This window comes from Leopardus geoffroyi, chromosome C2, assembly GCF_018350155.1.
Source record: "Leopardus geoffroyi isolate Oge1 chromosome C2, O.geoffroyi_Oge1_pat1.0, whole genome shotgun sequence".
Lineage (NCBI taxonomy): Eukaryota > Metazoa > Chordata > Mammalia > Carnivora > Felidae > Leopardus > Leopardus geoffroyi.
In genome coordinates, this window is record NC_059333.1 from 60273409 (window position 1) to 60390175 (window position 116767).

General features: G+C 37.5%; 2 protein-coding genes, 2 long non-coding RNA genes and 1 other non-coding gene across 8 annotated transcripts; 1 reads left to right on the forward strand and 4 right to left on the reverse strand.

The window, feature by feature from the left end:
* Positions 1-2147: 2147 nt before the first annotated feature.
* Positions 2148-29675, reverse strand: NAA50 (N-alpha-acetyltransferase 50, NatE catalytic subunit). Of its 2 annotated transcripts, none has more exons than XM_045502090.1 (5): positions 29326-29675; positions 7110-7243; positions 6566-6685; positions 6075-6141; positions 2148-5107 (listed from the first exon to the last, which is right to left on the reverse strand). In XM_045502090.1, the coding sequence occupies exons 1-5, from the start codon at positions 29331-29333 to the stop codon at positions 4930-4932; spliced, it is 507 nt and encodes a 168-aa protein (XP_045358046.1). In that variant the 5' UTR covers positions 29334-29675; the 3' UTR covers positions 2148-4929. The 2 variants fall into 2 exon arrangements, with proteins under 2 accessions (XP_045358046.1, XP_045358045.1); XM_045502089.1 differs by having other exon boundaries at positions 7110-7246; positions 29326-29606.
* Positions 13962-14064, reverse strand: LOC123576272. The gene has a single exon (XR_006701284.1). It is a non-coding gene; the product is annotated as a U6 spliceosomal RNA (small nuclear RNA).
* Positions 29676-29727: 52 nt separating the features above from the next.
* Positions 29728-93912, forward strand: ATP6V1A (ATPase H+ transporting V1 subunit A). Of its 3 annotated transcripts, XM_045502087.1 has the most exons (17): positions 30062-30479; positions 47749-47800; positions 48738-48833; positions 59093-59187; positions 62619-62747; positions 66282-66496; positions 66778-66915; positions 69334-69485; positions 73422-73584; positions 74119-74227; positions 80064-80186; positions 80545-80659; positions 81216-81279; positions 83104-83307; positions 87998-88092; positions 89931-90102; positions 93484-93912. In XM_045502087.1, the coding sequence occupies exons 4-17, from the start codon at positions 59103-59105 to the stop codon at positions 93574-93576; spliced, it is 1857 nt and encodes a 618-aa protein (XP_045358043.1). In that variant the 5' UTR covers positions 30062-30479; positions 47749-47800; positions 48738-48833; positions 59093-59102; the 3' UTR covers positions 93577-93912. The 3 variants fall into 3 exon arrangements, with proteins under 3 accessions (XP_045358042.1, XP_045358043.1, XP_045358044.1); XM_045502088.1 differs by lacking the exon at positions 48738-48833; XM_045502086.1 differs by lacking the exons at positions 47749-47800; positions 48738-48833 and having other exon boundaries at positions 29728-30479.
* On the reverse strand, positions 55067-73525 carry LOC123610894. Its single transcript, XR_006718332.1, has 2 exons — positions 73363-73525; positions 55067-55159 (listed from the first exon to the last, which is right to left on the reverse strand). It is a non-coding gene; the product is annotated as an uncharacterized LOC123610894 (long non-coding RNA).
* A 3170-nt stretch (positions 93913-97082) lies between the features above and the next one.
* LOC123610893 lies at positions 97083-108771 on the reverse strand. The gene is made up of 2 exons (XR_006718331.1): positions 108684-108771; positions 97083-97222 (listed from the first exon to the last, which is right to left on the reverse strand). It is a non-coding gene; the product is annotated as an uncharacterized LOC123610893 (long non-coding RNA).
* Between the last annotated feature and the right edge of the window lie 7996 nt (positions 108772-116767).

Here is a 116767-nt window from a genome sequence, read left to right on the forward strand (position 1 = left end):
AGGGTGCTATAATAAAGCCCTCACCCTACCAGATTTTGTTATATATAATAATTTCAAGTTGTGTATTCAAATTTCACTTAAGTATATGGTACCTAAGAGTTTTAGCATACTTCAGGAGACTGCTAGTGACAAACAGCATTTGAATGATTGCTCAAATCTTTATAGAAAACTTTGTGGTAAATTAGTTTCAGTAAATCAAGAATATCAAAGTTCATAAACTGCAAAGTATTTCCTCCTGTTAGGGTAGCTTCCCAAATGGTGGATTTAAGCTTTCATCAGAAATTAATAGAAAACAGGCCATTAATTCTTCAATTTAAATTCTATGCTGGGGGCACCAGGCTGGCTCAGTAGAGCATGCAACTCTTGAACTCTGGGTTCTAAGTTTGAGCCCCATGTTGGGTCTAGAGATTACTTTCTTTCTTTTTTTAGAGATTACTTTTTTTTTTTTTAAAGGTAATTTCTATGCTGTTTAAGTAGCGACTGCTTCATAATAACTTTATGCTCCCAACCATTCCTGGAGTAGACTTTGATTCTAGATAAACGATTTCTACCTAAGGAATCCAGTGTTTTGGAGAATTGGAAAGGTTGAGAATTTCTCCCCAATAACAGATTATTTTCTGGCTTCACATTCCCCAATGTTCTATCAAGATAACTACATCAACATTTAAAACTCTGACTCAAGGCCTTTTTTCCCCCATATGGCTGTTACTTGGTTGTATCATAAACTGGGACTTAATTCCTACAGTATAGCCTTATAAGGGAAATCCAATTCAGAACCATCTGCCATGATTTATTCCCTGAAAATTCTTGTAGGCTCACCACTCCTTATCACTGCTGCACCCAACTTCTAGGAATGTTCAAATCACCCAGCTAGAAAAGCACACCCTAGGAAGATTACTATACACCCTGCCCCCCTACCCCAGCCCCTGCCAAATTCAACCATTAACAGAACTTTTAGGCCCACTTGCTATTTTATTTTACACTCTGAATGGTAAATTACAGTACATTCTAACCCCTATTTAGGAAACTAAACCCTTCGGAGAGTAAGCAGCTTTCCAACTACCTTGCCTTGGTTGTCAACAAAGCCCAACATTTTCTCCAAGCATAATGTGGTTGGAGGTCCACAGTGATCCCCACCTCCTGCTAATTATATCCTTGTGTATTCCCCTCCCATACTGTAGCAGGATGGTACAATGGTTGGTCTGTGTGACCAACAGAATGTGGCAGAAGTAAATGGTATGTTGCTTCTGAAGACAGGTCATACAAGAGTATGGTGTCTACTTACTTTCTTGAATCATTTGCTCTAGAGGAAGGCAGGCACCACTTGTCACCCAGGCAGTCTTATGGAGACACCCATACAGTGAAAAACTGAGTCCCTTCAGTGACTCAGTGGAGCGAGTCATCTTAGAGGCTGCTTCTCCAGCCTTAGTCAAGCCTTCAATGATGCGACCCTGGCCGAGTTTCACTGCAACCTGATGATACCGCAAGCCAGAACCACCCAGCTGGGATGCTCTTGGATTACTGACTTAGAAAACTGTGGGTGACTATACACATTAGTGATTAGGCTGCTAAATTTTGGGATGATGGGCTACACAACGATAACTGTGACATATGGGGCAAAGATCACCCCTGTTCCCTGAATAAGCAAAATTCTAATTACAACTTCTAAGACAATGAATATAGTTAAACGACAACATTTTAAATTTGTTTTTGGTATTCAGAAAAAAATTTAAGTAATTCCCAAAACTCAATGACTAAACTCCTTCATAACAAAAAAAATTTTAAATATACATTACCCGTAGTCAATGCACACTACTGATTAGACCATAGCTTAAAAGTGTCAGTTGTTTTCAACAACTACATTTAAAACTTCACAACTTAAGTAAGACCTCTCCTTGGATCTTACTTTTTCTCTCGAGACGGAACTGCAGAAAGTCAGCAGTATTTCTAGCAAGTTCCAAAAGGTCTGAATTAGGAGGCCTTGATTGCCCTTGGCCTATTTTAATGTTTTAAGTTAGATCTTAAAGATATGTGAAAGTAAATAAAAGAGTATGGCCAAAAGTAAACAATGACTAGTAAAACTGCTGATCTCAGTATTCAACACAGTACAGGGTTTTCTTTGACATTTATCAGACATCACAGATTACTACCAGAACATCACATAAGTTTATTTCAGATGTAACAGCAATGTTAAAATCAACAAGTTTAATTTTTAACTGCACCAAGTAAACTTAGCCATTTAAGTATTTTTAAAGTTATTCCCTCCAAAAAACTGAGGGAGCTTTTCTTTTCCACCCACAAACCAGTTTCCCAATAGTTCTATTTTTGGAGGACTTTCAATTGATGAATAAATTGCTTTGGGGATATTTTAGAACTTCTTTCCCCAAATTAAAACTAATCTGGACAAATTATATATTGCATAGATTTCTCTGCAGATTCTTTTCTTTAGAACCCAAATCCAATAACAAAACAGGATAATTTTTACCTATTTGCCCCACAGTAAAAACTATCTGTCCAAAAAAATATGGATATATTCTCTGATCTTCCAGTTAATAGGATTGTTTTACCTCAACAATTTTTACGTTCCAAAATAACCAACTCAACATGGGACGTTGAGTCTTTACCGACTCACAGGCATATGAACTAGTGCCCAGCTCCTACGGCTTCTACATCCTCCTCTTCCTTAAATGGATGGAATTACTTAATACAAGTTTGATGTAGGACAATTAACCCTTTTCAAACATTTACAATTCAAAGTCATTATCTAGTGTGGAAAAAGAAAGTATAATGATAAGAAGCCTACGTACTCAATTCAAAATGTAATTTTTTTTTCCCTCCTTAAATAACATGTACTTAATTGTCATGAGGCAGCTATTCAGTTTTCAACAACCACATTTAGGGATACATTCATTGGACTGATTAGATAGTCCAGGTGAAATGGTTATAGAAATAGAGGCAGTGTCATCTCAGAAAACTCATTTATATATCAAAATCTATTTTGATATCTGGAAGTTTACAAAAAGGCTGAATTCTTCAAACTAAGTATGCCTTCTGTAACTCAAGCACTCTTCTGTTGGCAAGAGCAAGCTGAAGCTTATCCATGAAGGTAAAGGTGCTTAATGCTCTTTTTTTCTAAACTTGTATTTGGACTGCTTAAGAAATTGATACCCAAGAAACCAGCATGGTCTTTCTACATTTTTACTATCTTAAGATTAGAATCTTATAAACTCATTCAGCTATCTTCCTTTTCTATATTACTCTTGGCACTCAATTAAGACCATTGAAGTCTACTATACTTTGTACTTTCACATTCTCAAATAAGAACTTAAGATTACAAACTGTGCATAAACACTGTGTAAAATAATTTTGTCATTTAATATATTTGGAGAGATGAGACTTATATTATCAGAATTTACATGAGGATAAATATTACGAATCAAACTTTCTTTTAAAGACAAATGACAAGAAAATTCAAGCCCTGTGCATTGTTTTAAAGTCTAATGAGAACATTTCATGGGCCACCAGTATTGGCAATCTAGAGAATTTTAAATATTGGATATGGGACAATGGAGGAAAACATGAAAACTTCAGATGTCTCCTATCTTACAAAAATTATCAACCCATCCAAGCCACTCCCTATGTGCCAGAAAATGATCTGGCATAAACCAGTCACGTCAGCAGAGGAGGTCACAGTGAAATCTGTGTTATTAACACTTCTAAACTTCTACTTTTCCAAGAATAGAAGCAATTTATTTAACAATTCCCCCTCCCCCAAATCCTTAAACTCATTATCATAGGCACAGAAAATAAGCAAATCTGGGATGTTCTCCAACAGATAAGCAATAGCACAGCTATGTTATTCTCAAAAATACTGTCTAGATACTCTCTCCTATATAATCAAATGCTCAGTGGCCATACTTTTAAGTCCGCATTAGCTGACATTAAATGCATTTATCGTGCCACAAATCCATCTAAGCTTCCTTTTAGGTGTTTTTTAATATGTCCAAGAGACGATACCTGCTTCAGATTTATTTAGGGGTATTGACCTATAAGGACATCAACTCCCATTTTTAAGGTTAGACTAACTATTGTAGGTGTACTGAAGAAAAAGGACAGGAAAAAAAAGTAAATCACAACAAACCTCTTTAGGTCAGTTAAAGGCCATATCTCTAGCTGGGATATTAAAAAAAATTAATCTCACCAGCCCACACTCTAAAAGTTAATGCCACTAATAACAATCAACAGCAGGAAAAATAAACCTGCCAACAACCAGCCCACTCATGTAACTCAAATACGGAGACCAAAGTAAAACACTACCTACCCAAACTGTCCCACCCACCCTCAGCAAGGAAGAAAGAAATAACTGCTTAAAAAACAAAATAAGCTTAGTATTTCTTACAAGGATAACAATGGTCCAACTCCTGAGGTAACACTCAGAAGGACAAAAGGTGGAGTGAAGGCAATGTCTAGGGATTAGCATCCCAGTCTTGAAAACCCAAAGTACCACAAACACACTAAACTTGTCTTTGAATTAGAGAACAAGATATTGCTGCTGTTTCTTTTTGTCTTTTGATATATACAACATTTCGTAGGCTCTGCCCTTCAATGTGAAAGCAGGACATAAAAAAAAATTGACACTGACACCCAAATTTTTGGGACCATATATATCTTAACTATGAAACCAAACAGATCTATACCTCCTCCTTCCTACAATCAAACCACCTCACAAAAATAAGAAAACTAAAACAATCCAAACATGATTAATTTTGAAAGTCCTTGGAAGTATTAAACCTTTTAGAGGAAAGAAAAAGAAAGGAGGACAAACAAGAACAAGGTAGGAGAGGGAAAAGAAAGATGGGGTAAAAAAATCAATGGGCCTCTCTTTTATTTGGCGACAAGCAAGTGCAAGAAAGTTCATTTCTAATTTGTTCAGTTGTCTGTCTTTTGCACATCTGCATTCTGGCCAGAAGGGACTTTGAGGTTTTTCTGCAGCACATGAGCATCTGCGGGCTCTATCCTCTTATAGTAGTTCTTCTTTGTCTCAATAATCTCAAAGCCAAACTTCCTGTAGAAGTCAATTGCAGATTCATTGCTGATCTGGACATGCCTAAGATATAAGAGGGTATCAGAAGAAAAAAAAAAAAAAAATTAAGAATTCATCAGCTTTTGCGTATTCTGCAAATAGCTTCATATTGGTTGGAGCTGGAATACTGCAGACATTTGTTAGACTCTCTTCACAATTACTAGTTATCAACAAAGACTGAGTATTCATTTCAGAAAAACTTGGATGACAAATTTACACCTTTAACCTGTTACATCTTCAAGACAGCTGGCTGAATTTAGGAGACTCAGAAATAGAGTTTACTCTTACAATCGAGAAAGGGTAAAGTATCCTAGCTAGCATAACGTTTTTCATTGCAAGGAGAGAAAGGATTCCTGGAATTATAAATGGGTAAATACCCACAGGGATGATCCAATGACCATATTAACACATGCAGAAAAAACATGACAGAAAAATGATATATTGTCTCAAATGCCTAAATATAGCCTCTAATAAAAAAAAAATGCTATATTTTAAAAATAAATTTGTGCTTTGTCAATTACTCCTCAAAACAGCATGACATAATTTAATCTCTCCCAGTGCCAAAGTTAAAATGAGAATAATCTTAACATTGGTATTATCAGATAAATACTCTTTGATTTTGATTATTAAACTCTACTACTAATAAGCATGTCACTGAGAACCTTAAACAAAACCCAGAAAGCAAACAGATGGCACAAGAATAGTATTAATGATACTAATTCTTCAGTTCTGAAGACTTTAGTTTTAATCTTGGTTTCATCCCTGTGACTTCAGAAGCTCCCACCCCAACACAATAAAGCAAAATGAGAAAGTTTTATCTCAGGTTCCTGATCTATTATTGAAACAAAACAAAAACTTCATAACCACTACTTCCATGCTTTTTCCAAAAGGCAATGAAATAAGGAACCAGATTTTAAAGTTTCCAGTAAAGATTTCTATTGCCAATATATTAAATTCTTTACATAAGAACATTAAATATCATTTAACTTACAGATAGATGTTGTCAAAAGTGCCATCTTTTTCACAGATGTTTAAGACATGATTTAACATTTTCGTTCCTATTAACAAGACAAACAAGTAATCTTAGAAAAATAATGTTTATATTACACATCTAAATGCCATCTTAATGTTTATTGAATCCTAAAAGAATTTGAGGTAAACACTAGACCACCTGATTTTTGAAAAATTTGTTCTCTCCCTACTATCTACATATGTTAAAAACTGCTAGTAGAAAAGCAACCTTTACATACAAGTCCTTCCAGAGAAAAGGAAAACAGAAAAAGCAAAAGGGACATTGATGACAAATCTATATAGGGCTTCCAGGTGAATTAGGTTAATAAATAAAGTTATTTTCCACCTTATATAATTCAGTAACTCTTTCCCAATACTCTCAAAAGAAATGGTTTCACTCATTGGGTCAGAAACAGTAATGATGTATTTATGCTTCTTTACACACACACACACAAAAACAAATAATTTTACCTATTCCTAGCCTTCGGTATGGTGCCAGACATCCTAGTGTCATGATGTAAAGTCTCTTCTGATTCTGTGAATGATCCACCCTACAGCACACTGCACCTACTGCAATATCATTGAAATATGCTGCCATGGAAAATATAAAAATATTAAGTTCAAAAGACAGAATAACACATTTTATTGAATCTTCCTCCCCTTCTGTAAGGGCTAAATTACTGCTATCATAGCATTAAATTTTATCAACTACTCTGAATAGCAAAAGCCTCAAAAATTTTCTACATCTTTTTACGGATTTAAGCATCTAGAGTAGACATATATGTGAAACATACAGGCACATACTAAGTAAGAGAGAAGGTATTTAGCATTTTCTTTTAAAATTCAAATATTTTGTCTTGATTTCTCTGAGATCCTTCTCAAAACCTGGATCACCCCCATTTCCTCACTTGTAAAATAAAGAGATTAAATTAGTTAACTCTGCTCAAATATTAAAAACTAAGGGTCAAGAACACCAACAAAACAAATGAAGTGAGAAAAGAAAAAACTATTATACCAAGTTTTGCTAGCTCGCCAACCTCCAGCACATCCTTGTAGAACTTGTCATTGTAGCTGACTGGAAAGATGACCTGGTTTAATCTCTTCAACTGTTTGATATTGTGTGGTGTCACATCTCCCAGCTCGATCCGGCTACTGGAACAAACCAAAATGTACTCAATAAAATATAATTAGCTTCATTTGTTAAGATAAACATACTAGTACCAAGTCTTTTTTACATAATTGATAAATCCAACCTTTCATACTGACTTTATATTCCTACAAAGATTACCATTTATAAGACTCTGCCAGCCATTCTATGCAGATTCAATTTGTAGCATTCATATGATTATATATTTAGAGACAAATATGATAAACAATAATTACTCAGAAGGCCAGACTAAAAATCTACACAAATGCCAAAATCTTCCTTGTAGTTTACAGTTTTTAGACAACTATTACTGATCCAAAGGACTGATGATACCAAATATTGACAAGAGGGTAGCAAATGGGATTCTTATAGTCTGCTGGTGAAAATGTAAATAGATACAGTATCTCTGGAACACAATCTAGTACTATGTATCAAAAACCTGAAAGGTACATCTTCTTTGTCCAAGTCTATTCTAGAAATTTATTCTGAAAAATAATCCAAATGGACAAAAATTATATACATTGAACTAGGAACCACTACATCAGTTACATGGGGTGGTATTCAAAATCCAGATTCCTAGACCTCACACCCCACAGATTCAGAGGTAGAATCTATGGCAGTGGAACAAAGGAATGGAGGGGGGGGAACTATTTGAAAACTACTTATCAAGAATGCAACGGAAGCATTTCTGAAAAACCATGATGTAATCAAAACAACTGGTTCTGTGGGAAAAGGAATTAAATCTAAAATGATTCAGGCTCATAGTAAAAAAGTTGTTTTGCCTATAATTCTATCAACAAAAGGATTTTTTTAATAGCTCAAGTCCATTTCTCCACCATAAGCTAAAGGTTGATCAAATGTGACAAGACAAACCTGAACAGCATCTACGCATATATTTCTTCCTATTACCACTAGCAGTGTCATTAGTGGAGTTGCTTACATGCATTATTGGCCTTCTTAAAAACCACAACAGTAGATGATAAAATCCTTTAAAGAAAAGAAGATCAAACTGAAATAAAAATGAGTTGAAAAATAAAACAATCTGATGTCAACCAAGCACCTAGATAATGTGGGTCCTACGCACTGGGTGCTAATTCCAGATCACAATGGCATTAGTCAATAGCAGGGAAGTACAGACAATACACCCTAATTGATCATTTGCATCATATGTACATAGGTTTTGAAAACTTTTGGGAGAAATGACTAAATGAGAATGTTAATCTTCACACTTCTAAAATGGCTAAAACAAAACAAAAAAAAACAACAAAAAAAAACAACTAAGTGGCCTCAGCAGGGAACTGATTAAATAAAGCATGCATGATATGTTTATCTTATTACCACAAAAACATTGATATACTATTTGGCGGGGGGGGGGGGGGGGGGGGGGGGGGGGGAGGGGAGGGAGGGGCACAATCTAAATATATATAACATACAATAAAATAGCTTTTGTTAATATACAGAAAAAGCTTTAAAGCATATACAAAAAATGTGTAGTCAGAATTGTGAGAGGCGCCTGGGTGGCTCACTGGGTAGAGCATTCAACTCTTGATCTTGGGGTTGTAAGTTCAAGACCCATGTTGGGTATAAAGATTATACTGAAACATACAGTCTTTAAAAAAAATTTTTTTTAATTGTGTATAATTTAAAAAACACTATTCTCTGAAATGTTACAATTCAGATTATCAGAAAGTATGAATAAATTATAGTTCTTAATAACACAAAAACTTTATTACAGACCATTATGCTTATTTGGAACTTTAGCCTTCCTGCCTCAATTATTTCATTTTTATTAATTACTGTGCAACCACTCTTGCATATCTTGATATTTTCTTAAGATCTGAGCACACAGTTTCTTAGTGGCCACACAAATTATTAAGAGGCCAACACCACAGTAAAAAATAGAGATTTCTCTGGGGCGCCTGGGTGGCGCAGTCGGTTAAGCGTCCGACTTCAGCCAGGTCACGATCTCGCGGTCCGTGAGTTTGAGCCCCGCATCAGGCTCTGGGCTGATGGCTCAGAGCCTGGAGCCTGTTTCCGATTCTGTGTCTCCCTCTCTCTCTGCCCCTCCCCTGTTCATGCTCTGTCTCTCTCTGTCCCAAAAATAAATAAACGTTGAAAAAAAAAAATTAAAAAAAAAAAAAGAGATTTCTGTTACACTCTTTTCCAATTTTAGACATATAATTAAATATGGGTAAATGGCCTAAGTATTTTACAACTAAAATGACTTCCCTCTGTGAGATTCAGGTGTTCTTTAACTAGGTTTTATCTCCCTAAGAACAACTCCCCTCTTCATAAAAGCACACCCTGGCTTTGTCTTCCTTAAGGCTGAAGGAAATAACATTTCACCCTAAATCCTCTTCTAATTAAAACCTACTTAGGCTCACTTACCACCATCTACCACTCAGGTTTTTTACTGGTAGATAGTGTTATGCTGTAAAGTACAGAACATTAAAATACAGGGATCACATCTTACCTACACTATTCTTTTTTTTTAGAAAAAGGATTCCTCCCATAATTAATACAACTATCACTTTTTTTTTTTTTTTTTTTTTTTTTTTTGGTAAGAACATTTAAGTTCTACTCTCTTAGCAAGTTTCAATTATACCCACAGTGGTATCAGCTATAGTCACCCTGTTATACATTAGATCCTCAGACTTTATTCACCTTATAGCTGAAAGTCTATACCTTTCTACCAACCTCTTCCTATTCCCCCCACCCTGGCAACCCCTTATCTACTTTGTTTCTATGAGTTTGATTTTTTTGTTGTTAGATTTCACATGTAAGCAATACCATTGTCTGGCTGGCTTATTTCACTTAGCAGAATGCTACTCTTTCACTGAGTATAACACCCCAAATTGAGTATCGCAATCAAAGAGTCAGTCTCCGTATTTTATCCATTGCAATCAAAGAGTCAGTCTCCATATTTTAAAACAATCACTGAAAAACTACATTATGAAGTCTAATAGTAAACAATAAAGAAAAACGTAACCTAGGAAGCCAACCTCCTAAATTATAGTGAAAGAACACATGTTTTTCAAAGTTTAAGAATGATTTCTAGGTGGGGCGCCTGGCTGGCTCAGTTGGAAGAGTATGCAACTCTTGATCTTGGAGTTGTGAATTTGAGCCCCACATTGTGTGCAGAGATTAAAATAAATAAATACATATACGCATATAATAAACACTTAAAAGAAAAAAAAAGAATGATTTCTAGGTAATCACCACACTTCAAGCATCTTTATAATTTTTAAAATAACAACCAGGTATTTCTTGACTTCATACAAAAGGAAAAGGTGGTTATGGTACAATGTGCTAGAATTAAACCAAATAAAAGTTAACTACTAAAAAAGTTTCCAGCAGAGTAGGCAGAAAAAGCTTAAATACAGAACACTGTATTAAATCATTAGGGAACACCAGCTTAATCTTTCCCTGTCTAATCAAGTAAATAAATAAATAGCATGTCTTGATTAAAAAAAAAAAAATGTCCATCACCATAGAAATTACTCAGGAAGTGAAAATCCTGTAAGACTACTAGAAATAAGTTTGATGTATATAGTCTCCCTATATTTTTCTCTGTGTGTGTGTGTGTGTGTGTGTGTGTGTACGTACACACTTCAAAACAGAATTGGTATACTATGAATATCGTCTGGTGGCTGTTTAAGCATCTATTAAATATAACTTTGTCAGCAAAATTCACCTTCAAATACAGTTTAACTTTCATGAACATGATATGTCTGATTGAAATGTAGTATTTCTGTAATCTTGACCACTCAGCTCTGAATTATTTTAAGATGTGGATATTCTAAATATATCAAGAGTAATAGCAATTTATAATTTAGCAAAGAACGTGTATCAAAAGCATAGAGTGCTATGCAGAAATGTTAAGAAAATGAGAACATGACTGCACACAATAAGATTTAGAAGTGAAAAGAACTTCTAAAGTAAGTCAAAAGGAATTCCAAAGTCTCTATTAGAAAATTAAACAGAGGGGTGCCTGGGTGGCTCAGTCGGTTGGGCGGCCGACTTCGGCTCAGGTCATGATCTTGCAGTCTGTGAGTTCGAGCCCCGCGTCGGGCTCTGTGCTGACAGCTCAGCGCCTGGAGCCTGTTTCAGATTCTGTGTCTCCCTCTCTCTGACCCACCCCCGTTCATGCTCTCTCACTGTCTCAAAAATAAATAAACGTTAAAAAAAAAAAAAAAGAAAATTAAACAGAGGTTTCATGAATTCTGTGAATTTGAAATTTTCTAAAGTTTTTTTTTTTTTTTTTTTAACGTTTATTTTATTTTTGAGACAGAGAGAGACAGAGCATGAACGGGGGAGGGTCAGAGAGAGGGAGACACAGAATCTGAAACAGGCTCCAGGCTCTGAGCTGTCAGCACAGAGCCCGACGCGGGGCTCGAACTCACAGACTGCAAGATCATGACCTGAGCCGAAGTCGGCCGCCCAACCGACTGAGCCACCCAGGCGCCCCGAAATTTTCTAAAGTTTTAATGAACATAATAGTTGCCTATTCAAAGCATAACCCGGGTCTATTTCAATAAATATTTGAACACCTATGTGCTAAAACCTGGAGTGCAAAGGAGTTTATACCTAGTAGGAAATACAGGTATATGTATATATTGATCACACATATATTAACACACATTACATATATACATACGTTACACATATATACATAATTATGTGTATATATGAAACACAATATCTTAGTAATAGCACTTGCACACAGTACAAAAGTAATACTAGAATAAAAATGATCCTGGAAACAGATGTGAAGGGTGACTTAAGAGTTTGTTCTGTAGGAGGGTAAGAAATGAATTCTAAGGAGAGCACAGAACATGAACAAAATAGCAACGATGTATTCTCCAAACTACAGGCAGTCTGATTTGGTAAAACAAAGCTTACTGTTGTGTACTCTGTGACAGTCTTCCTCACCAATGCATTGCCTGCAGAGGTGGCAGCCATCTCCTACTTGGCATCATGGCCACCCGTAGACCTCTGGTGAAGCCCAAGACGCTTAAAAAGTGGACCAAGGGGCGCCTGGGTGGCGCAGTCGGTTAAGCGTCCGACTTCAGCCAGGTCACGATCTCGCGGTCCGGGAGTTCGAGCCCCGTGTCGGGCTCTGGGCTGATGGCTCGGAGCCTGGAGCCTGTTTCCGATTCTGTGTCTCCCTCTCTCTCTGCCCCTCCCCCGTTCATGCTCTGTCTCTCTCTGTCCCAAAAATAAATAAACGTTGAAAAAAAAATTAAAAAAAAAAAAAAAAAAAAAAAAGTGGACCAAGAAGTTCATCCAGCACCAGTCAGCTGATGTGTCAAAATTAAGCGCAACTGGCAGAAACTCAGAAGCACTGACAATAGGGTGCAAGGGCCAGATGCTGCTGCCCAACGCTGCTTATGGGAGCAAGAAGAAAACAGAGCACATGCTGCCTAGTAGCTTCTGGAAGCTCCTAGGTCACAATGTCAAGGAGCTTGAAGGGCAACAAATCTTGTTGATGGGCAACAAATCTTAATTGTGCAGAGACTGCTTACGATGTCTCCCCCAAGAGCCACAAAGCCATTGGGGAAAGAGTAGCCAGCTGGCCATCAAAGCCACCAATCCCAAAGCCAAGCTGTGCAGCAACCAAAAATGAATAGATAGCTTATGTGCATGTCGCATTTGTGTTAATAAAACCATAAAATTACAAAAAAAAACGGGGGGGGGGGGGGGCGCCTGGGTGGATCAGTCAGTTAAGTCTGACTTTTGATTTCAGCTCAGGTTATGATCTCCAGGTTTGTGAGACTGAGCCCTGTGCCAGGCTCTGCCCTGATAGCATGGAGCCTGCTTGGGATTCCCTCTCCCTCTCTCTCTGCCCCTCTTACACTCACGCTCGCTCTCTCTCAAAATAAATAAATAAAGTGAAAAAAAAAAAAAACGTGTGCTTTGTGTAAATGTGGAAGCTGGGATTGGAGAGGAAGGAGAATCAATTTTATGAGGAGCTTGCACATCAAGATGGTACTTGCCGGTCTTCTCTATCTACACTTATTCTCTAGGTTGACAGTATCATAATCTTATGGCTTTAATGCTGCCATCTTCCAAATCTCTCTCTGGTTTAAAGGTCACTCCTGAACTCCAAAGCATCTGTAGTAGACACCTCAAATTAAACCTATCCAAAACAAGATCTCTGATCTTCCTAAAATCTGTGTCACCTGCAGCTTTCTATGTCGATAGCCTCTTTATCCTTAGCTGCAGGTTACTACTCTCTTACCTCCTTTAAATCTTTATTTAAATGATACCCCCAAGAAAGCTTATTCTGACAAACCTGTTTTTATTTCTTTATATTCCTGATAGGCTTTCTTATCAATCAGGATTATGTTTAGCCTTGAACAAAATTTCAAAGTGTTCCTTCTTACTCTTCAGTTCTGTCAATGTTTGCTTCATGTATTTTCAAGTTATATTACTAAGGGCATAAATTTGGGACTGTTATGAGTTGATGAACTGCTGTAATATTCCCTGTCTTAAAGTCTACCCTGTTCATCAATACAGACATACTGCTTTCTTCTAATCAATGCTGCATCATGTATCTTTACCATCTTTTACTCTCAACCTCTCTTTATCCTTATACTTAGTTTCTTTTGTGAACAGCATATACTATAGAGTTTCATTCCTCTAATTTGACAACTGGAGTATATTTTTTTACATAATTCTTCAAATATTATGCAATGTACATGTATTACTTTTACTTATTAAAATAGCATGAAAGAAAAAAGGGAAAATGTCATCACATTGAGTCATGCTAATCCTCACTGTATCGTTCCAATTTTAGTATATGTGCTGCCGAAGCAAGCACTTGACAACTGAAGTATTTGGTCTGTCAAGACTTAATATAATTACTGATGTAATCTATTCCAATCCACCAGCTTGCAAATTTTCTGTATGTAACAACTCTTAGTTGTTCTTTATTTTTCAAGCCTTTTGGGAGGGATCAACTTTCATTCTCAGCTTTTAAAAAGTATTATGGGCCCCTGGGTGGCTCAGTCAGTTAAGTATCTGTCTGACTCTTGATTTTGGTTCAGGTCATGACCTTTTGTCAGATGAGCCATGTGTTGGGCTCGGTGCACAGCCTGTTTGGGATTCTCTTTCCCTCTCTCTGCTTAACCACGCCCCCCCCCCCCAAATAAACTTAATAACATGTCTTAAAGTTTACATAAAATTAAATCCGCTTTTTTCCTGTATAGTTCTACTTTTTACAACATGTATAACGATAGTTTTCAAGATATAGATACATCACCCCCAAAATCTCTCGACCCTCTGTAGTTCAATTTTACCACCAGTCCTAGGCAACCATTAATGTTTTCTGTTCCCCATATCTTTGCCTTTTCAAGAATGTCACTTAAATGGAATTACATAATACATAGCCATTTGCTTGATTTCATTCATTCAACATAATGCTTTTGACATTTACCACACCGTTTTAGCAACAGTTCATTCCTTGTTATTGCTAAATAATATTCCACAGTATGGATATACTATGGTTTATCCTTGTGTTGAAAGGCATTTAGGTTTAGAGTTATTGGTGATTATGAATAAAGTTGTTATACACATTTCTCTATGGTTCTTGTGTGAACATAAATTTTTAATTGCTTCTGAATAAATACCAAAGAGAGGTAACACTGGATTATAAATGTATCAGAGTCCCAGTTTTTCTGCATCTAGAATTTGGCACTGTCAACCTTTAAAAATTTACACTACTCTAATGGGTATGTAGTGACATTTCATTGTGGTTTTAATTTGCATGTCTCTAAGTAACAAATGATGTAGAGCATTATTTCATGTGTTTCTTTGCCATTGGCAGAACTTCTTCGGTAAAGGAGCTGTTCAAATCTTTTGCCCATTAAAAAAAAGATTTCAAGTGTATTATGGACACATGTCCTTTGTAAGCTAGTATACTGCAAATAATCTGAAGCCCCTTCCTACCTTTTACATCTTACTTTTTTTAATGTTTTATTTATTTTTGAGAGAGAGACAGAGTTCAAGTGGGGGATGGGCAGAGAGAGAGGGAGACACAGAATCTGAAGCAGGCTCCAGGCTTCATGCTGTCAGCACAGAGCACAATGCAGGGATCAAACTCACGAACCGCAAGATCACGACCCAGGCCCAAGTTGGACACTAATTAACTGACTGAGCCACCCAGGCGCCCCTATTTTTCTCTTAAATAGCCTTGAGGTATAATTTATAAACCATAAAATTCATGGGTTTTTTTTCCCCCCTTAAAGCTTACTGAGAGAGACAGAGAGAGAGAGAGAGAGAGAGAGAGAGCGAGCAAGCATGGTGAATCAGGGGAGGGGCAGAGAGAGAGAGGGAGAGAGAGAGAATCTCAAGCAGGTGCCATGCTGTCAGTGTGGAGCCCAGCGCAGGGTTCAAACTCACAAACCCTGAGATCATGACCTGAGCCAAAACCAAGAGTTAGATATTTAACCAACTGAGCCACCCAGGCACCCCTGAAATCCGTATTTTAAGCGCACAACTCAATGATTTTTAGACTATTTACAGACATGTGCAACCATAACCTCAATTCAGCTTTAGAACATTCACATCACACCCCCCAAATCCCTTGTGCAAATCTGAAGCAAATGTCCTTTCCTACCCAAAGTCAGTCACTAAATCTACTTTCTTTCTATAGATTTGTTTTTCCTGGACATTTCATATAAATGGAATCATACAATAAACATGATCTTTTGCACTGCACTTCTTTCATGTAGTGTGTTTCTGAGGTTCATCCATGATGTAATGTGTCAGCAGTTGAACAATATTCCATTGTATGAATATACCACATTTTGCTTATGCATTCACCACTTGATGGCCATTTTAATAATATTTACTTCATGGGCCATTATAAATTACACTGTTATGAAAACTGCATACAAGTCTGTGTGTGGACATAAATTTACTTTCTCTCTGGAGATACCTAGAAATGAGATTGCTGGGTTGTATGGCAAATATGCTTAACTTTTTAAAGAAACCGCCTTTGGTAGGTAGAATAACAACCTCCAAAGTATGTCCATGTTCCAATCCTAGCAATCTTGACTATGTTATTTTACATGGAAAACGCACTTTGCAGATGTGACTAATACCTTGAGATGGGAAGATTAACCAGGACTCCCTGGGTGGGCCCAAAATGTAATCACAGAGGTCCTTAAAAGTATAAGACAACAGAAGCAAAAGCAAGAGATTTCAAGATGCTACACTGCTGGCTTTGAAGATGAAGGGCCACAAAACAAGGAATGCAGGTGGCCTACAGAAGCTGAAAAGGCAAGAAAATGGATTCTCCTCCAGAACTTCTGTAAGAAACACAATGTTGTATTAATTTCCTAAAGCCGCCTTGACAAATTACCACTCGATAGCTTAAAACAGAAATTTATTCTATGGAAGTTACAGAATCTGGAAATCCAAAATCAGGCCAGTAGGGCCATGCTCTCTGGATTTGGACTGGATAGAATTCCTTGCCTCTGCCAGCTCCTGGTGGCCTCAGATGTTTCCTGGCTTGTGGCAGTAACAACTAATGCGTTTCTCCATCTTCACATGGTGCTCTGTGCGTGTGTGCCCCACCTCCTCTTCCTTTAAGGACAATGGCCACCAGATTTAGGGCCTACCCTAATCAAGTATGACCATCTTAATTACATCTGCAAAAACCCTATTTCTAAATAAGGTCATGTGCCAAGGTTTCAAGTAAACATGAATGGGGGCACGCGTACTATTTAAAATCACCATTCATACTAATACCCTGACTTTAGCTCAGTAAAACCCATTTCAGACTTTTCACCTCAAGAACAAGGTAACAGACTTGTGGGGTTTTTTTTAATTTTTTAATTTTTATTTTTCAGACAGAGAGAAAGTAGGAGAGGGGCAGACAGAGAGAGGGAGACACAGAATCTGAAGCAGGCTCCAGGCTCTGAGCTGCCAGCACAGAGCCTGACACGGGCCTCGAACTCACAAGCCATGAAATCATGACCTAAGCTAAAGTCGGATGCTCAACCGACTGAGTCACCCAGGCGCTCCCAGATTTGCGTTTTTAAGCCAATAAGTTTGTAGTAATTTGTTATGGTAGTAATGGAAAACACTGCTAAACTGTTATCTGAAGTGGCTGCACCATTTGCATTCCTACCAATAACAGTTTCTCCACATCCTCACCAACACTTTTTATTGTCTCTTTACAGCCATTTTACTAGTGTGAAGTGATAATCTCATTGGATTTGCATTTCTCTAATGACTACTACTGTAGAACATCCTTTTTTATGGTTATTAGCCATTTGTACATCTTCTTTGGTGAAATATCTATTTAAGTATTTTGTCCCCGGTCTAGGCCTGAGAATAAACCTACAATTTTAACATTAATTAATAAAAGAATTCCCATTTTTATACTGGATTACTTATTGAGTTGTAAGAGTTCTTTATATCATATATATATATATATTTATTTATATTTATATTTATATATTTTGGGGACAAGCCCTTTATCAGATACATAATTTGCAACTATTTTTGCCCAACTTTTGGCTTGCCTTTTCATTCTAACAGTGTACCATACTAGTGTAAACTGTTACTTATAGGGGGAACTGGAAATTCTCAGTATCATCTTCATAAATGTAAAGCTAAAAACTATTCTAAAGTAACTTTGTTTTTTAAAAAAGAAGAAGGAACTGTCAGATTAAGAGATGATAAAGGGATGCCTGGGTGGCTCAATCAGTTAAGCATCTGACTTTGGCTCAGGTCATGATCTTGTGGTCCTTGAATTCCAGCCCTCCATCAAGCTCTGTGCTGACAGCTCAGAGCCTGGAGTCTGCTTTGGATTCTTTGTTGCCGTGTCTCTCTGTACCTCCCCCACTCACATTCTGTCTCTCTCTCTCTCTCTCTCAAAAATAAACACTAAAAATTAAAAAAAAAAAAAAAAAGATTATGAGATATTTCAGCCAATGAAAACGTGTGGACCTTTTTGGATTTTGATTTGAAAAAGACATTTACAAGACAAATGAGAAAAAGCAAATACAGATTGGGTGTCAGATCTTAAGATGCTATTAGATGTAACAGTATTAGAATTACTTTTTCTAAAAAGTCCTTCCATGATAAAGATTCATACAGTAGTATTTACAGATAGAATGGGATAGTATGTCAAGAATTTCCTTTGAAGTACTCCAACGAAAAAGGGAAACTACTAATAAAAGATGAAAGAACATGAGAATTAATATTATTTATTGGAATTGAATGCATTGAGGGCTCAATGCACTATTTACTTTTGAAGATGTTTGAAAATTTCCGTAACAAAAAATAAAACAAACATATGTTACTTATTATATAAGGAACTACAAGCTGTAATATTTTGCATTTATGTTGTTTTGTAGCCAACTCTGTCCAAGAAAGAACAAACGCTAATTTTGATACTAAAACTCATAGCAGAAAGCATCTGATGCTTTATTCTCTACTACTTGAAAAACAGTAAAAGGCAAGAATTTCAAACCTTTAACAACCACAACCCCTCAACTGCCAGCTGTACCAAGCCTCCAGTTTGCAGAAAAGCTGAATGAGAGCTGGATGAAAATGAGCCTTCCATTCTGATATAGGCTTCCTCTTATAAATTCATAAGTCTCAGGATAGTCTGTTATACAGTCTTTACTTTTGGTGTAAATGGCCTACATGTTCTGACATTTTTTTCCCCATTAAAACTACTATCAAACATTGTTTTGGTAAGATCTATCATTTGAAAAATTATTTACAAAATGTAGTTAAAAATTTTTTTTTAATATTTATTTGGGGGGGGTGGAGGGGCAGAGAGAGGGAGACACAAAATCTGAAGCAGGCTCCAGGCTCCATCTGAGCAGCACAGAGTACAATGCGGGGCTCTAACTCATGAACCATGAGATCATGACCTGAGCCGAAGTCCAGCGCTTAACCAACTGAGCTACCCAGGCGCCCCTATATAACGTAGTTTAAATGCTACCTAATGTGATTAGAAGCAATGTTGATATTAGGTAGATAAAAACAGATACTAGAGGGAATGCATCCAGAGTTTTTCCATTAATTTAACTCATAAGGAAAAATCCCCTTTTGTAACACATCACTTTGAGAGTTATTTCCTGGAATAAAAATACTGCATAATATACATCCTCTGATTATGTGAACATATCACATTACCAAGAATATCATAGTGAGGGGCACCTAGGTGACTCACTCGGTTAAGCGTCTGCCTCTCAATTTTGGCTCAGGCCATGATCTCATGGTTCATGAGACAGAGCCCTGTATGGGCTCTGCACTAACAGCAAGGAACCTGCTTCGGATTCTCTCTCTCCCTCTCTCTACACCTCTCCTGCTCATGCACACTTTCTCTCCCTTCCTCAAAAAAAGTATAATAGTGAATTAGAACATTTAAAACCACAACTACTAAAAAAAAATACTTGAACTTTAGGGGTAAACGAACAGGAGCCCATGAAGAAGTCTGAGAAACAATTTTCAAGAGAGGAGGGATAAGGTCTGGAGAAGTAGTGTCACAAAAGCCAAGAACGGATTCCAAACCTGGCTATACACCAGAATCACCTTGCCAGTTAAAAACTCAGATTTCCACATCCCACCGTGGAATCTTTAATGATTAAAGCTTCTTATATCAACCACACAAATTTAATACCCACCTAAGTTAATAAACTTCCCACTGCACTGCATATGTGTAAATTTCCATATCCAAATATTCCAGTGAGGGAAAAAGAGGCTAACGATGGTCACAGAGAAGTGGATTTCACATAAAATATGGAATCATTTTCCTTATGTACGTTTAACAGTGTATTACACTATAGCTAGTATTGAGAGCTAGTCTCAAATTCAAATCAGCCTGACTCTTGAAAAATGGTTTTTAATCACTACACTGTTTACTTACTTTGGGTAAGATTTCAATGTAATTTAACACAAACTATCTTAATTTATCAGTTTAGGACCTCTATTCGGTAGATAAGCCTCAAATTCCTGGACTAAAAGTCAAATCTGCTACATCTAGTAGACTCAACAGTTTGTTTTTAAAGTTGGTTGCTAATATTTAAATCAGAAGCTTTTACATAAAGCCTACATTTCTGGCCTTTTTTTTTTTTTTTTTTACTCATTTACCTTATCTGCCTGTTCCTGGGTTCCTGTTGGCACTAGTTTACAACCCTAACTGTAAAAAACTGAATATAGTAGTAATTAAACAAACTGAATTATTCTTTTGGCTCAAGTAAATTCATGTGACACGTTATTTTTTTGTTTTTCAAATCCATAACAAACCCCAATGTTTCTTCATACCAAAGATTTTAGAATAAGATCTAAAAGGGGGAGGAGGATGGTGAATGATATAGCAAAAGTGCCCTTGTATATCAAGCCCTTAGATTTGGAACACAGCTACTGGCCTCCTACTTTATACAGCTTGTTAGTTATTTGTATCAGCACCAGAAGATGAATCTGTTACTCTGTCAAATCTCATACCATCTTTGCACTTAAAATATGGTAGCAGAAAACTTTTTTTTTTCATTTATTTTGAGAGAGAGAGAGAGAGAGTGCACACACACAAGCAGGAGAGTCAGAGAGAGGGAGATAGTGAATCCGAAGCAGGCTCTGCACTGTCAGTGTAGAGCCTGATATGAGGCTTGAACTCACGAACCAGGAGATCATGACCTGAATGGAAATTCAAATGCTTAACTAGGTGCCCCTGTGGTAGCAGCAAAACTTTACCTGTGGCTTAAAACAAACACTGTGTCACAATGAGATAATGCATATTAAGTATTTGGCACAGCAACATCAGATAATAAGCACTCAAATGTTTTTAAGCTATTAAAAGTAATGTCAATTATGCCCATAATTATAAAAACAAAATTTAGTGGCAATATTCTGAAGGGCCACAAGATGGAGATATGACTACACAAAAGTAGGCCTTTCTCTATAAAGTCTGACTTTTTAAGTTACATTGAAGAGAAAATGAAGAACTGTATAAAGCTTAAAGCCTAACCATTTATATTTTAAATGAGTACTGAGTACACCTCAGCACAAAATTTTAACTGCTTGGTCATTTCTTGTGCAGAGTGTTTGATCTGGAAGGGAACTTGGAAGCCACTGGGTCCATTCCCCTTCATTTCACAGATGATGGGACTGAAGCCCAGAGACAGATGTACCTGTAAATTATACAGCCAATTATCAACAAAGCCAGAACCAGGCCTATGTCTACACATTACCATTATAGTGCAAGATCAGCCACCCATGACTCCCCTCAAAGGAGTCCTTTCTACTCCTCAAGGTTGAGAGAAATACCAAACCTGAAACACTTATCTAAGGTATACTAATGATAAAAGGGATTTGCATAAAATTTGGGCTTAGAGTTGGTAATTGCCTTAGCTAGCATTAATCTGGTTCTACACTCAAATAAATTACATAAAAGATAAATTCCTTTAACTTACAAGTCCACTGAGCATTTATCAAAGCACGGCTTAAATACTAATTGTTCAAGAAGTCTTAACCTGTCATCCCGCTGAGATTTCCACCTCATCTATATTATACTGTTTGTACCCTTCCTAGGCACAGTAACTCTGTACCATTCTAAGCATTTATTTTTATACCTTACCTCTTCTACTGAACTATAGGACTTAGGGTAGGACCTCAAATATTTCAAGGAATTGATGAATTACTCCCAGTAAGTCCAAGAATCTCTAGGCCTTTAATTTAACTGATGGGCTTTCTCTCACCTAGATTTTAGAGCAGTTTCTCAATCTTAGTACTACTGATATTCTCTCTGGGCTGAATAATTCTTGGTTGTGAGGGGCTCTGTGGTAGAGCACTGTACAATATTCAGCATCATCTCTAGCCTCTACCCACTAACCTTTCCACCCCATTATGACAACCCCAAATGTCTCCAGACATTACCAGATACGCAGGGGGGAAGGTGTGACCCTCCTTGAGACTTACTATTCTAGAGGTTTTACAAATATCAAAAAAGTGGTGGTGAGTGGATTAGCTCTGCAAGCTGTATGAGTGCAAGAATCAAGTGTGCAAAAATCTCAGCAATTATTTGCTGGGATACTAGAAGTGTTAAACACACATCAGATATAACCTACTTAAATAACCTGAAAATGAAATAACTGAAATGAAATAACTTAAATAACCTGAAAATAACCAAATTATCCTTTGAAAAAATGTTCTGTGATCATCCATCCATACATTCAATTAAGAGAACTCCTTCCCAGCTATGGCTTTTCCCTTACTACCTCCTAAATGTTTTTACTTCCAAATCTCTGAATCCAAACACATATTCCCAACTGCTTACTAGTTATCTCTACAGGAATCTCAAACTCAACACATTGAAAACTGAACTCATCATCCTCTATAGGAAATTGGAACACGTATCTCTATTCTCTATTTTAGGAATAGTCCCATCACCCATCCAATATAAAAAACTTAGTTTTAGATGTACTCTTACATCCCATTTTAATCCCTGTTAATTCTGCTCCCCAAATATCTTCATAACCTATTTTTACCTATATCCCTTCTCTAAGCAGTATGCTTCAGAGCATCATTTCAACACAAATTCTAATGGCTTAATTAAGGGAAATAAGACTAGAACGGAGACAAAGCCATCACAACACACTCAGAATAATCTTTTGAAAATACAAATATGATCACTTTATTTCTAATGCTTAAGATCTTTTAAGAGCTGCATATAATCTGCCAAATGAAATTCAAATAGCACTGCAAATAAAGCCCTCATCACCTACGTATGGCCACTGGCCTCACCCTCCCTCTCTCCCACCAAGTTTTTGGCCATATAAAGCTACTCAAAAATTCCAGAACTCACTGAGCGAGCTTCCTTGCCTTCTTGATTCACCTCTGTAATGGTTTTTTCATTAGTAAACTAAAGATACTATACCTATAAATATATTAGTAGACTATGGGTGCTATCTTAGAGCTATCGTGGCATTGAGAATCTATGGTCTGGTATTAGGTAACTATTAAAAAAAAAAAAAGTAAAAGTGCCATGAGGGGGAGGGATGGGAGAGCAGGTCTCAAAAGGCAGACACAAGAGCAAAATGAAGAAAGCGACTTAAAAGAGAACAGTTCAAATATGCCCCATGATTCCAAACTTTTGTTTCTTGGTATCACAGAAAAGTTACAGCTGATAAGAAACCAGGGATGGCAAACGAGTGACACACATGCCATAGCAGTCATGGTAGATATTAATAGTCAATGATATCACTTTTTTTTGGCAATCTGAAAATTCATCAAAGCCATCAGCAGATTAAATACTGATAAAATATTATCAACAGACTAGAAAGGGCACATGAATTTCAACCTTTAGTTGTTCCTGTTCAGGTTTAAGCTGTTCTCTTTAAAGACAAAGAAACCAACTCCCAGAGGTAAAAAAAACCTACCAGAGACCCTACTGCTAACTATCGTTAATGGCACACTGAACTATAAAACGTGGTTGCTTTTAGTTCAATGTTTTTTGCATTAAAAGTAAGTCTCCTTTATGAAAATAAATTATGCTATGAATAACAATCTATACAGATGGGGGGGGGGAATCCAAGTATATATTTAAATATATTTTAGTTTTCTGAAAAGAGAAATAAATGTTTAAAATGCTGCTAAGTACAATTCTCTTTGCTTACACTAGTTTAGCAAGCTCTGTAAAAAATTTCTTCTCATGTTCTAGGTCCTAAACTGGCATCACTCTGACAATATTCACTAATTTGAATGTCTCAACCCCATTTTCTAAATACTATATTTGACTGTTTTGTAATTTGAAGTCAAAACACAATCAATATCCAAATTGATAAGCTATACAAGTAACAGATAAGCCGCAAAGATATACAAATGGCCAGTAAAAGTGGGAAATGTCCAACCTAAGTAATCAAATTAACAGTAACAAAAAAGGTGGGGAGAGAAATACCATTTATCATCTAATCAGCAAAGCAAAATTAAGAGTTAAGACTATTATGTGAATATGTCCCCAAATCCAACCTGTAAAGAAATTATTTCTATCGTTTTACAAACGCTCAATGTATGCTACTCATCCCAGAAGAAGGTAATTTATACCACTGATGGATGAAACATCTTCCTCCATTTCCTTATTTTCTGCAAGTGCCCCTCCCCTTCCCCATTAGCCCTTGGAGAAGAAAAAGGCACTCACACACCATTGGCAGTATGAACTGCCACTATCTTTCTAGAGGTCAATTGGCAACAAATATCAGAGATTTTAAAATGCCAGCACCTTCTGATCCAAAAAATTCACTTCTAGGGAATTATCCAAAAGAAATAAGAATGTGTATCAAGTAGTTTTATACACAAGCATTTACTCCCATATTATCGAGGACTGAGAAAAGCCTCTGGACTTCAAAAACAAGGGTCTTCTACTAACAGCTTCAGCCATGATAGAGGCAGAATTACAGATCACCCTAGCTCAGGAAAGGCAAATGCATACTTCCAATTTATCCCTTCTCCATCCATAGCAGACAAAGTAAGTGGATTACAATATTTTAATCTAAAACCAAGAGTGACCTCAGAATCCTTCATCAGAGGCATAACCAGTCATACACTATCTGTTGGCCCACAAACTGCACATTTACTATTTAGAAACTCCATCTGAAAATTGTATCCTAAGGAAAAAGATCATGTTTTACACAATTTTTATTTTCAGAGTCTAGTCCAGCACTGTCCAAAATAAATACAATTAGAGTCACAGATGTAATTTAAAAATTTCTAGTACCTACATTAACAAGGCAAAAAGAACAGATGAAATCAATTCAACGTGTAATCAAAATAGAAATTATTAATTTCCCTTTTTTAAAAAATCTTTTTTTATACCAAGTCTTTTAAAAATCCAGTGTGGGGGCGCCTCGGTGGCGCAGTCGGTTGGGCGTCCGGCTTCAGCCAGGTCGCGATCTCGCGGTCCGTGAGTTCGAGCCCCGCGTCAGGCTCTGGGCTGATGGCTCAGAGCCTGGAGCCTGTTTCTGATTCTGTGTCTCCCTCTCTCTCTGCCCCTCCCCCGTTCATGCTCTGTCTCTCTCTGTCCCAAAAATGAATAAACGTTGAAAAAAAAATTAAAAAAAAAAAAAAAATCCAGTGTGTATTACACGGCACATCTCAATTCAGATGCTAATTTTCCTCTCAAATAATTTACATTTACATTTCACAAAATTTATAGTAGATTCACATATCCACATTGTTCCAAACATACCAAAAAATTGTCCAACAACACTGAGTATCAGTTTTTAAATTTAAAATTGTAATTAAAATTTAAAATTTAGTTTCTCAGTAACACACGCCACATATCAACTGCTCAACAGCCAAATGTAGCTAGTCACTACTGTATTAGACAGGACTAACATTTTCCCAATAAGTTAGGCAGTGAATGCATATAGAAACTGATGGAAGAGATCAGATCAAGAGAAAGCAGTGTTCATGATAGGACAATTACATAATTTTGTAGTTATTAAACTGTAATACACACAATTTTCATTTCTATGATGAAAAGGAAGTTTCTATCAGTTGCAACTGGTATTTAATGGTTTCTGTAAGCTGTGCTTAAAAAAAAAAAGTATTTAAATAAAGAATTGAGAAATTTTATCTTTTTAGATGGCACAAAGCTGGAAACCATAGCTAATACCTGGAAGAGAAAATCAGGAGTCAAAAGATTTCCACAGGCCAAAATGGAAAACGTAAGCAAAGTGAAAGTTAATACAGATGTTAGTTTGGTCCAGCAAAAGCACTATCTTTGAAAGATAATGCTTTATATGGATAACCTTTAAAAATCTTTTTCAACCCAGAAATTCTTAATTATTCTTCATGTGTTCAGAATTTTACCAACAACCGTCCATGATTTTGGGGGAAAAAATCACAACACTGATGTCAACACTGCATTAGTCACCAGTGCACACATCTTTATTGGTAACAGATCTACTTTCTAAATTATATAATGATGCTATTTACAAACAGATGCAAACATCTAATCTTATGACTTATGATGTAGTTGTACCTGGTCATTTACCTATTGAAAAAGAAATCTTATAGTTTATTTTCCCTTTATTTCTCCCTTATATTGGTTAGGTCATTTTATTGATTTTCTAAAACAAATCATGGTACAGGTAGGTTATATTTTATGTGAATTCATCTCAATACAGCAAGGAACATTACAAAATATTTTAAAATCCAGTATTTCCATCCACATCCCACAAAGTATTGGCTTCATAGAAGCTTGGAGTACAAACTGGAGGTTTACAAAGGTTCCTGAATTCTCCTTCAGACTCACTGCCTGTCCCCCAACAAAAACAGCAATACAACCTTAAAAAACCCGTTTTATTGAAGTACAGAATTTGTATGGTAAAGGGCACAAATCTTGTTCACAGTCCAATGATTTTTCAAATATACATATACATCCATGGAATCAATATCCAAAGTAAAGATAGAGAATATTTCTAGCACTTCAGAAAACTCCCTTGTGCTATCAAAGATAATCATTATTCTGAGTTCTTCAACATAGATTCCTTTGACTGCAGAATCTTTGATTTTAATATTTTAATTAGTAAACTACACTGTTCTGTATACTATACTTACATTATTGTCATCTACTTTCCCATCTTTGCATGTATTCACATCTTGTTAAAGACATTTTTATTAGAATTTATACCCCTTTGCTACAATTGAAAGGTAAATGAATTCAGTTTTACTTTCTATTATACTAATTATATTGCCATCTCTGTCATGGCTGTAACTTCTTGCTTAAATATCACCTTCCATAGAGAGGAATAATAGATAAAAAGGAAACAGTATCTTGTAATATACCTCAAATTTCTAGACCATGCAAATAAATGCATGCAATAATGAAAAACTGGAAATTTATCTACTTTCCTACGGAGGAAAGGCAAATGCATGCCAACACAATGGAATGTCTTCCTGCTACTACCAATAAAAACTAAGTAAAAATATGAAGAAAAATCAAATAGTAACTTTAAAAAGTTTGAAAATGATAGTGAATATAGGCAACAATATAAAACATTTAAATAGTAGATTGAGTTAGAATTAGAAGTTCTTCAAGAGTCAGGACTATAATGCTAACCACCTTGTGTATAATGATACAAGTCTTTGAACTCAAGGATCTTAGAATCTTTCAAATAATGCCTATTATCTTCATTTGTTCAGTGCCTTAAATCAAGACTTAGAAGTGAAAAACATTTTAAAGTCCCATCTTACCTGGGAGTTAGTTCATTTGGGAAGTTAAAGGGACTATTCACAGGAATAGTGAAATCATCTTAAAAATTTACCATTACGAGGAACGCAACTTTAAGCTCCCAATCTTAAGTGATAGGAACTAGACTTAAGGACTCTTCATCCTCTAAATTTGGCCAGTTACTCGTTTCTCGGGATTTGTTACCATCATGTTGTTACACATATAAAACACCATTTTAAATAAAGAGCTAATTGCCTCATGAGTGTATTAACTGAAGGAAGATTGTGAATAATATTGTTCGACCCCATTTCTATTGCCAAGTTAGGTATCAGAAAGAACATTACACCCTAGCAAGACAGAGTTAGACCAAGGATTTTGGCTCTAAACACCCAGAATAATTTCTTGGAGGCCTTCCTTTATAAATCCATGCAGAGTCTCAACCGTGAGAACTATTCAGCCTCATTTTTAGTACTCTTAACAGAACAAGAGAAGTATTGCTCGCTGATGAGAACACAAAAATGAGTAAGAAACAGCGTCCATACTAAAGGGAAAAAAAAGAAAAATCTCACTAAATTATATTGGATCATATATAAAATAGCCAAACTTCCTAGTTCATGATTCAAATACTACAAATACTTCCCATACCTCAATTAATATCCTGATTGGAACTCTTTAGAATTTGACGTGAAATAGTGCAGGTACTACAAAAATTTCATTATTCCTAAATTTTAGTGCAAACCATACAATTAAGCATTAGAATGGATTTCCAATATTTAAAGCAAATCAGAGCAGGGAATCATATTACAGACCTAAGGCCAAATCAAACTTTCTTGGACCTCTTCGACCCCACACACATATACATACCAAAATAATATTCAGAGCCTTGTTTTAGGCAGCATGAGATTATTTCGAAAGTTGACTTTTATTTCATACTCAAAAGGCTGAACAGTTTGGAAGCTCGAACATAGTTACAATTCTTTGACTAGCTACAATAGAAAAAATCTCAGAAAGCTTTTAAAACTGATAAAAGGAAGGCTTCAAAACGGCTTTGATTTAGGAAATATTCTCAAACACTGTTACGTAATTAATATTTTAACAGTATGTAATTTAATAGTAAGGTGACATCATCCAAATGGGAAGAGTTGAACCAATATAAACCCTAATTTGATCCAAGAGGAAAACTATGAAAGAGTATTAATTTTTCTAATCACCTGAAAAAAGCTTCTGAGGAGTAACCAAGAACCCCCTCACAGCACGGGGGCAATAGTAAACTACTGGAGCAATAGCTCCACCTACTGATCGGCAATACTTCCTTAAACATTTTGGCACCCCAACACTACAGAGCTCACGCTCTCTCCCCCTCCTCCACTCGCTCTGACCCAACCCAAATCCAGTTGAGTCACTAGCTCTTAATACTCATCCCATGCTCTTTATTCCAATTCCTTCTCCCTCCAGAAGGTTCTGTCCAGCTCTCAAGTGTAAATAAGACTGAAAGGTGTCAAAGACCGCAGTTGCTAGCGTTGAGCCTGGGTCTAAAGAGGACAACCAGATCACTCCACTTGGAGTGGCGGGCCGGGGGTGGCTCAGTCGTCCGCTCCCAGGTAGGAGGCCCAAGGAACCTCACAAGAGCTTTCCCCTGTTGCCCCCCTCGGCTGCTAGTCTCCGCTCAACCCACACTCGTCCTCCGGGCCGAAATCCTGCGTTCCCCGCGTTTTGCCCCTGCTGGCCCTTCAGCCCGCCAAGAGCCCGCGCCGAGCATCCGCCTCCTCCGTTGAGCAGAGAGAATCCTAGAAATCTCCCTCCGCCGGGTCTTCGCCCGGAGTCTCTCCCCTCCTTCGCAGCCCCTCTCCCCCCGCTGGCCGGGCCCTGCCCGGCTGCCCTTCTCACCCTTTCATCTTCCCCGCCTGCTGAGGCCGTTGTTACCGCGGATATCAACGCCGTTGTCGTCGCCGCCCTGAGCTCTCTGCGCCCTCAGTTCGGGCCACTCAACCCCCACAAGCCGGCCTCCCCACCTAGGGCAGGGAGCTGAGCGAATGACGGAGGCCGCGGGAGTCGAGCGCAGCCCTGCGTCTCCGAAGGGGGCGGGAGTGTCTCCCGCCGCCGCGCTGTGCCGCCGCTTCTCCACACGTGCACACCGGGCAATCGACTCCCGCCCGCGGCCGCCGCCAGCCAGACCCGCCGCCGCGCTGTGACCTTTCACCCCGCCCCCTCTGCGCGCCGGCGCGCCGGCCGCCTCGCGCGCAGCCGCACTGCTGTTCTCCGTGCACCCTTCCCCCTCTACTTCACGACCTCCATTTTCCTACTGGGCTGTGGCTTCTGGCGTCATCTTTCTCCTCCCATCCCTTACGACACTACTAGTGGGGCTTGCCCGGTAGGCCCTGGCGGTAAAATCCGGATTTTTCCACCCCTCCCTCTCTTCTCTCACTTTAACCAGATCTACCTTTCTCGACCCCGTTCTTCCAGTGGGTAGTCTCTAGAATGACCTTCAAACACTGTCTCCTAGTAAGATTTTATAAAGATTGTCCTTCTAAATGTAAAGAAATCTGGGGTAGACTCAAACTAATGAGATGTTTTTAAGACTAGCGTAATTAACAATCGGCCGGATAATTTGGCCTCCGTCCAGCACGATCCAAATTTTGAGGTCATGTGATCACCTGGGATTAAACCTGGGATTTCACCGGCCAGCCACTGTGGGACAACGCTATCGCTATTTCCGGTCCCTAGATGGTAGCATAAACGTCACTTCCTTAGCAATGCACTTTAACCTGTTTCACGCACGCCTGCCACATTACAGTTTACGACGTAGTCTTTGTGATTTTTTGTGTGTTTTTTCCTCTAATCGCAAGAACATTAATGTTCCAACCATCCGCAAAAATATAAGCCCCCAAAATGCATCACGCCCGCCTGGGACGGCGGGGCGGAGCTCGAGGTCACGTGACTGTCTAGGTCCGCCCCTCTCTGCAGCTGAAGATTTCCCCTCCCGCAGTGACAGAGCCTCTGCTCCGTGATCGGTACTGCTTCTGCACCTCGCGCCCGGGCAGGTGAGCGGCGACCGATAATCGGTGACTGGTGGGGATAGGACAAGGGGTGGGAAGAGGAAGAGAAGGGAAAGTGTGAACGGAGGCCTTAGTTGTCCGGGGCTTCCTCCGCGCTGTCATCCTGCACTGACTGGGAGCTCTTTTCTCCAGTTCTCCTGACCCTCGCTTCCCCTACTGTGGTCGCCCCCGCAACCTAGGAGTGAGATGTCCACCTTTCCTGGGGTTGGGGATGAGTGCGGCCATTATGGTTCCCTACTTGGGAGTCAGGGGCTTACTGTAGTGGTTTTGGTTCAGCCATTTCTCAGGGTCTGCAGTAGTCTTCAGGTCCTGTTTCCGAAAGCCCATTCTTTGGCAGAGGCCCTACTCTGTATCTTCAGCCGCTGGCTGGGGAGCCGGGGAGGTAGGAAAAACCCTGGAGGCAGAGGCGTATCCGATGAGACAGGCTTGGGAGAGAATGTCACTGATGTGGCCCTCACTGCGGAGTCACTGTAAAGCTTTCTTCCGAATGTGCTTTCTCAGTCATTCTGAGTTTTTTATCTGACATCCCTGCGAGAGGCGTTTTGTAGATGTTCACGTACTTTGGTTGGGCCTGGAAGGGCCTTTTACCTTTCTCTTCTCTGATGTTATGGTGCAGGAAGGGAGAAAACAGTTGAAAGAATAAAGATATACTACCTTCAAAACAGGAGGTGTTGGTAATGCGACAGTCTCAATTGAATGGCGAGGTGTTGAAAGATGATTGTGTTGCGGCTTCTTGCTCTACAGGAGACCCAGACTAGCGAATGGGAAAGTGACTAGGTTTCCCCGAACGGGAAGTAATTCTTAAGAAACTGATGGGTTGGAAATATAATTAAACCAAATGTATTTGACCTGAAACTTAAAGGTAGGGAGGTTAAGTCGAGATATTGTTTACTTCATATTTTCAACCTCTGACATTTTTTTTTTGCCATTTCTCCCTCAAATCCTACTTAATCACCACCCCCAATCAATTCCTTGACCAGTAGTAAATTTATATTAAGTAGCACTTGTATTCCTTCTTAGCTTTCCCTATTGTATAACTCCAAGGGACTTCTTCAGATTTTGATGAATAGTGTTTTGTGAAAATACAGAAACTATTTTGCTTAGGTTTTTGCCCAACCCAATGTAATCCCATTTCATATGTAATGTAGTAACCAGTGTTTTGACCCCAAACAGTGTGATTTAGGGAAGAGTGTTTTTCAGTTTGGGGTTAAACTCTTTTATTTACACCTCAAACTCAGGAAATCTTCTGGTTCTTTTAAATTGAAAGTCCTTACAAAAATGACAGATTTGGTTTTTAAAATTTAAATTACACTTTTTTAAAATCTGAAAAGTCATATTCTCTATTAAACCTTGTAATTTTCTAGTCAGTGTAATGGAAGAATCCATTAACAAGCTGAAAAGTGAGAAAGATGGAACCTGTTTTTGAGTAGTAGATGTGACTGGTTTTGGTTTTTTATATCATCCAAATTCTCTTCAATAAACTGATTTTGTTAAAGTAAACAAAAGGTTAAAAATTCTAGCATAATATTAATTTAACAAAATATTTTTATAGTAATTTCAAAATCGAAAAACTGATCTATGGATGCTTCTTGCTAGAAAACTTAACTTTAAAAATGTTTTTTGCTTTCCCTAAGTAATAAAGAAGACCACTATTCTGATTTACAGTTTCAGCATTTGGTGCTATTTTCCTAATCTATTGGTGTGTTTATGTAGCCATGCCTGCTACGAATATAAATATAGTTCCATCCATTAATTTGCTCCAGAGTGAAGTTCCCTGATCTCTAGAGGAGAGAAAAACATAAGCAGTGTTGCTTCATTGGCCAGGTGACATTCCACCAAATAGGACACATTTTTTTAAGAGCCCTAGAAGTCCAAACCAGTCCTGTCTGGGTGAGACCAAAGTAGGAAAGAGAAAACCAGCTAAAGAGCATTGAGTACTAGAGGAGAAAATGTCAATATGAAAGAGGTTGTGAATGAGTCTGCAATTTTACCGCACAATTTCCCCAATTTTAGGGAACTATGAAAGCAGTAGCTTAGACCACTAATGAAATTGGAAGCAGGAATTGGTGACTAAATTGCTCCTCAAGTTGAATGTGAAAAAGAGCTTTAACATTATGCATAATTCACACAGAAACAAACAAGTGATTTGAAGCTAGGAAGGCATTTCTGAAACTAGCTTTATCAGTTTATGAGTATTACGTGGAGAAACCTTAACATTCATTAGGGAATTGTGCTGTAGTCCAACAGTAAATGACCCACAAGAGCTTCTGTGTTAAGGTCCCTGACACTGCTTGTGTGCTTACTCTAAAGTCTTTCTTATATTTCACTGCCTTTATAGATTATCACCACCACCAAGAATGTGTTTTCTCCCCCTATTGGCAGAACTAGACATTTGGTCCTATAGACTATTACACAATATTTTCTATTCTGTTTTCACTTTTAGCACATTGTATTTAATTACTGTTGTCTGGGCTTTTCTTTAGTAAACCATAAAGCTCCTAAGAGTTCAAGGATAGTGTCTCTACAGTTGTGTCTTCAGAACCAGGATGCTGAAGTACCCGATGGGTCCTTAGTAAATTGTTTATTGAATGAGTGACAATTGAACGGGAAGATTAAACTTTTTAAACCTGTTGCAAATCATAGCTCTTTCTAAGGTTGTGCACTAGGTATTAGTTTTCAAATATAAATTGGTAATAATAACCATCTAAATCATGGTCAGAGGAATGGAGATAAACCAGATAGGTTTTATTAATGCACTGACCAACTTATTTTCACAGCATATGGTTACTAATAAGTATGGTTATCATCCAAGTATGAAAAGGAAGGGAAGAACAGTGAGTTGTACTTAAAAATATGGCTTTCTGTTAGGCTACAAGTGTTATAGCACTAGAGTTAAAATCAGAAGATCATCATTCAGCCCTACCACTTTAGTTACATGTTTTTTTTAAATAAAGTTGGGAGTAGGGGCTTAGAATTTGATACTTAGGAATTCTCCTCTCACAGGTATTGTGAGTTCAAGTGACATAAATCCTAGATAATCTATGTGAAAGTATTTTATTTTATTTTTTTTTTTCAACGTTTTATTTATTTTTGGGACAGAGAGAGAAACAGAGCATGAACGGGGGAGGGGCAGAGAGAGAGGGAGACACAGAATCGGAAACAGGCTCCAGGCTCCGAGCCATCAGCCCAGAGCCCGACGCGGGGCTCGAACTCACGGACCGCGAGATCGTGACCTGGCTGAAGTCGGACGCTCAACCGACTGCGCCACCCAGGCGCCCCTATGTGAAAGTATTTTAAAAACTAAGTGGTATTTAAATGTAAAGCAATATAATGTAGGCTTTATGAGAATAGGTTTCCCAATCATATAGACCTGGGTGCATGTTCTGACCCTACCACTACTTTAGGCTGTGTGACCTTGGACAATTTACTTAATTTAAGCTAAAGTGTTCTATAGATGTATATTCTTTTTAAGTTTATTTATTTACTCTGAGAGAGGGAGGTAGAGGGAGACAGAATCCCAAGCAAGCTCCACACTGCCAGCACAGAGCCCGATGAGGAGCTCGAACCCACAAACAGTGAGATCATGCTCTGAACTGAAATCAAGGGTTGGACGCTTAACCGACTGAGCCATCCAGGAACGCTTAAACTTAAATTTTCTTACATTTATCTCATAAGTGCCATTAAATTAGATCATGAATGCAGGAAGCCTAGTACATACTTTGTAAATTTTTGTTAACTCTACTCATGTCTGGCTTGGTTTTATATTTTGAATTTTTAAAGGAGACTTAAGACATCCTATAAATTCAGGAACAGGTTTGGGGGTGGAGAAACAAGTAGAATTTGAAATGATGCTATTACCAAAAAATAGAGGACCAAGAAAAATGTACTTACAGCAAACATTCTAAAACAGATTTATCAATAGAAGCTGAGAAATATCAACATAAGTCCCATTATTTTGGCAACTGCAGTGACTTAATATCTTTAGAGATTTTCCAAAGCTTATGTTTATTAATATTGGAATCAATTTAAGGAAGTAGTTCTTCTGTTTCTAAATTTTTAGTCCTACAGTGTGTTATAGAAATATGTCAAAATTGTATGGAGCTAATGGGGTGCCTGCATGGCTCAGTTGGTTGAGCGTCCGACTCGATTTCTGCTTAGGTCATGATCCTGGAGTTGTGGGATCCAACCCCTTATCGGGCTGTGCGCTGAGCATGGAGCCTGCTTAAGATTCCCTCTTTCTCTTCCTCTGCCTCCCTCCCCAGCTTGCATTCTTGCTCTCTCTCTCTTTCTCTCAAATTAAAAAAAAAAATTTTTTTGTACAGAGCTATAGAGCAGGGACTTTGAGATTATGTTTATGTTTAAAAATTTTGCCTTTTAGTTTACATGTTTTTATATCTTATTTTTATCCTCAGATGAAGTAGACAGGTATATAGAGAATATAATGGAGACATGAACTGAAGTAAAATATTCTCCCTTCTACATTGATGATTCACAAAGATTAGTGGCTTTGTATTGGAAAAAAATATCAGTAAATTAAATAATAATTGAAGTATAGTTATCATGAGTTTATGTTTCATCTTAATCCTGAAAAATTATTACTCATTTGTTCTAAGGAAAGATTTTATTAAGAGACTATTCAATTTTCTTTAATGTCAACTTCTGTATTTGGTGAAATAAGTTGTCAGTGTTTTCCATTTAATTTCTTTTTGTAGAAACTTTTAAAGTTTTACAGTTCTGTTTTTTCCTGTTGTGAAATGGAAGTGACTCTGGTTTGTATAAGTGTATTCTTTTATGTATGTAGTGCATACATATTATATATAGTGTAAATAAATACATATATATTTTTTGTGAGTTTGTATTTATAAAGGTAGCTGGAATGAATGTATATTTTCACAGTATAGATTCTTCTTTTTACTTGAAACTATCAAAGCCATTTTTAAAATTAACTACTGTGAGTGAAATTAATGATTAATTTATTTGAAACTCCTTTTTATATTTGTAGTTATCTGTAGTTAATAAGTTTCACAACCGTCATTAGACTATTTTTAAAAATTGGTATTCATAGGTATTTTCAGATTTAACCTGTGATTTTTGTTGTTGGTTTTTATTGGTATCAATATAACTAGCTTCTAACAGTAAAATTTTCAGTTTTGAATCTTAATGTTATCTATAAAAACTATTGTTCTTTTGGGGCATTTGGGTGGCTCACTTAAGTATCTTGGCTCCTGGTTTCGGCTCAGGTCATGATCTCACAGTTCGTGAGTTCAAGCCCCATGTCAGGCTCCATGCTGACAGTGCGGAACCTGCTTGGGATTCTCTGTCCCCCCCCCCCCCCCCCACCCCTCCTTCACTTGCACTGTCTCTCTCAAAATAAATAAATAAACAAATAAACTTAAAAAAGCTATTGTTCCGGTGATAAACCTTTTTAAAAATTGTACCTACAACATGTCATGTTTTCTTTCTTTTCTGAAAATTAAGTAAGCATATTTTATTGAAAATAAATGGTATGATGCAGAAGAGCTCCAGATATGTCTGAACACTGAAAAGCAACCAGACTTTATGTTTTGTTTTAGTTATTTCTTAGTTAAATTTTTTAAATAGGAGTGTTATTTTATTATTTTTTTATCTTTTTTATTTGAAAGAGAGAGCAGGGGGAGGGGAGAGAGTGAGAGAGAGAAAGAGAGAGAGAATCCCAAGCAGTCTCCACACTCAGCACAGAGCCTGTGTGGGGCTTGAGCACCCACAACCCTGGGATCATGACCTGAGCCAAAATCAAGAGTCAGGCACTCAACCTGACTAAGCCACCCAGGCACCCCAATGGAGTGTTTTTTTAAAGTAAAATAGAGGGGCGCCTGGGTGGCTTGGTCGGTTGAGCGTCCGACTTCGGCTCAGGTCATGATCTCACGGTCCGTGAGTTCGAGCCCTGCATCGGGCTCTGTGCTGACAGCTCAGAGCCTGGAGCCTGTTTCGGATTCTGTGTCTCCCTCTCTCTCTGCCCCTCCCCTGTTCATGCTCTGTTTCTGTCTCAAAAATAAATAAACGTTAAAAAAAAATTTTTTTTTAAGTAAAATAGAGAAGACTAATTGGAAAATATTCATAAAATTCAAGAAACAGCATGATTAAAAAAAGAACTATGTACTAGTAATTGTATATACCTATTGTTTTCGAAAAGTTGGAAGAAAATGCATCAAAATAAGTGATTATCTCTGGATTAGGAGATTAAAGAAAGATTTAGAATTTATTACTTTACCTTTTGTATACTTGAATTTCTGCAATGAATAGTTATTGCTTTGGGCACTAGCATTTCCTTTTTAATTTGATATAGAGAATTAAGACATTTAAATAATGATTTCTTCTTAATTCTCTGAATATCTTAAATGAAAATGTTTCAACTTATCCAGATAACTGAATAAGTTATTTAATTTTATGGGTCCAGACATATTTTTAGGCTTATATAAGCACAACAAAATTTTAAAAGCAGAAGTAAATCCTAGCATATAAAGCAATTTAATATCTGACAAAGTGATATTTCAACCCACTGGGAGAAAATGGTGCATATATAAGAAATATAACTGATATAACTTGTCTGTCTAGAAGAAAATAAAATTGAGCTGCTGCTTTGCAGCATACCCACACAAAACAATTTTGGAGGGATTAAAAGCTTAAGTGTAAACAATAAAATATTTAAAATATTAATCTATTGAATTTTCTTTATACATATAGTCTAGATGTGGTAGTTTTAAGTGGCGAAGATAAAGGACAAAAGGCGAATTGAAAAAAAAAATGTTTGAAATAACAAATACAGAGTGTAACAGATAAAGAGTTAACACTTATGAGACCTATTGCATGTTAAGTAAAAGTCCACACGATAGAAACATGGGTAAGCATATGACCAGAACTTCATAGAAGAGAAATCCAAACATTCAGCATACTTAAAAGAAAATGTATAACTTCACTAGTAATTGATATGCTAACAATGAAATATTATTTTATGACTAGCAAAAATTATGTGGTAAACCTACTGCTCGTAGGATTCTGCGGTAAAGGATTTTCTCATAAGATGCTAGTGGAGATGTGAATTGTTACAAGTTTTTTTAGTAAATAATTAGGGCAATATCTGTTAATATTGAAAATATATGTTCTTCCATTCAACATTCCCACTCCATGGAATCTTTTCCTTAGAAATAAAAACACCAGGTGTGCCTGGGTGGCTCAGTCGGTTGAGCATCCGACTTCAGCTGAGGTAATGATCTCATGGCTCATGGGTTCGAGCCCCCCGCGTCGGGCTCTGTGCTGACAGCTCAGAGCCTGGAGGCTACTTCAGATTCCGTGTCTCCCTCTCGCTACCCCTCACCCTGCTCACACTCTCTCTCTCTCTCTCTCAAAAATAAGTAAACATTAAAAAAAAACTAAAAAAAAAAACAAAAAACAAAAGAAAAACACCAGGGGTGCTTGGGTGGCTCACTTGGTTGAACATCCAACTTCAGCTCAGGTCATGATCTAATGGTTTATGAATTCGAGCCCCTCATCAGGCCCACTGCTGTCAGTGCAGAGTCCACTTCCAATCCTTGGTCCTCCCTCTCTCTCAAAAATAAAAAAAAGAATAAAAAGAAATACCAGTGACCAAGCATGCATTTAGGTGAGTGTTGATTGCAGCAATGTTTTGTAGTAGCAAAAGCCTGGGAACAAAGGGAATGCGTGTCAATAGGGTATTGTTGTATAAATCATGGCACAGGCATATCATGGAATATTTTTGCAGTTATTAAAAAATGGGAGTTAAATCTATACTGATGAGTTGAAAGGATCTCCATCATGTATCTTAAGTAACAAAGGCAAAGTTAGAGAAATGTATATAATGAGATCCCATTTTTATAGAACAGTTGAAAAACACTTTGAGTTTTGTATACGCTTGCACAGTTGTTAACATTGGAGGGAGGAAATAAGCAAAAGAAAAAAGAAGGAAAGAAAAAAGGGTATCCACGATAACATATGTATGTAAAACTACCTGTTTGTGTGTCTACAAGATGAATTGCAGGAACGGATAGTCACCAGAATGTTTAGCAGCCATCTCAGAGTGGTTGGATGGGCATTTCAGGTGATTTTTACTTTTTTCCTTACAGTTTCCTATATTATGTGTTTTTATTTTTACAACAAATATGTAGTGTTTGTTATTAGAAAAAAAACTATTAACGTTTTATTTTTTTAATGTTTTTATTTATTTTTGAGACAGAGACAGAGCAAAAGCTGGGGAGGAGCAGAGAGAGAGAGGGAGACACAGAATCTGAAGCAGGCTTAAGGCTCTGAGCTGTCAGCACCGAGCCCAATGTGGGGCTCAAACTCATGAACCACGAGATCACGACCTGAGCTGAAGTCGGACAGTTAACTTACTGAGCCACCCAGGCACCCCAAAACTATTAACATTTTAAAAAATAAAAGTTCTGATAGGTCAAAGAAGGAATCAATAAGGGGGAAATACCACTTGACCAGAAATGGCAAATGTCTGAAATATTTTTTGCCTTAATTAGTGTGATGTCTGAGATGGAAGTGTGTTATTTATCCTGATAACACCATAAATTCTCCTTAATTTTGTATATGTGATAACCATTGGGTATCCAGTAAGAAATTGTCATTAAAAATGTGTAGGAAAATCATAGGCATTAACAGATCGGGTTGCAAATAAACATTTTGTTTTAGTTAATAAAAACAAAACAAAACAAAACCCTAGGTACAAGAGTAATTCTCCTTAGGAAAGCTTCAAATAAGAATGTCTTTTTTCTTCTCTTTTTTTTTTTTAAAGTAAGCTTCACTGCCATTGTGGGGCTTGAACTCATGACCCTGAGATCAAGAGTCACATGCTCTACCCACTGAGCCAGCCAGGCGCCCCTCAAATAAGAATGTCTTTAAAGAGGCAAAATTAAAAGTATTTACAATTATTTATTACTTTATTTCAGTCCTTTTAAGAGGCTGAACTTAAATCATTCAGGCTGTGATAGAACATGGCAGCTGCTTTAGAGTTGGATTCCTTGCATGTATAAAGCATCTGTATTTGTTTCTTAGGTTGATACTTTTTGTTTTCCTCTTTTTGTTACCAATATTATTAACTTGATTGTATATATGTTCTTTATTGCAAACTGTACAAATTCTTTTTGAAAAGAATTGGGATATATGTAAATAAAAAGTAATTTTCAAGTAGTATTGAGAGGCAATATAGCAAGGAGGTTAAGGACCTAAGTACTGAAGACAGACTGGGTCACATCCTGGCTCTGCTGCTTCCAAACAGTGTGACTTTGGGGAAGTTACTTTTATCTTTCTGCATTTTTCTCAGCTTTAAAATAAAGATAATAAGAGTATTTACTTCATTAAGTGTTGTGAAGATCAAAGTAATATAAGAAAAGTGATTAGGCCTATTGGCACATAGTAAGATTTATATAAATATTTGTCGTTATTATTTAGTTACTGTACTCTTTGCTCAGTTAAGTATATACAGTGTAGTTTTATTACTTGGCTTAATTGTTTTAGCACTCACTGAATCATCCAACAATATTTTTAATCAAGTTGAATGGATAGAACACGTACAAATGAGTAAAAATTATGTATTTATATATATGTGTGTTTTCTTCTTTTCTCCTAGTCCTTATTCTTTTCTACATGTATTTGTTCACGAATACATATTATTCTGGACCTTACGTTTTTTACTTAACAGGGGTATCTTGGGGATCTTTCCACATTCATTCAGGTAAACCTGCGTCATTCTTTTAAATTGTACTAATGTGTCGTCATCATCATCTGTAACATTTATTGAGAGCTTATTACTGATCAAATATAACATTTGAGTTATATTACTTATTACTGATCAAATATAACATTTGAGTTATATTAATTCATAGAAACCTCACAACAACCTTATGTGATGGTTGTTACATTTCCCCCATTTAACAAATGAAGCAAATTAGGGATGGGGTAGTTAAATGCCCAACAGTGTCACACAGCTCGTAAGTAATAGGACTCAGGATTTTAACCCAGGGAGTCTCTTTCCAGAGATTCTATCTTGATACTACTGAGTATTATAGCCTCTTATCCTACCACAAGTTATGTAGTCTCTATTTTAGTGGACATTTCCAATCTTTTGTTGTAAGAAACAGTGCTATAATAAATATTTTGTTAATTGAATACTTTGTACACATAATTTCTAGAAATGGAAGAGCTGGGTCAAAGGATATGTACATTTCAAGTTTTGGTGTGTATGGCCAAATTACTCTCCAATTTAGCAATGCACAGAAGTTCACATTTGTCTTCGGTATTGTGCTGAAATCTGCCAAATCATTTAGCTTGAGTCTTTGGGAAGCTGAATAGCTAAAGGCCTTTACATTTAGCATCCCTGAATTATGAGTGATCTACCATCTTGTGATAGCATAGGTAACCTATCATGTGTAATCAATGTAACAATGTCAGTATGGGAACAAGGTATGACCTTTGGACTTCCTGTTACGTTCAAATAATGGTAAGTATTCTGGATATAAATTGAAATGCTGCTTATGTGATTTATACATTGAAATGCTATAAATTATAGTTTGAATGCATATCATTGAAAGAGCAAAATGCTGCAATCATCAATGTACATTATTAAAAGTAAAATGCTATGATTGTTAATAATTATGGAAGTGCTTTCAAATAGTTAAATAGGGAATCAGATTGCCAATTATTAAGACCATTGAGAGTGTGATAGTTAAATGTACAAATAATTATATATTTTCTTGTGAAAAATGGGTTTTCAGTAATCTGCAAGCCCTAGTCTTAGGTTTTGCAGAATTAGGCAGTGGGGGGCTTTAGTCAGCAGTTACATCATCCGCAGATTTTTTTAAAATTTTTTAATGTTTATTTATTTTAAAGCAAGAGAGACAGAGCATGAGTGGGGGAAAGGCAGAGAGAGAATCCAAAGCAGGCTCCAGCCTCTGAGCTGTCAGCACAGAGCCCAATGTGGGGCTCAAACCCATGAACGATGAGATCATGACCTGAGCCAAAGTTGGATGCTTAACCAACTGAGCCACCCAGGCACCCCCATGAATTGTTTTAAACACAATATACGTCTGCTCAATGTTCTGCATTTCATTTGTTTCAAAAAAGGGAAAAAATTATTATTAGTTGAAAAAGCAGGCTGACTGACTCAAATTCTTTAATGTGATCCAAAGACACTTAAAATTTTGAGAGAGAGAAAGAGAGAGAGAGAACATGTGAGTGAGTGGGGGAAGCGCAGAGAGAGGGAGAGACAGAATCCCAAGCAGGCTCCACACTGTCAGCAGAGCCCTACACAGAGCTCAAACCCACAAACTGTGAGAGCATGACCTGAGCTGAAATTGTGGGTTGGACACTTAACCAACTGAGACATCCAGGTGCCCCTTTAAGTATTTTTTTGAAGATTGTATTTTTTTTTAAGTAATTTCTACACCCAAGATGGGGCTCAAACTTAACAACCCCAAGATCAGAATCACATGTTCTACCAACTGAGCCAGCCAGTTGCCCCCATAAGCTTTCATTTCTTATGGGTAAATACCGAGTAGAATGACTGGACCATGTGTGTGCGTATGTTTAACTTTTTAAGAAACTGCCAAATTTTTTCCCAAAGTGGTTGTATCGTTTTACATTACAGCAGTATATGATAGTTCTAGTTCTGTGTCTTTACCAACATTTCCTATGGTAAGTCTTTTTAATTTCAGCCATTCTATTAAGTATAGAGTGCCATTTTGTTGTCGTTTTAATTTGTCTTTCTAATGATGTTAGGCGTCTTTCATGTAGTTATTTACCATCCATATTTTTTTTTGATGAAGTATATGTTCAAACCCTTTGCCCATCTTTTAATTGTGCTCTTTAAGTCCAGTTTTGGGGAGTTTTAAGATATATTCTAGATAGGTCCTTTATTACATTTATGCTTTGCAAATATTTTCGCGCAATATGGAACTTGGCTTTTTGTTCTAACAATGTTATGAAGAACAAAAAAGTTTTTAATGTCCATGAATTACAGTTTATCAATTTGTTCTCTAATGGATTGTGTTTTCAGTATTGTGTGTAATGAATCTACCTAGTCCAAGAACACAAAGCAACGTTTTACATTTAGGTCTACCATCTGTTTTTAGCTTATTTTTTTAATAAGGTACAAGGTATGGCTTGAAGTACATTTTTTTAATGTTTATTTTATTTTTGAGATAGTGAGTGTGGAGGGGCAGAAAGAGAAGGCAACAGAGAATCCCAAGCAGACCCCACAGTCAGCAAAGAGCCTGATGTGGGGCTCAAACCCACAAACAGTGAGATCATGACCTGAGCAGAAATCGAGTCAGACGCTTAACTGACTGGGCCACCCAGGTGTCCCTTGAGGTACCTGTTTTTTGCATTTGCATAGATACTTAATCTACTACCACTTATTAAAAAACTATACTTTCTCCACTGATTTGCCTTTGTATTTTTGTCAAAAGTCAGTTGTCCATTTACGTCTGTGTTATATAGCCTTTTTGAGCTGATAATTGTTTATAGAATTTTAATAATACCAGACAGAACAGTGGAGATTTTATCTGTTCTTTGTAGAATGATTTGGTGTTCTAGCATTCATAATATTAAGTAAAATAACTGCTAACAGTATAACATTTTTAACTTATAGCATAAGTTTTTATATTAGAAGGTCATTCTTTGATGATGATATCTTGTTTCAGCTTTGGCCTCAGCTAAATACTGTTTTTTTAGATCTTGGCCATTGGGCATTATGCCAGAATGTGTATTTAGTGCACTTCAAAGGAGTTATATCAGTTTTCACTCAGTGAATGAGCTTGCCTATTTCCCATACACCTTTTGCCAGTATTGTCACTGAGCAATGTTTAGTAATTACCTACTATGTGTCAGGATGCTTTACTTTGCAGTTAGGGGTACTCAACGAACAAAGCAGGTGTGGTCCCTGTTTCCCTGGTATTTACAGACTGGCAGTGGAGACAGATATTGAACAGCTCTGTTCACAGATTTTTAATTATACTGGTAGCAAGTATGACAAAGGAGCGATATTGAAGGCTGTGAGCACATACCAGGAAGTTAATTCCTTAGCAAACTATGCTTTTGAAAATCTCTATCTGTAATTAAATCCTTCTCTTCCCACAGACAATTTAGTTAAATAACTCTGGTTGTTATTAATCATGGAATACTAGGCAAGCCACTAGAAATGCAGATTTCTTACCCTCTGAATTGGAAATGTCTGTGAACTTTTGACTAAAGTCGTATCTTTAAATCCATGTTGAAAATGTTTTCCACCTATACTAGGCAGCATTCTTCTCCCTTCTGTGCACACTTTATCCTCTGGGCCATATTTTCATTATAGAGATTTTGTGAATTCCTGAGTTGAAGGTGAACCTGTTTATGGTGATGCTTTTTATAAACACCGGGTTAATGTGCCTTTGCACAGTTTGTGAACCTTCTATCCCTTCTATTCAAATCCATGAAATAAATGACAAGATGGATCCATCTGAATACATAAACATCATTTTATGACACAAATGTAATAGCATTTTCACTGCAACACTGTTGGTGCTGACTCTTGTATGTACATCGTTCTTAAATACATGTATTGTTTTTAGTTGGCCAGTTTGGCTGTTGGTGATATGTTTTCTTGGCAAGGCAATCCAGAAAATGTCTCATTAATTAACATTTAGAAGAGTGATATGGTAATTGTAGGCAGTTGTCAAGAGAATTTTCTAAGTATTTTGAGCAGTAGTTTTTTTTTTAAAGTGGTTGCAAACTTCCTAGGTTGACTACTTTTGAAGGGGACAATTCTCTTGCATGACTGCTGACATTTTTTTTTAATTGGTAAAGTCACTTCATCTGCAGTTTGTGTGAGACAACCTATCCAAAATGCTCAGAGACCATGAAGGTTAAGGATCCTCTTGGAAGAGAATTTGCTAAGGACAGTCCTTGATACTGTGAACTTGGACATGCAGACTATTTAACACAAGAAATTTAATTATTATGATTAAATACATTAGGGGTTGGGGGAAGACTGTAGGATTTCAGATAAACTAATGCTTCATTTTTGTTGTTAGATTTTAAAGATAGTTCCAGTTTTTCACTTTCGCAGCATTAAATACATATGGAAATAAATACTTATCCATGTATCAAATGTATTCCCAGAAGTTCAGTTTTTATTTTTATTATTTTTATTTTTTTTTTCAACGTTATTTATTTTTGGGACAGAGAGAGACAGAGCATGAACGGGGGAGGGGCAGAGAGAGAGGGAGACACAGAATCGGAAACAGGCTCCAGGCTCTGAGCCATCAGCCCAGAGCCCGACGCGGGGCTCGAACTCACGGACCGCGAGATCGTGACCTGGCCTAAGTCGGAGAAGTTCAGTTTTTAATCAAAGGGTTTGAACATTTTTAAGGACCTTGTTGCAGTTGCCAAATTGCTTCCCATATTTTTTAGAAAATAATGAACCCAAAGTGGCCTTTGTTTGATGGTTGTAGGTCATTCTTTTTTTTTCTTTTTTAATTTGAGAGAGAGAGAGAGAGAGCATGTGCATGGGGAAGGGGCAGAGACAGAGAGAGAGAGAAAGAATCCCAAGCAAGCTCCACACTCAGCATGGAGCCCGAGGCAGGGCTCAGTCCCACAACCCTGGGATCATGACCTGAGCCGAAATCAAGAGTCGAGTGTTCAACCAACTGAGCCGCCCAGGCACCCTGGTTATAGGTCATCCTTATGACCGTTAATCAATTCACCATCTCGTTCTTTATCTACCTTTTATTTATTCTTGGAGTGTAGCCCTGTAATAATTTGATATTTTGTTGCTTTAAATCTGCACTGATCTAAACTATTAGTAATAATTTTTAATTGTGCATGTATTGGGGCACCTGGGTGGCTCAGTCGGTTAAGCGTCCAACATTGGCTCAGGTCATGATCTTGCCCTGCGTCACGCTCTGTGTTGACAGCTCAGAGCCTAGAGCCTGCTTCAGATTCTGTCTCCCTCTCTCTCTCTGCCCTTCCCCTGCTCACACTCTCTCTCTCTCAAAATAAATAAACGATTAAAAAAATTTGTGCATAAATTGAGTCAACAAGACAGTATGAAAGTCTCTTGAAATATGTAGCAACTCAAAGGCTATCATTTTATCAGTTTAGAAATCTGTTTTTCTGTTTTTTAGTCTTTATTCTAGTGAGGGTTGGCAAATCTGACCTATCTAAATATTATTACACTGTATTTAGTTCTAATACCATATATGGTTGTTTCTAGGAAATACTTTCTCCCCCCCCCCCCCCGACATTTTAGCAACTGAAATTAATGTCTGTCCTGCAGTTTCTGCAGTGTAATAAAAGAGTATGTTACAATTGATGGTATCTTAGATGGAATACGGTAATACTTCTAGGTAGGAGTGTATGTGTGTGAGAATTGCTCTTAGGTGACATTACCATAAAGAGTATCTTTATGGACTTTTAGTTGGTTGCCTTACCTTGGCTTCCTCTAATCAATAACTTAAAATCAATAAAAGTGTACTAGCAAAGTGTAAAAAATAAAAATAGCAAAAAATGGGAAGCCATCTAGGTACCCAATAAGGAGAATTATTAGGTAAGCTATGGTATCCATTTAATAAAATATTATACAGTTTAAGATGATACTTGTGAATAACAGTATATGAAAATGTATTACAGTATTGATTACAATTTTTGTCAAAATTGTTTATGAGGAGATAAGTCAGTAATATTTAAGTGATGAGACTTTCCCTTGGATACTTTAAAAATTGCAAGCACACTGCTTTTGAAAATAAATTTTAAAGAAAAGTATAAGTATTAAAGGCTGTTTTTTCTTTACTGTTTATATCATTTGGCTCTCTTCTTGGCTGTTTACATCTTAGGTAAGTTAGGATATAAATTAAGGGACTTTCTTCTTGGACTCATTTCTTCTTAACCTAAAATTAAGAAAATGTTCTAAAAATTCACAAAAAGTCAAATGGGATGTTAATATTAGCCTCACTAGAGCTTTGTACCTCCAGTTTAAGAAATAAGAAAAATAAGATGGAATTTCTCACTCAGGTACTAGTTAGGTAGCTTCATTGTTCCAAATTTATGAGTCTATTAACCAGCAAGTTTCCACTACTATTCCCTGCTTTTAACAGTAGCAAAATTGAGTCTGTTTTTGTTAATATTCTTACTTGCTTCAAAGATGCTTATTTTCCTCTGAGATATGCCCATTTACTTTGCAGTTCATTAATATTTACTTTTTTTCCCTGCTGTTATAACCAGTTAGGTTTGTGTTATGAAGCTAGGTGTTAATAAAATACAGCATTATGCACTGTTCTTTAAAAATTAATTTTTTAGGAGATGGATATTTTAGGAGCAGTCAATTCTTGGTTGTTCTACTACTTACTCTTTAACTTTTGAATGATCTGTCATCTTTTTTTCATCTCTTTTCTTTTGCAAGAATATTAACCTTTGTAATTCTAACATAGACTCAGTTACTAATGGAAAATAGACACCCGTGGTTTTATTTTATTTATTTATTTTTTTTCAACGTTTATTTATTTTTGGGACAGAGAGAGACAGAGCATGAATGGGTGAGGGGCAGAGAGAGAGGGAGACACAGAATCAGAAACAGGCTCCAGGCTCTGAGCCATCAGCCCAGAGCCTGACGCGGGGCTCGAACTCACGGACCGCGAGATCGTGACCTGGCTGAAGTCGGACGCTTAACTGACTGCGCCACCCAGGTGCCCCGACACCCGTGGTTTTAAAAAGAGAGGTAATAGGGGTGCCTGGGCAGCTCAGTCGGTTGGGCATCTGGCTATTGATTTTTGCTCAGGTCATGATCTCATGGTTTGTGGGTTCAAGCCCCACATTGCGCTCTGCACTAACAGTGTGGAGGCTGCTTGGGATTCTCTCTCCCTCTCTCTCTGTCCCTCCCCTACTTGCATGCACTCTCTCTCAAAAATAAACATTTTAAAAAATAATAAAAAGAGAGGTAATGAAGATTAAAACTGTTGGTAATATAAGGTCTTTTGAATTATTTGTTATGAAATGCCTACTTGTTAAAATCGGACTAAATCTGTGCTTCACTGATTTATAGCACTGTTGTCTTCAGTGGGTTGTTTGAGTCTCAAAACCTATTTCCTAAGCAAACAATACCATCATCATAGGACTGTTGTTAAGTGTTAAATGAGATGTGCCCATTTTTTAACATAATGCCTGGAGTGTAATATGTGCTTAATGAATAGTAGTTGATATTATCTGTTTTTAATTTCAGACATTTTATCAAGTTACTGCTGTGCAAGGCACTTTGATGTTTGGAGGGAAGGGTAAGAAAATGATAAATATGCTCCTTGAAGGCAGGAATACTCAAATATGTTCATGTTATGGCTTATCATTTATCATAGGCTTCTAGCCTATAAATTCATACCATACAACTTATACAGTAAATACAGTATTTTGTGTTTTTAAAAAAAATTTTTAAGTTTATTTGGGAGAGAGAGAGTGCACATGCAGGCACGAATTAGGGTGGGGGGATGGGGTGCAGAGAGAGAGAGGGAGAAAGAGAATCCCAAGCAGGTTTCATGCTGTCAGTACAGAGCCCTATGCGTGACTCCATCTCACAAACTTGTGAGATCACGACCTGAGCCGAAATCAAGAGTTGGTGCTTAACTGATGAGCCACTCAGGCACCCCCAGTATTTTGGGGTTGTTTTGGCTAAAACTTTGAACTATCACACTCAATATAGTACAGTTTTACTTATTAAAAATTTGAAGTGAAAGGAATCTAATTGTTTATTTCTAGAAATCCTATAAAAATTGTTCATGGACAGGCCTGTGAACAAACCAAAAGCGTAGCTGATACAGTTTGAATTCTGTTTTCCACTGAAGTGTCTACCCTAGCTTTTATCTTTACTATTCCTTGTCAGGAATGCCTTTAGTTTGATAAATGGAGAGAGGCATGTGTGCATGTCCTCCAAAAGTTTCATTCCAATAGAAATAAATTTTTCCTGATTCCATTAGTCCAGTTTGCCACCAGTAATTTTTTTGTACTTCTCTATTCTTTGGTTCCCACTTTTGTCTGCACATTTCCTCATTGTCCACCTCAGTAATTTTTGTAAACTATGTGAGTAATGACCTTATGTTTGCCTTTATTCTTAACCCTTGGTCTATTCATTGTTCTTTTTTTAAATAGCAATACAAAATATGTGTAACACATGAAAATATTTATTCTTAAAACTCTTTCTTCTAATGTTGATTAATTTAGTAGACCAGTAAAAGCAACAAAGACCCAGATGCAAGGTGGCCTGTCTGCTTAGGTTGGCTCCCTACAAGGTCCCAAGTTTGCTCATGTCCCATGCAGGTGAGCACATCCCAAGCAAAAAATGTTTCTCATGACCTGTATCTTTTAAAGAGCAAAGAAATCATTTCCACAAGCTTTTCAACAGACTTGGCCTTACCTCTTATTAGAGAAAACATCATTACACACTCATTTCCAACCAGTCATTCGCAAAGGAACTGGAATTACTTTCATGGGCTTATCAAAATTTGAACCAATTTAGGGTTTTATTGGCAAGATACAAATGGAAATCTAGTTATGCATAGTCATCTGCTGCATAAGACTTTCTAATGGAGATGCTAGGTGGGTTGATTAAGTAGAATGAGTAGGAAAGCGTTTCACAAAATGATTTAACACTGTACTCTAGAAATATAAAGTAATGTTATTAGCTTATTACTATTATGCTATTGTTATGTTAATGTTATTAGCTTATTACTGTTACTTTGTTATGACTTATTCTGTAACTTTTTGACCAAGCATTAAGACTATCAACCTGATTTATTTTGCCTTTCTCTAAGAAGGTAAACTGTGTACAAAATTAAGTAGTATGTGTCTCAGGATTTTATATGTAAATAACATTGTCATGGAACCTTGGTATTTAGCCCTTACATAACACTTCATACTTGCCCCCACTAGCCCCCAGTATTTCTGGAATGATGAAATTACCAGGTATAGTGCTTCAATCAGTAGCAATTTAGAGAGAACTTTATAAAATGGAAGAAACAGAAGTGACCCTCTAGTGTTGTGATTTGCTACTGCAGTGTTCTGCAGTGTGGAGGAGAGACTGATGACTCATTAGATCAGATGGTTGCCTGTGCTAACTTTCTGGATTTTTCCCCTTCTATAGCAGGGTTTTGTTTTGTTTTTAATTTTTTACAAATATGGGTAGAAAACCCTACAATTTGTGACTATAGGAATCTTAGTTGTAAATTGCATTTACTTTTTATCCTTAAAGTAGGAATCGAGAAAGTAAAGACAAGGTTTTTTTTGTAATCGTTGAGTTGATTTCTCTGAATGCAACCATGTATACCACATTGTTTTAATAAAAGCAGTTGTTTTTAAGGTAGATATCATGCTTTTTTTTTTTTAATGTTTATTTTTGCGGGGGAGAGAGAGAGGACATGCTTCTACCAGCAAGGAAGGGGCAGAGAGAGGGAGACAGAAGAACTGAAGCAGGCTCTGTGCTGACAGCAGAGAGCCTGATGTGGGGGCCTGAACTCACAAATGGTGAGATCATGACCTGAGTTGAAGTCTGACGCATAACTGACTGAGCCACCCAGGTGCCCCTATGCTTTTATTTTTTAAATGATGGAAAGCAGCAAGAATAGCTGTATTTTGTAACAGGAAAGAGTTATTAAATAGCATATAAAACTTAATGTAGCATGAAATCATATCATGTTATTTTGGACATTATGGAGATTTGAGATAAGATTAACTTTCAGTGTAACGTAACTTGCGATGTAATTTGCTTACTTCAAGTTAAAATGGTGTCTTTTTAAAATGTTTATTTATTTTTGAGAGAGAAAGAGTGTAAGCGGGGAAGGGGCAGAGAGAGAGAGGAAGACACAGAATCTGAAACAGACTTCAGGCTCTGAGCTGTCAGCACAGAGTCTGACATGGGGCTTGAACTCACAAACCACGAGATCATGACCTGAGCCAAAGTCGGATGCTTAACCAACTGGGCCATCCAGGTGCCCCTAAAATGTTGTCTTAAACATCTTTAAAAGCCTATACTTTTTCACGTAGAGGCATAAGCATTAAATAATGAAACGGATTTTAATGTGGGGTATTTTTTTTAACTTATTTACTTAAATTCTTCAGATTCTATGTCTTCCTTTCTCTCTGCCCCTCCCCTACTTGCACTCTGTCTTTCTCTCTCAAAAAAAAAAAAAAAACAAAACCTTAAAAAAATTAACTTATTTACTTAAATTCAAGTTAGTTTTCATACCGTGTAGTATTGGTTTCAGGAGTAGAACCCAGTTATTCATCGGTTGCATATAACACCTAGTGTTCATTCCAACAAGTGCCCTCCTGAGTGTCCATCACCCATTTAACCCATCCCCTCACCCAACATTCCTCCAGCAGTCCTCAATCTTTTGTTCTCCGTATTTAACAGTCTTTTATGGTTTGCCTTCCTCTCTGATTTTATTTTATTTTCCCTTCCCTTCCCCTATGTTCATCTGTTGTGTTTCTTAAATTCCACATATGAATGAAATCGTATGATATTTGTCTTTCTCTGACTGTCTTATTTAGCTTAGTATAATACACTCTAGTTCCATCCACATTGTTACAAATGGCAAGATTTCATTCTTCTTGATCATAGTATTCTATTGTGTATGTATATATATATATGTGTGTGTGTATACGTGTATATATACATATATATATACATATATACATATACATGTACGCACATATATATATACACACACACACACACACACACACACACCACATCTTATTCATCCATTCATCAGTCGATGGCCATTTGGGCTCTTTCCATAATTTGGCTATTGTTGATAGTGCTGCTATAAACATTGGGATGAATGTGCTGCTTTGAATCAGCATTTTTGTATCCTTTGGATAAATACCTAGTAGTGCAATTGCTGGGTCGTAGGATAGTTCTGTTTTTAATTTTTTTCAGGAATCTCCGTACTCTTTTCCAGAGTGGCTGCACCAGTTTGCATTCCCACCAGCAGTGCAAAAGAGTTCCCCTTTCTCCATATCCTCACCAACATCTGTTGTTTCCTGAGTTACTGATTTTAGCCATTCTGACAATGGTGAGGTGGTATCTCACTGTGGTTTTGATTTGTATTTCCCTGATGATGAGTGATGTTGATCATCTTTTCATGTGTCTATTAGCTATCTGGATGTCTTTGGAAAAGTGTCTTTTCATGTCCTCTACCCATTTATTCACTGATTATTTGTTTTTTGGGTGTTGAGTTTGGTTAAGTTCTTTATAGATTTTGGATACTAACCCTTTATCTGATATATCATTTGCAAATATCTTTTCCCATTCCATCAGTTGCCTTTTAGTTTTATTGGTAGTTTCCTTTGCTGTGCAGAGCTTTTTATCTTGATGAGGTCCAAATAGTTCATTTTTGCTTTTATTTCCCTTGCCTCTGGAGACATGTCTAATAAGAAGCTGGCTGTGGCCAAGGTCAGAGAGATTGCAGCCTGTTTTCTCCTGTAGGATTTTGATGGTTTCCTGTCTCACATTAGGTCTTTCAACCATTTTGAGTTTATTTTTGTGTACGGTGTAAGAAAGTGGTCCAGTTTCATCCTTCTGCATATCACCGTCTAGTTTTCCCAACACCATTTGCTGAAGAGACTGTCTTTTTTCCATTGGATACTGGGGTATTTTTATTTTCACTGTTTTCATAGATAACAACGAAGGGTGATTAATGGGTGCAAAGTAGTATGTTATGAATATGCTTATCAAACTGCTATATTAGCAGCCCTGTTCAGTGATTAAGTGAATATAATATGTCTATCTAATGAATAATTTTTATTTTATTTGTGGGAAGGAAGCAATTTCCTATTTATCTTATAAAATAGATATTGTATACGATGGAGTGCAAAACTTGCTTGGAATAAGAGAATGTACAAGAGCATACAAAGAAATTTCCCTGCTTACAGTAGACTTCTATAACATCCTGTTCTCTGTCAGGACTGGGAAGAGCTTGGTGGGTATTTATTCACTCTTTACTTGTTTTTCTCTTCTTGGGGTGCTTTGGTGAAAAAATTTTAGAAGTACAATGGGAACCCTTATCTCAGTGCTGTGGGAATTGAAAATTCAATTTTCAGAAGAGCCCATTTCCTTGGACCAGTCCTTGGAAGTTTCTCAAAGTGTTTAAATGTTAAGAAGTCAGAGCCAAAAACTTCTGGACATGGAGAACATATTTTCCAACTCTATCAGAAAATAGTTCTTTAGAAGTTAAATAAACTCTTAATTGGGACTTCTTTTCCTCTAACTACTGTTGATGGGTTCTATCTAAGTTTCTGTTGAAGGACAAAAAGCAAGTTCCTTGTAGAAACTAAGGCTTTGGTTGTAAGGGGACCTGACCTCTGTGTCAGTAGCTTGACTTAGCCCAAACATTACCCTAAGTGCTCTGCTTTCTAAAGCCACTTTTGTATCTCTCTTCCCTTTTCACAGAATAACTAGTTACAAGATAACTAAGAAAACAGGCCAGAGATATTTGTGGTTCAAGTGTGAGTCTAAGTTTCAGTTATCCAGGGAGTGATTATTTACTTTATTCAATACGTGAGCATTTTGGGTTCTCTGGAATCAGATGCCTAGAAAGTCTATTGTATAAATAAGATCTTTGTTAGGGATCCACACATGTGAAAGGAAGGAGACAGACTCCAAGTTGGGAAGGGAAGAAGTTGAAATGCAATTGAAGCCTAGAAAAGCCTTAGCCGACTCTGTAGGGAAATCTGGAGTGAGTGTTACTTATAAGAGTATCCCACATCTGGGTTGACATGGCTGGGTCTTTATACCTCCGTTTTGCTCAGTCACCAGGTACAGGTTGCCCTGTGAAGGGTGTGAACGTGGGCAAGGCAGCTCTGTGACTGAGGCAGACCCTGAAGGGTTGACTGGTGGCTGTTGGCTGTCCACTGATGACATTCCACTGTCCTTTCTTAAAGGAGGGTCTGGATGCTGCATCTCTGAGTCTAATTTTTTTATAAATGCTTATGTATTTATTTTGAGTAAGAGCACAAGTTGGGAAAGGGTAGAGAGAGGGAGAGAGAAAATCCCAAGCAGGTGACACGGGACTGGATCCCATGACCACAAGATCACCACCCAAGCTGAAATTAAGAGTCTGATGTTCAACTGACTGAGCCACCCAGGCTCCCCCTGAGTCTAATTTGATAAAACTATTGCCTTGAGGCAGAGACTGTCGTCCTTCATACCATATAAGATTGTTTAGATGCAGACAATAGAAACCAGCCTTGTGAATTTAGGAGGCAGAGTAGTGCAGGCCGTAAGGCCCAGAGGCATTGGAGTCAGTTTGCCGAGATTCAAATCCCACTTTTACTTCTCTCCAATTTTGTGATCATGGGCAAACTTACTTAAATCTCCATTCCTTAGGTTTCCCATTTGTAAAATGGAGGTGGTATTGGAAGTTATTAAGTAACTATTCACTGAGAGCTTCTTTTCTTTGTCCAGGCATTGTTTTCTGTGCCGTCATGACACTTGCATTCTAGGGAGTGATACAGATGGTAAAAGAGTGAAATAAAAAGAAAAATTATATTCTTTCAGGTAGTCAGTTTATAAGTGCTGTGAAGAAAAGCAGGGTAAGAGCATTGAGGTTGACAGTGGGAACAGGGAGACTGTTCATGGGAGTGAGAAAACACATTCTGGGCAGCAGCACAGCAGGCGTAAAGGTCTTGAGTTGCTGGAGCCAAGATTAAAATTTAACTATGTTAAAACATCAGAAATGGACAGAAAAGTGCTGGGAATTCCTGCTTTTTATACTTCAAAAACTGATGTTTCCATAATTTTCTTATTTTATCCTGAAAGATGTGTTAAGAGCTGGGGATATATTTGCAACCACTTCTCTGCATATAACTCAGCGGAATAGAAAAGGCTAAGTTACTCATAATTGTTACCATTTTTTCCTTCTCTTAACACTGACTTTTTAAAAAGTAGAATCCTCTTGATTTGCTGTATAAGAATATTAATCAGATGAATACAGATTTGTGGATCTAGTGAAAGCATCTCTAAGTAAACTTACAGAATTATTATTTAGGCTCTTAATTCTCTAATTGGATGTTATTGTTTCTAAGGTCTCCTGTCTTTGGCATAAATTAATATATGCCTAAAAATAAAAAGTTAAAGATTATAGAAACACTAGTTTCCATGGTGGCTAGGATTATTCAGCTGAGTGATAAACCCACATGGTAGCTGAATCATGAATAAACCCTCTGATTTCCGCTAATCATTGCTCATACACTTAGAGGCTGTCACTGTTGTTTTAAAGGGAATGTATATAAATGCTTATTTTAAAAAATCAGAACAGATAACCTTTATTGTCTTATGAACTCTCCAGAATACATTGGTTAACCCCAGAAAGTTTGAATCACCTGTGAAAAAGCTCTGCTGTATACTCTAGTGTCTCCTTGTTCATCCTGCAGGTCTCAGCCCAGCCTCTTCTAAGTCATTCCCATCCTGCCCAGGTCTAGGTTCCGTACCTTTGCTTTATGCTCTCCCAGATCAGCCTGCACAGCTCCTATGACAACACATGTATCACTTATTGTAACTCCCTATTTGTCTTTATATCCATCCCACCAGGCCAGAAGCTCCTTGGGGGAGAGATTGTGTCTTCTCACTCCATTCTGTTTTCAACCTGTAACACACAACACATCATTGATGCTTAAAATCCATTTTGTTTTAAAAAATAAAGTTACGGTAAAGTGTACATAATAGCTAAGAAAAAAACTAGCCAAGTGACTAGATTTGGTTCAAGTAACAAGAGGGTAAGAATACACTAAGTGCTGTTTATTTGTTACACTAGGTACTTTTTAGGAAGTTAGGCAAGATTAACTTGCATTAACAGAATAAAGTTGATAGTCATCACTATTTTTTGTTTTAGTTTCATTTTATTTATTCTAGAGAGACCCAAGACAGTGTGAGTGGGGAGGGGCAGAGAGAGGGAGGGGCAGAGAGAGGCTATTAGCACAGAGCCTGACACAGGGTTCGAACTCACGAAACCACGAGACCATGACCTGAGCCAAAACCAAGAGTCAGACACTTAAACAACTGAGCCACCTAGGCACCCCATCACTATTACTTTTCTGTTAGGCTTACCATTAGGTGCCTTGCAACAACCCCATTAGATTTTATAGATGAAAATGAGACTCAAAAAGTTGAGAGAATGTGATTTGCCCAAGGATGCAACTTAAAAATTCATACTCAGTCTGTCTGACTCAAAGCCTTGGTCTGTCTCGATAAAAAGAAGCAGCCAGGATGGGTGAAAAAGTATTCTTCAGTACTTTCATATAACGTTCAGAATACAATTTTTTTATTTTGTTTGCTCTACTTGAAAAGAAGAGAGTAGTCTCTGGAGAGAGAGATCTGAAAAAAACTGTTGGAGAGTTAAGGCACTAAAGAGAATTTCCTTGGAGAGGTCTCTAGTCTGTGGCTACAGCTGTTGGAAGAAACGGCCAAGAGGGTAGAAGCAGTGGGGAACTAGATTTATGTGGAATATGATATTTTCTAAGGAGAGATTTTTAAAAATAGAATGGCTTTTTCAAAATTCAAGCCCTGTTTGAATAGTGGTATTACTGATGAAATTCTTGTAAGCATTTTGTATTTCACGAGGGACATTCAACAAATTTGTAATTCAGCCACATCTCTGGGGTAGGTAGTAGAATTTTTCCTGCTTTTCAAATGACGATGTGAAGAGATTTTGATTTGTTCAGACCCTCCTGCAGCATGTCCCTGGTAGATCCAAAAAGTGTCTGAAGTCTGCTGACTCAAGATTTCATGCTATTTCCACTTTAATAGGCAAGTGACCATGTATCATGCAAGCTATATAAGAAATACTCATATTTGGGGAAGAAATCAGACTGATTATCAAGTTATTTTCTGACTTTGGAATTTTCTTATTTTCTGAAGATGAAAATTTGACCTCATTTGTTTGTTCACTACTTCTTTGAAGAGTTTGCCCAACCCATTTCCCAAATAAATGTTTGTCTTTAAACTTTGTTTTTTCCCTTATTATCTAAGTAGTTTCTAGAAAAGCTTTTTCTTCTCTTTTTTGTATTCCAGTCTTTTGCAGTTTCATACCTGATTACTTAACAGCCCCTTCTACTGCATCTTTAGGAAGCTGGAAAATCCTAGTGAGCCAGTTTCCCCTTTTCATTACTTCCTCCCTCAACTGCCCTTCCTCTAATTTAACTTTCCTATTGAAAACACAAAAATCTTTGCTCTTTTATTGTGACATTTGTGACTGTGGTATCTGGTTTATTTTTTTCTAATTCACTTACATTGTTTCCAATGAGTAGAAGTATAACCTACCTTTAATCATAAATTACCAGCCTGATGATAGTCTCTACCTTATCACTGATGCCATCTTCAAGTTTTTGGTACCTTTCTTGCCCCTTTGATCATATTCCTCTCACTTGTAAGGTCTCCCATATCTCCGTGTGGTTTTCATCGTTATTTTCACTCATATTTGTTTCTTTAATCACTGGGTTCTTCCTTGTTAGCCGTATCCACTGTTACCCTTCTGAAGCCACAAAGTGTATCCAACAGAACTCCATTCACTGTTAATGACTTCATTGTTATACTCTCCTCCCCAATTCTTTGGTATCTTGGTTAATGGATTACAAATTGTGTCCCATGGAGTATATGGTTCTGTAGTGATCCTTCATGGCTCCAAAAGACAAAAACACAACTCAGCTGTGTTTGAATTAATTCCCAGAGCTCAAGGTTTGTTTTTCCTTTGTCTTTCTGTATTCTTTCCAGCTACCTGTTCCCCCTACCTCATCTACATTGGTTTACACTTCTCCCACATCTGAATTAGTTTCTCCTCTGCTCCCAGGGTGTTGTCATCTTGAATACTAAAGTCATTTTGCTTTATAGTCCTTTTTTTAAAGCCAGTGAAAGCCCCTTTTATTCACAATCCTATTCCCTAAGTTCAAGACAGGGCCTTTTCCTTGGTAGGAGCTCAATAAACATTTAATAAATTGAATTCCATTGACATTCAACCCATAACCATTTCCAGAGCTTTCCAGCTTCTTATCTTGCCTCCATCCCCTCCTCTACTTTAATCTGTTAGATGAATTAAACATCATTCTTCTCATAACAGCTCTCCCTTGGTTATTTTTCTATTGTTTATAGGCTAAAGTCCACTTGGCATTCATTTCAAGACCCACACATTAGTCTCTCTACCATTGCATCCTTACTTTTCACTGTTGCCTTAATATAAACCTTTTATTCCATTCATACTGTCTATTAACTGTTCCTGAAATTCTTATTTCCATTTTGTTCTTGTTATTTCTCCACCTGGAATGCCTTTACTGTCCTTCTTTTCTTAGTTGATGCTAATTCTACCTGACCTTCAAGAAGTCTTCCCTAATCATTCTAATATTTGTACTTTTAGTAAATAAATATATGTTATTTGGTACTTTATTACTTACTGATCCATGACCCTTACTTTATGGTTGTTTTGGGACATTATTAGATTTTATATGTATGTGTATTTTATCTCCCTTGTTAAATTGCCAATAATTATTAAGTGAGACCAGCAGTCAAAAATAAACTTTCTACTTTGGAATCCGCAATCAGTTTTCTGTTTGGATTTGAATTGTTCATTCTTTGGGTTTTTGAGATTGCACATCAATAAAGAAGGCGAACTGAATTTCTTAAACTGTTGTGTGTTTTGCAAAAAGAAGAAGAAGAAAAAGGAAAATTGCTCCCAGAAAAATTGTAAAGATAGATAAAGATCGCTAATACATTAATATTTTTTTATTGTAAGATGTAATGTGTCAGATGGTGAAAAGTAAAGCAGGGAAGTTGCAATTTTATTTATTTTTTGCTTTTAAATGTTTTATTTATTTTTGAGAGGGAGTGCTCACGTGTGAGTGCCGGGGGGATAGAGGATCTGAAGTGGGCTCTGCACTCACAGCAGAGAGCCGGATGTGTGGGGCTCAAACTCACCAACTGTGAGAGAGCTGAAGTCAGACAGCCAATTGACTGAGCCACCCAGCAGTTCCTATTTCTTGCAATTTTAAATAGATAGGCAGAGAAGCCCCTCAGAGAAGGTGAAATTTGAGTAAAGACCTGAAGGAAATATAGGAGTGGTTATCTGGGAGAAGAGTACTCCAGCCAGGAGGACAACATGTGCAAAGACCCTGGGGCAGAATGTATGTATGTGTATATGTATATGTATTTATATGTAAGCATATATGTATATATATTTATAGTTTGTATATATTATATACAGAATGATTAAGGGGAAGAGTAGTTGGAAAGATCACAATGGCAATGGCAGAGAGGACAAGATATTGTAGGACTAGGTAAGCCATTGGAAAGACTTCACATTGTTTATTACACTCCTTGGTATTTTCTATGGAGTACTTTGCATAGGAATATGTAATTTTGAATTTTAATAATAACTGTAGACCATCCAAGAATGAGGTACTTTTAGGCAAATTTTAAGAACTTTATATTTTCTCTGAAGAAGTGGTAATAACTCAAGAATACCGATGATGAGAGTTAACTTAGTTCTTTTGTTTTATAGTCTGTAATTAAAACTTTTTTTCTTTAACCATAGGTAAATTAACATGATGGATTTCTCCAAGCTACCCAAAATACTTGATGAAGATAAAGAAAGCACATTTGGTTATGTGCATGGGGTCTCAGGACCTGGTAAGTAATATGTAATAATCTCAATAGTAAAGATTCCTAACTTCAATTAATGTCTTTTCAGGGCATTTTAGGTAAAATACGCAAGTTTCTGTTCACTCACAGAAGTTCTATTTGCCCCTAAAAGATTTCATAGTTGCTATAAGACTGAGGTAATACCTCCATCATAAGAGCTTCTTTAGCATTCATTACCTTTTTTTTTTTAATCAAGTTTATTATTTATTTTGAGAGAAAGCATGTGTGCAGGTGAGTGTGGGAGGAGCAGAGAGAGGGGAATAGAAAGGGAGTGAGAGAATCCCAAGCAGGGTACAGAGCCTGATGTTGGGCTTGATCTCATGAACCATGAGATCATGACCTGAGCTGAAATCAACAGTTGGACACTTAACTGACTGATTCACCCAGGCACCCCTTTTGCATTCATTATCTTAAGTTGATAATTATTGGGCACTAATTTGTGGTATCCTATTTATTATGTATGTGTGTAATTGCTGTTCAGAGTTTTAGATATGTCTTAATTTTTTGTTAAATGTGAGGTGAAATAAGACTATATAATATAAAATTTATTGCTTTTAGTATGTAATACCTTGCAGATAATAGGCATTCAGTCAATATATGTTAATGTGGTTTGAACGTCAGTAATTTTTTTCAGAGCATTTCTCAACAATATCAACCTTGGCTCTTTGAATATATAAATGCTTCTGGATGTTTATTTTACATTTTCACATAACTAGGTATCTGTGGGAAAGAAGTTTTATGACATGAGAATGATAATAGAAAGCAGTTAAAAACTTTGTTTTATTCTGCCAAAACTTGGGGTACTGCATTTTAAATAATATATCTCATTCTAGCTTTCATTCATTTTATTCCAACTACAAAATATGATTCATAGTTTCCATGGTAAAAGCCACTCATTGATTTATAATCCTTAGTGCCATGGATACTTATTTTTCCTTATGTCTCTCTTTTTTTTTTTTTTTAATTTTTATTTGAGAGAGTATGTGTACACAAGCAGGGGAGAGGGGAGAGTATGTGTACACAAGCAGGGGAGAGAGAGGGAGACGGAGATGGAGAATCTTAAGCAGGCCCCATGTTTAGCACGGAGCCCAGTGCAGGGCTTGATCTCACGACCCTGGCATTATGACCTAAGCCAAAATCAAGAGTCACTTAACTGAGCCACCCAGGTGCCCCTCCTTATGTCTTTTTATAAACCTCATGCTATAGTCTTTTTGTTCTAATCACAGTGGAGGTAATGACCCTGTTCTGGTGTTTATGCAAATGAGGTCAGTAAGTCACAGTGTTTATTTCTCCCTAAGAAGTTTCTATAGCTTAGAACTTGGTGTTTGAGCTTGAACTCATTGGCAAAAACACATTTCAGTGTTGTCAGTTTCTTTTGCCTTTCCAAGTAACAGTTTTCCCCTTGATGATCAGAAGGGTCTTTAGGAAAGGCAGGCTATATTCAAGAACTTTTAGGGAAAAGGCAAAAAAGAATACCATCAAAAGAGTTTAGGTAAAAATATTTGTCTGAAACTTGTAGTAAACTGCTCCTGGAACCTATTTCTAATTCTTAAGTACTTAATAAAATGATAGAAAAATGGCATACTTTTGGGTTTATGAAATATGATTTAAAATTTTAGTTATCTCTGACATTTCAGTGCATCTTAACTCTTATATAGTAGGTATAGAGGTAAATATTTATGAAATTAACAAATCTTCATTGTTCTAACACAAGTTAATTAAAGATTAATACTTTAATAGTTTCCCCTTGGATATTAGTACATGGTTCTAATTAATTGTATCAGGAGGCTAAATACATCAAAAATAGAGTTATTCTGGGCTGCCTAGGTGGCTCAGTCCGTTAAGCATCTGACTTCAGCTCAGGTCATGATCTCATGGTTCGTGAGTTTGAGCCCTGCATTGGGCTCTACACTGACTGTGCCCTGACAGTGCAGAGCCTGCTTCAGATTCTCTGCCTCTCCCCCACTTGTGTGCATGCATGTGCACATGCTCTCTCTCTCCCGCAAAACTAAATAAACGTTAAAATAAATAAGTAAATAAAACTATGGGGCGCCTGGGTGGCTCAGTCGGTTGAGCGTCCAACTTCGGCTCAGGTCATGATCTCGCGGTCTGTGAGTTCGAGCCCCGCGTCGAGCTCTGAGCTTACAGCTCAGAGCCTGGAGCCTGCTTCGGTTTCTGTGTTTCCCTCTCTCTCTGCCCCTCCCCTGCTCATGTTCTGTCTCTCTCTCTCATAAATAAACATTTACAAAAATAAATAAATAAAAAATAAAAATAAAGTTATTGCTACACAGATCTGAAAATGTACAACTTTCCCCACCTACCAGAAAAGTAACTTTTACTTACTAGACAATGTGGTCTAAAATAGTAAGTATAAATTCTGGTTCAGTATTTATAAGAAATAGGAATTCTTGGGGCACCTGGGTGGCTGGCAGTTAAGCGTCTAACTTCAGCTCAGGTCACGATCTCACATTTAGTGAGTTCGAGCCCCGCATCGGGCTCTGTACTGACAGCTCACAGCCTGGAGCCTGCTTCGGATTCTGTGTCTCCCTCTCTCTGGCCCTCTTCTGCTCATGCTTTGTCTCTGTCTTTCAAAAACAAATAAGCAGTAAAAATAGATTTTAAGAAATAGGAATTCTTAATCAGGACTTCACCTAGTGGTAATGACTAATTACAAACATCCTTATGAAAGACAATTTTTTTTTTTCTAGATTTTATTTTTTAGGTAATCTGTACACCTAACATATGGGGCTCAAACTCACAGCCCTGAGATTAGGAATCACATGCTCTACTGATTGAGCCATTCAGGCACCCCTGAAAAAAATTTTTTGGATGCATATGTGAGTTTTTCTAGGTAGAGCTGTTATTAGTTTATCAAAGAGGTCCTTGTCTCAGAAGAGTTTTAAGAGCCACTAATGTGAAGCATTAGAAATGAAAGTAAAGATGTTGTTTTAAATATTATTTCTCAAAGGAATAAACAACACAGTTTTGTTTCTCAAAACAACACAGCAAACTGATACTTGTGTGGCATTCTGCCGTGCAGCTCTTGTTCCAATTTTAGTTTAAACATTTTTTTTTTATTCCCAAATCCATCATTCCATGTATTATAGCAACCGGCATGATCAAAGTGTGTCTCAATGCTGCTAGGTTTGCCAAAGAGAACTTTGGACTTTTTGAAAATAATTTTCATCTGTATTATGTAAATGAACAAGCTTTAGCCTAACACATACATTTTGTTTACCTCTATATCGGATGCTAAAAATGCATATTTTTGTGAAAGTGTATGTATGTTTCATAGTGGGTGTTTTCTTTTTCTTATGAGTATGTAAGAGAGGTGTATATTTGGGTTAACCGGATATTTTAATTATCTGTAACTATTCACAGGATCTTAAGTTTTCAAAACACTCATTTGTTCTTTTCAGTGGTTACAGCCTGTGACATGGCAGGTGCAGCCATGTATGAGCTGGTGAGAGTGGGCCACAGTGAGTTGGTTGGAGAGATTATCCGACTGGAAGGTGACATGGCTACTATCCAGGTGTATGAAGAAACCTGTATCCTTTTTGGTTCAATTTCTTGCCACTTTCTACAAGTCAGAATTTAGGGATTTATAGCAAAGGTGGAAGTAGCAACAACCAATGATAATCAGACGCATGAAATGCTGGTGTTATAAAGAAACCTGATCTTTACAGGAATTTTGAGGAAAGGTACTAGGAATTAATGATCTTATTTTAAGAAATTAATATTATCTTCTGAATGTTCATTGCTCTTTGTATTTTGGTAGTTCACAAACTTTAGGGGAAACCAATTAGAATTTTTCTTAAGAGTGATACATATTGCAGAAGAAAGCATAAACAGAATTAACAATATCAATTTATATGGTTAAAATTCTCCAGTCATGATTTCTGTTTAAAATAGTGAATTCAGGGGCGCCTGGGTGGCGCAGTCGGTTAAGCGTCCGACTTCAGCCGGGTCATGATCTCGCGGTCCGTGAGTTCGAGCCCCGTGTCAGGCTCTGGGCTGATGGCTCAGAGCCTGGAGCCTGTTTCCGATTCTGTGTCTCCCTCTCTCTCTGCCCCTCCCCCGTTCATGCTCTGTCTCTCTCTGTCCCAAAAATAAATAAACGTTGAAAAAAAAATTAAAAAAAAAAAAATCTTCTTAAAATAGTGAATTCATAAATAAATCAGTCACTACTATCTGCCTGTATTCTAATAAATAATGCTAGATGACATGTTACATTATGGTTTTAGCACTAGGAAATCTTTACTTCTTGTTTGGTTATCATAATTTTGGCTTTTAGGCATAGTATTTATTTTCAGTTTTCTATGAAAAAGAGATAATGTGTTAAACTTTGTGAAGAGAAACTACTTTTTTTTCAACTTAATTTATGTGTTTTACTTAAATTGACTCTTAAGGATAGTAGTAATTCTCCTTATTTATTATTATTATTTTTGTTTAAGCACAGTTGACATACAATATTATATTAGTTTCAGGTGTATAACATAGGGATTTGACAATTATATACTTTATGAAATGCTCACCATTGTAAGTATAGCTACCATCTTACCAAAGTTATTACAATATTATTAACTATATTCCGCATGCTATACCTTTTTATCCCTATGACCAATTTGTTTTATAACGAAGTTTGTACCTCTAATCTCCTTCACCTGTTTTACCCATCCACTCAACCCTCACCCCTCTGGCAAACACAAGTTCTCTGTATTTATGAATCTGTCTCTGTTTTTGTTTGTTCATTTGTTTAATTTTTTAGATTCCACATATACATGAAATTATATGGTATTTGTTTTTCTCTATTTTTCTCTGAATTATTTCATGTAGCATAATACCTTCTAGGTCCACCCATATTGTCGCAAATGGCAAGATTTCATGCTTACTTATGGCTGAGTAATATTCTCTTGTGTAATATACACATATGCATATATGTTACGGTGTTTTATGTATATATACACACAGGTATGCTGCATCATCTTTATCCATTAAATCTATCAGTAGACACTTAGGTTGCTTCCATATTTGGCTGTTGTAAATAATGTTGCAAGAAATATAGGGGCATTAGTTTTTTGACTATTTTACTAAAATTTATTTGGTACAACTTTTTTGTCATACTAAAATACATTTTTTCAGGTAATTTGTCTCTCTGTGTGTGTACTGGTGTGCTAAATCAAAACAAAATCATCTGGAAATTTAAATAAAATTAGAAGTCTTTGTAGCTATGAAATCATGACTAATCAAAAAGACTTTTTTAAAAGACTTCTTCTATTGTTAGCTTTATCTCTTATTCAGTCTTTTACGTGGTTTGAAGATTTAAGATAAAAACAAATGAAGGTGTATACAGTGACAACCCTCTTCACCATTGTCATCCTGTATTTAGCCAATTTTCAAAACACATGCATGCGTGCAGCCATTTTTATTAATTCCTTTTATTGTATACCCTTCTAGGTTGTTAATTGCATATATGAACCAATATAAATATGTTACCTTTCTTCCCTTTTCTCCCCAGAAGACAGCATACTATATGCACTGTTCTGTACCCTACTTTTTTTTTTTTTTTTTTTTTCAACGTTTATTTATCTTTGGGACAGAGAGAGACAGAGCATGAACGGGGAGGGGCAGAGAGAGAGGGAGACACAGCATCGGAAACAGGCTCCAGGCTCTGAGCCATCAGCCCAGAGCCTGACGCGGGGCTCGAACTCACGGACCACGAGATCATGACCTGGCTGAAGTCGGACACTTAACCGACTGCGCCACCCAGGCGCCCCAACTTTTTTTTATGCAAGATGGATAGGTATGTGAAAAGTATAGGAAAATGTTAGTGGTAGGATCTAACTGGTAGATATGAGAGTTCACTGTAAAAGTCTGAACTTTGCTCTAGGTTTGAAAAGTTTCATAATGGAAATGAAAATATATTTTGGAGATCTTTCTAGAGCAATTCATAGAAGCTCCTATTCTTTTTTTACAGTTACATAGAATTCTATCATATGAATATATATAATTTATTGATCTCTTTAATGATAGAAATTTTGGTTGTATCTAGTCTATATGTGTTATAAACAGTGTTATAGTGTAACTATAGGATGAATTCACAGAAGTTGGATTCTTGGGTCAAGATTTATGCATTTAAATTTTTGATTTTGCTGAATTGCTGTCAATAAAAGTTGTACTGATTTTACTCTTGTCAACAAGTATGTGAGAGCAACGTGATTTCAGTGTACTTACTTGCAGGTTGTATTCTTTTGCTTTCCAAAACCACTTCTTAATTCTTAAGATTTTAAGTTTTTGTGCCACATACTAGTATCCTTTCTAGGGGATTGATATTCCTCAGTAGTATAGCTGAAATCATGTATTAAGGAGAGTTGGAACAATGTATTAACCATATATTGCTGCTGTTTTTAGCTCTGTGGTTCCCAGACTGTGCAGAAGGCATACTGGGCAGCTGCAGCAAACTCATGTGATGCCCCAGGATATTTAAAAGTTTTGAGGTTAACACGGGGGTATTAGACATGTTGTCAGACATCACGTGAACCAGTAGCTTCAGTTTAATAAACACTTTCATTATTTGGCCGCACTGTATTCTTGTCAATGATGTCATATCTTTGGGAAGTTGAGTGTTTGGTGATTGCTATGCTGAAAAGCAAGTATTGTACAAAAATCAGTGTGAAACAGGTATTCAGTTTGATTCCAAGGTTTGAAAATGGTACAGTGCCCAGTAAACACTTACATCCCATTTGTAAGAATTGATGTTATTTAAAAATGAAATTAAAAAATTTTTTTCTCTCAGTCTATATATTTTTCTCTCAGAGTGTAATTCAGTTATTAGGACATACATATTTATTAAGTTGCTTGGATATAACTATTTAATAAGTGGAATTATTAGATATATCTTTTGTCAACAGTGACCTGTGGCCTGAAAAAAGTTAATGGAACACTAAGGATGTTGTGAACTGAGAAAGTTTGAGAATTTCTGTTTCAGCTTCTTAAGTATCATTTCCTGTTAAACTGTGATACTTCCTTTTTATAGAGTCTCTAAACTTTCAGAGTGAGTTTTCCTCAACTACTGTTTCTAGCGGGTGTGTCTGTTGGAGATCCTGTACTCCGCACTGGTAAACCCCTCTCAGTAGAGCTTGGGCCTGGCATCATGGGAGCTATTTTTGATGGTATTCAGAGACCTTTGTCAGATATCAGCAGTCAGACCCAAAGTATCTACATTCCCCGAGGAGTAAATGTGTCTGCTCTTAGCAGAGATGTCAAATGGGATTTTACACCTTGCAAAAACCTGCGGGTATGTCTTTGAAACCAAGATTTCTAACATTGGTGAAAGAATGTGAAATGGATGTTTAATGAACTATTTTGTACTCTTTAGTCTAATAAAAATAGACCACAGAAGTATAGTTTAATTTTTTCTTTAAATCTGCTAGAAGAATTATAGAATATGTTTTATTGATAAATGAAGCAAATGATTTAAGTAATAGCAGCAAGGATGAATCTGCCTGATATTTATTTGAATGTTAAACAGCTTGATGTTTATTTGAACATTAAACAGCCAGTACATTTGTTCTCTAGGTTGGTAGTCACATCACTGGTGGAGATATTTATGGAATTGTCAATGAGAACTCACTCATCAAACACAAAATCATGTTACCCCCGCGAAACAGAGGAACTGTAACTTACATTGCTCCACCTGGAAATTATGATACCTCAGTAAGTAGTATATACACTTTATCTCATAGTGTGGCCCTCCCTGATAGTCCCAAGAGTACCCATTTTAGTGTCCTAAATAGCCATAGAAATGATACTTAATGTGCGAGTTTTAATTAACTCCCATAATTTTTTTTTATCATGATGATTTAATACCCTTATGTATTGCAAAATGATTACCACATAGGGTTAGTTAACATTTCCATCAAAGCACTTTAGCTACTTAACTTTTGTGTGTGTGCAGTGAGAACATTTAAGATCTACTCTTTAGCAACTTCCAAGTATATAGTACTATACTGTTATGTAGTCATCATGTTGTACATTGGATCCCCTTATTCATTTTTTTTCAAGTTTTTATTTAAATTCCCATTAGTTAACATACAGTATAATGTTAGTTTCAGGTGTAGAGTGTAGTGATACATTACTAACACCCAGTGCTCATCACAATAAGTGCCCTCCTTAATACCCATCATCCATTTATAACACCTCCTCCTGCCCACCTCCCCTCCAGTAAACCTCAGTTTGTTGTCTATAGTTAAGTGTCTGTTTTCTGGTTTGCCTCTCTTTATTCCCCCCCACTGTGTTCATCTGTTTTTTGTTTTTTTTTTTCTTAAATTCCACATATAAGTGAAATCATATGGTATTTGTCTTTGAGTGATTTGTTTTCACTTTTAGCATAATACTCTGTAGCTCCATCCACATCATTGCAAATGGCAAGAGTTCGTTTTTTATGGCTGAGTAGTATTCCACTGGGTGCGTGTGTGTTTTAGCTTCTTGCTAGGACACACACACCACATCTTCTTTATCCATTCATCAGTTGATGGACACGGGCTCTTTTCATAATTTGGCTATTGTTAAAAATGCTGCTATAAACATTGGGGTGCATGTGTCCCTTTGAATCAGTATTTTTGTATCCTTTGGGTAAATACCTAGTAATGCAATTGCTAGATCATAGGGTAGGTCTATTTTTAGACCTTTGGAACCTCCACTCTGTTTTCCACAGTGGTCGCACCAGTTTGCATTCCCACCAAGAGTGTAAGAGGGTTCCCCTTTCTCTACATTCTTGCCAACACCTGTTGTTTCCTGTATATAACTGCCAGAATTATTTTTTATAAAGATTTTATTTTTGAACTTGGGCTTGGGAATACAAAAAGCAGAACATAGTTATTTTTTTTTGTTTTTTTAAAGGAAAGCAATATCTAATATAACATTTTCCCTCCTTCTAAATTTATGCTCATCTTAAAGCCCTGATTCTTTAGGCATAGAGTAGTCTTTGATTTTAACTGTTAATCTATATTTGCATAATTAATTGTATAATGGGTTATATGAATTCTAACTCTGGGTAGGTTGTTTAAAACTTAGTCCTTTAATGTTATTGCTAGTCAGTAAAATACAGTAGACTTATAATAGTTTTTGTGGGTATGAAGATAACTTTATTAAGAAGACTGTTGTAACAATCTGTTCCAGATAAAATGTGAGTGAAAACAATTTTCAAGTCATTTCTCAAGAGTAAGTCTTTGCTCTACAAAATATAGAGAACAAAAGATTTAGATTGGGATTCTGGGCAATCAGCTAGCCTTACCAGCTTAAAGACTCACACACATGGAAGGAACACTCTGAGGTAGACAGTTCAAATTCATGGAGTAACAAAATTATAGATTGCTATAAGTCTGTGGACATTGGGATTATTTGTGAGTAGTTGAAACCATCTCAGTGTTCATAAATGTTAGAGTATTACTCATTATCTTTTTGCTTTTGTAAATATTTAAAAATATTTTACTTTATTAGATATTTTAGGGTTCTTAATAAGTATTTTTTATTAAATCGATATAAGAGCACTATAATAAAGTAAACAAAGGAAAGAGTAATACGAAAACTTTCATTTCTCCCGCAGTCCCAAGCGTATCTTCTGTATCTTTTTAAGACCTGTCCCTGTGCATATCCATATCATTTTTTTAACTATTCTTCTATTATTTGAAATAGGTCTTTCTCAACTCCTATTTTTTTAAGCATTAAAACTAATAAATGCAGCTGGTTAAAAAAAAAATTAGAACTGTATATAAAGACTTGCAGGGCACCTGGGTGGCTCAGTCAGTTGATCGTCCACCTCTTGGTTTTGGCTCAGGTCATGATCTCACAGTTCATGGGATTGAGCCCTGCGTTGGGCTCTGTGCTGACAGCATGGAACCTGCTTGGTATACTCTCCCTCCCTCTCTCTCTGCCTCTTCCCTGCTCACACACATTCTCTCTGAAAATAAATACACATATATATAAAAAAAGATTGGCAATAAGAAATATAAATCTCCTCCACTTCTACATACTAGCTTTCTACCCCCAAGAGGAATTTGGGGTTACTTTGATGTTAGAGGAAGAAATGTTCATAAATTTGACTGTACTTAACATCCTACTGTATTTCTATAGGATGTTGTCTTGGAACTTGAATTTGAAGGTATAAAGGAAAAGTTTAGCATGGTCCAAGTGTGGCCTGTACGTCAAGTTCGGCCTGTCACTGAGAAGCTGCCAGCTAATCATCCCTTGTTGACTGGCCAGAGGGTCCTTGATGCCCTTTTTCCGTAAGTTTGAGCTATGTCCTGTGGTTTTTCCTCAGAGGATTATATGTGGTTATTGTTTCCCTGCCTTATAGATATCTTATGTGCTAATGCTATAATAAATTTTATCTAGAGAAATAATAGTAAATTAGTTAAAAATGTTCATATATTGCCAATGTTTATTATGGAGTGAAATCATTGACACAGTTGCAAAAAGAGCATTACTTCTAACGCTTTTTGAAAAAATAAAATTTCCAGAAAATCTGTACCCAAACAATATAGCTATCTTTATTTAGCTGTCCTGGAATTAGTAGACTGGTGTCACTATAAATATGGTTTCTAAAATCAACTGGGCTCTCTGTGCTGCCCAGGAATCTTTCTTAATTTATAGTCTGCTCTTTGCCATTTTCTTCATCAACTGCTTAAAAACCTCAAACCTCTTGTCTTTAAATCTCAGACTTTACCATACTCTGCTTTACTTTCAACAAAAAGACGTCATCATTTATTTCACAGAAAAGACAGAAGCTGTGATACAGTAACTCCTTCAACTTCTGAATCACGAACCCACATACGTCCCACTTAAACCCTTCAAACCTACCCTCTGAGTTTTTCTATTTCTCACAAGATCTTCGATCCTGTGACTTATTAGTCAGCACCTCCTGTTTCCATATCCTTCAGGAACCAGCTTAACCTTAATAGTCTGTCACTCTTATGGATACTGGCCAATAGACTATATTTTCTTGTTCCTTTGTTTTCTGTCACACTCACCCGGCAAAATCCCAACTGAATCTGTCCAGCCACCTCCTGCTCCCAAGTCTACACACAGGCTGCTGAGAAATTCAGTTAATCAGTGCAAGGTGGAATCTCACTGCTGGGTCCCAAATCCTACTGCATTTCTCTCTTTTCCCATTCTCCTGCTTTCCTCAGCAGCTGTTTCAGACCTCTGCACCTGCCTCAGGTCCTGGGCTCTACTCTTCCTTCTTCATTAGCAACAAATGATCATACTAGAGTCTTCACATGTGAAACTCCTTCCATTAATGTACACTTCCATTCATCCCCTCTCATCTTTCCTCTTTCTGGAGCTTATCCTACCTCATGTCTCCTCAGGGACCTCCCTCTGTAGGTTATCTTCCTTTTATTTCCCATTTCATGAAAAAATATCTACCTTCTATCGTTTTCTCCTTTCTGTCTTCCACTACTTGTCTCATCTTCACAGCCAGACTCCTTGAAAAAATAAATTAGCCATCTCCACTTTTCCCACTGTAATTCACAGTGCCTGCCCAGCTGGCTTGCCCACAGTTGAAACTACTGTCACTAACATTCTCACTCACTACCATACTGATAATTCAATAAATAAGTTTTAGTATTTCCTTAATTTCTATGACTTTGAATGTTGAATGTTGCTGCTGATTCCTTCCTCCTTGAAATACCCTGTTTTTGTTCTTCCTGTTAGCTTCTATACACAAGTCCTTATTCTCCACTGCAAGTTCCTTCTCCTTTAATTTTGATATTTCTTAGAATTTTTCCCTTTCTGGGGCCCCTTACCCTATGTGGATAACTTTGTCCACTCTAATGACTTAAATCTTCCTCTGCATATGATGACTTCCAAATCTGTATCTTCCCCCAGATTTTGTGTGAGTTCCAGACTCACATTTCACTTCTGATCATGCCTCTCCTTTTGAACATCTAATGGGTACTTCTAAGTCAATATGTTCATAGCTAAAATCATCATCTTAATCACCACTCCCTTCCTTGAAACTTGTTCATCTTTTTTTGTTGCCTGTTTCAACGGCTATCATTATCCATCCAGTGAATGCTGAATCTAAAATCTATGATTTCTCTCAAGGATCATTCTTACCTGCTCACATCTAATTATTGAAGAAGTGCTTTTATTCTCTTACCCAGGTATTTTTTATCTACATCTTTCATCCCTACTCCATGATTTTAATTAAGGATCTTACCCTTGTTCCTGCCATAATCACATTTAATTAGACTTCTCCTTAGTCTTGCCTTCTTTCTAAAGGATTGTCCATATTACATAATGACACATCTAAAACACATAACTGGTCCTATACTGTTTTGCTTGAAACCCCAAAATGCTTTTTATTGCTCTTAAATCCTCCTGCGGCGCCTGGGTGGCTCAGTCGGTTGAGTGTCCAACTTCAGCTCAGGTCATGATTTCACAGTTCGTGGGTTTGAGCCCCATGTTGGGCTCTGTGATGACGGCTCAGGCCTGGAGCCTGCTTCAGATTCTGTGTCCCCCTCTCTCTCTGTCCCTCCCCCACTCATGCTCTTTCTCTCAAAAATAAATAAATATTAAAAAAATATATACTCCTTAACTCTTTATAAAACCATCTGGTCTGTGATCTGGCTATTGCTTACTTTCCAGTATCATGTCAGCCACTTGACGGCCCAGCTTCCTTATGCATCATCTTCCAGGCATCCTGAAGGACTTTTAGTTCCTCAAGCAGTGCTCCCTCTTGCCCCTGGACCTTTGGATATACTATTTCCTCTGCTTAGAATGTTATTTCCCTTTGTCTGGCTAATTTCTGTTTCCTTTCAGGTCCTTCCCTTCAGAAGAATTTCCTGACCCTACTCCAATCCAGTGTCAGACTTTGCACCCCTTCCTGTGTTTTCCCCTAGCACCTCGGATGTTCTCTTGATAGCATGTTTCACATTGAATTGCTGAACTTCCAAACTAGGGCACACCCAGCCCTGCCTCCCCATCCAAGTTAAAAGTGATTTGAGAGAGGTATACAAAGCCATAAGATGAATGGACATGCCCTTGTGGTTTATCAGAGTCACTAAAAGGTTTGAAGGAGAGGGACATCTGGGTGGCTCAGTCAGTTGAGCATCCAACTTCATCTCAGATCATGATCTCACAGTTTGTGAGTTCAAGCCCCACATCGGGCTCACTGCTGTCAGCCTGTCAGCACAGAGCCCACTTCAGATTCTCTGTCCCCTTCTATCTGCCCCTCTTCCACCTGTGCTGTCCCCCCAAAGTAAATAAGTATTAAAAGAAAAAAAAGGTTTGAAGAAGAAAAAAAATGTTTAATGTGTATTAGTTTAATTTTGAAGAAGTCTGTCATTATTATTAAGGTCATAATGTTTCTGTGAATTTTATAATAAAACAGTATTGCAAAGAAATTTCCCTTAGCATTAAATTTCATTTCTCCTGCCCACACCCTCCTGCTCTACGTGCACACTTGGCGTGTGAACACACACACACAGACACATACCACACCATTCACTTTGCCCTGCCCTTAAGGATATTTCACTCTCTCTTGCCACTTCTTAGGAAAAGTTTGAATGTAGCTGCTAAATGGCACTATAACCACCAGCTGACTTTGGTTTACACCGCTGGAATGTGAGCTCTGCGTACAGAAACATGGCTATCTTATTTGCTGGTGTCTCTCCAGCCATTTCAAACAGTTTTTAGTGCCTAGGAAGTACTTTATAAATAGTTATTCAGTGTATAAAAGGGGATTGACATAACACCTTAACAAAATTCTTTGTTCATTAACCTTTATAGCAAGATATGATTTTCTTAGGTCTTATTTTTTGCCTCAAGACAACTTAGAAAAGTTGTTTAAATTTTTCTTTTAGCTGTAATTCCTATATTGTGCTTACATGAACTAATTTATATAAACATTCCAAGTATCATTAGTACTGTTTTATTTTCATATTCCTTTTCCCCAGGTACTTTATGGCATGTGCCCTCCCAATCTAGCTATTAAAGGTGGTAGAGATGGTTAATGACAATAAAAAACATACACTGTTACAGATACCAGCTGCGGAAGCAATTACTGTATCTGTATATCTATCTTTGTATATATATAGATACAGATGAAAATATTTCAAAGTGCTTTGTTTCTTCAACTTGTTTTTCTGTGTCACTTACCTACTTTGTTAGTAGTAATTAGCAAGTGTAGTAATCCACACTTTGTTTTCTCCGCTCAGATGTGTACAGGGAGGAACTACTGCAATCCCGGGGGCTTTCGGCTGTGGAAAGACAGTGATATCGCAGTCTCTATCCAAATATTCCAATAGTGATGTGATCATCTATGTAGGATGTGGTGAACGAGGAAATGAGATGTCTGAAGTCCTCCGGGACTTCCCAGAGGTCTGTACATACAAAGCTTCAAATATTATTTTAGAGAAAATACCACTAACCAACTTCCTTTGGCAATTAAAAAAGCTTTGTCTTGGACCTAGAGCAATGCTCTGATTTGTCAAGGATCTCTTAAAGAATTTTCTGATTATATTTGTGATTCAATTTGTATATTCCAGGAAAGGAATTTGAATTTTTCAAATACTTTAAAGTTTCTATTTGTGGTCTGATGGTTTTCAGTTATTGGGAGAAAGATAAAATAGACAAAATATTTGTAGATGGGAACTTTATATTGGCTTTATAAGATCTAGGTTGCTAAAGTAATATTCCTTTTTCCATAAAATAATGGATTTCATTTATGCAGTGGAAATAGTGGCCTATCTTCTTTCCAGCACAGTGGGGCAGGGGGGAGAGGTTGGAGTGATGAGAAATATTACTTTGGGAAAACTGATTATAAGAGGGATTAAATACGGGTAAGTTGTAAAAGCGGGGACTAAAATGTTCTGTTTGGAAATGGGAGGGTCATAATCGATTTTTTGCTTCTAGCTCACGATGGAAGTCGATGGTAAGGTGGAATCAATTATGAAGAGGACAGCTTTGGTAGCCAATACCTCCAATATGCCTGTTGCTGCTAGAGAAGCTTCTATTTATACTGGTGAGTATATGAATTGAAATAAAAGCAGTGTACATCTGTTCTTAAGTTTAAAGCTAGCACCAAACCTTTTCTTTTTCCAAAGAACTTTCCTTTCATTCTAAAATACTTTGTGTGTACAACCATATTCCTAGCTTTTAAAAAATGCTGCACAGGGGCGCCTGGGTGGCTCAGTCGGTTAGGCGTCCGACTTCAGCTCAGGTTACGATCTCGCGGTCCGTGAGTTTGAGCCCCGCATCGGGCTCTGGGCTGATGGCTCAGAGCCTGGAGCCTGCTTCCGATTCTGTGTCTCCCTCTCTCTCTGCCCCTCCCCTGTTCATGCTCTGTCTCTCTCTGTCTCAAAAATAAATAAACGTTAAAAAAAAAATTTTTTTTTAAATGCTGCACAAAAATGAATAAATCAATAAATAAAAATAAAAAATGCTTTATGTACTATAAATGCTTTATGTACATATGAGGATATGTCAGTATATTTCTAGAATTGTCTCAATCTTGTTAATAACCAGAAAACGATGTTATCTTCTACTACCATTTTTTTTTTCATTACATGTTTTACCATTGTTCTAAACTCCAAATAAATCTGTATGTCTGTAACTATAATGATGACCTTTGGATTAGTATATTTTGATGGCTGGATATAAAAGATAAGAAAATCAGTGCACTTATGTGTTACCTCCCATATTTGCTCCCATTTCTATCCCCGCTTTTTGGTACTTTTATTTCTACATTTTCAGATTTATGATATTCACATTCTATGTGTAACCATGCATACAATATTCGTATTAGCCTTAAACCTAGAGTAAAATGGAGTCAGTCCCCACAGGCACTCTTTTGGCTATAATTTCTCCATTTATTTTGTGGTTGGCTAAAATCTGACTTTTGAAAGTTTCCTCAAGAAAGTCTCAGGGAAACTACATTCTATGAATTCTTATTTCTTCATAAGTTTGTTTTTTTCTACTGCCTTTAAATTTTCTTTTTTTTTTTTTTTTTTTTTTTTTAATGTTTATTTTTGAGAGAGACAGAGAAAGAGTGTGAGCAGGGGAGGGGCAGAGAGAGAGGGAGACACAGAATCTGAAGCAGGCTCCAGACTTCGAGCTGTCATCACAGAGCCCAGCATGGGACTCGAACTCACAAGCCATGAGATCATGACCTGAGCCTAAGTCAGATGTTTAACTGACTGAGCCACGCAGGCACACTTGTTTTTGTTTTTGTTTTTGTTTTTTTAAGGAATCTCTACCCCCAGCATGGGGCTCAAACTCATGACTCTGAGATCAAGAGTCGCATGCCCTTCCGACCAAGCCAGCCAGGCACCCCAATACTGCCTTTAAATTTTAATAGTAGTTTGGTTGAGTATAAAATATTTTGGATCAATGTTTGTTTCCTTGAGAACTTTTATTGTAGCACTAAATACAAGGGAGGGATCTGAAGCCAACCTGCTTTTTTTTCCTTTTATGGAAGATTTTTTTTTTTTTTTTTTTTTCCCAAAGGGATTTCTCCTTCAATTTAAAGTTTTATAACTTTTGGGCACCTGGGTGGCTCAGTCAATTAAGCGTCTGACTTCTGCTTAGGTCATGATCCCACAGTTCTTTTGTTCAAGCCCCGCATCAGGCTCTGTACTGACAGCTCAGAGTCTGGAGCCTGCTTTGGATTCTGTGTCTCCCCCTCTCTCTGCCTCTCCCCCAATCATGTACTGTCTCTTTCTGTCTCTCAAAAATAAGTAAACATTAAAAATTTTAAAAAATAATAAAGTTTTACAACTTTATTAAGATATATGCCAATATTGATAGTTTTGATAAATTTTTCCTGAGGCGTAGTTACTTTTTCAGCTTATGAACGTGTCTTTCATTTTGGAAAATTTTCAAGAATTGTTTCCCAAACTTTTCTCTTCTGCTATGGTTATCTTCTTCAAACTAGACATATTGGATCTCCTTTATCTGTTTACCTTATGTATCTTATCCTTTCTAATCCTTTTTATTTAGCCTTTTGTTCATTTGCTCACAGGATATTCAGTGGTTATTCTTTGCTTTGCTGCTAAAAAACGTTCATTTCTGTAATGGCTTTATTTTTTCTTCCAGCTCTTTGTTGAGCTCTGCTGGCTCATGAAACCTCTTTTCTGACCTTACTGTATATTCCTTGAGATTTTATTGTGTGGTAGGACGCGTTATTAACAGTTTCTTTCATTAATTTATCGTGGTCACAGTTTTCACCTGTTCCCTTGGCAGGTTCTTTGGCCATCATTGTATTTGCTCTTCTGTCCTTTTTCTTCTTGTATTTTGTGTAGTTCCCATACTGATATGTATTGTTACTATTACTCATCTCTGCAGGAGATGGGAAGGGAGACAGGATTGCTTCATGGCAAACTGTGGAGTTTGTTATGGCATGGAGTTGTGTAAGTTACTTTGATCTTCTCCTGCCAACGGAAATCTACTGCCACAAGGTCACTTACAGTGCATTCTTTCTCTTCTACCCTGCCTCACCCACTTTTTCCTCACTGTAAAAGAGTGCCTACCTGCATTTTGTTTGTCCCCATCACCCTGCTTCTCCTTGATGCCATACTGGATCCAAGGATCTCCTGCCAGTACCCAGTATCCTTTGTGCAGTGTTCCAAACAAAGGATTCTTGGCTTTGCCCCAGTTTTACAAAAGCATAATCTGAGATGTTCAGCTTCAGGTGAATTCTTGGGGTCTTCCCACATCCTTGTTTGGGTTTTACCTTATTTAGGTGGATTTCCTCATTATTTTGTTGTGTAGCTAAACATGTCTCCTAGTTTTTGGTAATAGAGTTTGTGTTTTTTATACTTCTTGTTCTCCTTGTTTGGTGATTACTTTTATGAGAAGGGAAAAGGGATATATTCACCTATTATTTTAAGACAAGAAGTCTACCTACTTCTTCTAAATGGCTGCACAGTATCCCTTCTGTATGGCTGTATCATAATCTATTTTACCAGCATCCTTCTGGTAGACACATAAATTATTGACAGGTTTTGTTTTTTTGTTTTTTGTTTTTGTTTTGGGTTTTGTTTTTGTTTTTTTTTTTTTGCTATCACAAACCTTGATCACTAAAACATCCTTGTGTATGTTTTTTAGTTTCTTTTCATGTTTTGTGCATGTGTTTCTTTGTACATTTTTGTAAGGTAAGTTTATAAAAGTAAAATTGCTAAGCATACAACTGTTAATGTGGATCTTAGATATTGATAGCTCTTCAAAAAGGATATGAGTGAACAAGAGTTCTGTTTCCCCACATCTTCACCAGTGCTATGTTTTATAATGCTTCCTAATGATAATTATCAAACACACAGTGAACGCTGATGTACTCAGCACCTAGATTTAACAATTTACTATCCCTGCTTTATAGATACGTATTCAGTCTGCGCTCTGTCTCTCTCTGTCAAAAATAAAAAGACATTAAACAAAAAAAAAAAAGGCAGGGAGGCGCCTGGGTGGCTCAGTTGGTTGAGCATCCAACTTCAGCTGTGATCACGATCTCTTGGTTCACATGTTTGAGCCCTGCATCAGGCTCTGTGCTGACAGCTCAGAGCCTGGAGCCTGTTTCAGATTCTGTGTCTCCACCTCTCTCTGCCCCTCCCCTGCTCACACTCTGTCTCTCTCTCTCTCTCTCAAAAATAAATTTTAAAAAACATTAAAAAATTTTTAAAATAAAGATACCAATTCAGTCTGTATTTCTTTCAGCTAACATCTTTCCTATCTGTATTAACTAATTGAAAGCTGCATTCTGTCCATTTTCCTTTTGGATAGAAGTTGTTTTTCATACTGATTTATAAAAGCTCTTTGAAATTAGTCTTTTATCTGTCATGAGTTGGCCAGTGTTTTCCCAGTTTGTTCATTTTTTTATTTTGTCTGAGGGTTTTTTTTTTTTTTTTTTAACTAGTAGGCACTGAAAACTCTTTGAAGTTTACTCATATGTATCTGTTTCTTCCACCAGGTCTCCCTAATACATTATCACAGAATATTATCACAGAGGCTTAAAGTGCAGCTATGTATGCTCATATAAGTGAGGATCTGATCCTATCATCAGATTGAAATATGTGATAACTATTGTTTTTTTAAGCCTTTTTAAATGTTTATTTATTTATTTTTGAGAAAGTGCAAGCCGGGGAGAGGCAGAAAGACAGGGAGAGAAAGGATCCCCAGCATGCTCCACACAGTGCTCAGGGCTCTATCTAGTAATGCCTGAGATCATAATCTGAGCCAAAATCAAGAGTTGGTCACTTAAGCAACTGAGTCACCCAGGCACCCCTTTTCTTAAGACTTAATAATGAGAAGCAATATTTTTTTTAAAGACTTTGTTCATGCAGGGGCGCCTGGGTGGCGCAGTCGGTTAAGCGTCCGACTTCAGCCAGGTCACGATCTCGCGGTCCGTGAGTTCGAGCCCCGCATCAGGCTCTGGGCTGATGGCTCAGAGCCTGGAGCCTGTTTCCGATTCTGTGTCTCCCTCTCTCTCTGCCCCTCCCCCGTTCATGCTCTGTCTCTCTCTGTCCCAAAAATAAATAAACGTTGAAAAAAAAAATTAAAAAAAAAAAAAAAATTAAATAAATAAATAAATAAAAAAAAAGACTTTGTTCATGGAATCATTTTTTTAGAAGCCTCAGATATCGACTTCTTATTCTGAAAGTACAATATGATAAATAGTAAAGCGCTGAATTTTTGAGCACTATTTTGTTTTACTTATATAAGACTTTTTCTTTACTGGTAAAATAAAGGAATCAGGGCATGGGATTTTGAGACTATTATAATTTAGTAAAGGCATTTATACATATCATTTCATCTGATATACACAAGTAGGTAGAACAAGAGTTATTCCATTTTAACAGATTAGGAAATAACACTGGGAAATGAAGTTAGTTGTGGAGATTAATCAGAAAACAGGAGCTAGAACCCAGGACTTCTTTCTGTCTATTAGCTTCTTCTAAATGGTTTACTCTAAGTGATTTAACAGAACAGAACCTGGTATACACAGGAGAATGATCTGGATAAGTAAGATATTACTTGTGTTAACATTTGTTGCATTTGAAAAATAAGCTAATTAGTTGATGGTTTTTGGTATATGTGTATGTGATACGTAGACAAAAGCTACAGTGGGAATTAATTTCAGACTTAATTGTCTCAACAAAAAATAGAGAAAAAGTCTTTTCCTGGTTTTTAAAATGTACAATATTGGGATACCTGGATGGCTCAGTCAGTTAAGTTTCTGACTTTGGCTCAAATCATGATCTCACGGTTTGTGGGCTCAAGCCCTGCGTCGGGCTCAGAGCCTGGACACAGATTCTGTGTCTCCCTCTCTCTGTCCCTCTCCCACTCATGTTCTGTCTCTCTCAAAAATAAATAAACATAAAAAAATTAAATGCACAATATTAGAATAGGCTATGGCAACAAATAAACCCAAATTTGTCATTGCTCAGGATAACAGATGTTTTTTTAAGTGGTTAGGGGGACTCTTCTTCATTCTGTCATTCTGGGCTGGGACCCAGGCTGAAAAGTACTCTTCCGTTTTCAACTCCTGACTTTCAGGGCTGCTGGGAGTCCTGTCCATCTCAGTAAGCCAGAAAGAATAAAGAGCATGGAAGGATGTGTGGCATGCCTGATGATGGAACTCATTACTTCGACTTTCATTCTGTTAGCTAGAGGTCAGTTACCTGGTCATATCTAAATACAAAGGAAGCTAGGAGATATAATTTGGCTGTATGCACAAAAGAAGGGGGATTTTGGTGAACAGCTAACAGTCTGCCTCATGTATTTATTGCTTTAAAGTTTTCTTAATGATGACAAAGTCAGGATTCTACATTATAGAATTATAACTTGTAATATTCTCCCCAATTTAGGAATTACGCTGTCAGAATATTTCCGTGACATGGGTTATCACGTCAGTATGATGGCTGACTCTACCTCTAGATGGGCGGAGGCCCTTAGAGAAATCTCTGGTCGCTTAGCTGAAATGCCTGCAGGTGAGTCTTTGTATTGCTTATTATATTAAAAGGCTGATAGGATTTTTAGTACTGGCTTAGAACCTCCCTTAAATTTCTTTTCACGGGGCTCCTGGGTGGCTCAGTTGGTTGAGCATCCACCTTCACCCAAGTCGTCATCTCACGGTTCGTGAGTTGGAGCCCTGCGTCGAGCTCTATGCTGACAGCGTGGGGCTTGGAGCCTGCTTCAGATTCTGTGTCTCACTCTTCGCCCCTCCCCCGTTCGCTCTCTTTTCTGTCTCTCTCTCTCTCTCTGTCTCTCTCTTTCAAAAATAAACATTAAAAATTATTATTTTTTTTTTTTTTTAGCTAAAGAAAAAATTTTCTTTTCTCTTTTCAGATAGTGGATATCCTGCATACCTCGGTGCCCGTCTGGCCTCTTTCTATGAGCGAGCAGGCAGGGTGAAATGTCTTGGAAATCCTGAAAGAGAAGGAAGTGTCAGCATTGTAGGAGCGTAAGCACCTAAACTATTTACTCTTCAAAAGAAGAATAAAAAGTCATATATTTTAAAGAGAAAATATTCAGCTTCCTCTGAGGGTAGTGGTTCTTAACCACTGCAGGGTCACCCGAGGAGCTCTTTACAATGTACACGTTTAGGTTATCTCTGCACTGATTTTTTTATATTCAAGTCACAATATCTTACGAGTAACTTAGAAAATTATAGACATGTTTAAGTAAGATTGTATGGAAAAACAAAGTGAAGATCCATGATCACTACCTGAAGCCATACTTTGTTCTTAGAGTTTTTTCTTCCTTCCTGCTTCATCTATTCGATTAGAGTCATGAAATTGATTATGTCTCTCATATTTTGCACTTGAAGGCATTCAATAGTTACCATTCTTATTTGCAATTTAGTATTGATTTTTATTAATATTTGTATGTAGATTTTCTTTTCAAAGGTTAGTTCTAAAGTTATTTACATTAAAATTAACTTCTAAAAAACTTTTACTTTCATATACCAGCTGTGTTTTCTTAAGCTTTTCTAATGACTTTTTTTCTTTTAAATTTAGGGTTTCTCCACCTGGTGGTGATTTTTCTGATCCAGTTACATCCGCTACTCTTGGTATTGTTCAGGTATACCTTTTCCTAGCATAGTCAACTTCTGAGCTTTCCCACCCTTACCCTAATGTTACCTAATCATCGTGAAGTATTAAATTTACTCATTAAAAGTAGGCAGTAGGAAGGTTTGTTTTAGGAACATTCTTGTCACTGAGAGTTTTTATTCTGTCCATTCTTTCTTAGCTCTTTGCTGAAGATTTATGAAATTTAATTTCTGTAAGTGGAAAATATATCTGGAATAGCAAAATTTTATTAGTATTAGAATAATACTACCCTTTAAATGAGAATAACCCTGGTTGTAGAAACAAATAGGCCTAAAAATGCATAATGACAAAAACCCAGTAGAAGTTTCTTTTTCCTCATAGTATGGTCTAAAGCAGATGATCCTGTCAGAGGGCAGCTCTTTTCCATATACTAATAATTCACAGGCCAGAGGTCCTTCCAGCTTGGGCTCCACCATCATCACCTAGACTGTTAACCATCTGCATCTTGCTGCCACAAGTGGAAACTGTGGAGAAGGCACACCCACTCTGTGAACTTTGGGCTCCAGTGCAATCCCCCACTCATTCTGTTAGCCACACCCAGATGAAAGCAAAGCTGGAAAGTGTAGTTTCTGCCTACGCAGCTGCCTCCCAGTGACAAGGCATGAATGGTAGTGGATAGCTAGCCAACTTGGCCATTAAGAGAAGCCTAAGTGAAAGATGTATACAAATCAGGACTATAGTAAAGAAAATAAATGTTGATATATTCATAAGTATTATTCATGTGAGAAAAAGAATATTTGTTTACGTTTCTGTCAGTATCTGATAAAAAGAAATGTCAAGCTAAATGTACAGCTCTCAAGGTGTTTAACCTTTGCTAACATTTTGAGTTTAAATTGCAGGGAAAGGAGGAGTAAAGTTAAGAAGGTATAAAATATAGGGGTTCCTGGGCGGCTTAGTTAAGTGTCCAACTTTGGCTCAGGTCATGATCTCACACCTTTTTTGTGTGTTTGAGCGTTGCATCAGGCTCTGTGCTGACAGCTCAGAGCCTGGAGCTGCTTCAGGTTCTGTGTCTTCCTCTCTGTCTCTGCCCCACCCCGGCTCTAACTCTGTGTCTCTCAAAAGTACATAAACATTAAAAAAAAAAATGGGGTGCCTGGGTGGCTCAGTTGGTTAAGCAGCCTACTTCGGCTCAGGTCACAATCTCACGGTTGGTGAATTTGAGCCCCATATCAGGCTCTGTGCTGACAGCTCAGTGCCTGGAGCTGCTTCAGATTCTGTCTCCCTGTCTCTCTCTGCCCCTCCCCCACTCGGGCAGTCTCTTTCTCTCTCAAAAATAAATAAACATCAAAAAATTTTTTAAAAAAGTAGTAGAAAACTTTAAAAAATGACTAAAATATACGTGAACATTTGGCCTTTGAAAAATGATTGGTAGACTTATTGAGTTGACCCTTCATGATAGGGAATCCAAGTTAATCAGAATGTTTCCAGGTTTTTAATCAAAGGGAAGAATCTGTTCTTTCTCTATAGACATTTTCTGGTTCCTCTGTTTATATTGTACCATAATAAATCTTCAAAGGAGTCAATTTTTTTTTTCTATCAGACTTGCCATACTATTGAGGAAATTCAGATACAATTTGAATTTGACTATAATTCTCCTGAGACTAAAAGAAATATATTTTTTAATTCTAAGTTTTATTCTATTTCAGTTACACATGGTATATACTAAAAAGATAATTTGACCAAAAAATTACAGAATTGCATATTTAGAACAAACAAATATACTTCAAGGCTTTATTTATTTACTTATTTAAGAAAAATCATTGAATTTGTTTTGTTTTTGTTTTTTTTACATCAGGTGTTTTGGGGCTTAGATAAGAAACTAGCTCAACGTAAGCATTTCCCCTCTGTCAACTGGTTAATCAGCTATAGCAAGTACATGCGTGCGTTGGACGAGTACTATGACAAACACTTCACAGAATTTGTTCCTCTGAGGACCAAAGCTAAGGAGATTCTGCAGGAAGAAGAAGACCTGGCAGAAATTGTACAACTTGTCGGAAAGGTGAGTAGTTAAGCCCCATGGAGGGCAGATCCAGGAGTTATACTGGTGTGTTTTAAGGACAGAGAGAACCTTGGATTCTTGCCTAGGAAAATGAGTCCTTATTAAATGTTTTTTAAAATAATGGAATTTTAGCTTAGCCTTTATCCAGTAGATATTTGAGGGTCCTATTTATGTTATGGAAGGTAGAAAGATGATTATTGTTTTGATTATCTACTATTGAGTAACAAACCACTCCAATACTTTTGAGTGTTTGAACAGTGTTTTACTGCTCGTAGTTTCGGGGCTGATTTTGCTTGGGCCCCTCATACAGTTGCAGTCATATGGTGGCTGAGGCTGGAGTCATCTGAAAGTTTCTTCCCTCGCAGGTTTAGTGCCTGAGCTGGGATGGCTAGAATGGCTATGGGTTAGCTGGACATTTGTCCCTCCATGTAGTGTCTCCACATGGCAGTTTAGGGCTGTCAGACAGAGTATATAAAAAGAAAGAAAGTGGAAACCAACAGCCTCGTAAGCTGGGGCCCCCAAACTAGTATATCTATCACTTCTGTTTTATGTTCTGGTCAAAGCAGGCACAGAGCTTTCCTAGGTTAAAGAAGAGGGGCTTGCACTTCAAAATGGTCAACCAGAAGGAGGAACTAAATTATTAGAGCCTTTATATTCTTTTTGATCCTCTATAGTGCTTTGCATGGTCCTGGTTATATTGTAGATGAGAAAGAAACACTGGATTTACTTTTATTTCTTGAAATAGAACATACCCATCACCAACCAAATTAGAAGTGCCGTGCTTTGGATCAATTTTATTTTTGCAGGAGCACCAAGGCTAGGAATCAGAAGGATTGGATGCTAGTTTTTTTTTTTTGATAATAGCTGTGTGACCTTAAACACATGACTTGTATTCTTGTGTCTGTGTCTTGATGTTTCAAAGGAGGATAGTATAATTAAATTTAGCCAGATTAAATTCCAGAGTTGAATGACTTCTCAGATGGTATGCAGTGGTAGTCAGGATGTCCGTTTCTCTGTCTGGCTCTGTTCTTTTTATTATATGTTATAAAGTCACCTCCTAATTTGTTTTCCACAACTGATAGTATTATTAGCTAACTAGCACATATTAAATACTCATTTTTTATAAATGAGTACTATGGCCCTGGTTAAGAGGAAGTAGAAACAGAAGACCTCCAGAACCAAAGACAATATAAGAAAAGAAAATCACAGGGGCATTTTGTTTGTGAATATAGATATCAAATTCCTAAATTAAATATTACTGTTTACTAGATTCTGTAGGGTATTAAAAGAATAAAATAACACAAGTAAAGTTTATCTCAGGAATGCAAATATGATTCAACACAAAATCTGTTATTGTAACTCACCAATGTAATGTAATGAAAAAGGGATATCTCAACCAATGTGGAAAAAGCATTTGAAGTTCATTACTTATTTATAGTTTTTAAAAATCTCTTAGTAAGCAAGGAATAGAGGGGAATTTCCTTAATTTGTTAAAGGTAATATACTAAAACCCAGGAAAAATATTTTACTTAAAGGAAAAACTTCTGATGCATTCTGTTTAAATATCAGGATTAAAACAAGAATACTTACTATCACTGCTAATGCTCAAATACCAGAAGACCTAATCAATGATGTAAGAAAAGAGGAAACTTGTAAAGAAAGAAATTAAAATATCATTATATAATAAGAAAAATAACAATTAATAGAGAAACGATTAGAACTAATAGAAGTTTGGTGAGGGTTTCAAGATAAACAAAAAATCAAGAAAATGTTTCTGTATTAGCAATAGCAGTTAAAAAATAAAACTAAAAATAAGGTGTCCACAATAGTAACAAAAATGAGAATGTAGGAACTAATCAAAAATAACATTATTCTGTGGAAAACATTTTAAAACTAATAAATGAAACAAAATCTGAAGACATAGAGAGACAGTCCAAGCTCTTAGATAGACTTATTAGGTAGATAGCACTTTAATCTATAAATTTGATGTGATGCCAGTCAAATTCCTGGTTACATCTTTTGTACAAATTAGTAACCATTCAAAAATTCATTTGCTATCACAAATACTATTCTTTAAAAAAGAATAATAAAAAGGGAGGTTTTACTCTGTTGGATATCAATACAAAACATTGTGATAAAAACATGTGTTATTGGTGAAATAACAGACAAATAGATCAGTGAAAGAAAACAAATGTACTCAAGTATATATAGACTTTTCATACGGCAAAGATGGTATCACAATTCGAATGCAGGGAGGATGGATTGTTTTAGTGATGATGGAAAACTATTTTAAATTGGAGAAAAATAAAAATGCAGCATTACCTAATTCCACACACAAAACTAGACTCCAGATTAGCAATTTAAATGTGAAAGATGAGACTTTCAAGTTAATAGACGCAAACGTTAAGAGAATATCTCTGTGATCAATGGTTGGAAAAGGGCTTTTTAAACAAACCCCCATGCATACACACAAGCAATTAAAAAAAAAGATTTTGATTATATCAAATGCAAGGATTTTTGTTCACCAAAGGCCTATCATGGATAGAGGTGACAAAACAGATGACTGATTGGGAGGGAGTTTGCAACATCTAAAACTGATAAACTGTTACCTAACAGTTAAGTTAACAAGAAGATTAGAACTCCCAACAGACATGGGCAAAGGAAGTAGCAGACAAATTATAGAAGAGGAGAAGAGGAAAAACGCAAAAGATTAAGAAGCCTGTGGAGAAATGCTCAAACGATAATGAAATATCATGTCATACCAGTGAAAATGGCAAATATCAGAAAGCTGGATAACGCCAACTGGTGTGAGGACAGGAATGGTGTGCTGTTGGTGGGAGTGTCATCTGGGCTGGCATCGTGGAGAGCAGTGACAGTACTTGCTTGTATATCCTGTGACATAGCGGTTCTGTTTCCGGATATTTATCTCAAAACAAATTCCCAAACAGGTCCTTAAATGGACACGTTTGTGGTGGCAGGGAGTTAGAGGAAATCTCAGTGCTTTCTACGGGGGCAAAGATGGAAAATAAAAATAGAGAAGGAGCATACTGTGGAAAATGAGGTATGCAAGAGCTAGAAGCAGACTGTGTGACACACAGCAACATGGCTGAATCTGAAAAAGTGCCAAAGACACAAATAAAACTGCCTTACATAATTAAAAATACTATTACAAAATAAAATACCCATTTCACATGAATTTATGCACATAAAAGAATACACATAAAACATTTGAATACTTGCCTATGGTTGAAGAGGAGATTAGGGATAAAAGGAATTTAAAAAGCAGGAAAAAGAAAAGAAACAAGACCTGATTCTTATCTCTAAGGATCTTAGTTGTAAAAAGATAACAAAAGACTACAGTTAAGGGACACCTGGCTGGCTCAGTCAGAAGAGCATGTGACTCTTAATCTCAGTGGAGAGTTTGAGCCCACGTTGGATGTAGACATTACTTAAATAAAAATTTTTTTTTTAATTTTTTTTCCACGTTTTTATTTATTTTTGGGACAGAGAGAGACAGAGCATGAACGGGGGAGGGGCAGAGAGAGAGGGAGACACAGCATCGGAAACAGGCTCCAGGCTCTGAGCCATCAGCCCAGAGCCTGACGCGGGGCTCGAACTCACGGACCGCGAGATCGTGACCTGGCTGAAGTCGGATGCTTAACCGACTGCGCCACCCAGGCGCCCAATAAAATTTTTTTAAAAATGCGCTGCATTCCAGTCATTAAAAAAAAAAAATAGTTAACTTACTGAGCCTGTCCCTTTCCCACAATTCCCAAGAAATTTTTACCTGTTAGTCTAATTAGGGTGATTGCAAAAGTTAAAGTTTTTGAGGCAGTGATATTTAAAGAAGCTCTAACAGCAATTCCAATAAAATAGCACTGACATAAATAAGTACATGCTTCCTATACTTTGCATTTATATAGTTGTAAACACCATGTAATGTTTTTTAAAAATTAACTGTTTATGAAATGTATAGATCTTGAAACAAACTTAAGGCTCAAAATTCAAATAATTAAGCTAGGAAGCCAGGATGTGAGGAAGAAAGTATTTCAAAAAAAAGAAGAAAGTTAATTTATTTGTATACATACCATGTTCATAGTAGCACCTATTCACAATAGCTAAGGGGTGGAAACAACCCACTGTCCTTTGATGAATGGATAAACAAAATGTGGTGCATGTATGTATATAATGGAATATTATCCAGCCTTAAAAAGGAAGGAAAATTCTAACAACTACAGAATGGATGAACCTTGAGGACACTATGTAAAGTGAAATAAGGTAGTCACAAAAACACAAATATTGTATGATTTTGTCTAAAGCAGTCACATTCATAGAAACAGAAAGTAGAATGGTGGTTACCAGGGTCTGGGAGAGGGGGAGAAGGAGAGTTGCTATTTAATGGATGTAGAGTTTCAGATTTGCAAGATGACCAGTTATGGTAATCTGTTTCACAACAATGTGAATATACTTAACATTACTGAACTACACTTAAAACTGGTTAAGATGGAAATTTTTATCTTAAATGGTTTTTACCACAATAAAAAAAAATTAACAAGCAGTTATAAAGTGAATTTATTAATGATAGGTGATTGTATATTAATTATATAGTTTTTGTTTGCTTAATTGCTTATAATCACTGATCCCACATTATGGAAGTAAATTTTTAAAAATATATTTTTTTCTCTTTTAGGCTTCTCTAGCAGAAACAGATAAAATCACTCTGGAAGTAGCAAAACTTATCAAAGATGATTTCTTACAACAAAATGGGTATACTCCTTATGACAGGTAACCTATCCTGATTATTTTCTTTTTTTATTTGAGGATTTTCTGTTGGATTTTGAAGAAAGAGCTGCCTTCACATTAGAATTCTTTTTTTTTTTTTTTTCTTCAAATGCAGACGCAACTCTGACTCAATTTATGTTCTTTGGATTGTTATAGCAAACATCTAACAATCTAATATGTACCCTTGTCTTGATTTTGCTTATTTGTGCAGTTATGACAGTATTTTCACTCATTGCCCAGCTATCTTTAAGTAGATTAGATTATGGCATAGTGTGCAGAATGAGGGGATCATTGCCTCCTTCAGAAGCTTTTCTCAATACCCCTTACAACTGCCCATGCCTCTTCTACTCTTTTCCTAAATAAGTATGTCCTACTTTCGTGCTTCATTTCCCAGTAGACTTAGTCTCTTTCTTTCTGCTAGTCTCTGTTAGATGTCCCATTTGTCTCTGCATCTACTGTGGCTTATTTAAAGTCTCCATTTCTTTTCTATTATTTTTTTTTAAATTTTTTAATGTTTATTTTTGAGAGAGAGAGACAGACAGACAGACTGTGAGCAGAGGAGGGGCAGAAAGAGAGGGAGACACAGAATCCGAAGCAGGCTCCAGGCTCTGAGCTGTCAGCACAGAGCCCGACGCAGGTCTCATATGGACTGTGAGATGATGACCTGAGCCAAAGTCAGACTCTTAACTGACTGAGCCACCCAGGTGACCAAGTCCCTATTTCTTTTAAACTTTGATAGTATTGAGCCCTTTCATCATAGGCTAGCTTTTCTCCCTCAGATCATAGTTGGACTGAAGAAGGAACTGAACAAATAGGATTATGAGAATGTAGGACAAGCAGAAAATATGATAACATAAATCTCAAAAATCTGTATCAGGAAGTTAAGTTGTGGCCACCCATACAAAAATAACTCAACCAGGGGAAAATTATTTGGAAAGCATAATACAGAATGTTCATGAAATTGTGCATGCAAGTGTGTTTGAATGTGTCAGGAAGTTGATAAGAATGCATGTGATCCAAGTTGAGTATTAATGTGTGTGTCCTCATTATTAAAAGGTATGGGTAAGTGAAAATGAACACATTAATGGGGGAAGGGTTACTGTTCATTTTAGGAATTACAGTTTTCTGTTTTCCTATTATTCACTAAACCTTCACCCCACTATCACAAGGGAGTCTTTGCAACTCAGTTATTTTACCATTTGGGTTACTCCTTTAACTGCACTGTATGAAAACAGACCCTCAGAGATTAGATTATAGCAGTACTCAGTCATTAGATTATAGCAGTACTGTTTAATTGTTCTTCCTCTTTAGTTATTTTCTTTTTTTTTTTTAATTTTTTTTTAACATTCATTTATTATTGAGAGACAGAGAGAGACAGAGCATGAGCATGGGAGGGGCAGAGAAAGGAGGAGACACAGAATCTGAAGCAGGCTCCAGGCTCCGAGCTGCCAGCACAGAGCCCGACATGGGGCTTAAACTCACAAACCGCGAGATCATGACCTGAGCTGAAGTCAGACGCTCAACCGACTGAGCCACCCAGGCGCCCCATCTTTAGTTATTTTAATAGATAAAAAAAGAACATCACCTTAAGATAAATAAATGAATATATATCTCCATCTATGCATTCACTCCATATCCCATCTGTACCCAAAAACTCTGGATACGTAGTTGTTAGTGTTTACCACCTTTTTTTTTTTTTTTTTCATTCCTTATTATCTGATAAATATAAGTAGTCTGCATATTTAAATAAAGAAGCTAATGCTCTGCTATTTTGTAGATGAAATATGAGCCTGCTTTGGATTTTATTTTGTTAATTATTTTGACTTTCATTTTTACCCTAGGTTCTGCCCATTCTACAAGACAGTAGGGATGCTGTCCAACATGATTGCATTTTATGATATGGCCCGTAGAGCTGTTGAAACCACTGCACAGAGTGACAATAAAATCACATGGTCCATTATCCGTGAGCACATGGGGGAGATCCTTTATAAACTTTCCTCCATGAAATTCAAGGTATATTTTGTTTCTACTTAACTTTTTTAGTAGGAAATGTTTCTTTTGAATTATTTAACTATTTACAAACAATCTATTTCTCCACAGACCTGATGTGTGAAACTTGGCTTTATCATTTTCATACATGCTCAGGACCAGAACAGACCTTAAAGTTATGTTCAAATAAGAATTCTAGGGGCGCCTGGGTGGCGCAGTCGGTTGAGCGTCCGACTTCAGCCAGGTCACGATCTCGCGGTCCGCGAGTTCGAGCCCCGCGTCGGGCTCTGGGCTGATGGCTCAGAGCCTGGATCCTGTTTCCGATTCTGTGTCTCCCTCTCTCTCTGCCCCTCCCCCGTTCATGCTCTGTCTCTCTCTGTCCCAAAAATAAATAAACGTTAAAAAAAAAAAAAATTAAAAAAAAAAAAAAAAAAAGAATTCTAGTGATAAAAGTTATAGTATGTCATGTCTAAAATAAATGCTGACACATTTTCCCTTTTGTCTTAACTGCCAGGCAGTTTAGAGCTAAAATCATAGCTGGGCAGCAATTACTTTACCTCAAGTACCTATTACCAATTTACCCCCATGCTCACCTGAAATGACTTCTGCTGTTTACTTCTAAGTATCCTGTTACGCATCATTTTTAACTTTGAGGTGGATTCTTTTTTTTTTTAATTACTCTAGCCATAAATAGATAATTAAATGAGATTATCAGTAGAAATCCAAATGTGTAAGATTGTTTTTAAAATATTTGATCAGTTGGGTTGTATTTAATTATTTCTAAATTAAGACATCCAAGTATATTTACTAATCACCTTTAGAGAAATTGAGAACGATTCTGTGACAGTGCGTTATATATATAGTGTTTGTTTACACTATAGGTTGAAAGTAAATCTGTAAAAATAGTCACTGTAACAAGAATTTTAAAATATTCACGCTCTATGAGTCCTGTCGCTTCAATTCAAAACATATGACCCAATAACCAGATTTCTTTTTAAATGAAGTATAGTTGACATACAATAATCAGAAAAAACATTTTTTTAAACAATTTTTTTAATGTTTGTTTATTTTGGGGAGAACAAAAGCAGGGGAGGGCACAGAGAGGGGACAGAGGATCTGAAGCAGGCTCCACACCGACAGCAGTGAGCCTGATGTGGGGCTCGAACTCACAAACCACGAGATCATGACCTAAGTAAGCCAAGTCAGACATTCAACTGACTGAGCCATCCAGCTGCCTCCCAAAAGAGGGGAGCACACAAGCCGGGGAGGGGCAGAGAAAGAGGGAGAGAGAGAATCCCAACCAGGCTCCTCACTGATAGCACAGAGCCCAACAGAGCTCTGTCTCACAAACTATGAGATCATGACCTGAGCCAAAATCAAAAGCCAGACACTTAACTGACTGAGCCACCCAGGTGCACCTAATCAGAGACTTTTGATATGAATGTATGTAAAAGGTTTTGTTTTTTTTTTTTTAATGTTCATTTATTTTAGGGACAGAGCAGAAGCGGGGGAGGGGCAGAGAGAACTGGAGACAGAATCTGAAGCAGGCTGCAGGCTCTGAGCTGTCAGTACAGAGCCCAACGCAGGGCTCAAACCCACGAACCATGAGATCATGACCTGAGCCGAAGTCGGACACTTAACCAACTGAGCCACCCAGGCGCCCCAAAGATTGTTTATTAAACTTCTTAAATGTCATTCAAGGGTAAACAGGATCAACAGTACATTATGACATGTACATTATAGCAAGAGTATTATGAAGACATCAATATCATTTTTTCAAAGAATATCCAAAGATCTGAGCAAATGTTTACGGTATAATGAGTGAAAAAAATCAGGTTGCAAAAAAATTCCATATGTAATTTGATCCAAATTTTATTTTTAAAGATTAAACATTCATATGGATAAAGAAAATGTGATACACAGACACATTCACACATGTATAGTGGAATATTAATCAACCATAAAAAGGTGAAATCTTGCCAATTGTAACCTGGATGGATTGAGAGAGTATAATGCTAAGTGAAGTAAGTCATTTAGAGGAAGGCAAATACCATATGATTTCACTCATATGTGGAATTTAAGAAACACAGCAAACAAACAAAGGAAAAAAGAGGCAAACCAAAAAACAGACTCCTGTGGAGAATAGGCTGGTGGTTGTCAGAGGAGAGATGGGTTGGGGGAATGGGTGAAAGGAAGGTGAAGGGAATTAAGAACACACTGCTACTATGATGAGCACTGAGTAATGTATAGAAGTGTTGAATCACTATAATTGTATATTTAAAACTTATATAACACTGTATATTAGTTATACTTTAAATAAATAAATGGATTATACATTCATAGGAAGAGGATAAAAAATATATGTGATAAGGGGCACCTGGGTGGCTCAGTTTGTTGAGCGGCTGACTCTTCGTCTCGGCTCAGGTTATGATCTCACAGTTCGTGGGTTCAATCCCCACATCAGGCTCCACGCTGACAACATGGAGCCTGCTTGGGATTATACCTCTCTCTCTGCCCTTCCCCTGCTTGCTCATGCTCTGTCTCTCCCAAAATAAATAGGTGAACTTTAAAAAATAATTTATAAATCTCTCTCTCTCTCTATATATATATATGCAATGATAAATAATATAGTGATGATTTCTGATCATGTGATTCAAGGTGGTATCTTTTTTTCTATTTACATGCACATTGTATCAAATTAATATCTCCGTAATTTTTTATGTCATTAAATATTCTTCTGTAACATTATTTTGTGGCTGGAGAATAATATTTGCCTATTGTTAGGTATATAGGAAATTTCCAGTTGTTGGTATGGACAGCTTTGTTTATGTAGTTGGTTTTGTGTATTTTCCTGTTATAGCTTCCCAGAAGTGAAATGATTGAGTCAGGGCTTAAATATTTTAAAGCCTCTTTTATACATACTGCTCAATTAAGTTGTTTTCCATAAGGATTTAAAATACACATTTTAAGATTATTTTAGAAATTTTACTTCCTTTGTTCCAATGTGATGCTATGAGACCATGAACAGTAAATTGTTTTGACTAAATTAATTCCAACTATCTTGTACATGCTAGAGAATGAATGTAATGTGTGATACTGCATAATTTTCCCATATTTTGCATATTGTTGAGGATAAATCATCTATTGGTCATTCTATACATTACTCAGTTAGCAGGCAAAATACAAAATCAAAACTTTGTCTTCTTTCTGTTAGGTTGGAGTATTACTCCATTTATACATTTCTCTTCTTATAGGAAAATAAGCATAATTTTGACCCCTGCCTGTGTTTTAGCAGTGTACCTCACTTAACCTAATACTCAAAATATATTAAACATATGTAACTTACTACCTGTTCTGAAAATTCTTTTCCAAAGGTAAATTGAATTCTGTAATGTCTTTTTTCAGGATCCGGTAAAAGACGGTGAAGCAAAGATCAAGGCTGACTACGCACAACTTCTTGAAGACATGCAGAACGCATTCCGTAGCCTCGAAGATTAGAACTGTGATTTCTTTCCTTCTTTTCCTCAGCAGTCTCTCCTCTGTGTATAGTTTCCTAAATTTCTCATCTCCAAACCCTTTGCTTCTTTGTTGTGCAGCTTTGAGACTAGTGCCTATGTGTGTTATCGCTTGTTCCCCTGTTTATCTGGTGGTCTTCTATGAAACAAACATTCCTTTGTTCCAGTGTTTGAAGGGCCTCCCTGATCCTTTCTCCGAATGGTGAATGTAGTAAATATGATATATAATGGCTACACTACTGTAAACTCATATGTAGGGTGACATGCCTCCTTGTCCTAGGTTTGCCCTTGCCTCATCACCATTAAATTGTAAATGGGACTATTGCATGTACTCTCTTTGCAATAGATCTGGAGCGGAAGGCCAGATTTCTACACGTTTTGACAGGTACTTTGTGAAATGACTCAATATCTATGTGGTAAGGTTATTTGCAGCTTAGCATTTTGCTAAGTAGCTGCTTTGCAGGGTATAATTACTTTTTTAAAACCATGAATGATTAATGTTCCAATTATGCATTGCCTCCCCCAGTATAAATCAGGAATGTTTATAGGAAACTGTTGGGAACTCTACTGTTTTTAAAACAGGCATTTGTGGGACTCAGCACAGTATATGAATCAGTACCCTCTAAAAAAGTGGAAAAGGAAAAAAAAAAAAAAAAAAAAAAAAAAAAGTGGAAAAGGAGCCAGGTGGTCAAACTTAAACATCATCTTGTTAAAGCATATTTTATTTCAGTATGAAAAATGCAGTATCAAGGACTACCCTACTACATTACTAGGAAAGTCTTTTTAAAATCACATTTAAAACAATCACGGGGAACTTGATCCACTTCATGCCCTTTTTCTTTTCCTCAAACATCTTAGAAGCCGAAGCTTCTAAGAATCATGTGGCAGTGTGATGGGCAGTAAAATGCCACAGAGAAGATATTCAGTAGTGGTTAAGGCTGTTTGCACCATTAAGGACCAGCTGGACTGTAGTGATTCTTGGGGCCAGAGCGGCATTACATTTTTACAAGATAATGATGTGTGTCATGTGTTTGCATGTTTGTTTGCTCAGTGAACTTTTGAACAACCAGTTTGCCAGCTTACTGGCTCAAAAAACTTTTCAGAATATCTGTAACAATAGCATAGCAGTTTTCATCCTGTTTAATAAGGATGAAATTAATTCTTTTATCTGCTAATAACAGAATCTGGGTCTGTTGGGAACTCTACTGTTCATGTGAAAAAAAGATAATTTCATCCTGTCTTTTAAGTATATGTTTTAAAGTAATAATTTCTGTCTTTGTGTAAGGCATGCTTCAGAACAGCTCTGAGAGCAACAATTTCTCATTAATTCTTTCTGACCAATAGTGCTGGCACCAATGCTTCCTCTTTAGGAAGAGGAAAGGGCATGTGAACGTGCCTAACAACCTCAAATACCCAAATGTAATAGCATAAATAAAGTATTTATTTTATGCCTCAGTATATTATTATTTAAATTTTTAGGTCATGTATTTCTTTTGGTCCGTCAAGGAAAATAGAGAATTCAGCAGTGGTTTGTTTCAGTCTTGCAGACTGCATGTTTTTACAGTGGCTTGCTGTTCAGGATAGATATTCTTCCATATGTAGCTCTTTTTTTTTTTTTTAACTTTTCCAAATATCGGAAAATATAAAAATTATGCAATGATTCGTTGAGATGTGGACTTAATGGTGCTGCTTAATCAGTTTGCTTCCAATGTGGCCTCCCACCTAGAGGCCCGAAGACCAGTGGAATTGAAAAGGATTTCAAAAATGTTCTATTCCTACCTTAAATCTACCAGCAAACCAGGATTATGATAGTAATGAGTGATATGATGAAGAAAGTTTGACCAAGTTTGTTTTTTTGTCATTCTGAGTTTGCAATGTAATTCTTACTCCCTTTGAAGAATGCTGATGTATGGGTGTGAAGATGCTAGAGACAGAAGATGCTCTGATACTCATCGTAAGTGTCCCTTCATCTGTATGTTGTAGAACTTCAAATTGGTCGCTGATCATATTTCTTTAGTAAGAACGTGTTAAAATTACAACAATCTTTTAAAAAGATGATGCAGTTCTATATTTATTGTGCTATGCCTGGTCCTAAGTGGAGCCAGTTAAACAAGTTTCATATGTATTTTTCCAGTGTTAAATCTCACACATTGTACCCTTTGGAAATTTCCTTCCATCCTGAAGAACGAATAGAAGAGGCCATATATATTGCCTCCTTATCCTTGAGATTTCACTATCTTTATGTTAAAAGTTGTGTATAATTGTTAAAATCTATGAAAGAATAAAAAGTGGATTTAAATTAACATTTTTTCGTGTGTGTGTGCGTGTGGCAGGATCTGCTAAAAAACATACCACCTTGTATTTTTTTTTATTGTTCTCAGTGTGAACTTTTAAATTTTTTGTTTCTCCCTTTCTTTATAGATTGTTCCTTAAGATCATGAAATTGAGTTGGGACTCTCACTATAGACTATATAAAGCTCACTATAAAAAGCCCTATAATCATAACCAGTATGATTTGGAAATGTAGTACACAGAATCGCATGCCATTCTGAATATTACTTTAAGTTGAAAAAGTGAATCGTTTCTAAAAATGCACTTACAAATTAAAGATCAATCGTACTCATTTCTATTTTTGACAAATGACTAAAACCTTGTTATTCATTCATAGATTTTTCAAGCTAAATCAGTTAAGATCCAATGTAACAGCATGTTACTGGGACATATTTTATGTCTTTATTTTTTTTAATTTTTGTAATGTTTGTATTTGACAGAGACAGAACGTGAGTGGGGGAGGGGCAGAGAGTGAGAGGGACACAAAATCCAAAGCAAGCTCCAGGCTTTGAGCTATCAGCACAGAACCCAATGCAGGGCTCAACCTGTGAGCTGTGAGATCATGACCTGAGCTGAAATTGAATGCTTAACCCACTGAGCCACCCAGGCACTCCTATTTTATTCCTTTAAATGTATTTTTAACAACTTCCAAGGGAGTAAAGAAACAGTGTGAAGTGAACAACTCTGTATTACTATCAAGTGTCAAGTTTATCTAGAGAAATACTTAAAAATCCATAGGAAAGCATATTCATTATAGAATGTTTGGATAATTTATAGTCCACTTGGTAATATCCCAGTATCTTTGGGTTATTCTTTTAATATATTGCTGCAATATAAGAGCACAAAGAAGGAAAGCAACTTTCCCAAATGAGCTGTGATAAAATGCCACTGAAGTTGTTTTAAGGGCCTCCCTTTCGTTTGTGTTACCCCAGAAGTTGACTCTGAGACAAGTGCTTGAGTGCAGGGAGTTTTATTTGGGATGTGATCTCAGGACACACCAGTAGGCGAGGAGAGAATTCAGACAAAATTGAAAAAAGCCAATAAAAATTCATTACTAAGCAAGTCAACACTTCAGAATATTAAGCATAATGCTGCTGGGGAATTCTGGGAACAACCGAAGTATATGCACCTCAGGTATCCCACCTGTGGTACAAAAGAACTGGGGGACTTTCATCAGTCATTGATTGATAGCCAGCTCCTGTCAGTCTTCCAGTGAAGGCTGTTCCCACAAAGACTGGGAGAGTCAATGCCCAGCACTTGCATGTAGGTAGATCAGGCACTGGTGGCCACAGAAACCCCTGCAAAGAGATTGGGTGCAGGTAGTTAGGGGAGGTTGGGCTGGTGTGCACCAAAATGGTAGTCATGGCCAAGGAGATTTAGATGGACACTGCTAGCAACTGCTTCAGGCTTCTTAAGAACCCAGGGTGAAAAAGATCATTCAATAAGTCACTGAAAAGCCATTGTTCTGCAAAATAAGGAAGCACCCAATAAAAGGATCTAGACACACTTTGAATCCAGGCAGCCTGATTCCAGAGAGCATACTCTTAATCACCACACTACATTCTGCCTCTGTATTTGAAGAGGTTTTTTTTTTAAATAGAAAATAGTATACACACCAAGTATGGTTATAAATAGATGTGGGGTTTAAAGCAGCTTCTTGCATTAATGAGGATGTTGGCCATTTATTCCAACCCTCTCATTAACACAAAAGAACAAATTGAAGTCCAAAGAAGTTAACTGGTTTGCCCAATGTCACACTGCTACTTAATAAAATTCAGGCCTCCTGATTTTTAGTGTCTACACTAAATCATACTGTATATATCTTTCCTTATGTATGTATGTTTCATTCAGAACCAGGAAGTTGGTATGAATAAATGTGAGCCATAAAGACAGATAAACCAGAAGAAAAGTAGGGAGAAATGACTGGCCAAACAAGGTGGTCATAGACAGTGTGGTGACTCACTTATTTCAAAAGGAAAATGTGACTGAGAAACTGTTAGAGTTTGAGCCAGAGTTTAGAGAGATGAGTCTAGAAATAGATAGCCATTTTATTTTTTAAATTTTTTTTTTTAACGTTTATTTATTTTTGGGACAGAGAGAGACAGAGCATGAATGAGGGAGGGGCAGAGAGAGAGAGGAAAGGAAGACACAGAATCGGAAGCAGGCTCCAGGCTCTGAGCCATCAGCCCAGAGCCCGACGCGGGGCTCGAACTCACGGACCACGAGATCGTGACCTGAGCTGAAGTCGGAGGCTTAACCGACTGAGCCACCCAGGCGCCCCTAGAAATAGATAACCATTTTAATCAAAATTGTAAGAAGTCATCGAAGTGTGGAGGAACAAGAATAAACAATGACATATTTTCCAAAGGGCTTGTATCCAGAATACATAAAGAGCTACAAAAAAAAAAAAAAAAAAAAAAAGTGACAGATCTTAATAGATGAATGGGTAAAAGACTTGAGCAAGCACCTCACTTAATGGCGCATTGATACATGAAAAAGATGCTTAGCTTCTCGTCACCAGAGAAATGTCAATTAAAATTACAATGTGATACCATTTCATACCCACCCAAAGGACTAAAATGGAAAGAACAGAGAATACAAGTGTTAGTGAGTTTGAGGAACAACCAGAACTGTCACACATGTGGGAACATAAATCTGTGTGTTCGTTTTGGTAGTATCTACAAAGTTGAATTAGGAATGCCTAATAATGTAGGCATCCCATTCATAGGTCTGTACACAACGGAAATGATTACGTGTATGTTCACCAAAAGACATGTGCCAAAATGTTTATAGCAGCACTATTTGTAAAAGCCCCAAAGCTTGGAAGAATGGATAAGCAAATTGCATGTTTACACAATGAAATACTCTATAGAAACTAGAGTTAATGCAACAAGGTGCATGAATCTCAAAAATACAATGTTTAGTTAAAGAAACCAAACAATATATACTATATGATCCCATTTATATCGAATTCAAAAATATAAAACTAGTACATGGTGTTTGAAGTCAGGATAGCAGTCACACATGGTAAGGAAGGGGATGTTACAACAGGAGGCTAGGATGTGGGGGAATTCTGGGGTGTTGAATACGCTCTGATTTTTGTGGGTCCGGATTACATGGGGTGTTCATTTTGTAAAAATTCACACACAGGATTTACGCACTTTTCTGTATATATGTCATATGTAATAGGTGACCAAAAGAAAAAAGCTTACACTGAAGGATTTCTATTTATTTAAAGTAGTTTTGCACTAAGATAATATGGTGGGTTTAAATGCTTTGGGGTGACTGTCGGTTAAGTGTCTGGCTTCGGCTCGGGTCATGATCTCCCGATTCCTGCTTCAGGCTCTCTGCTTTCAGCACAGAGCCTGCTTCAGATTCTCCCTCTCTCTGCCCCTCCCCCACAAGCACTCTCTGTCTCTCTTAAATAAATAAACTTAAAATAATAATAATAATAAATAAAATTCTTTTAAATTCTACCTAATAATAAAATCATGTTTTTGTTTGTTTAATTTTCAAACTTGCACTTTTGTAGAAGTGATGATAGATTTCAATCTTTCAACTCAGGAACTTTCCATTCTCTTTGCAACTAGTAACTTAATTTGTCACACAGGTGACCAGGAATTGGGGAATAGTCTGTAATCAAAACAGTGAAGCTAGGGGCGCCTGGGTGGCGCAGTCGGTTAAGTGTCCGACTTCAGCCAGGTCACGATCTCGCGGTCCGTGAGTTCGAGCCCCGCGTCGGGCTCTGGGCTGATGGCTCAGAGCCTGGAGCCTGTTTCCGATTCTGTGTCTCCCTCTCTCTCTGCCCCTCCCCCGTTCATGCTCTGTCTCTCTCTGTCCCCAAAATAAATAAACGTTGAAAAAAAAAAAAAATTTAAAAAAAAAAAAAAACAGTGAAGCTAATGAAGCACACCATCATAAAATACAATAGCCACTCACAAACAAGCATGTACCCGGGTGCCTGGGTGACTCAGTCAGTTGAGCGTCCAACTTTGGCTCAGGTCACGATCTCACAGTTCACAAGTTCAAGCCCCGCATCAGGCCCTGTGCTGATAGCTGAGCCTGGAGCCTGCTTCAGATTCTGTGTCTCCCTCTCTCTCTCTCTGCCCCTCCCCCACGCGTTCTCTCTCTCTCTCTCTCTCTCTCTCTCTCTCTCTCTCTCAAAACAAATAAAAAAATTTTTGAATTAAAAAAAATGAAACAAGTATGTGTTCAGACATTCCTGAATACATATCATGGTCCTCAAAGCAGCAATGGATGACTATTTTAAAAGGTTTTGACGTTTTAAGTAAGCACATGTGTCTTAATTAGCTATTTCTAAAACTCTGAAGAAATCTATGGGGCTGTATTTATGACAGAGATTTCCAGGCCCACCCCAAATGAACAGAGTTGAAATCTATTCTAGGGAAAGGATATAGGAATCAATTTAACAGACGTCCCAGGTAATTCTTACCATGGGCAATTTCTGTGGAACAAGTATTTTTATTCATGCTTAGATATGAAAAGTAACAAAGGAGGCTTAAGTAAGTATTCTCCCAAAGTTAACTAGGTTTACCACAGTCTCAGTGTTACAAAATTTTGTTAAACTCTTTATCCTATGAGCCATCCCTTGTTACTGACCTTAATTTAAACACTGCTCTGCTGATTTCCATGTATTCTGACTGATTTAGATTCAGAATAGTCTGACAGTAGGACAGAATGTTCCTAAATCATGACATTTCAACAGCCGCAATTGTTATACGTACAGATTTCAAGCAGGATTGTTATAGTAGTTGTGGGTATTTACTGAATGCATCAGCTGTTTCTCTCCTGTGCATTTGTTTATATGCAGGAAAATTCAAAAGGGAATCAAAATTCTGTGACATATTCGAATTTTGCTGCACACAGGCTTAGTTTGTGAATATAATTCTAAAAGAATATAATTTAGTCCATTTTTTAAAAATAGCATTTGTCTTGGGATTCAAATTCTTTAAAAAACAAAACAAAACCCACCAAGAGGGGCGCTTGGGTGGCTCAGTTGGTAAAGCGTCTGACCTTGGCTCAGGTCATGATCTCACTGTTTGTGAGTTCGAGCCCTGCATCGGGCTCTGTGCTGACAGCTCAGAGCCTGGAGCCTGCTTTGGATTCTGTGTCTCCCTCTCTCTCTGCCCCTCCCCTGCTCATGCTCTCTCTCTCTCTCTCTCTCAAATAGTAAACATTAGGAAAAAAATTAAATAAAAAAATCCACTAAGACAATTTTTTTAGTTTGATTTTTCAACCATCATCTGAATAGCTCCTATCCTGTTATAACTCCCAAAGAGCCAATGACATCAAGCATTTATTAGATGACTTAAAATTACACTAAAAGTTTTGGATACCCTGTATAAAAGCCAGATCGCCTTCAATTACATAAAATCATATTCATGGCCTTATCGCCTTCATATACATAAAATCATATTCATGGCCTTATTTTTAAATTTCATGCTTTATTTTAAAGTCGTTAGAAAGACCTTTGACACTTGTCCTAAAAATACAGTGTAGGACAGTAGCATGGTGTTGCAGGTTGGATTCATTGGAAACCTACTGAGATGGAGACAGGGGTATGAGTGGTACCTTTGGAATTAACATTGAGAAAAGAAGGGGCAAAACAGGGTGTGCATAGTGGAAATCAAAAGACAAAGCAGGCCTAACGAAGCCTTGACCACTCCTGCGGGGAAGGTCTGGAGCAAATATTGCCTGTCAGAGTTGACATGCATCTGGCTGAAATGGCTGGGCCTTCCTGCCTCCCTTGTACTCCAGGTTGAGGCCGCCCTGTGAGGACATGACCTCAGGTGAGGTGGCATCTGCAGACCTGACCCAGAAGGAGCTAACAGCAGGAGACTGCTGAACTCTCCTGGCAGCGGAGCAACACGTCACACGTCTCTCCTTGAAGGGATATCTGCACAGCATGGCTCTGTGTCCGTGAGATGGTTTTCAGAGACAGACATGCGTAGTATACATTTTAACGTATAAGAGGCAAACATTTAATACTTCATATCCAAGGTTTCAAGGATTTACATAGGGAGGAAGCCAAACCAGTAAACATTAAGTGAGGTTTTTTTTTTAAGTTCCTTCCTTTATTTATTTTTTTTTTTTGAGGGAGAATCCCAAGCAAGCTCCACACTGTCAACACAGAGCCCAACACGGGGCTTGATCTCACAAACCATGAGACCATGACCTGAGCCGAAATCGAGAGTCGGACGCTTAATCGACTGAGCCACACAGGCACCCCAAGTGAGTTATTTTTAAAGACAAATCTTAAGTATAGAAAGTTATAGACAGTAAAAAGATACAACAAAAATCATGAAGGTAGACTTTAAACCAGAAACTTCAGCAACACTGCCTGTAAGTTAAAAACCAGACCGATCGGTTTAGTGCCTGTTAGAATGTAAGTGCTTGCCAAATACTTTTTTTTTTTTTACATTATTTTAAATGTTTATTTAGGGGTGCCTGGGTGGCGCAGTCGGTTAAGCGTCGACTTCAAGGTCACGATCTCGCGGTCCGTGAGTTCGAGCCCCGCGTCAGGCTCTGCGCTGATGGCTCAGAGCCTGGAGCCTGTTTCTGATTCTGTGTCTCCCTCTCTCTCTGCCCCTCCCCCGTTCATGCTCTGTCTCTCTCTGTCCCAAAAATAAATAAACGTTGAAAAAAAAAATTAAAAAAAAAAATAAAATAAATGTTTATTTATTTTTGAGAAAGAGAGAGAGTGTGAGTGGGAGAGGGGCACAGAGAAGGAGACACAGAATCCAAAGCAGGCTCCAGGCTCTGAGCTGTCAGCACAGAGCCCAATGCAGGGCTCACATTCGCGAGATCATGACCTGAGTCAAAGTTGGACACTCAACCGACTGAACCACCCAGGCACCCCAAATTCCTGTTATTTCAGACTTGCTAAAGTAAGAATTAACACAATGTACTTCTGAAGCTGTTTTGTTTCTTGGAGGTGTCTTTTGGACTTTCCAATGGGAATTTTGGATGTGCCACACTGCCTGTATTTTATCCCAAATTCAGTGATCAATTTATTTGAGCCCTCCATTTATTAGATAATAATTTTATTCACAATTCTTTGCCCATTTAAAAAAATGGCCTATGTAGAATCATTCTATTGTATACCTGAAACTAATATAATGCTGTATGGTAATTACTTATACTTGAATACAATTTTTTTCAATGGCCTATAGTAAGAATCACTTTACCATACCCTCAAAACATATTTTCCTTTTTTTAAAAAAATTTTCTAAATGCTTTTACTTATTTTTGAGAGAGAGACAGACAGCGTGAGCAGGGGAGAGGCAGAGAGAGAGAGAGAGAGAGGGAATCTGAAACAGGCTCTAGGCTCTGAGCTGTCAGCACAAAGCCTGACATGGGGCTCAAACCCATGAACAGCAAGATCAGACCTGAACCATGAGATGCTTAACCGACTGAGCCACCCAAGTGCCTCTCAAAACACATTTTCATGAAATTAAACTAATCCCTAGAAACTTTGTAAACAGAAACACAGGCTGTAGAGTCTATATATTGAGCGAAATGGAGAGATACACCTTGAATTTACAGCAAAATGAATCAAAGTATAGGTGATATCACAAACATGACAAGAACAATGGGCTTGCTTTTTGAAAAAAGAATTCCTGGATTAAGTTACATAATATGTTTAACTAAATGTATGTATATGTGTATTTCATACTAGAGCTTTGAAACAGCTGTTCTCCTTACCATCCTCATCATCTCCTGAGAACTTCACTCCAACAATTATCTCATACTTAAATTATCACCAGTTGCTCCTGTTCCAGTAGGCTCTTTCCTCTTTGTCCGAGAGCAGGGACAAAATATCATGGTCACTAAGAGCATAAGATCTCAAGATAGACTGTCCAGTTCCAAATACCAGCTCTGCAACTTGATAGCTGTGTGACCTTGGACAATTAACCTCTCAGCTTTCTCATCCGTAAAATAGGGATGATGAAAATATCTACCTGTTTTAGTTGGGATTAGGTTTAGCTTGAGTGACAGAAATCCAAAATAATGTGTTAAAATAGGTCAAAGCTTATTTCTTTTACACAAGTGTAAGCACATGTGAGTAAGATAATGATCTTCAGCTACCCAAGTATGTTTGCTCTTCTCCATCCTTAATATGTGTCTTTCATCCTCAAGTCCAAGATGGCTGCTCCAGCTCCTGCCATCAAGCCTACAAAGCATATTCTATCCAACAGAAATAAGAATGACATATCCTTTTCCTTTAAGGACATTTCTAACACATAACTGACCGGTACTGAGTTACAAAGCCCTATCTGTAAAACAAGTTGGGAGATGTAACCTTTATTCCAGGCAGCCATGAACCAAGACAAAGTTGAGAGTTTCTCAATGGTGGTGGCATCATCCCTAGGGGTTTTGGGGAAATTTATAAAGGTCTTTAAAATTTGTTACCCTGGGGTGCCTGGGTGGCTCATTCAGTTAAGCATCCGACTTCAGCTCAGGTTATGATCTCATGGTTTGTGGGTTCTAGTGCAGCATCAGGCTCTGTTTTGACAACACAGAACCTGCTTCACATCTTCCGTCTCCCTCTCTCTCTCTGCCTCATCACCACCCCCCCACCCTGCTCTCTCTACTTCAAAAAGAAATAAACATTAAAAAAATGGTACTACTCTTCTTTTAAAAATAAAATAAAAAATAAAATGAAAATGAAAATAAAATTTGTCACCCTGAACGTGTGTTTGTGCACGTGAGTGTTTTTTGAGTGGGGAATTTTTGGTCAGGGATATTTAATGGGCAAGGCCAAAGATGTAGATATTTTGAAATGTAAAGGAATGAAAAATCACCCTGTATTCTGCCTGAATTTCACATATTCCACTGGAAATTCACATAGGTTAAGAATTTGTTTATAATTATGTGTTCCTACATTCATGAAAAGTTCTGAATTTTAATATCATCAAATGTATTCATCCTTCATGATTGGTACATTTTTGTATATTTTTTTGAAAATCCTGGAATTCATGAAGATATTCTCTAATATTATCTTCTGAAAGTTAAGTTATTTGTCTGTTGGGGTGCTTTGGTGGCTCAGTCAAGTGACCGACTTCAGCTCAGGTCATGATCTCACAGTTCTTGAGTTTGAGCCCCGCATAGGGCTCTGTGCTGACAGCTCAGAGCCTAGAGCCGGCTTCAGATTCTGTGTCTCCCTCTTTCTCTGCCCCTCCCCAACTCACGCTCTGTGTGTGTGTGTGTGTGTGTGTGTGTGTGCATGTGTGTGTGTGTCTCTCTCAAAAATAAACATTTAAAAAAAGTTAAAAAAATCATTTGTCACATTTTGGTGTGGTGGAAGGTATAAGAATCTAATTTCATTTGTCCACATGAATGCCCTATATTCACAGAACCAGTGACTATGAAGTCCATCCTTCCCCCATGACTATGCAGTATCACTTCTGTCATAAATCAAGAGTTCACATAAGTGAGGAATTTCAGGGGTCCCTGCCATTTTTCATTGTTTATGTTTGTCTATCTCTGTCCTATTACTACTCTGTTTTTATTACTATAGTTTTATTAATAAATTTTGATGTGTAATAGGATAAATCTTACCACTTTGCTGTTCTTATTTTGCCTGTTCGTTGCAGTTCTAGAACAAGATTGTAATTTTAATTAGACTTATATTTAATCTAAATTTGAGAGATGTTTGACATTTTAAAATATTGAGTATTCCAATCTGTGAACATACTACATCATTCCATTTATTTTTATCTTCTTTTGTTTTTTTTTTTAATTTTTAATGTTTATTTATATTTGAGAGAGAGACAGACAGAATGTGAGCCAGGGAGGGGCAGAGAGAGAGAGAGGGAGACACAGAATCAGAAGCAGGCTCCAGGCTCTGAGCTGTCTCCACAGACATGAGGCTCAAACTCACAAACGGTGAGATCATGACCTGAGTCTAAGTCCTAGGCTTAACAACGGAGCCACCCAGGCGTCCCTATTTTTATCGTCTTTAAAGTTTCTTAATATCGATTAAAAAATTTTTAAAGAAGCCCAGTACAATTCTTATGACATTTATTTTTAAGCATTTAATACTTTTTAGCAATGCATGTATTTAGCTCCTTTAAAAAAATTTTTTTTAATGTTTGTTTATTTTTGAGAGAGAGACACACACACACACATACAGATTGTGAGTGGGGGAGGGGCAGAGAGTGAGGGAGATACAGAATCTGAAGGAGGCTCCAGGCTCTGAGCTGTCAGCACAGAGCCCAATATGGGGCTTGAACTCATGAGCTGTGAGATCATGACCTGAGCCAAAGTCGGATGCCTAACCGACTGAGCCACCCAGGTGCCCAGCATGTATTTACCTCTTAAAAAATTTTTTTTCAGGTCGCCTAAGTGGCTCAGTTGGTTAATCATTCTGCTCTTGATGTCAGCTCAGGTCATGATCTCAGGGTTGGTGAGATCAAGCGCTGCCTCAGGCTCTGACAGAGTGGAGTCAGCTTGGGATCCTCTCTCTGCCCCACCCCTGCGCCCTCTCTCTCAAAATAAACTTGTAAAAATATTTTTCAAAGAGGCATAAGGAGCAGGGACTTGAACAGATATTTACTTATAAACCTATGTTCACAACTACCAAAACCTGGAGGTAGCTCAAGTGTGCATTGATGGATAAATGGATAAATAAAATGTGGTATGGACACACAACAGAATATTCTTCAGCCTTAGAAAGGAAGGAAATTCTGACATATGCTACAACATGGATGAATCTTGAAGACATTATACTAAATGAAATGTGCCAGTCACAAAATGATAAATACTGTAGTATTCCACTGATGTGAGGTTCTTACAGCAGACAAATTAATAGACAGAAAGATTAGTGGTGGTTGCCAGGGTTTGAGGAAAGAGGTATGGGTGTCATTGTTTAATGGCTATGGAATTTCAGTTTGGGAAGGTGAAAATGGTTCTTATGGATGGTCGCACAACAATGTGAATGTACTCAATGCCACTAAATTGTATACTGTACTTAAAAATAGTTTAAATGTTAAGGCTGGTTCAGTTAGTAGAACATGTGACTCGAACTCAGGGTTGTGAGTTCAAGACCCATGTTGGGTGTAGACCTTACATTTTTTTAAAAAAGAAAAAAAAAAGTTAAAATGTTAAGTTTTATGTTATATATATTTTACCACAACAAAATCTTAAAAAAACACCTCAAAACCCTAGCATAAGGTATACTTCATAAAAGTACTTTTTTTGTTTATACTTCTGGAAATTTCCCATATACACACATACATACTTAAAAACACTCAGAAGCGTAACATACATGTTACTACACATCAGATTTCTTTTTTACCTATTAATACATGTTGGAGAGCTAACCATTTGTTTGCACAAACTTCTATATCATTGTTTATAAAGGCCAAATGATGTTATGTTGCATGGCTATGTCATTATTTATTTCACTTTTACTTATTTTTAATTTTAATTTTAAATTAAACTTTCCTTTAGAAAGTTGTAGATTTACATGCACTCATAAGAAATAATACAAAAAAACATGTGTCCTTATTCAGTTCCCCTAAATGGTTAACATCTTGCAAAACTGTAGTATAATTATCACAACCAGGATAATATCATTGATACAATTCAGCAGTCTCATTCCCATTTCCCCAGGTTTCCTTCTTTTGGTGTGTGTGTATGTATGTATGTGTGTGTGTGTGTGTGTGTGTGTGTGTATTTAGTTCCATGCAATTTGATTACATATGTAGGTTCATGTATCTACAAAACAGTTCGAACACCACAAGGATCCCTGCTGTTGACTCTTTGTAACCACACCTCCCTCCCTCCCACCAGCCCTTTGCTTTCCAACCCATCCCTAATCACGGCACTTAATTTTTATAAAATTTTTATCATGAAAAATTTCAAATATACAGAAAAGTGGAGATAATGGTTTAATAAACCCCAATGCACTGGTTAATGAGGTTGAACAATTATTGATATTTTGCCACATTTTATTTATTATTTTTGCTGAACTATTTTGAAGCAAACTATACCCATTATGACATTTCTCCACTACATATTTCAAAATCCAGCTCCAAAAATTAAGGGCTTTTTTTTTCTTACCTAATCACAGTAACTGACAGTTACATAACCACATAACCACAATTATGCTTAGCAAAAATAATTTCTTAATATTAGCTAATACACAGATGGTATTTACATCCCCCCAATTGTTTTTAAATACGTTTATTTATTTTTGAGAGACAGAGTGACACAGAGCGTGAATGGAGGAGGGGCAGAGAGAGAAGGAGACACAGAATCCAAAGCAGGCTCCAGGCTCTGAGCAAGAGTTCGGCACAGAGCTGGAACCCACGAACCATGAGATCATGACCTGAGTCGGACACTTAACCGACTGAGCCACCCAGGCACCCCTTCCCCAATTGTTTTTAAATAAATTCTTACATATATTTTCTTCAAATCAGAATGTAAATGAGATCCACACAGCACATTTGGTTCTTATGCTTCTTAAGCTTTTTTTAATCAAGAGTAGACCTTGGGGCTCCTGGATGGCTCAGTTGGTTAAGAGTCCAACGCTTGGTTTCCACCCAGGTCATGATCCCACGGTTAGTGAGTTCAAGCGCCACGTCTGACTCCACAGTAACAGTGGGGAGCCTGCTTGGGACTCTCTCTCTCCTTCTCTCTCTGCCCCTCCCCGCTCATTCTCTCTCTCTCCTTCTCAAAATAAATAAATAAATTTAAATATATATATTTAAAAAAAACTGATCATGGGTTTACCTTTTGTCAGCCAATCCATTGACTTTAACATCCTTGTATTTCACTTAATGATCTTAGCAGTCATTGATGATTATTGCCTTGATTGAGACTGCCCAATAGAACTTTCAGTTGAGTGAATGTTCTAAAGCGATGCTGTCAGTATGGTACCTAAGTCAATTGAGCTCTTGGAATGTAGTAGTGTGACTGAGGAACTGAATTGTAATATTAACTAATTTAAATTTAAATAGCAAATTGTGGTTAGTGGTTAGGGTTATTGGAGACCACAAATCTAGGTCCATTATTTCACACTTGTGATATCCAATTTTACCATCCCTTCTATAATTATTAGCTGAGATTCTCCTAGAAAAAAGGACATCCAGGATGGCTTTAAATTAAATTCACAGCTTGAAGTTTCTTTGGACCACCTAGGTCTTGCGGATATGGTCTGCAAAGCAGAATAATGGTTGGTTTATAACTGCAAACTTTCAGGTCCGTGCTCCCCAACTACCTTCTAATTTCTTATAGGTGAGAACACGGGATGGGTTTTCTTCAAGTTCATTCCCTGCTTTATGGGAATGTGGTTCTTGTTAGAATCTCCACGCTGGGATTTTGTCTTCTGTCATTCTCCTCCCTGGGCCTTGAAAACTGAGGGCAAAAGCAGCTTCAGGGCAAAAGCAGCTTCATTACTTGACTCATTTTTCTGTGTTCCTTAGACATTGGCTTGATAACTCTTACTATCTTGTCAGCTCTCTAATTATTTACACAAGATTTCTGAAAATATTTTATGAAGTATTTTTAGTTATGCTGAGTGGGAAGGTTGGCCCAATGATGTGGCCCACTCTATTTCCAAAATTAGAAATCGAACTCTATCCTGTATTCCTTAAACCTCACACAACTCTAAGGAGGGGTTATCTTTTTTTCCAAGGTAAAGAAGCAGATGAAGCACATTGAAGAAACTTGCATATAATCACACAGCTAGTGGACATCGGAGCCAGGATTTAAATCCACTTCTATTTTACTCAAGGCTTTTCCCTTAACCACCCAACTAGGCTCTGAGCCATCAGCCCAGAGCCCGACGCGGGGCTCGAACTCACGGACCGCGAGATCGTGACCTGGCTGAAGTTGGACGCTTAACCGACTGCGCCACCCAGGCGCCCCTGATAAAAGGTGTTTAAATATTAAAATCCAGTTCTACTTTTTTTTCCAGTTCTATTTTTAACGCATTAATGGCTGCTACCAAAAAAGTCCTGGAGTTAAAATATGCAACTGAAGAAAATGATGAGGTGTTAGGATAAAAGGAAAAAGGACACAAATAAAAATAGTACCTGTAGTTGTCCTGTTGGTGAACTGGCCATAGCTCCTTTACCAGACCAACTGGATGTTGGCTGCTAAGAAGTCACAGTACATTTGTACTGAAACTTGCCCTCAACCCACAGCAGGTGTCACATCTGGCAATGCCTAGAAGGTTAAGCACTCTATGTCTGCGCTTCTCCCCAACCCCCACACCCAGTGGTCACAAGCCAATATGAGGGTATCAAAGACTAATCCTCAAGGGCACCTGGGTGGCTCTGACTTCGGTTCAGGTCACGATCTCACGGTGGTTCATGAGTTTGAGCCACCATTGGGCTCCCTGCTGTCAGTGCAGAGCCTACTTCAGATCTTCTGTCTCCCTCTCTTTCTGCTCCTCCCGTGCTGCGCTCTCTCTCTCTCTCTCTCTCTCTCTCTCTCTCTCTCTCTCTCCCCCTCTCTCAAAAATAAATAAAACATTTCAGGGAGCCTGGGTGGCTCAGTTGGTTGAGTATCCGACTTTGGCTCAGATCATGATGTTTCGTGAGTTTGAGCCCAACGTTGGACTGACAGCTCAGAGCCTGGAGGCTGCTTCTGATTCTGTGTCTCCCTCTTTCTCTGCCCCTCCCCTGCTCACACTCTGTCTCTGTCTCACTCTCCCAAGAATAAACATTAAAAACATTAAAATAAATAAATAAAACATTTTAATGATAGCAATAATAATTTTAAAAAGACCAATCCTCTTGCCTCAAGGAGACCCAAGTCTGTGATGACATTCATTCTCCAGAGCTGCCTGTGGGATCCGGCTAAACATCTCTCATCATTCCTGCTTCTCTGGTTCCCTTAACATTTCTCCAAAGCAGCACTCCCTTCAGTAGGTCACTCCCAGGATTCTTCTCAAGCTCAACTCCCAGGTAACTGAACTAAACACATTACCTTCATTTCCTCCCTCTGCTCCATTTTCTCCTCCACAGAGATTCTCACAGAATAGAAATAACTGTATATTCTGAATTTTCCAACCATGTTGAATATGGTCAGGCAAGCATCTTCTGAGAACTTTTCACTAAAAGAAGGCCTTCACACTGTAGCCTTCATGTTGAGGGAATTGAGAATTCAATTCCACATCTTTTTCTTCTATGTCTTTCTTCTGTTCTAGGATCTGGATCACACATATATGCTGTTTTCCAAGGGGCTGTACTTACTTAAAAAAATTTTTTTTTAATGTTTATTTATTTTTGAGAGACAGAGAATGAGCAAGGGAGGAACAGAGAGAGAGGGAGACACAGAATCCGAAGCAGGCTCCAGGCTCTGAGCTGTCAGCACAGAGCCCGATGCAGGGCTTGAACCCAAGAACCATGAGATCATGACCTGAGCCGAAGTCAGTTGCTTAACCGACTGAGCCACCCAGGCGCCCCTGTACTTACTTTTAAATGCACCATTGTGGGGGCGCCTGGGTGGCGCAGTCGGTTACGTGTCCGACTTCAGCCAGGTCACGTGTCCGACTTCAGCCAGGTCACGATCTCGCGGTCCGTGAGTTCGAGCCCCGCGTCGGGCTCTGGGCTGATGGCTCAGAGCCTGGAGCCTGTTTCTGATTCTGTGTCTCCCTCTCTCTCTGCCCCTCCCCCGTTCATGCTCTGTCTCTCTCTGTCCCAAAAATAAATAAACGTTGAAAAAAAAATTAAAAAAAATAATAAAAAAAAATAAATGCACCATTGTGTGGTCCAAGGTAAGCTACCCACTGATATCAGTAGTCTCTGTTTCCAACAAACATAGCTATACAAAAAATACTACATATTTGGGGTGCCTTCATGGCTCTTGTCATTTAAGCATCCAGTGCTTGATTTTGGCTCAGGTCATGATCTCATGGTTTGTGAGATTGAGCCCCACAGTGGGCTCTGTGTTGATAGCACCAAGTCTGCTTGGGATTCTCTCTCTTTGTCCCTCCCCTGCTCAGGTTTCTCTCTCTCCCCTCCCTCTCTCAAAATAAATAAATAAACTTAAAAAATACTACATATTTTACAATTTATATGTATTTAGCATGAGTTCTAACCACAATGAGCACAGTTTCTATTCTTATCTGTAGTAGGCAGAATGAACACTTATCCATGAATTATAACTGCTAAATTGCTAATGATCTCGCTAGAGATTTTTAAAAAATGATACTCCTGTGGCCTGTTAGATTCAATAAAATGGATAATGTAGTTTCTAAATATGTCTAACTTTCAGGAAGAATATTATATAAAAGAAAACATTGTCTCAACATGTTTGATGATCTCTAAATTTAATTACACTATCAATAGTCTATTAGAAAGCATATGCCTATATCTTTGTAAAAGCAAATATTCCTACGTAAAATAACAATGCTAACATTGTGAAGTTATACATATCCCTGTGTGTTAAGGCACAGGGATAGGAGACAGGTGTGAGGGATGGCAGGTCAACCTGAGGTGTGTTTATTTATTTAACATCATAAGTTACAGGGCTACATTAGATAATTAATATGAGGCATTCAGTTTCAGAAACTGGCTTCCAGGTGGATTTAAATAATTCACAGTGTAATGAAATGCAATCTAGAAACCTGATACTTTTAGCAAATGACGTAGGAAGTCTCTCAGCACTTTTCTCTTTTTGCCCCAACTAGCTTCTAGTTCATATGTAGCCTTCACTTTGACCAATCTCTAAAGTTCTGTCCAGGGGATCTCATCCTACTCTCCCAGGAAATGTTACCTTTTCTCTATCTTAAACCTCTTTTGGCTCTCTGTTAAACTTCTCTGTTGGCTTTTCTTTATTAGGTGAAATAAAGAAATATATTGCAGCCACTTGCACCTTACAAAAACTATTCAAATCAACACTAAGACTTTTCTGTTGATCTAATATTCAATGAGTAACACTAAAATAATAGTAAAATTATTTTTGTTAATTGTTTTTCTATTTACTTAAAAATACTGGGAAATGTATCATGCATACAGAAAAATATATAATATTTACATGGACAATTTAACAAGTAATATAAATATGTATGTATCCATTACTTAGAATAAGAAACAGAACATTTAGGGGCACATGGGTGGCTCAGTCGGTTAAGTGTCCGACTTCAGCTCAGGTCATGGTCTCACTACTTATAGAGTTCAAGCCCTGCATCGGGCTCTGTGCGGACAGCTCAGAGCCTGGAGCCTGCTTCGGATTCTGTGTCTCCCTCTCTCTCTCTTCCCTCCCCCTGCTCAAACTCTCTCTAAAAGGTGAATTAATGTTAAAAAAAAAAAAAAGAAATAGAATATTTGAGTAACATAGAACCCCACCACCACCAGCATCCCTCCTTTGACTGCATCCATCTTCCTTCCTTTAAAGATAAACATTACTCTGACTTTTGTGTTAATCAGTTGCTGTTTTAATTCATAGATTTACCTTATATGTATTCCTAAATAATACATTTCTTAGTTAAAAAATAAAAAGAGAGAAGAAAAGCACAGCCAAGTAGCAAGCACCTATCTTTCTGTATGAGGAAGAGTGACGTTGCCACCATCAGATAATGACTTCTAGGAGAAAATCAACTCAACAGAGCCGATGGGTCATGATTTGGCATCAGGTTCCCCGAGCATTTACCAAAATGGTTTCTAGGGAAGTCAGTGGCAGGGACTTCTGGTATCCTGGAAAGCATAGGACTCACTATAGTTTGGGCCCCTGGACCAGATACTGACATTTAGCAAAAGTATGGTCAGAGAGAGTGGACTGCTCTGTGTTTTCTGCTTCTAGACTTCCCCTGACTACTTCCAGCTCTCAGGAGAAAGTTAAAGCAGAAACCTATGGAAGAAAGCAGCAGAGCATGGGGAAGAATAGAGACTTCGCAAGCTAAGTACAGAAAAGAACCTGAGCAAGATCTGTGGTCGGGGGGGTTCCATCCTCAGCTAAAAAGAAGGTAAATGACAAAAAGAAGAAGAGGGAGGAGGAGGACGAGGACGAGGACGAGGACGAGGAGGAGAGAAGTAGGAAGAGGAGGAGGAGGAAGAGGAGGAGGAAGGGGAGAAGGAGGACGGGGAGGAGGAGGAAGAGGAGAAGGAGGATCCTGGGGATGACAGTGCTCAGCTGGTTTGTCTCTTGAGCTGCACAGCCCCAGTATAAAACATGGTGCCTCCAACATCCCATCCGCAGCTGTTATTCTGGGATCTGCCTTCAGCCTCAACTTAGGGGCTCCCTTCATCTGTCTTGTGGTTCCATTTCCAGTTTTTTGTATCCTACATTTTGTCTTTACTGGTTTCTCAATGGGCAGCTTTTCCAGGAGCTTCTTTCTTAGGCTGGAAAATTCTGGGGGACATTGTACATCTTAAAATCATACAGTTGGGGGCACCTGAGTGGCTCAGTCGGCTAAACATCTGACTCTTGGTTTTGGCTTAGGTCATGATCTCACAGTTCGTTTGAGCCCCACATTAGGCTCTGTGCTGACAGCATGGGGCTTACTTGGAATTCTCTCTCTCCCTTTCTCTTTGCTCCTTCTTCACTTGCTCTCATTCTCTCTGTCTCTATGAAAATAAATAAAGAAACTTAAAACAAAAAAAGAAAAAAGAAAAGATTAACAATGGAAAAATACCACCTTTAAAAAAATCATACAATTGCCCAGCAGCCTGGAGGTACAGAGATGATTTAGACACATAACTGTTTTCTAATAACTTTGACCCTCGTTCTCCTTGTTTTAGCTGCTATTCTAATCCCTCTCCCCTTCTTTATCACCAGTTCCAGGGTTATTTTGGCGGTGTCAATTCCTGTGTTTTCTCAGGATTCTGAGGTATAAGTTTGGTGAGTCCTCAGTTTTCCCCAATATCAGTTGAGAACCTGGCTTGCTCAGTTTTATAAATCAGTTACCCCTTGTTCCATTGTTTTCTAGCTTATGACATTTTCTTGCTCTGGTATCCTCTCCTGTTCTCCCTATCTGTCCACAATTCCTCTTATTGTGGTTTTGATGAGTTTTGGGAAGGAACAAAATTAGATACGTATGTACAGATACATTAACTCACCATTTATGGATTAGCAGCATTAGAAAAAGACATAAAAAAAGACATAAAAAAAGACTTATATAAAATTAAGAATGGTATTTTTGAGGGATCTGTGCTAAAGTCAGTCATACTGAACATTAAAAAAGTGGAAAGAGTGATGTTTGTAAGCTCTAATAATAAAATGTAAGTGAGAGAGTTATCATTCAGGAAAGTTTCACTTAGTAAAGGGGCAAAAAGTGGCATACTTTCTTTTTTCACTTTTCCCTTTTTGGCCCGGCCTATGGGGCTCAGTGAGAAGGAATAAAGAGGTGGTCCAAGGATCCTGTATGCTCCTGGTCATACCCGTATCTATCTCCTTAACACCCATATCTTCTCCACAACTATCTGCCTCAAATGCATTGTGATGGTTAATTCTATGTGTCAACTTGACTGGATCCTGAGGTGCCCAGATATCTGACTAAATGTTCTTTCTGGCTGTGTCTGTGTGAGGGTGTTTGCAAATGAGATTAGCATTTGCATCTGCAGACTGAGTAAAGCAGTTTGCCCTCCTTAAAGTGGGTGGGCATCATCCATCCAATCTGTTGAGCTCCTGAATAGAACAAAAGTTAGAGGAAGGGAGAATTTGCTTTCTGTGCCTGACTGCTTGAGCTGAGACATCATCAGTCTTCTCCTCCTCTTGGGTCGGAACTTTAGAACGGTTGGCTCTCAGATTCTCAGAACTGTACCACAGGCTTTCCTGGATCTTCAGCCTACAGAAGGCAGATTGTGTAGTTAGTTACATATGCATAAAATTGGTTCTGTTTCCCTGGAGACTAATATAGCCATCAAGACTAATCTTGTTATGCCCTACGATTTTATTTACGTCACTCAGTACAAGACACCCAAGGTTTCCAGCTCCCCCCACCCCCAGAATCTTGTCACCGTGCAGCTCTATCGAACCCCTTGCCCTCTCCCCCACCCCCAACTTTAAAATTCCTTTTTGGTATGCTGTGGAATTCAAGATCAAACATTAACAAAACTCCCTATCTTCTAATTTCTCAGAGTTTTGGGTTTTGTTTTTTTTTTTTTCCTGAATATTCTCTAGAACTTCTCTTCACTTTGCTGTGACTGAAATCTCACTTCCCCCTGAGGACACTGCTTTCCCTACAGCCTTCTCAAGTGGTGGCTGTTTTCTGTCCCACACTGTCATACCACTTGTGGGAGTTTCACTCCTAGAAGGTCCCCAACGATCCTGCCTCCCAGGAGTCATGCCCTGTATAGTCACCTCCCACAGTGGATCAGGTCTGACCCTTTAGCCCAATAGAAGGTGGTGTAACTGACAGTGTGCAACTCCCAAGGCTAGGTCATAAAAGGCATTGCAACTTTCAGCTTGGTCTTTTGCAACAACATGCTCTGAGGAAAGGTTCTGCCATACCATGAGGGCTCAAGCAGCCTTTTGGAGAGGCACGTGTGGAGAGGAACTGAGGTCCCAAACCAACAGGCAGCTCCAGGTTGCGGGTCATGTAAATGAGACACCTTGAAAATGGATCCTCCAGATTCAACCAGGCCTTTTGATGGATGACTGGAGCACCACATGGCTAATGAGGGCAACCTCATGAGAGACTATGAGCCAGAACTGTTCAACTGAGCTGTCCCCAAATCCTTGACCCATAGAAACCATGAGAGATAATGAATAATTATTGCTGTTTTCAGCCACTATGGTCTTAGGTCATGTGTCATGTAGCATAGTAACTGGAACATGACTGGTTGCAGAGAAAAAGTGATTGCCTTCTTTCCTTCTATTACTTCCAGACTCTTCTCCTTTACTCCTCCCTAAAACCCTAGCTTTGA

Bases quoted from the DNA above. Each gene is read 5' to 3' on its own strand.
- NAA50 (XM_045502089.1), bottom strand. The intron at 6,686-7,109 runs GTATAATAGTTT...TTTCCATGGCAG, and splicing joins TGGCGAGCTAGCAAAACTTG to CATATTTCAATGATATTGCA. The intron at 6,142-6,565 runs GTAAAATTATTT...TCTTGTTAATAG, and splicing joins ATACCGAAGGCTAGGAATAG to GAACGAAAATGTTAAATCAT.
- ATP6V1A (XM_045502086.1), top strand. From the start codon at position 59,103: ATGATGGATTTCTCCAAGCTACCCAAAATACTTGATGAAGATAAAGAA. The intron at 73,585-74,118 runs GTCTGTACATAC...TTTTGCTTCTAG, and splicing joins TCCTCCGGGACTTCCCAGAG to CTCACGATGGAAGTCGATGG. The intron at 88,093-89,930 runs GTAACCTATCCT...TTTTTACCCTAG, and splicing joins GGGTATACTCCTTATGACAG to GTTCTGCCCATTCTACAAGA.